This window comes from Salmo salar, chromosome ssa10 (genome assembly GCF_905237065.1).
Source record: "Salmo salar chromosome ssa10, Ssal_v3.1, whole genome shotgun sequence".
Classification (NCBI taxonomy): Eukaryota; Metazoa; Chordata; class Actinopteri; order Salmoniformes; family Salmonidae; genus Salmo; species Salmo salar.
The window spans coordinates 112,502,761-112,646,939 of NC_059451.1; the positions used below are offsets into that span (position 1 = coordinate 112,502,761).

The 144,179-nt window shown below is 44.3% G+C and overlaps 1 protein-coding gene and 1 long non-coding RNA gene across 2 annotated transcripts; one reads left to right on the forward strand and one right to left on the reverse strand.

The window, feature by feature from the left end:
- Nucleotides 1-11,705: 11,705 nt before the first annotated feature.
- LOC123724515 (uncharacterized) lies at nt 11,706-15,098 on the reverse strand. The gene is made up of 2 exons (XR_006757095.1): nt 14,814-15,098; nt 11,706-14,343 (listed from the first exon to the last, which is right to left on the reverse strand). It is a non-coding gene; the product is annotated as an uncharacterized lncRNA (long non-coding RNA).
- si:dkey-106n21.1 (solute carrier family 23 member 2) lies at nt 13,342-90,891 on the forward strand. The gene is made up of 12 exons (XM_014125661.2): nt 13,342-14,118; nt 21,625-21,780; nt 30,820-30,977; nt 36,648-36,819; nt 42,888-43,069; nt 60,421-60,538; nt 62,365-62,521; nt 78,802-79,055; nt 79,368-79,532; nt 82,583-82,691; nt 90,058-90,153; nt 90,310-90,891. Exons 1-12 carry the CDS (start codon nt 14,047-14,049, stop codon nt 90,489-90,491), a joined length of 1,821 nt encoding a protein of 606 aa, XP_013981136.1. The 5' UTR covers nt 13,342-14,046; the 3' UTR covers nt 90,492-90,891.
- The last annotated feature ends 53,288 nt before the right edge of the window (nt 90,892-144,179 follow it).

The window sequence follows — 144,179 nt, forward strand, 5'->3', positions numbered from 1 at the left end:
GTGAAATACCACAAGAAAAGGTGAAATTGCCACAAGAAAAGGTAAACGAGTGAAGAACAAACACCATTGTAAATACAACCTGTATTTATGCTTATTTATTTTCCCTTTTGTACTTTAACCATTTGTACATCATTACAACACTGTATATATACATAATATGACATTTATTATGTCTTTATTCTTTTTGAACTTCTGTGAGTAATGTTTACTGTTCATTTTTATTGTTTATTTCACTTTTGTATATTATCTACTTCACTTGCTTTGGCAATGTTAACATATGTTTCCTTGAATTGAGTTTAATTGAATTGAGACAGAGAGAGAGGGTGGGCCGCCTATGATCCTCCCCCCAAGGGCACGTCATGACACTTGTTACAAGTTCATTTGTGGAATTTCTTTCCTTCTTAATGCGTTTGAGCCAATCAGTTATGTGTTTACAAGGTAGGGGTGGTATACAGAATATAGCCCTATTAAGTAAAAGACCAAGTACATATTATGGCAAGAACAGCTCAAATAAGTAAAGATAAACAACAGTCCATCATTACTTTAAGACATGAAGGTCAGTCATTCCGGAACATTTCAAGAACTTTGAAAGTTTTGTCAAGTGCAGCCGCAGAAACCATCAAGCACTGTTATGAAGCTGGCTCTCATGAGGACCACCACAGGAAGGAAGACCCAGAGTTACCTCTGCTGCAGAGGATCTGACACATCTCAACATAAACTGTTCAGAGGAGGCTGCGTCAATCAGCCCTTTATGGTGGAATTGCTGCAAAGAAACCACTACTAAAGGACACCAATAATAAGAAGAGACTTGCTTGGGCCAAGAAACACGAGCAATGGACATTAGACCGGTGGAAATCTGTCCTTTGGTCTGATGAGTCCAAATTTGAGATTTTTGGTTCCAACTGCCTTTGTGAGACGCAAAGTAGGTGAACCAGTCAAAATAACTGGTACTGTATATATTTACAAAATACAATATTTGGGATTGATGGAATATTAAAGCTGATATATAAAATAAAATGCCTATTTTCTCAGATAACTCAGAAGCTTGAATGATGTAGTGAAGTCAGCACGTTCCTAATTTGGAGGACGACCTCCCTGCAAAAAAAACCAGCCCAGCCTGACCATGTTTCGCCGAGTTATCAACAAATTGTGGTTTTGAGCGATGTATGTATAAATAACCGACCCGGAAATGTTTTTTGGTTGTAGGGTTGTGTTTATTTGTTTCAGGTTGTTTCAGGTTCCAAACATATGCCATTTTCTTACCCCATCTAGTGACTAAATGACAGCATAGGTTTCAAGTATCATGCTAGCTTGTCTTAGCTGTTAGCCCGGGAGAAGTTACAGGAGAGACAGGTGGGATGAAAGTAACACAAGGTTAACTGATGACCTGGAATAAAATACTAAAACGTTTAAGCACAGGCCATTGTCTGCTCTTGTTCATATTGCTTTTATAATGTTAGCAAAATATCAAAACATGACAGTGTTTAAAAAGTATATTTGACAGAGTGGAGGCTCCTCAGAGGAGAAAGGGGAGGACCATCCTTCTCAGTAAATTTCCTAAAAATAAAAATAGTGAAACTATCAGGGATCAAGGTAAGACCCAGATGCAGACTGTCAAAGTAACAATGTTTATTGTAGCACAGGGGCAAGCAAAGACAGGTCAAGGCAGGCAGGGGTCGATAATCCAGGCTAAGGCAAAGGTACAGGGCGGCAGGTGGACTCAGGGTCAGGGACAGGCAGAGTTCAGTAATCCAGAGGTGGAGCAAAGGTACAGGATGGCAGGCAGGCTCAGGGTCAGGCAGAGAGGTCAGGCGGGCGTGTACAGGGTCAGGACAGGCAAAGCTCGAAAACCAGGAGGACGAGGAAAGAGAGGCTGGGAAACGATAGGAGCTGACAGGAAAAACGCTGGTAAGCTTGAACACCTGGAGGGGGGTGGAGACAAGCACAAGGACAGGTGCAACTCATCAGGGCGTGACAGAAAAATAAAAAAAGTTATCCTTTTTAAATACAACTATGCTGAATATATTCACGTCACCAAATAATTGATTAAAACACACTGTTTTGCAATGAAGGTCTACAGTAGCCTCAACAACACTCTGTAGGGTACCACCATGGTGTAGATGGAGGACAGCTAGATTCCACCCTCCTCTTTCGTACATTGACGTCAATATAAAACCTAGGAGGTTCATGGTTCTCACCCCTTTCTATAGACTTACAGTAATTAAGACAACTTCTGGAGGACGTCCTCCAACATATCAGAGCTCTTGCAGCATGAACTGACATGTTGTCCACCCAATCAAAGGATCAGATAATGAATCTAGTACTTAAAGCATAGGCTACAGCTAGCTAGCACTGCAGGGCATTAAATGTGGTGAGCAGCTGACTCAAAGAGAGAGAAAGACAATAGTTGAACAGTTTTGGACAAATTAATTTCTTCAAAAATGAAGGAGAAGCAAGAGATAATTCATTCCAATCATTTTAAAGTTAACAGCAGGTATTTTGCATGTAAGTTTAAGTATTTTGATATCTTCACAAATCTACAAAACAGACGTTTTACATCCTGGCGAGAGAGAGAGCTAACTACACTACATGATCAAAAGTATGTGGACACCCGCTCTGCAAATATCTCATTCCAAATTCACAAACACTAATACGGAGTTGGTCCCCCGTTTGCTGCTATAACAGCCTCCACTCTTCTAAGAAGTCATCCCACTAGATGTTGGAACATTGTTGCGGGGACTTGCTTCCATTCAGCCACAAGATCATTAGTGAGGTTGGGCACTGATGTTGGGCGATTAGGCCTGAAACAGGAAAGGGACTTCCCCAAACTGTTGCCACAAAGTTGGAAGCACAGAATCGTCTAGAATGTCATTGTATGCTGTAGCGTTAAGATTTCCCTTCAATGGAGCTAAGGGTCCGAGCCCGAATCATGAAAAACAGCCCCAGACAATTATTCCTTCTCCATCAAACTTTACAGTTGGCACAATGCGTTGGGGCAGGTAGCGTTCTCCTGGCATCCGCCAAACCCATAGTTGTTCGGCGGACTGCCAAATGGTGAAGTGATTCATCACTCCACGTTTCCACTGCCAATGTTTGTCTATGGAGATTGCATGGCTGTGTGCTCAATTTTATACATCTGTCAGCAATGGGTGTGGCTGAAATAGCCAAATCCACTAATTTGAAGGGGTGTCCACATACTTTTGTATATATAGTGTATATTTCGTTGTATTCTTTTTCACTTTCTCTTACTCAGCTAGTGAATGCAGCTAGCTTTTATTTATTTAACCTTTATTTAACCAGGCAAGTCAGTTAAGAACAAATTCTTATTTACAATGACGGCCTACCGGGGAACAGTGGGTTAACTACCTTGTTCTGGGGCAGAATGACAGATTTTTACCTTGTCAGCTCGGGGATTCGGTTACTGGCCCAACGCTCTAACCTCTAGGTTCCGTGCCGCCAAAATAGTGAATAGTTTAGCCTACTTAAATACCAGGCTCAAACAGAGAGGGATACTATGTTAGCTAGCTGGCTATGGTTAGCCAACACTGGATCTCTTCCAAGCCAAAGTAAGCTTTTTGTTTTATTAATTTATTGTCACTGGGGCCCAACGGTGTATCTGCTAAACTGCTTGCTGACTGTACACTCACTCTACTGCATGATTGTAGAGGGTTTACTATGACGTTAGCTCTATTAGCTATGTTGACTATGACGTTATCTAATATGGTGTGTAGCGGTTAGCGCTTATGATATGAAGGTTTGGCTTGGAAAGGTTTTTTCGCCTGGTCAAAGACAACAAGCAAAGGGTAAAGGTGAGAGGAAGAGAGCGCCTAGATGTGAGAAAGAATCATACAATGAACAAAGTGATCGTGCTGTTTGTATGTGGCTGCTATGAAAGTGAACTGTGTTTGCGTGTGATCAGGGGTGTATTCATTCCGTTGATTCTGTTGAAAAACGTTTCTTAAACGTAAGCAAACGGAACAAAACAGGGATTAACATATCTGAATTTGTCCAATAGAAACTCTCGTTTGCAACTGTTAGAGTAATGATTACACCCTAGTTCAGCTAGATGTAGGCAAGAGTCTCCAAGGCGTTATTGAATGTGTATCTGTATAAATGAACACTCTTTATGGATGAATCCTGGTTTCAACTGTACCGGCAGATGGCATTTTGTGGGCGAGCAGTTTGTTGATGTCAACGTTATGAATTGAGTTCCCCATGGTTGTGGTGGGGCTATGTTATGGGCAGGCATAAACTATTGACAACGAACACAATTTCATTTTATCAATGGCAACGTGAATGCACAGAGATACCGTGATGAGATCCTGAGGCCCATTATAGTGCCATTTATCCACTGCCAACACCTCATGTTTCAACATGGTAATGCGCGGCCCCATGACACAATGATCTGTACACAATTCCTGGAAGCTGAAAATGTCCCTGTTCTTCCATGACCTGCATACTCACCAGACATGTCACTCATGAGGCATGCTTGGGATGCTCTGGATCGACATGTACGACAGCGCGTACATGATTTGATTTATTAGGATCCCAATTAGCCGACACAAATGGCAACAGCTAGTCTTACTGGGGTCCGACATATAACGAAAAATACATTACAGACAAAAGTGTAACGGCTGTCGAAGGGAGTAGACCAAGGCGCAGCGGGTTGAGTGCTCATTTTTAACTTTTATTGAAAACAAAACAAGAAACGCACGACAGCTGAACAGTTCCGTCAGGTACAAAACACTAGACTGAAAACAACCACCCACAAACTGAAAAAACTCTACTAAATAGGACCTCCAATCAGAGGCAACAAGAAACAGCTGCCTCCAATTTAAGGTCAAACAAAAACCCTAAACATAGAAATAGAAAAACTAGACACGGACATAGAAATATACTAACATAGAACATATACCAAAACCCCCAAAACACATAAAACAAACACCCCCTGCCACGCCCTGACCAAACTACAATAACAAACAACCTCTTTTACTGGTCAGGACGTGACAAAAAGACTTTACAATTACATGCATTTAAAAACATTAACATGTAGTGTGTGTGTGCATCAGTTACATTTACATTTTAGTCATTTAGCAGACGCTCTTATCCAGAGCGACTTACAGTAGTGAATACAGTTCATACATTTTATTTCATGCATTTATTTTTTTTGTACTGGCCCCCTGTGGGAATCGAACCCACAACCCTGGCGTTGCACACACCATGCTCTACCAACTGAGCCACAGTTACACATACATGTCAGTACATACACACAACAAGTAGGTCACATGGAGGAGACTCGTGGTGCGGTGAGGTGTTGCTTTATTTGTTTTTTGTTTGGTCACATCAGATACTGACTGGTTTTCTGATCCACGGCCCTACGTTTCTTTTAAGGTATCTTTGACCAATAGATGCGTTGTAACGACCGTCGTCTGTGGAAGCAGGGGACCAAAGCGCAGCGTGGTGAGTGTTCATATTCAATATTTAATAGAACGAAACACTTAAACAAAACACGAAAATGAAGGACAGCCTACAGTTCTGTTAGGTCACACAAAGTACAAAACAGAAAACATTCACCCACAAACCCCAAAGGACAAACAGGCTGCCTATGTATGACTCTCAATCAGCAACAACGATCTACAGCTGTTCCTGATTGAGAGCCATACACGGCCGAAACAAAGAAATACACCAACATAGAAAACGGAACATAGAACGCCCACCCATGTCACACCCTGGCCTAACCAAAAATAGAGAACAAAAAACCCTCTCTATGGCCAGGGCGTTACATGCGTATGTGTATTCCCAGTCATGTGAAATCCATACATTAAAACCTGTTAGGGCTAGGGGGCAGCATTGACACGGCTGGATAAAAAACATACCCGATTTAATCTGGTTACCACTCCTACTCAGTAACTAGAATATGCATATACTTATTACATATGGATAGAAAACACCCTAAATTTTCTAAAACTGTTTGAATGGTGTCTGTGAGTATAACAGAACTCAAATGGCAGGTCAAAACCTGAGAGATTCCTTTACAGGAAGTGGCCTGTCTGACCATTTCTGGAACTTCTTTGCCATCTCTATCATTTACTAAGGATCTCTGCTCTAACGTGACACTTCCCACGTCTTCCATAGGCTCTCAGAGCCCGGGAAAAAAGAGAATGTCGTCATTCCAGCCCCAGGCTGAAACACATTATCGCCTTTCTCAAGTGGCCCATCAAGAGACACTAGCTTATGCGCGTGACCCCGACCGCCCCGCCTTTGGGATTTTTTTCCTCTGTTTGCCGAAAAGGAGATTCCCTGTCGGAATATTATCGCTTTCTACGAGAAAAATGACGTAAAAATTGATTTTAAACAGCGGTTGACATGCTTCGACGTACGGCAATGGAATACTTTGAATTTTATTGTCAGGAATTGCGCCGACGCGCGACACTTCTTTACTATTTCGGATAGTGTCTGGAACGCACGAACAAAACGCCGCTATTCGGATATAACGATGGATTATTTTGGACCAAACCAACATTTGTTATTGAAGTAGACGTCCTGGGTGTGCATTCTGACGAAGACAACAAAAGGTAATGACATTTTTATAATAGTAAATATGATTATGGTGAGTGCTAAACTTGCCGGGTGTCTAAATAGCGAGCCCGTGATGCCTGGGCTATGTACTTAGAATATTGCAAAATGTGCTTTCACCAAAAAGCTATTTTAAAATCGGACATATCGAGTGCATAGAGGAGGTCTGTATCTATAATTCTTAAAATAATTGTTATGCTTTTTGTGAACGTTTATCGTGAGTAATTTAGTAAAATGTTAGCGAATTCCCCGTAAGTTTGCGGGGGGTATGCTAGTTCTGAACGTCACATGCTAATGTAAAAAGCTGGTTTTTGATATAAATATGAACTTGATTGAACAAAACATGCATGTATTGTATAACATAATGTCCTAGGGTTGTCATCTGATGAAGATCATCAAAGGTGAGTGCTGCATTTAGCTGTCTTCTGGGTTTTGGTGACATTATATGCTGGCTTGAAAAATGGGTGTCTGATTATTTCTGGCTTGGTACTCTGCTGACATAATCTAATGTTTTGCTTTCGTTGTAAAGCCTTTTTGAAATCGGACAGTGTGGTTAGATTAACGAGAGTCTTATCTTTAAATGGCTGTAAAATAGTCATATGTTTGAGAAATTGAAGTAATAGGATTTTGAAGATTTTGAAAATCGCGCCACAGGCTGGCAGTGGCTGTTACGTAGGTGGGACGAATTCGTCCCGCCGGTCCCATAGAGGTTTTAAGACCTAATGAATTCATTTAAATTGACTGATTTCCTTATATGTACTATAACTCAGTAAAATCTTTGAAATTGTTGCATGTTGCATTTATGTTTTTATCTTTATTATTCTGGTGGTCAATTACCTTATGCCATGGAAATGTGATAAGCATGATGAGTTTTCCGTTTGTGAAGAGAATGAAGACTTTTATTCTATCAAGACACGAGGAGCGCTCATGACAAGGACAGCTGGAGCAAACCTGATTGGTCGGGCTAAGCATGAAGTCATTGAAAATGGTGAAAAAGATCTCCTACCACATTCCCATTAAAGTGAGATGAGAAAATGATGGTTAATGCAGCTATTATGTGATCCAATTTAGTCCGATTAATATTGTAAGGGAAAATATTGTGGTTGCGCAACATTGTGATGTTGAAACATGGTTCATTTTCATAAATTACGAACCTATAGTTTTAATTATTCAAATTATAGCCTACTTAAACACCAGGCTCAAACAGAGAGGGATACTATGTTAGCTAGCTGGCTATGGTTATCCAACACAGGAACTCTTCCAAGCCAAAGTAAGCTTTTTGTTTTATTAATTTATTGTCACTGGGGACTGATGGTGTATCTGCTAAACTGCTTGCTGACTGTACACACACTCTCAAATTCTACATGTGACCTTTGGAAAATAAAAAACTGTTCCCAAATGCTCTGTGTGACCACCCACCAACATGGCTGGTGAAATAGGCGTTCTTACCACCAATTTAAAAAAAACATTCCTCATTTGGCTGGTGGCGGGTGTTAATTTCCAACCCTGCTAATGTTGCATGCGCCATGCTCTACCAACTGAGCCACACAAGACAACATACACATGCTTGAATGATTATGTTGTAATATTTATACAAGTATTCCAGACATCTGAAAGGTACCTATTCACATCTGTGTGGCTCTCCAAAACATGTGAGAGTTTCATATGATTCACTATATCTAATCGCAATTTTCCAACACAGCTCAGAACAATGACGACCAATCTATATCCTAACATGGCAGTGAAGGGATTTTACATCCCCTTTTCAAGTAAATGCGTACAACTTTGGAATGTGGAACATACTAGATCCAGGCTACATCCCAAATGCCACCCATTTCCCTACATAGTGCACTACTTTTGACCAAAGCCCTATGGGGCCTGGTCAAAAGTAGTGCACTACTGCATATAGAGAATAGGGTTTCATTTGGAACACATGCATAGTGTTTCTAAGTCCTTTGTCTAATATCCATGTCTCTCTAAAGCGTGTCTGATACTTGAGCATCCGTGACTAGAGAACCACGAGGGAGGAACGTGTGTTTTTGGGTCAGGGAGGTTTGGAGGAGAGCAAAGAGGATAGGATGTACTTCCTGGGAAAGCCAGCCTATTTAGAGAACTGGTGGTTGTAGTATATTTTATGTTTAGTATCTTAAGGCCAAATCCTGAAACTGTCTTGACGTCCAGGATCAATAAATGCCAAAGTCTCGAGCTGTTTGCGCAGATCTTAAGTCAGAATAATACCCAGAAGTAACAACTGGTATGATAGATCATCATTGATCGTTAACATTTCAAAGTTTAAATTATGTGTTTATTCCAAATGTCAATAGACAACAGAACAGAGAGGACAACTTCTGGAAACCAAGGCAAAGGGCTAGGGCTAAGTTGACATTGCCTAGGCTCTATTTTAAGTCAATGCATTTTGTGTGAGCTCAAATTATATTGTTACGCATTCGATGAACATCAGACTGATATACTTAAACTGGGTTGGGGTCAATTCAAAGTCAATTCTGTAATCTTGGGAGATCAGTTGAAATAACAATTTAACAACAATATGTAGTGTCATTTTATTCAATCCATTTTTCATAGGTGTGACATGCATTGTAAAATTGAAAAACTTTATTGACCTGGAATTAGTACTAAATTCAGGTAAAACTAAGTATATGTTGTTCTCTAGAGCGCAAAAAAAAGAAGTCTGATGATTTAAGCATATGTACTTTGGTTGGTGTCCATATTGATCGTGTCCGTGCTTACAAATATGTGGGCATCTGGATAGATAAAAAGCTGCCTTTTAAAAAGCATATTGATGAGTTAGTTGAGAATAAAAATGGGCTTCTTCTATAGAAATTGGTCTCGCCTCTCACTAAATAGTAGGAAGCAGATTATTCAGTTGTTAAATGTGATGTTGTGGTGCCTCTAGGGAAATTCAGAAAGCTGATTGAGGACCTTATTACTGATGAAGGTGTTTATTTTTATTACTGGGTTTTTCTTTCTGCTTGAATTTTGTATTTATATTTTGATATGCGTATTTTCTGTAATTTATGTAATTCAGGGCTCATCTGTAAAAGAGATCTTGATCTCAGTGACTTTGTATTCCCTACTTAATGCTCTTTGTCTCTTGCTTGACATGCATGAATGTATAAACATATCAGTAACATGTATGCCTATAGAAAGTCTACATCCCCTTGAACTGTTTTCACATTTTGTTGTATTACAAAGTGGGATTCAAATAGATTTATTGTAATCTTTTGTCATTGATCTACACAAAATATCCTGTAATGTCAAAGTGAATGTTACAAATTAATAAAAATGCTATAACTAAAATATAGTCATTGCATAAGTATTCACCTCCTTTGTTTAGGCAAGCCTAAATGAGTTCAAAAGTGACATTTGGCTTAACAAATCACATAATAAGTTCACTCTGTGTGAAATAATAGGGTTGGCATGATTTTTTAATTGCTACCCCTTCCTTCCTCTGTCTACATACATACAACATCTGTAAGGTCCCTCAGTCAAGTATTGAATTTCAAGCACAGATTCAACTACAAAGACAGGGGAGATTTTCGAAAGCCTTATAAAGAAGGGCAGTGATTGGTAGATGGGTAACAATAACAAATCATATATTGAATATATATTTAAGCATGGCCAAGTTAATAATTATGCTGTGGATGATGTATTAAACCACCCAGACACATCAAAAATGCAGGACAGGAAGGAAGCTGCTCAGGGATGTCACAATGAGCCCATTGGTGAATTTAAAACAGCTACAGAATCAATGGCTGTGATGGGAGAACTGAGGATGGATCAACAACATTGTAGTGACTCCACAATAATGACCTAAATTACAGATTGAAAAGAAGAGCAAAAATATACAGACTGAAAATATTGCAGAACATGCTTGTTTAATGCAACAAGACACTAAAGTAATACTGAAAAGGAATACACTTTTTGGCCTAAATGCAAAGCCTTGCTGTATGTTTGGGGGCAAATCCATCACAACACATCACTGAGTAACTGCCTCCTTATGTTCAAGCATGGTGGTGGCTGCATCATGGTATGGTTATGCTTGACATCAGCAAAGACTGGGGAGTTTTTCAGGATGAAAAGAAAAGGGATGAAGCTAAGCACAAGCAAAATCCTTGAGGAAAACCTGCTTCAGGCTGCTTTAGACCAGACACAGTGAATTAACCTTTCAGCAGGACAATAACCTACAACCCAAAGTCAAATCCAAGCTGGAGTTGCTTACCAAAAAGACAGTGAATATTCCTGAGTGAACAAGTTACAGTTTTGACTTAAATCTGCTTGAAAATCTATGGCAAAATTGCTCTCTAGCCATGATCCCCAACACCTTGACAGAACTCGAAGAACGTTGAAAAGAATAATGGGTAAATATTGCACAATACAGGTGTGCAAAGCTCTTATGAGACTTACCCAAAAAGACTCACAGTTGTAATCGCTGCCAAACGTGTTTCTAACATGTATTGACTCAGGGGGGTGAATACTTATCTAATTAAAGTATATTTGTGTTTTATTTTTCTTTCATCTTTAAAAATGTGAGAATTTTTCTTCCACTTTAACAGAGTATTTTTGTGTAGATCATTGACAAAAAAATGACAATTAAATCAATTTTAATCCCACTTTGTAACACAATAAAATGTGAAGAAATCCAAGGAGGTGTAGACTTTCTATAGGTATTTTTTCCCCTGTATGTCTAAAGAAGAACACCAGTGGAAAAGAGCATGTGTTAGTGTTAGAGTTAGAATTAGTGTTGAGTCTTCAAAATGTATGAAATCTTGACAGAATGTAATGTATGTAAAAAACAAAAGGGGATGGGATCTCCCCCAAAATATAGTCTCTGCATCTGTGCCAATCTGGTAATGAGAGTTTGTGACATAACTATCGGTGGAGTTGATTTTTATTCGGTACATGAAAACGTAAGCAAAAAAGAAAATCTATGGACAATGCATGTGATAAATGATCATATGAAGAACGTTACTCAATTTCTACACTAGAGAACTGTATACTGTCAAGGTTTTTTTCTCTCGGAGATACAGACCAAGTCCTTTGCTGTTTATTGGAAATGTTTTGGTGATAACTTAATGCAGGAAGCAGGAATGAGATTCACCAACCAATACTGTCATTTTAGCCAAATACAACATTTTATTCGGAAATCAAAGTTTGTTCGTCACATGCACAGGATGTAAACAGTACAATGAAATGCTTACATGAAAGCTCTCCTAAACAGTGTAATACACTTTATAAAAATGTAATACAAATTAGGAACAAATATTGATGTTGGAAATGTATACACAATACGAATATACAGTAAATACTAAAAAAATGCTAAAGTGGATAGTAATACAAAAAAAAACGTTACATTTGTAAAGCGCTTTTCATTATACCGAATAATCTCAAAGTGCATAAAATAAAAAATAAAAACCCAATTGAAAATAAATGGATGCAACTAGACACGGCAACTGACGCAAAGAGCCCAGCTGACGCTACAAGGGACGAGGACACCAAGGAGCACAGATATCAACAGAAAGCCTTCCTAAATTGAAAAGTCTTTAGGCCCATTTAAAAGGAGCCCAGAGTCTGTGGTGCCTTCATGTGGTCTGGGAGGGCATTCCAGCGGCTGGTGGCGGTCGTGGCTTGGTTAGTGACACTATCAAGTTGGTGACTTTGTATTTATTATGGATCCCAGCTACTCTTCCTGGGGTCCAGCAAAATTAAGGCAGTTTATACAATTTTAAAACATTACAATACATCACAGATTTCACAACACACTGTGTGCCCTCAGGCCCCTACCACATATCTACAGTACTAAATCCATGTATGTATAGTGCTTATGTTATCGTGTGTGTGTGGTGTGTGTATGTGTCTGTGTGTGTGTGTGTGTGTGTGTGGAGAAAGTCTATGCAAATAGTTCAATGTTATTTCAATGTGGGTACAGTATGGTGTGTGTGATCGTGTTTAACTATACTTGTGGGGACCAGAAGTCCCCACAAGAATAATAAACAATCAAAAATGTAATCAACTGGGGACAAGATCAAATACTATTTATAGTGGGTTTAGGGTTAGAATTGGTGTTAGGGTTAAAATCTGTGTTAGAATTGGTGTTAGGGTTAGAATTAGAGTTAGTGTTAGGCTTAGAATTAGTGTTAGTGTTAGGCTTAGAATTAGTGTTAGGGTTGGAATTGGTGTTAGGGTTAGAATTAGTTTTAGGGTTAGAATTAGTGTTAGTGTTCGGGTTAGAATTAGTGTTCGGGTTAGAATTAGGGTTAGGAGCTAGGGTTAGTTTTAGGGTTAGGAGCTAGGGTTAGGTTTAGGGTTAAGGTTTTCGGGTTAGAGTTAAGCTTAGGGTACGGTTTAGGTTCAGGGTACAGGTTAAGGGCTAGGAAAAATAGTTTTTTAAAATGGTACTGAATTGTGTGTCCCCACAAAGTTAGTTGTACAAGACTTTGTGTGTGCTCCTGCTTGTGTTGTGTGCATGTTTGTGTGTGCGTGTGCGTGTGCGTGTGTGTGTGTGCTCGCCGGCATGTGTTAGCATGTGCCTGTGTATAGTGTCTCATCATCTCACATCAATGAATTAAAGGAAGGGGTTTGGTCTGCAGATATATCACACAGCCCAGCCCACGAAGTGACTCTTATCAACTGTGTGCAAGGATTCCTCAGTGTTGATCTCACCAGCCCCCATTGTCACACCTCTGGGTAGCAGAGGTTATGTTGTCTTTACAGGTCTGTACATCTCATATCTGATTGGAGGTTAAAATTACAGTAATGCTGTTGGTCAACAAATCAGATGTTATAAAGGGGTCTCAGATTCATTGTATCTTTCTCTTTTTTGTTCCTGAACTGCTGTGGTGAGATACTCTCTTTCTTTCTCCCTCTCCCATGAGCTAACGGCCATGGCTCAAGCCATGGTTTCTTTGTCTCTCTCCCACTCTGGTCATGCTTAGAATAATGCTTAGTAATGCGTGTTAATGCTTTGTAACTTTAGCTTTATGCCTTGTAAATGTAATCATTAAATTTACAAATTAATTAAATACACTTGTATTTAGAATTCTATTCTCAGACATTTCTTGATTGCCTATTATTGTAACTGAACTATAGTCTCTTGCATAATGCTAGATCATCTGATGGAGTCAGATTCTTCATTTAATAGACTTTGTTAACATATTCATTGAATAGTCTTATTACGAGGCATATATATCAAATATTACCCATTACAACATCACAATAGACACATGACAAAAGGTCAGGGGCTAAAACAACAAATAGTTTGGAGGGATTATACAACTTTTTGCTAGTGATTAAACTGTGGTTCCCTTGACAACATGACGGGACTATTCATGCTTTCCTAAGGTCCAGAATTTCTCAGAGTTTTCCAGTGAGTGTGTAGCGTGTGGAGAAGTTTGAGGGATCCCTGTGAGCCTCAGCGTCCAGCCACCACTGTCTCTGTGCCTACGCACCAGCATGCATTTTACCCAGGACCCAAAGGTGGAGATAGGACTGAGTGATCAGGGGACGGTCAACCCTGCCTTTGGGGTAAGTGCTGCGTCACTCTCTCAAAACAACTGAAGAACTGCCAAATCACACTGCCTTAAGTATCACAGACTCTCAAATGTATGTAAATGCCTTCAGTTCAGTGTTCATTGGTTCCTTGAAATCTTTGGTTTCTTAAACTGAATTTCATGATGTTGGGTCTCAATTGAACACAATTTTAGTGGGATGTGGGAACTTTTTCCCCACTGCATTCATGCTGGTTTACTTCTGTGCAGGAGGAAAACAAAGGGCTGAGTTATTCATCTTAGAAACTAGAGCTGAATTTAAGCTACTGTGGAATGTAATTTTCCCAGAGCATACTGAACAGACTGGGTAGCTCAATGGAAGACATTGTTTGATACCACAGCATGTAGCATAGACATGTCGTTATCAAATACAAAACCAATATATATATAGAAATGACAAGAAATTACATTCAAGTGGTAATAACACAGTTCTAACCTATAAACTGTGTTTGACTCCTAAGGAATCATTGAAATATTCTCTCCATACAATTGGCCTTTTTACTTATTTATATGCGTAAGTTCTCTCTCCCACTGCAAAGCCTTAATGGTAATCAATGTCTAGAAAACTGACTCAGAAAAGCAGTTAGCCAGGATGAATTAAGATGATAATAAGGATGATTATAAGGTACCCAAAATGCCATCAGATAGCTATATTGAGTCGTTTCATCTTACCGTCCAAAGGTAATGCATGCAGCCGGGCTATACACTGGTATCCTCCGTGAACGGTTTCGTACATAAAACCTTCTCCATTCAGGCTGAAAAGGAGTTCATTTCCTTTACTCAATTTAATGGCGAGAGGAAGGGAAAAACTGGGAAAATATGCATACTTTCTTTATGAAACACCATTTTCCACCACCATGCTAGTAGCTGTCAGCCAATCAGCATTCAGGGCTCGAACCACCCAGTTTATAATCATCCTTATAATTAGCCCTAAGGCCGGCAACTTGCGATATTGAATTGTTTCATCTTACCGTCCAAAGGCAATACATGCATACACTGGTATCCCTGTGGACCAGTTCGTACATAAAAGCTTCTCCATTCAGGCTACAAAGGCGTCGATGACAAAACATTTATTTTTACTGCTCTAATTATGTTGGTAACCAGTTAATAAAGCAATAAGGCAATGTGGTATATGGCCAATATTCCACAGCTAAGGGCTGTGTCCAGGCACTCCACGTTGCATTGTGCATAAGAACAGCCCTTAGCCATGGTATATTGGCCATATACCACATCCCCCAGGCCTTATTGCTTAATTATAAGATGATAATAAGACATGATAGGGGTTGTACTGTGCGTACTTATGACAAACAAGTCTTAAAATGTTTTGTAACCACTTAATAATGCATTATAGTTATGGAGCTAAAGTAAATCTTGCTGAATTAGAATTTGTATTTATTTCAGACTGAATGGAGCGCTTAGTGTACACAGCTGGATTGAGACTTTATTTATTTTCACCCCCCAAGCATATTTCTCCTCAACCTAACAAGACAACTAAAACAACAGCTGCCTGCACAAAATCTAAATAGCAACAATTGGCTGAGCCAAAGCAAACGTTGATGATAAATGTATGTGTTTATTTAATTGCTAATTCAATATAATGCATTCAACTGTGGTGGACTAAACTGCAGTGTTATACATCTTTCTTCATGTCGTGGCATTTTCCCAGCACATTGAGTTGGGAAAATGCCAAGAACAGGCAAATCCCACAGTCAATAACCCTAAGACCATGTACCACACATTAAAATTGTCAAATCAAATCAGCTAAATCAATCAAATGAATAGCACATTATTATACAATCATCTGAGAAAAACAAATAAAGAAATGTATACGTTGAAGAATGTTTTCTAATTCCTACACTATATCTCCACTGCAGTATTTCCAACAATGACTTTTGTTGTTGCTGTATTTTGACAAGATAAAGACTTTGCGGTGAATGAATAACATTTGGTCAAATATTTTTTACCAGGATCAAAATCTCAGAGTAAAAATGTCTCACAAGTGTAAAAGATTAACATTGAGACCATGACTAGAGTCCATGACTGTCTGGAGGTTTGAAATGTTTTTCCGACTTCATGACAGCAAGTGGAAGATGTATCTGAACCAACACCTTGTGTGTCCGAGATAGATCCCAGCATTTAGAGCGAAATGGTCCGGGGGACAGACTCCGAGTCCCCAAGTGTTGAAATAACAAATATGGTGTATTCAGTATGAATTGAGCAACAGCATGATGCATTAAACAGTAATGTAACTGTTGCATTCCACATCTGTTCTGCACTAAATACTATGCTCAGAAATGGAAGTGATGTTGTCTACTTAAAAAAGAGAAATATCCATAATACACTATATATACAAAAGTATGTGGACACCCCTTCAAATTAGTGGATTCGGCTATTTCCGCCACACCCGTTGCTGACAGGTGTATAAGATTGAGCACACAGCCATGCAATCTCCAAAGACAAATATTGACAGTAGAATGGGCTTACTGAAGAGCTCAGTGACTTTCAACGTGGCACCGTCATAGGATGCCACCTTTCCAACAAGGAAGTTCGTCAAATTTCTTCCCTGCTAGAGCTACCCCGGTCAACTGTAAGTGCTGTTATTGTGAACTGGAAGAGTCTAGGAGCAACAACGGCTCAGCACCGAAGTGGTAGGCCACACAAGCTCACAGAACGGGACCACCGAGTGCTGAAGCACATAGCGTGTAAAACACTCACTACTGAGTTCCAAACTGCCTCTGGAACCAATGTCAGATAAAGAACTGTTTATCGGGAGCTTCTTCCCAGAAGAGTGGAGGCTGTTGTAGCAGCAAATGGGGGACCAACTTCATATTAATGCCTATGATTTTGGAATGAGATGTGCGACGAGCAGGTGTCCACATACTTTTGGTCATGTAGGGTAATTTGCCCATATATGGTTGTTGAAGTTGGTGAAAAGCCACAGTTGATTGTGTTCGTAAGGTGGCAAATTAGTAACTGATTGCCAAGACTCTGGACTCTTATACTTCTAAAAAGGAATGAGGGAAGTGAAGGAAGTTCTAGTGGGAAGGCATATGGTTATGATTCGGGATTAGAGGGTCGTTATGCTCGTGTCATGCTGTACAGTAGGCTACACACCCACGTGCAGTGAAAAGCTCCCTTCAACTAAGCTATTAGAACATTTCTATCAATGTCTATGGCAGGGATGGGCAACTTCAGTCCTCGTTGGCCTGATTGGAGTCACACTTTTTCCCCAGCCCCATCTAGCAGACCAGACTCCAATAATCATCTAATCAAGATCTTCAGTTTAAAATACAATTAGTTTAATTAGCTGTATTTGCTAGGGATGGGGAAAAAGTGTGACACCACTCCGGCCCCTGAGGACTGGTGTTGCCCATCCCTGGTTTTGGGATGGCCACATGGTGATCCACATTTAAAGGAAGGTGGAGGGGAAATCCATTAGGTGGCAGCAAAAGGTTAGCAGATCGTAGCCTGAGCACATCCCGCTGAAACCAGCTGTTGGATAAGTCAATCTTTAGTGGCTCAAACAAGCAAAGACACATGGATTGGTTCTGAGAAATCCTGTTGAATTTTTTGACTGTGTTCATGTGATGAGGCATTGGAGGTACTGTTCTCAGATTAAAGGCTTTCAGAGTGATTTTAAGGCTTTTTTTGTGACAGTTGTAAGATTTCTTTACCTGTTGAACACATTGCTATCCATTTCTGCTTTAACCTTTTTCCCCAATACAGCACCTGCTTCCTCTCCACCTCTTGCCAGTGAAAACGTATTCATACCACACATTTCATTCACCTTACCTCAATGACAGATTAGGCATCATGATGAAGGTAGCTATGTTAGCAATAGTTACAAAAGAAGATGTAACAGGTGCTTGTAGATACAGGTGTTTGTAGACACAAATAAGGTGTATGACTGAACATAAGCGTTATCATGTGCGTGTCTCTAGAATGCAAGGAATATCTATACCTGCTACTGTATAATTGGTCAAATCAACTTCTTGCTCGATTAAACATTGCTAACGTTACTTGAGCTCAGTCAACAAAGCAGTCCCCCTTTTTAAACAAGATTTAATCCATAGTGAATGAGTACTCTATACCATCTACTGCATCTTGCCATCTTGATGTAATGTATCACTAGCCACTTTAAACAATGCCACTTTTATATGTTTACATATCCTACATTACTCATCACATACAGTGAGGGAAAAAAGTATTTGATCCCCTGCTGATTTTGTACGTTTGCCCACTGACAAAGAAATGATCAGTCCATAATTTTAATGGTAGGTTTCTTTGAACAGTGAGAGACAGAATAACAACAAAAAATCCAGAAAAACACATGTCAAAAATGTTATAAATTGATTTGCATTTTAATGAGGGAAATAAGTATTTGACCCCTCTGCAAAACATGACTTAGTACTTGGTGGCAAAACCCTTGTTGGCAATCACAGAGGTCAGACGTTTCTTGTAGTTGGCCACCAGGTTTGCACACATCTCAGGAGGGATTTTGTCCCACTCCTCTTTGCAGATCTTCTCCAAGTCATTAAGGTTTCGAGGCTGACGTTTGGCAACTCGAACCTTCAGCTCCCTCCACAGATTTTCTATGGGATTAAGGCCTGGAGACTGGCTAGGCCACTCCAGGACCTTAATGTGCTTCTTCTTGAGCCACTCCTTTGTCTTGAGCCACTCCTTTGTTGCCTTGGCCGTGTGTTTTGGGTCATTGTCATGCTGGAATACCCATCCACGACCCATTTTCAATGCCCTGGCTGAGGGAAGGAGGTTCTCACCCAAGATTTGAAGGTACATGGCCCCGTCCATCGTCCCTTTGATGCAGTGAAGTTGTCCTGTCCCCTTAGCAGAAAAACACCCCCAAAGCATAATGTTTCCACCTACTTGTTTGATGGTGGGGATGGTGTTCTTGGGGTCATAGGCAGCATTCCTCCTCCTCCAAACACGGCGAGTTGAGTTGATGCCAAAGAGCTTCATTTTAGTCTCATCTAACCACAACACTTTCACCCAGTTGTCCTCTAAATCATTCAGATGTTCATTGGCAAACTTCAGACGGGCATGTATATATGCTTTCTTGAGCAGGGGGACCTTGCGGGCGCTGCAGGATTTCAGTCCTTCACGGCATAGTGGGTTACCAATTGTTTTCTTGGTGACTATGGTCCCAGCTGCCTTGAGATCATTGACAAGATCCTCCCGTGTAGTTCTGGGCTGATTCCTCACCGTTCTCATGATCATTGCAACTCCACGAGGTGAGATCTTGCATGGAGCCCCAGGCCGAGGGAGATTGACAGTTCTTTTGTGTTTCTTCCATTTGCGAATAATCGCACCAACTGTTGTCACCTTCTCACCAAGCTGCTTGGCGATGGTCTTGTAGCCCATTCCAGCCTTGTGTAGGTCTACAATGTTGTCCCTGACATCCTTGGAGAGCTCTTTGGTCTTGGCCATGGTGGAGAGTTTGGAATCTGATTGATTGATTGCTTCTGTGGACAGGTGTCTTTTATACAGGTAACAAACTGAGATTAGGAGCACTCCCTTTAAGAGTGTGCTCCTAATCTCAGCTCGTTACCTGTATAAAAGACACCTGGGAGCCAGAAATCTTTCTGATTGAGAGGGGGTGAAATACTTATTTCCCTCATTAAAATGCAAATCAATTGCTAACATTTTTGACATGCGTCTTTCTGGATTTTTTTGTTGTTATTCTGTCTCTCACTGTTCAAAGAAACCTACCATTAAAATTATAGACTGATCATTTCTTTGTCAGTGGCAAACGTACCAAATCAGCAGGGGATCAAATAATTTTCTCCCTCACTGTATGTATATACTGTACTCTATACCATCCACTGCATCTTGCCTATGCCGTTCTATACCATCACTCATTCATATATTTTTTTTAATGTACATATTCTTATTCATTCCTTTACACTTGTGTGTATAAGGTAATTGTTGTGAAATTGTTAGGTTAGATTACTCGTTGGATATTACTGCATTGTCGGAAGTAGAAGCACAAGCATTTCGCTACCCTCGCATTAACATCTGCAAACCATGTGTATGTGACAAATTAAATTTGATTTGATTTGTTTACCGTCAGAATGGATTACTAGCTGCCCACACTGGTGCCATTTTCTACCATATTGCCTATCACATGCTCCCATCAGACTCAGTATAGATTTCCCTTTCACGGTCACAGGGTGCATGGGACAGAAGATGGACTCCATAGCTCAGGCCATAATGGTGACATGGATATGGATTCCTATGGGCCATTTCAATGATTGAACAAGCACTGTGGCCGTTAAACAGTAGCACTAGCACATATTAGACATACTCGTTTTCCTTGTGGTAAAATAAAAATCTCTTGGGATGGTAAGAATACTCCTTAGACTTCCTTCACAGGCAGATGTTTCTTGTTTTCTCTTTTAGTCTTTGGCATACTGTTCTTTTAGAATGAATTTGACATCAGAGAAGAATGTTAAAGGGAGGTAACACAATCCTGTGTGGTTGTAGTAGGACTGTTTCTGTTCTGTTTTTCTCAGAAAACCACAAAAAACTGTATCTTGAGATATAATGTTTTATTTTAAAAATGATTCTTAGTCTTTGAAGAGTACTATACTTTTCTCGCTAACTTTTTTTCTCTCCAGGAAATGGTATATGTAAGATTATAAACTGGGTGGTTTGAGCCCTGAATGCTGATTGGCTGACAGCCGTGGTACAGTATATCAGGTATACCACGGGTATGACAAAACATGTATTTTTCCTGCTCCAATTACATTGGTAACCAGTTTATAATAGCAATAAGGCATCGAGGGGGTTTGTGATATATGGCCAATATACCACGGCTAAGGGCTGTGTCCAGGCACTCCACGTTGCGTCGTGAATAAGAACATCCCTTAGCCGGGGTATATAGACCATATACCACACCCCCTCTGGCCTTATTAAGTATACTGTACTGTATGGCGTCATGGAAGTGAATGGTCAGTGAACTAATTCATCAAGAATTGTAGGTTTTTAGATCGTTTTGGGAATTTCTTATGATTATAATAATAATTTACTTTGATGTCTATTTTTTTTACTTAACGGGTAGCCTCAGAGGGTTATTTGTAGGTCATGTATGGCAAAACATGTAAGCTTATGTAAGTATGAACAGTATTGTATTGATTCTTGAAGAATATAACTTATAAATACCAAAATATAAGCTTGTTTTACTCCAATGTTTGTAAATATAAACAAACACCATATAGCCTCAAAACATAGTTAAAAATATAATTTTGATATCATTGATGGTCACCCCTTACAGCCATTGCTGTGTCTATGAATTTGAGAGTGGTTTCATTTCTCCAGCCCCACCCCTCAGCTTTTTACCAAAATAGTGGTGGGAGACAGTTTGTTATTGTTTCAACTGGAGATTGTCCATTTTAGGCCACTATATGGAACAACGAACAAAACTGCAAATTTCAACTTCCCCTCTAAAGACATTTTTCCTCGACAGGGCCCAGACAGTGGTCAGTCAGAGAGGATTGACATGGATGGGGCTCAGACGGAGGGCCTGGAAGAAGGTCTGGAGGACCAGAACAAAGGCCTGGACCTGGTCTACTCAATCAATGATAGGCCACCATGGTATCTCTGCATCCTGTTGGGCTTCCAGGTAAGGGAACAACACACTGCAGGTTGTACCCTGTGTTAACCACCAGGGTTGGGCTCAATTTAATTTTAATTTAGTTAATTCAGGAAGTGAACTGAAATCCCCCTTCCAATTGAAAATTAAGAAGCTTCGAGGAAAATTGGAATTGGAATGTCAATTTACTTCTCGAATTGACTGAATTTAAATGGGATGGACCTGAAACCTGCTGCGAACCAGACATCTTCTTTATTGAGGAAACATGTACTTACTATGACACTAACTGTAAGTTGCTCTGCATAAGATCGTCTGCTAAATGACTAAAATGTAAATGTACATCCTTTACCTACTCCCTCTTCCCCTGTATAAATATATCTTAGTCTACAGTTAAGTCTCCCTCCTATAACCATTTCCCATCTAGCATTTCTTGGAAATAGTTCTGCATGTTGGTTCCTAGCAGTCATATACTGTAAGTCCCCATCTCATGCCACTCCTGCTCTGTCTTTCCTTACTCACTTCGAAGTCACCCCATATTTGATGTCACCATTTCTCAAAGGTAAAAAAACAATGGACAGGAAACATATCTTAATTAATAAGAACCACCATTGTGCCGGAGTGATTTAAGACTTTTGACCCCTTTCAAACATTGTTTGTTTGAGCAACAGAGTTCTGGGTTGTACCATTGGATTAGTCTATTTCTTCTATTTCTTCTGCATCCGGTGGTTGTGAGACAAGGGTGGACCCCAAAGAAGCCCGGGGCCGGGTATTTTTTACAAAAACGTCTGTAGTCAGAATGGTTTGAGCTGCAAACTTGTCGTCCAAAAAGTTGTACTTTTGACTCATCTGTCCATAGAACATTCTTCCAAGAGTCTTGATGATCATCCAGGTGCTTCCAGGCACTTTTTTTGCAATCTTGAGTCAACTTTTTGGATGAGATGGTTCCCATTATGTCTGGCAAAAACCAAACAATGCATTCCACAGTAAGAATCTCATACCAACGGTAAAGCATGGTGGTGGTAGTGTGATGGTTTGGGGATGTTTTGCTGCCTCAGGACCTGGATGACTTGCCTTAATAGAAGAACCATGAATTCTGCTCTGTATCATTGAATTCTAGAGGAGAATTTTAGGCCATCCGTTTGTGAGCTGGAACTGAAGCTGAAGCGCAGCTGGGTAATGCAGCAAAACAATGATTAAAAACACACAATCAAGTCTGCATAAAAATGGTTAAAAAGCAACACATTTTAAGTTTTGGAATGGCCTATTCAAAGTTCAGACCTAATCCCAATTGAGATGTTGTGGCAGGACTTAAAACAAGCAGATCATACTTGACAACCCACAAACGTAGCTGAGTTAAAGCAGTTCTACATGCAAGAGGGGGTCAGAATTCCTCCACAGCGATAAGAGAGACTGATCAACAACTACAGGAAGTGTTTGGTTGCAGTCATTGCAGCTAAAGGTGGTACAACCAGTTATTGAGTGTAAGGGAGCAATTACTTTTTCACCCAGGGGAATTGAGTGTTCCATAACTTTGTTAATTAAATTTAAAAATATGTATATTTCTTGTTGTTATTTGTAAACTCAGGTTCCTTTGATCTAATATTAGGTTTTGGTTGAAGATCTGACAACATTTAGTATCATACAAATATGCAAAAATAGAGAAAATCAGAATGGGGCAAATAGGTTTTCATAGATACAGTGCTGTGAAAAAGTAAGACTGTCACGAACACGCACGTGTAACATGTTTTTCTCTATGACGCTCACAAGTTACACAATAGTTGTTAGAAGGTAAGAGGTTCTTCTGCACAGAAGATCATAGGAAATCCCAGGACATAGTGTCTATAATACTGCAATAAGCTCACATAGTTGCTGTCAAAAACTCCAAACTTCACACAGTTGTCACTGGATATGAATTTCCCACAGAGCAAACAATTTCTGTACTTACAGGCCTACAAAAAGGGGTGCCGCCAGTCGCCCATCCCTGACTTACAGCATTCATATAAAATCATCGTTTTATCAGGTTTTTGCTTTTGACGACCCTATTAGTTAAATTGACATTTGTCAATACCACTCATTAATGCAACTGTTTGTATCAAATTGTTCTGTGTTCTACCTGTAGCCAGGGTTGTCCTGAAAATATAATGGTAAAATTGTCACAGATGTCGTATGAAAGAGACCAAGGCGCAGCGTGCGTATCGTTCCTCCCGCATCGGCGGCGGTTCTGGTGCGGGACGAAGAACCCTCTCATCCTGCGAACCTGCCAGCATAGGAGGCGGCTCTGGTGCAGGACGAAGAACCCTCTCATCCTGCAAACCCGCCAGCATCGGTGGAGGCTCCGGGCTGGGGACCGTCGCTGGAGGCTCCGGGCTGTGGGCCGTGGGCCGTCTCAGAAGGCTCCGGGCCGTGGACCGTCTCAGGAGGCTCCGGGCCGTGGACCGTCTCAGGAGGCTCCGGGCCGTGGACCGTCTCAGGAGGCTCCGGACCGTGGACCGTCTCAGGAGGCTCCGGACCGTGGACCGTCTCAGGAGGCTCCGGACCGTGGACCGTCTCAGGAGGCTCCGGACCGTGGACCATCTCAGGAGGCTCCGGACTGTGGAACTGTCGCCGGAAGCTCTGGATTGTGGAACTGTCGCCGGAAGCTCTGGACTGGGAACTGTCGCCGGAAGCTCTGGACTGGGGACTGTCACCGGACTGGGCAGGTGCACTGGAGGCCTAGTGCTTGAAGCCTGGACAGGTGGCACCAGACTGATGACACGCACTTCAGGGCGAGTGCGAGAAGCAGGCACAGGACGTACTAGACTGGGGAGGCACACTGGAGGCCTGATGAGTGGGACCGGTACAGGTGGCACCGGACAAGTGACACGCACCTCAGGGTGAGTGCGAGGAGGAGGCACAGGACAAACCTGACTGGGAAAACGCACTTCAGGGAGAGTGCAGGGAGCAGGCGCAGGACGTATCTGACTGAGGACACACACTTCAGAGAGAGTGTGGGGAGCAGGCACAGGACGTACTGGGTTGTGGAGGCGCACTGGAGACCTGGTGCGTAGAACCGGTGCAGGATATGCTGGACCGTGAAGGCGCACTGGAGGTCTGGAGCGTAGAGCTGGCACAACCCGTCCTGCCTGAATGCTCCCTTTAGCCCGGCAAATGCGGGGCGCGGGGACAGTGCGCACCGGGCTATGAATGCGCACTGGAGATACAGTGTGCGCATCACCGCATAACACGGTGCCTGACTGGTCACATGCTCCCCACGGTAAGCACGGGGAGTTGGCTCAGGTCTCAACCCTGACTCCGCCAATCTCCCCGTGTGCCCCCCCCCCCACACATTTTTGGGGGGAGCTGCCTCTCGAGCTTCCGTCGTTGCCATGCGAGTTCCTCGCCATTCCTCTCGAGCTATCTCCGCCTGCTTTCATGGCAGGGTCTTGTCCCCTTCCATTACCTCCTCCCAGGTCCAGGATGTCCTCTACTCTCTTCTCTCCCAGGCCCAGGATCCCTGCTCCTCCTGGGCACGCTGCTTGGTCCTTTGGTGGTGGGAGATTCTGTCACGGATGTCGTATGAAAGAGACCAAGGCGCAGCGTGCGTATTGTTCCACATCTTTATTTCTATGTGAAACTATGCAAGACAGACAAACTATAAACAAAAACAACAAACCGTGACGAAGAGGTGCTACATGCATAAACTCAAAATAATCTCCCACAAACACTAGTGGGAAAAACAACAACTTAAATATGATCCCCAATTAGAGACAACGATGACCAGCTGCCTCTAATTGGGAATCATACTAAAACCCCAACATAGAAAATGTAAACTAGACAAAAACACCCAACATAGAAAAAAGAACCTAGAACCAAACATAGAAATAAATAAACTAGACAAAACCCCCCAGTCACGCCCTGACCTACTCCACCATAGAAAAATACGAGCTCTCTATGGTCAGGACGTGACAAAAATTCTAAATTGGGAGGCTAAATATAAATATTAGTCGATAAATGAAAAGCAGATTTTTGCTTGGGTCTCGGGACTGATAGGGTTACATTTCCCATAAGGATGAGGAGGTTGGACAGACCCTTTAACATGAAGTTCTAGTGTATAGCATTGACCAGCTCTTTCTGGAAGACCTGAGCAGACATCAAACATGCATAAGCTCAAAGGCTCACCATAAGGTCAGGATATATAGTATATGGTGCCCTCGGAAAGTAAACAGACCCCTTAAATTTATCACATTTTGTTACCTTACGTTTTTTTTTTTTTATCCTCAGCAATCTACACACAATATCCCATAATGACAAAGCGAGAACAGGTTTTTAGAATTTTTTGCTAATTTCTTAAAAATAAAAAACAGATACCTTATTTACATAAGTATTCAGACCCTTTGCTATGGGACTCAAAATTGAGCTCAGGTGCTTCCTGTTTCCATTGATCATCCTTGAGATGTTTCTACAACTTAATTGGAGTCCACCTGTGGTAAATTCAACTGATTGGACATGATTTAGAAAGGCACACACCTGTCTAGGTAGCCTAGTGTAGTGGTTAGTAGCGTTGGGCCAGTAACCAAAAGATCGAATCTCCAAGCCGACAAGGTATATAAGGTCCCACAGTTGACAGGGCATGTCAGAGCAAAAACCAAGTCATGAGGTTGAAGGAATTGTCTGTAGAGCTCCGAGACAGGATTGTGTTGAAGCACAGATCTGGGGAAGGGTACCAAAACATTTCTGCAGCATTGAAAGTCCCCAAGAACACAGTGGCCTCCATCATTCTTAAATAAAAAGACTCTTCCCGCTGGCCAAACTGAGCAATCACGGGAGAAGGGCCTTGGTCAGGGAGGTGACCAAGAACCCGATGGTCACTCTGACAGAGCTCTAGAGTTCCTCTGTGAAGATGGGAGAAGGAAGGACAACCATCTCTGCAGTACTCCCCCAATCAGGCCTTTATGGTAGAGTAGCCAGACGGATGCCAGGGACTGGGAGACTTGTCAGGATCAAGGCAAAGATGAACGGAGCAAAGTACAGAAAGATCCTTGATGAAAACCTGCTCCAGAGCACTCAGGACCTCAGACTGGGGCAAAGGTTTACCTTCCAACAGGACAACGGCCCTAAGCACACAGCCAAGACAACGCAGGAGTGGCTTCGGGACAAGTCTCTGAATGTCCTTGAGTGGGCCCAGCCAGAGCCCGGTCTTGAACACGATCTAACATCTCTGGAGAGACCTGAAAATAGCTGTGCAGCAACGCTCCCCATCCAAGCTGATAGAGCTTGAGAGGATCTGCAGAGAAGAATGGGAGAAACTCCCCAAATACAGGTGTGCCAAGCTTGTAGCGTCATACCCAAGAAGACTCAATGCTGTAATCGCTGCCGAAAGTGCTTCAACAAAGTACTGAGTTAAGGGTCTGAATACTTATTTAAATGTGATATTTCAAAAATGTTCAAAAAAACTGTTTTTGCTTTGTCAATATGGGGTATTGTGTGTAGATTGATGAGTAAAAAAAACAATTTAATTAATTTTAGAATAAAGCTGTAATGTTATAACATGTGGAAAAAGTCAAGGGGTCTGAATACTTTCTGAAGGCACTGTACACAAGGCCTTCAGAGATTATTCAAAAGATAGACACACACAAAGAAGGAAGTGGATCTAGCAAACCATGAGGGTCCTGGGATGTGTCTAAAATGGCACCCTATTCCCTATGTAGTGTACTAATTTTAACCAGGACCCATAAGGCCCATGGCACCCTATTCCTTTTTTAGTACACTACTTGTGACGTGTGCCTATAGGGCTCTGGTCAAAAGTTGTGCACTAGGTAGGGAATAGGGTTCCATTTCCCACTTATTCTTTCTCATTTCGACGCCAAACTCAAAACTGGTGTGCGTGGCCAAAGAGCTCTATTTTAATGTCATCTGACCAAAGCACCGGTTCCAATCCAAGTGCAATGCCGTTTAGTGAAGTCCAGGTGTTTACATTTAATGGACAATATGAAAATAGAGCTCTTTGGCTACGCACACCAGCGGCGGGTTTAGCATCGAAATGAGAATGCATGGGCAAAAAATAACCCCATACCTACTGTAAAATATGGTGGTGGATATTTGATGTTATGGGGCTATTTTGCTTCCACTAGTCCTTGGGCCCTTATTAAGGTCAACCGCATCATGAACTTTATCCAGTACCAGGACATTTTAACCAAAAACCTGGTTGCCTCTGCCAGGAGGCTGAAACTTGGCAGTAAGTGAACAGTATCATCCAGCAAGACAATAACACCAAACACACATCAAAATCCACAAAGAAATGATTAATTGACAACAAAATTATAATTTTGCAATGGCCAGCTCAGTTTTCGGGCTTAAAACCCATTGAATTGAAGAGGGCAGTCCATAAGCACAGACAAACGATATCAAGGATCTGGAAGGATTATGTATGGAGGAATGGTCTAAGATCCCTCCAAATGTGTTCTCCAACTCATCAAACATTTTAGAAAAAGTATCAGTGTCGTTATCCTCGCAAGGTGAGACATTGATAGGTATTGAAAACAGGGGTGTCAATAATTTTGAACCTTACCTTTTTGATAAAAGAAATATGACTTGTTACACAAAATCTCAGAGCAATTATATTAGTATAAGATAATATATATTTTTAGCATACAATATTACTCAGTAATTGAATGACTTATTTTATACATCATTTTTGTTCATCTTTATCAAGGGTGTCAATAAGTTTGGACCCCACTATATGTATGTAGTAACTTATATTATTAATGGTAGCGGTATTTATATTAGTTGTAGGACTATTAGTAATTTAACAACTTATTTTGTGCTTAACTTTTTGTTGTTGTTGCTGTTAATGTAGGTTCATTGCCAAAATCCTGACCTATCCCTTTAAACCAAATGTCATTATCGACTAATAGGGTATTTTCCCACTGCACTGTGTCAACACTGGACTATCCAGTGCGACACTGGACATAATCGGTCGCTTAGGGCCCCAGTTGGGGTCTCTTGGCAGTAAGAATACACCAGGTGCAATTTCAAAATGTGGTTGTGCATCAGCAGTTTTGCCTTGTTATGTCAGTCACTGATAGTCAGTGAATTAGCCATGTCAACTAACAATTTTTAGATTGGTAGTTAGTCTAGCCAGCTATCTAAACTTGTATTAATCATGGTCGAATACCAACTGGACACGCAGGGCCCTAACCTCCAGGGGTCCCCCATTGATTTTGTTAGTCATTCTCACTCATATTATACATTGCTCCAAAAAATAAAGGGAACACTTAAACAACACAATGTAACTCCAAGTCAATCACACTTCTGTGAAATCAAACTGTCCACTTAGGAAGCAACACTGATTGACAATACATTTCACATGCTGTTGTGCAAATGGAAGAGACAACAGGTGGAAATTATAGGCAATTAGCAAGACACCCCCAATAAAGGAGTGGTTCTGCAGGTGGGGACCACAGACCACTTCTCAGTTCCTATGCTTCCTGGCTGATGTTTTGGTCACTTTTGAATGCTGGCGGTGCTTTCACTCTAGTGGTAGCATGAGACGGAGTCTACAACCCACACAAGTGGCTCAGGTAGTGCAGCTCATCCAGGATGGCACATCAATGCGAGCTGTGGCAAGAAGGTTTGCTGTGTCTGTCAGCGTAACGTCCAGAGCATGGAGGCGCTACCAGGAGACAGGCCAGTACATCAGGAGACGTGGAGAAGGCCGTAGGAGGGCAACAACCCAGCAGCAGGACCGCTACCACCGCCTTTGTGCAAGGAGGAGCAGGATAAGCACTGCCAGAGCCCTGCAAAATGACCTCCAGCAGGCCACAAATGTGCATGTGTCTGCTCAAACGGTCAGAAACAGACTCCATGAGGGTGGTACGAGGGCCCGACGTCCACAGGTGGGGGTTGTGCTTACAGCCCAACACCGTGCAGGACGTTTGGCATTTGCCAGAGAACACCAAGATTGGCAAATTCGCCACTGGCGCCCTGTGCTCTTCACAGATGAAAGCAGGTTCACACTGAGCACGTGACAGACGTGACAGAGTCTGGAGACGCCGTGGAGAACGTTCTGCTGCCTGCAACATCTTCCAGCATGACCGGTTTGGCAGTGGGTCAGTCATGGTGTAGGGTGGCATTTCTTTGGGGGGGGCCGCACAGCCCTCCATGTGCTCGCCAGAGGTAGCCTGGCTGCCATTAGGTACCGAGATGAGATCCTCAGACCCCTTGTGAGACCATATGCTGGTGCGGTTGGCCCTGGGTTCCTCCTAATGCAAGACAATGCTAGACCTCATGTGGCTGGAGTGTGTCAGCATTGATGCTATGGACTGGCCCGCCCGTTCCCCAGACCTGAATCCAATTGAGCACATCTGGGACATCATGTCTCGCTCCATCCACCAACGCCACGTTGCACCACAGACTGTCCAGGAGTTGGTGGATGCTTTAGTCCAGGTCTGGGAGGAGATCCCTCAGGAGACCATCCGCCACCTCATCAGGAGCATGCCCAGGCGTTGTAGGGAGGTCATACAGGCACGTGGAGGCCACACACACTACTGAGCCTCATTTTGACTTGTTTTAAGGACATTACATCAAAGTTGGATCAGCCTGTAGTGTGGTTTTCCACTTTAATTTTGAGTGTGACTCCAAATCCAGACCTCCATGGGTTGATAAATTGGATTTCCATTGATTCTTTTTGTGTGATTTTGTTGTCAGCACATTCAACTATGTAAAGAAAAAAGTATTTAATAAGATCATTTCTTTCATTCAGATCTAGGATGTGTTGTTTAAGTGTTCCCGTTTTTGAGCAGTATATTAACATGGCATAAGTCATTACAAAAGGTGTAGAACTGCAGGAAATTACCTGCAAAACGGCACATTTTTGCTCTCTACCCCATGACAAAATGAGTAGAATTGCAGGAAATTAACTGTAAAACATATATATCATTTCTCTACACCGTGAAGAGGGAGGCCACAAAAATGTTTTGCCATGCTTGTGTTATGCTAGTATAACACAAGCATTTGCACACCTGCATGCTGAAAGCTCAGGGCTAACATGTCTTTGACACATTTCGGTCTTTCTTCTGCTTCTGTCAACAGCATTATATCCTGGCATTCGGTGGCATCATTGCAGTGCCTCTGATCCTGGCTGAGCCTCTCTGTATCGGAAACAACAACGCCGCCAAGAGCCAACTCATCTCCACCATATTCTTTGTGTCGGGTGTGTGCACATTGCTTCAGACCACTATCGGAACCAGGTAGTTAGTCCTTAATAGCTTACCTTTCACGTAAGGGCACACACATACAGTTGAAGTCAGAAGTTTACATACACTTAAGTTGGAGTCATTAAAACTTGTTTTTCAACCACTCCACAAATATCTTCTTAACAAACTATAGTTTTGGCAAGTCGGTTAGGACTTGGTACATGACGCAAGTCATTAATCCAACAATTGTTTACAGATTATTTCACTTACAATTCACTGTATCACAATTCCAGTGGATCAGAAGTTTACATACACTAAATTGACTTTGCCTTTAAACAGCTTGGAAAATTCCAGAAAATTATGTCATGGCTTTAGAAGCTTCTAATTGACATAATTTGAGTCAATTGGAGGTGTACCTGTGGATGTATTTCAAGGCCTACCTTCAAACTCAGTGCCTCTTTGCTTGACATCATGGGAAAATCAAAAGAAATCAGCCAAGACCTCAGGAAAAAAAATTATGACCTCCACTAGTCTGGTTCATCCTTGGGAGCAATTTCCAAATGCCTGAAGGTACCACGTTCATCTGTACAAACAATAGTACGCAAGTATAAACACCATGGGACCACGCAAGTATAAACACCATGGGACCACGCAGCCATCATACCGCTCAGGAAGGAGACGTGTTCTGTCTCCTAAAGATGAACGTACTTTAGTGTGAAAAGTGAAAATCAATCCCAGATCAGCAAAGGACCTTGTGAAGATGCTGGAGGAAACAGGTACAAAAGTATCTATATCCACAGTAAAACAAGTCCTAGATCGACATAATCTGAAAGGCCGCTCAGCAAGGAAGAAGCCACTGCTGCAAAACCGCCATAAAAAGCCAGACTACAGTTTGCAACTGCACATGGGGACAAAGATCGCACTTTTTGGAGAAATGTCCTCTGGTCTGATGAAACAAAAATAGAACTGTTTGGCCATAATGACCATTGTTCTGTTTGGAGGAAAAAGGGGGAGGCTTGCAAGCCGAAGAACATAATCCCAACCTTGAAGCACGGGGGTGGCAGCATCATGTTGTTGGGGTGCTTTGCTGCAGGAGGGACTGGTGCACGTCACAAAATAGATGACATCATGAGGCAGGAAAATTATGTGGATATATTGAAGCAACATCGTAAAGACATCAGTCAGGAAGTCAAAGCTTGGTCGCAAATGGGTCTTCCAAATGAACAATGGCCCCAAGCATACTTCCAAAGTTGTGGCAAAATGGCTAAAGGACAACGAAATCAAGGTATTAGAGTGGCCATCACAAAGCCCTGACCTCAATCCTATAGGAAATTTGTGGGCAGAACTGAAAAAGTGTGTGCAAGCAAGGAGGCCTACAAACCTGACTCAGTTACACCAGCTCTGTCAGGAGGAAGTGGCCAAAATTCACCAAACTTATTGTGGGAAGCTTGTAGAAGGCTACCCGAAACATTTGACCCAATTTAAAGGCAATGCTGCCAAATAGTAATTGAGTGTATGTAAACTTCTGACCCACTGGGAATGTGATGAAAGAAATAAATCATTCTCTCAACTTTTATTTTGACATTTCACATTCTTAAAATAAATTGGTGATCCTAACTGACCTAAGACAGGGAATTCTTACTAGGATTAAATGTCCGGAATTGTGAAAAACTGAGTTTAAATGTATTTGGCTAAGGGGTATGTAAACTTCCGACTTGTATATACACTGAGTGTACAAAACCGCTGCACCACTCGGGCTCCCAAGTGACGCAGCGGTCTAAGGCACTGCATCTCAGTGTAAGTGGCATCACTACAGTCCCTGGTTCGAATCCAGGCTGAATAACATCCTGCCGTGATTGGGAGTCCCATAGGGCGGCGCACAATTGGCCCAGCGCTCTCCGGGTTTGGTCAGGGTAGGCCGTCATTGTAAATAAGAATTTGTTATTAACTGACTTGTTTGACATTAGGGCTAGTACTTACTTCGACCCAGGTGCAGAAACACAGCAGGCAGAGGTAAGGATAAATCCAGAATAATTACTTAAGGTCTTCATAACAAAGCAAGGGCACATGAGAACAGTGAACAAAACATGAGACTTGAGCAACTGGCCTAGTCTACAGAGGAACCTAAATAGTCATCCAGCAGGTGATCCCAATAAGCCCAATCAGGGTCACCTGGACACTAGAGGAAACCCACGGGTGCTCTCCAGTGGCAACCACAGGTAGTACACTCCAGGTAGAAACCCTGACCTGTGACAACTTTCTGAGTTAAATAAAAGTTAAATAAAAAATATTTCAAAAAGAACACCTGCTCATTCCATGACTTAGACTGACCAGGTGAAAGCTTTGATCTCATATTGATGTTACTTGTTTAATCCACTTCAATCAGTGTAGATGAAGAGGAGGAGACAGATTAAAGAAGGATTGTTAAGTCTTGAGATAATTGAGACATGGATGGTGTACGTGTGCCATTCAGAGTGGGCAAGACAAATATTTAAGTGTTTTTGAAATGTGTATGGTAGTGGAAGCCAGGCGTACCGGTTTGTGTCAAGAACTGCAACCCTGCTGGATTTTTCACGCTCAACAGTTTCCCGTGTGTATCAAGAATGGTCCACCACCCAAAGGACATCCAGCCAACTTGACACAACTTTGGGAAGCATTGGAGTCAACATGGGCCAGCATCCCTGTGGAATGATTTCGACACCTTGTAGAGTCCATGCACCGATGAATTGAGGCTGTTCTGATGGCAAAAATGGTGGGGTGCAACTCAATATTAGGAAGGTGTTCTTAATGTTTTGTACACTCAGTGTATAGGCCTCAGTGTATAGGCACAAGGATGTATAAATGCAAACACATGTAGGAGCCTACTTTAACTCCACAAAGGCTTAAAAGAACACAGACAAGGCTGTGTGCATGCATGCTTGACTAGACACGCAATTGTGCACACATCTGAAACCAAACACACATCTGAACCCAAACACACATCTGAACCCAAACACACATCTGAATCCATACACACATCTGAACCCAAACAGAGATCTGAACCCAAACAGCGATCTGAACCTAACATAAATACTTCTCTAAACTCAGCAAAAAAAAGAAACGTCCTCTCGCTGTCAACTGCGATTATTTTCAGCAAACTGAACATGTGTAAATATTTGTATGAAGATAACAAGATTCAACAACTAAGACATAAACTGAACAACTTCCACAGACATGTGACTAACAGGAATGGAATACTGTGTCTCTGAACAAAGGGGGGGTGGGTCAAAATCAAAAGTAACAGTCAGTATCTTGTGTGGCCACCAGCTGCATTAAGTACTACAGTGCATCTCCTCCTCATGGACTGCACCAGATTTACCAGTTCTTGCTGTGAGATGTTACCCCACTCTTCCACCAAGGCACCTGCAAGTTCCCGGACATTTCTTGGGGGAATGGCCCTAGCTCTCACCATCGGATCCAACAGGTCCCAGACGTGCTCAATGGGATTGAGATCTGGGCACTTCGCTGGCCATGGAAGAACACTGACATTCCTGTCTTGCAGGAAATCACGCACAGAACGAGCAGTATGGCTGGTGGCATTGTCACGCTGGGGGGTCATGTCAGGATGAGCCTGTAGCAAGGGTACCACATGAGGGAGGAGGATGTCTTCCCTGTAACGCACAGCATTGAGATTGCCTGCAATGACAACAAGCTCAGTCCGATGATGCTGTGACACACTGCCCCAGACCATGACGGACCCTGAACCTCCAAATCGATCCCGCTCCACAGTGCAGGCCTCGGTGTAATGCTCATTCCTTCGACGATCTACGCGAATTCGACCATCACCCCTGGTGAGACAAAACCGCGACTCGTCATTGAAGAGCACTTTTTGCCAGTCCTGTCTGATCCAGCGATGGTGGGTTTGTGCCCTTAGGCGACGTTGTTGCTAGTGATGTCTGGTGAGGACCTGCCTACAAGCCCTCAGTCCAGCCTCTCTCAGCCTATTGTGGACAGTCTGAGCACTGATGGAGGGATTGTGCGTTCCTGGTGTAACTCGGCAGTTGTTGTGCCATCCTGTACCAGTCCTACAGGTGTGACGTTTGGATGTGCCGGTCCTGTGCAGGTGTTGTTACACATGGTCTGCCCATGCGAGGACGATCAGCTGTCCGTCTTGTCTCCCTGTAGTGCTGTCTTAGGCGTCTCACAGTACGGACATTGCAATTTATTGCCCTGGCCACATCTGCAGTCCTCATGCCTCCTTGCAGCATGCCTAAGGCACATTCACACAGATGAGCAGGGACCCTGGACATCTTTCTTTTGGTGTTTTTCAGAGTCAGTAGAAAGGCTTCTTTAGTGTCCTAAGTATTCATAACTGTGACATTAATTGCCTACCATCCGTTAGCTGTTAGTGTCTTCATGACCGTTCCACAGGTGCATGTTCATTAATTGTTTTTTGTTCATTGAACAAGCATGGGAAACAGTGTTTAAACCCTTTTCAATGAAGATCTGTGAAATTATTTGGATTATTTACGAATTATCTTTGAAAGACAGGGTCCTGAAAAGGGACGTTTCTTTTTTTGCTGAGTTTATTTCCATCTAGGTAATCCTTTTGGAAATATATGTCTCCAGTTCTAAGTAAAGTAAAGTTCCAGACAGCTTAATGCCCTAATGTACAGTATAGTGAGGACAGGGATAGGGCCTGGGCCTACCACAGTTTAAGAATGATTCCTGTCCAAAGCCTTATGTTGAGTTTCCATGAGTTAGAGCTGAAGAGCCCAGGTGCAGGATTGGTCAGTATGGTATTATATCACTATAAGACCAGACAATCACCCAGATGAGTCTATCACAGCACAGCAGTTATGTATCATCAACATAACATAATAGCTACCTTATTTATTTAAGCTGGTTTGAACTAATACGTGTCCCCTCTAGTAGTATAGGGTAATGACACTGAACAGGCACTAAGTATACTAAACATTAGGAACACCTTCTTAGTATGGCGTTGCCGTTCTTGATACAAACTAGTGCGCCTGGAACTTACTAAAGGCACTTCAATATTTGTCTTGCCCATTCACCCTTTGAATGACACACATACACAATCCATGTCTCAATTGTCTCAAGGCTTAAAAATCCTTCTTCAACCTGTCTCCTCCCCTTCATCTACACTGATTGAAGTTGATTTAACAAGTGACATCAATAAGGGATCATAGCTTTCACCTGGATTCACCTGGTCAGTCTTTCATGGAAAGAGCAGGTGTTCTTAATGTTTTGTACACTCAGTGTATCTCAACTGTTGTAAGACCAAAATGGGTTGGTTGTATAAGGCTAAACCACTGGACCAGGGATGCATCCAGTGGAAGAAATCAGGCAAATAGGCACCTACAGTAGCTACCCAACCAGCTACCCAACCAGCTACCTTACTAGCTACCCAACCACCTACCCATTTCAATGAAGCTTATCGTTACTATACATAATTTCTTGGCTCCAGATATCAGGGATCATTCTGTGACCTTTGAGGCGACATTGGGATAATATTGGGTATGTCGTGATCGAGTTAACTTGAGCTTCTTTAACAATCTGCATCTATACACCTTTAGGTCAAAGGTTAGCTAAACTCATCTAAAGAGCCCAGGGTACTCTTTTAAACTTAAATCTTATTTGCTACCAGGCAGACCACTGGTAGATGAACCAGACCATTCCACCCTTAACCCATGCATGCTACTGGTTGCCTCTTTCTTTCCACAGGTTGCCAATCCTCCAGGGGGGTACCTTTAGCTTCATCACCCCCACCCTGGCCATACTTGCTCTGCCTAAGTGGCAGTGCCCTGCCCCCAGTGCCATGTCCCAGCAGATTCAAAATGCCACTGGCTCCCTGCTAATAGACTCTGATGAGGTGTGGAAGTCACGCATGAGAGAGGTATGTTTAAGGTCTAGATCCAACAAGTGATATACAAAAACCTCCTGAACTAATATCACATAGCAGTATAACTCAAGACTAAATAAAATTGTATTTTTTTGCCTGGAGTAAGTGATATATTGCTAACACACTGTCTGAACTCATGTCCATACCACTCAGGACACTAAATCAATTGTACTAAGTATCGATAGCACTTCTTTTTTCCCCTTTTTTCCCCCTTTATTTAACCAGGTAGGCAAGTTGAGAATAAGTTGTCATTTACAATTGGGACCTGGCCAAGATAAAGCAAAGCAGTTTGACACATACAACAACACAGAGTTACACATGGAGTAAAACAAACATACAGTCAATAATACAGTAGAAAAATAAGTATATATACAATGTGAGCAAATGAGGTGAGATAAGGGAGGTAAAGGCAAAAAAAGGCCATGGTGGCGAAGTACATACAATATAGCTGTCACGTCCTGACCAGTAAAAGGGGTTATTTGTCATTTTAGTTTGGTCAGGGCGTGGCCGGGCTACAGTGACCATCCAGCCAGGACGGGTTGTGCAGGCCGTGCGCCCTAGACCTCCAGTGCGTCTCCAAGACCCAGTGTTCCCAGGGCCTGCTCTGCGTACTCTTCCTCCAGTGCGCCACCATAGCCCAGTATGTCCTGTTCCTGCTCCCCACACTAGCCTGAAGGTGCGTGTTACTAGTCTGGCACCTCCTAAGCCAGCCCCACGCATCAGACCTCCAGTGCGCCTGCACAGTCCAGTACGTTCTGTTACGGCTCTCTGCACTCCCCCTGAGGTGCGTGTTAATAGTCTGGCGCCTCCAAAGCCAGCCCCACGCATCAGACCTCCAGTGCGCCTGCCCAATCCAGTACGTCCTGTTCCTGCTCCCCGCACGAGCCCTGAGGTGCGTGTTACTAGTCTGGCGCCTCCTATGCCAGTCCCACGCATCAGGCCTCCAGTGCGCCTGCTCAGCTCTGAGCCTCCAGCGACGCTCTTCAGCCCTGAGCCTCCAGCGACGCTCCTCAGCCCTGAGCCTCCAGCGACGCGCCTCAGCCCGGAGTCTCCAGCGACTCCTCTCAGCCCGGAGTCTCCAGCGACGCCCCTCAGCCAGGAGCCTTCAGCGATGCTCTTCAGCCCGGAGTCTCCAGCGATGCCGCGCAGTCCAGAGTTTTCTGAAGGGGAGCTACGCCCAGAGCCAGAGCCACCTGCGTAGTGGGAGGATTGGGAAGGGGGGGTGTAGCACAGGGACCGTCGTTGACGGTGGCCACCCTCCCTTCCCTCCCTTTAAGTTTGGGGTTGTTTTGTGTTTTTTTTTTTTTTTGGTGCATTCGAGGTGCATGACTTTGAGGTGCATGACAATAGCAAGTAAAACACTGGAATGGTAGATTTGCAGTGGAAGAAAGTGCAAAGTAGAAATAGAAATAGAAATAATGGGGTGCAAAGGAGCAAAATAAATAAATAAATACAGTAGGGGAAGAGGTAGTTGTTTGGCCGAAATTATAGATGGGCTATGTACAGGTGCAGTAATCTGTGAGCTGCTCTGACAGCTGGTGCTTAAAGCTAGTGAGGGAGATAAGTGTTTCCAGTTTCAGAGATTTTTGTAGTTCGTTCCAGTCATTGGCAGCAGAGAACTGGAAGGAGAGGCGGCCGAAGGAGGAAGGAGGAGGAGGCTTGAATCTGTTGTTGACTTGGCTTTCGAAGACCTTAGAAAGGCAGGGTAGGATAGATATAGGTCTCTAGCAGTTTGGGTCAAGAGTGCCCCCCCCTTGACTCACTTTACATCCAGCATTCAGGTATAATGGTTTGACTTATTACTTGTTAGAATATCTTATGTATCTCTATGCATGAAATTGTCAACTGTCTCAAACTGAGGCTCCCGAGTGGTACAGCGGTCTAAGGCACTTCATCTCAGCGCTAGAGGCATCACAAACCAGACCCTGGTTTGATTCCAGGCTGTATCGTGACTCGGAGTCCCATAGGGCAGCGCACAATTGGCCCAGCGTGGTTAGGGTTTGGCTGGAGTAGGCCGTCATTGTAAATAAGAATTTGTTCTTAATAACTGACTTGCCTAGTAAAATAAAATTGTTGGGTGCACTTTCATTTAATTGTGCACCTAGCAAAATATTGTTTAGCGATGTTTCTGAAATGTACAATGTCTGGAAAGGGGGTACCAAGTCAGTTGCATAACTGAATGCAGCCAACTGAAATGTGTGTTCCACATTAATTAATACAACCCCTCTGAATCAGAGCGGTGGGGGGGCAGTTGTATTTGGTGTTAACTGCCTTTGCTCAGGGCCAGAAAGGCAGATTTTTCCACCTTGGCTACATTGGATGGCAGAATTTGCTAAACAACTGCCCTCCCGATTGATACAAATCATCATGATATCATTCTGCCAGGTAGGCTTACTTTGCAGCCGACATTTAATGCAGAATTAGCTAAACAAATGCCCTCCCAATTGATTCAAATCATCATGATATCATACTTTGCAGCCAATAATTAATTGGGAAGATTTTGGGGGAAAGCCTTTAGAAATCTTCATTCAAACAGTGCCAAATGTAAAAAACAATGTAGTTGTTTCAACTAATTATTATTAATGTCACGATTCCCACCGATGGTGGCGCCCCCTCCTGCTCGGGTGGCGCTTGGCGGGTGGCGCTCGGCGGTCGTCGTCACCGGCCTAGTAGCTGCCACTGATTCCCTAGTGGGGGTGATTAGCGGGGCTATAATTATTAGCTGGCCCGCCTTCTCTTTGTGCAGGATTGTTTATTCTGTTGTATGCTTGTGTTTGCGCTTGTGCGTTGGTTTTGCACCGACTGTGTTTTCCCCTGTGTTTGGGGCACTTTGTTTTGTGTGCGTGCTATTCACTGTTTGAGGTGGCTTGTGTTTGTTCGCCTCTTGGCCCATTAAAAGCCACTACCCTGTACTCGCTGCTTCCTGCGTTTGATTCCTCACCCACGACGCCCGAGCATTACAACTAAGTAACTGGTTCCACAGACTTTTTTGTTTTTGTTTAAAGAAATATGTCCTAAACTTAGCTCCAACTTGAGAAAACATAGGCAAAAAATCTGTCGACTTAAAATTATGTTTGCTCAAATGTTCATTTAACTCGAAATTATTATCTGAGCATCTTACCTAAAAAAGGCTACAGAAGTAGTTACACATAGAGTGCTATTAATAACATACAACATTTTCAACTTACATGATTACATTGTGCATGCTCATTTATACAGTAATTAATGTTCAACATGTCCTCTCCTGGGATTTGAACTCACAACCTCTCGGTTTATAGCATTCCGATCTTCCTGCTACGCCACCATGTCTGTGTCAATTAATGATTTCACCTGTATTTTTACACTTTGCACTTAAGAGTAAATCTCAGCTCTGTTAAAAATACACTCAAGAAAAACTATTTTATTTATCATTGTGATTAAGGAGTACAATTTAAACAGAGTAATATGCCCCACCAACATTAGACAACTATAAGTATAAAACTAAAATAGGTAGTGTAAATCAAATCAATGATGAGAGAAGACTCAGATTAATTAACTGATAATTGACACAGACATGGTGGTGTAGCTGGAGGGTTGAAGTTCAAATCCCAAGTGATGACATGATGAATAATTGTTAGTGTGTAAATGAACATGCAAAATGTAATCATGTACGTCAATGTGTGTCAAATATGTACGTTGAAAACATTATATGTTAAAAGAATTGTGTGTTTGTAACTAATTCCACAGCCTTTTGTAGGTAAGATTCACAATTGATCATTTCTAGTTGAATGAGCATATGAGACAAGTTGAGCAAACACATCATTTTAAGTTGACTGAATTTTGGCCTACGTTTTCTCAAGTTGGTAATACTTGGACCGAAAAGTTAAGTAATCTAAACAAGGCTGTGGAACCAGTTACTTAATAATAATTAGTTGAAACTATATATTTTTTTACAGTGCATGATGAATGAATTGTGCATGGCAAAGATTTAACGAATACTTCAGACCAAACTTTTTTAATACCTGGTTTGCATACCCATTGTTGCCTTAGTTAGAATTTACTGGTAGATATCATAAGTTGAAACGTCTTTCCTACCCTACCGGCTGCCGATGTCATTCAATTCTGTGAGCTGCTCCATGCCACAACCAGTTGAGAGCTGCAGGCTCTTGCTGCCTGATATTCCGGTGAAACTAGCTATGTGTGCCTGGTGCATGTGAATAGAGTTCACGTGCTTTGCGATTGTGTAGGCTACTTTGTACATTATTTCTCTATTGAATTACATAATTGATACGGCGTATACCTCAGCTATACTACTTTGATACACATCAGTGGCGATTAAGAATATGAGTATGAGCATATGCAATGCCCAATGACATTTTTTGGGGTATACCGTACATCTTAATATACCTGCGTATATCCCCCACTACAACTCTGTATGTACTGTGTCTATATCCAATAGTGAGTGCTAAAAAGCTAACAAACTGTCTTTTTTTTCACTGAGTTTCTTTAGTCTTCGTACTGTAAGACTTTAAAAATGCATTATGTATCCTCAGCTGCAGCTTGTCACAGAGCATTTCAGATATTTCAGCCCTCATCAGGTATGAGTCACTGCCTCTTATATAAGCCTTAAAAGTCATTAGAAACTACACCTAGTCCTCAAGGGAGGCCCTTACAAATATACTTGACACTGACAATTTTAGGGCTTAGGCAAGATTAATTACCTTAAATAGTTTGCAATTCAGTGCCTGTGTGCTGTGTGTTTATTGCTTCCCCCCAAATATTTGATTGAAAACATTGGTAGTTTAGCGAAGACAAGTCTGGACAGTAATTCCACCCAATGCATCTTTTACACATTGACAAGACAGGTTTGATGTGTTTTTTTTGTTTTACAATTCACAACACACCCTAAAACATTCAACGTAAAACGTTCACCCTAAAACGTGTTGATAGATGTTTATAGTGAATGTTGATGGATGTTTATAGGGAATATTGATTGATTTTAATAGGTATGACAGATGTGATTGTACTTCGTAACTCTTGCGTTGTGTTTTTAAAGAAAGGAATGCCCAGCCAGCAGCCCCAGTTGATTGATATTTATTTTGACAAGAAAAGCACATTATAGTGCATTCGGAATGTATTCGGACCCCTTGACTTTTTAAATATTTTGTTGCGTTACAGCGTTATACTGTAATTAAAAAAAAATACAAAAAGTCTTCATCAATCTACTCACAATGCCCCATAATGACAGAGCAAAAATCGTTTTTTTTACATTTTTCAAATGTATATATATAAAAACATTAAATATCACAGGTATTCAGACCCTTTACTCAGTACTTTGTTGAAGCACCTTTGGCAGCGATTACAGCCTCGAGTCTTGGGTATGAAGCTACAAGCTTGGCACACCTGTAAATACGTAATTAGAATGCACTATTTTAGAACGTAACCTACCACTTGCATGTCAATATCAGACTGGGATAAATTGAAGTTTGCAATCGCCCCTATCTGTAAGCATGACCAATGTCTAAAACGTTTCACTGGGATGCTGGCCCATGTTGACTCCAATGCTTCCCGCAGTTGTGTCAAGTTGGCTGGATGTCCAGTGGGTGGTGGACCATACTTGATACAAACAGGAAACTGTTGCGCTGGGAAAACCCGGCAGCTTTTCAGTTCTTCACACACTCGAACCAGTGCGCCTGGCACCTATTACCATACCACTTTCAAAGGCACTTAAATATGTTGTCTTGTCCATTCACTCTCTGAATGGCACACATACTGTACACCATCCATTTCGCAATTGTCTCAAGGCTTAAAAATCTTTATTTAACCTGTCTCCTCCGCTTCATCTACATTGATTGAAGTGGATTAACAGGTGACATCAATAAGGGATCATAGCTTTCACCTGGATTCACCTGGCCAGTGTATGTCATGGATAGAGCAGGTGTTTCTAATGTTTTGTACACTAAGTTTATTTCTGCAGTGGCAAGTGGAAACATAACCAACCCTCTTACATAGGAAATACATTAGCTTCCAGAGAATAAAGCTAATCCAGTCTCACGCTAATCTCTTTGCCTTGTCATTCACAGATCCAGGGGGCTATCTTGGTGTCTTCCCTGCTCCAGCTAGTCCTGGGCTTGTCAGGTCTAGTGGGTCTGGTGCTGAAGTTTATCGGGCCCCTGGCCATCGCTCCCACCATCAACCTCATTGGCCTCTCACTCTTCATAGAAGCCGGGAAGAAATCTGGGGCCCACTGGGGAATAGCTGCCCTGTGAGTAAAAGGCATTTTGCAATATTCCTGTGAAAACTGACTTTCACTGTTGTTGAATATTCAATGGAGAAGTGCAGAGGTATTGAACAGGTTGCTCGAGGCTTCACTTGGCGCCACAGCACTCAAAGTTCAGATAATTTGACACTTGTTCTGTGACCCATGCAACCTTGAGGCGAGAAAACCATTAATAATAAGAGGGGCCTGACAATGACCAAGCCTTCTTGTAGGTCTATAGACGCTCTGTTTTTGTAGCCTTTTGAATGCAAAACCAAATATGTGACCGACCGGCTCGATTCTGTCTTATGTAGCAACATTTTAAATTGTGTTTTTTACATTGGATAAAAGTAGAGTCTCAGAGCTAGAAAATGGTATATCATACACTACAGTTGAGGAACAATGGGAAAGTTATTCTGCTTGAAAAGTTGCTAAACTTTGAGAAAATTACCTGTGAATATTTGAGTACACCTACTGGAGAGCGCTTTGTCTACACCCATTTAGCATCGTTCACACCCTCTTAAACCTTAACCCCAACCATCTCTTTCATATATAATGTGCTAAACAAGTGAGTACGGTAGTGTACTAAACTATCACGTTTCAGGTAAGACCCAGATGCAGACAGTGTCGAAGTAACAACAGTTTATTACTAGTACAGAGGCAGGCAAAATGACAGGTCAAGGGCAGGCAGAGGTCAGTAATCCAGATAGGGTGCAAAAGATCCAGAATGGCAGACAGTCTCAGGGTCAAAGCAGGCAGGGGTCAATAATCTAGTGTGGTGTGGCAAAGTACAGAACGGCAGGCAGGCAGGCAGAATGATCAAAACCGAGAAAAACAGGAACTAGAACAGACAGGAGCAAGGGGAAAACCACTGGTAGGTTTCACGAAACAAAACGAACTGGCAACAGACAAACAGAGAACACAGGTATAAATACACTGGGGATAATGGGGAAGATTGGTGACACCTGGAGGGGGGTGGAGACAAACTCTATGTAAACTGGAAACCACATATCCTGAGGTTGCATTTATTGTAACTGGGGATTTTAACCTCTCTAGGGTAGGTGGCACCAAATCGTCCCACCTACGCAACAGCCAGTCTAATCCCGTGGCGCGATATTCAAATACCTTAGAAATGCTATTACTTCAATTTCTCAAACATATGACTATTTTACACCATTTTAAAGACAAGACTCTCCTTTATCTAACCACACTGTCCGATTTCAAAAAGGCTTTACAATGAAAGCAAAACATTAGATTATGTCAGCAGAGTACCCAGCCAGAAATAATCAGACACCCATTTTTCAAGCTAGCATATAATGTCACATAAACCCAAACCACAGCTAAATGTAGCACTAACCTTTGATGATCTTCATCAGATGACAACCCTAGGACATTATGTTATACAATACATGCATGTTTTGTTCAATCAAGTTCATATTTATATCAAAAAACAGCTTTTTACATTAGCATGTGACGTTCAGAACTAGCATACCCCCGCAAACTTCCGGGAATTTACTAACAATTTACTAAATTACTCACGATAAACGTTCACAAAAAGCATAACAATTATTTTAAGAATTATAGATACAGAACTCCTCTATGCACTCGATATGTCCGATTTTAAAATAGCTTTTTGGTGAAAGCACATTTTGCAATATTCTAAGTACATAGCCCAGCCATCACGGGCTAGCTATTTAGACACCCAGCAAGTTTAGCCTTCACCAAAATCAGATTTACTATAACAAAAATGTTATTACCTGTGCTGTTCTTCGTCAGAATGCACTCCCGGGACTTCTACTTCAATAACAAATGTTGGTTTGGTCCCAAATAATCCATCGTTATATCCAAACAGCGGCGTTTTGTTCGTGCGTTCAAGAAACTATCCGAAATGGTAAATCAGGGTTACGAGCATGGCGCATTTCGTGACAAAAGAATTCTAAATATTCCATTACCGTACTTCGAAGCATGTCAACCGCTGTTTAAAATTCATTTTTATGCAATTTATCTCGTAAAAAAGCGATAATATTCCGACCGGGAATCTGCGTTTCGGTAAATAGAGGAAAAAAAAGAAAGACGGGGGCGACCAGTGCACGCGCCTAAGCCCACTATCCCCTGATCGGCCACTTGACAAAGGCGATAATGTGTTTCAGCCTGGGGCTGGAATGACGACATTCAGCTTTTTCCCGGGCTCTGAGAGCCTATGGGAGCCGTGGGAAGTGTCACGTTACCGCAGAGATCCTTTGTTTTGGAAAGAGATGTCAAAGAAAGCCAATAAATGGTCAGACAGGCCACTTCCTGTAAAGGAATCTCTCAGGTTTTTGCCTGCCATATGAGTTGTGTTATACTCACAGACACCATTCAAACAGTTTTAGAAACTTTAGGGTGTTTTCTATCCATATCTAATAAGTATATGCATATTCTAGTTACTGGGTAGGAGTAGTAACCAGATTAAATCGGGTATGTTTTTTATCCGGCCGTGTAAATACTGCCCCCTAGCCCTAAGAGGTTAACAAGGCTAATCTGAAAACAAGGCTCCCTAAATGTTATCAGCATATCGAATTTGCGACCCGGGCTGGCAAATCCCTGGATCATTGTTACTCTAACTTCTGCGACACATACAAAGCCCTCCCCCGCCCTCCTTTCGGAAAATCTGACCACGACTCCATTTTGCTGCTCCCAGCCTATTGACAGAAACTAAAACAAGAAACGGCCGTGCTCAGGTCTGTTCAATGCTGCTCCGACCAATCGGATTCCACGCTTCAAGATTGCTTCGATTACGTGGACTGGGATATGTTCCGCATAGCGTCGGACAATAACATTGATGAATACGCTGATTCGGTGAGCGAGTTTATTAGCAAGTGCATCGCTGATGTTGTACTCACTATTAAAACCTTCCCCCAACCAGAAACCGTGGATTGATGGCAGCATTCGCGCAAAACTGAAAGCGCAAACCACTGCTTTTAATCAGCACAAGGCGACCGGAAACATGACCGAATACAAACAGTGTAGCTATTCACTCCGCAAGGCAATCAAACAAGCTAAGCATCAATATAGAGACAAAGTAGAGTCGCAATTCAATGGCTCAGACATGAGAGGTATGTTGCAGGGACTACAGTCAATCACGGACTACAAAAAGAAAACCAGCCTGTCGCGGACCACGATGTCTTGCTCCCAGACAAACTAAACAACTTCTTTGCTCGCTTTGAGGATAATACAGTGCTACCGACACGGCCCGCTACCAAAACCTGCGGGCTCTCCTTCACTGCAGCCAATGTGAGAAAAACATTTAAACATGTTAACCCTCGCAAGGCTGCCGGCCCAAACGGCATCCCTAGCCGCGTCCTGAGAGCATGTGCAGACCAGCTGGCTGGTGTGTTTACGGACATATTCAATCAATCCTTATCCCAGTCTGCTGTTCCCACATGCTTCAAGAGGGCCACCATTGTTCCTGTTCCCAAGAAAGCTAAGGTAACTGAGCTAAATGACTATCGCCCTGAAGCACTCACTTCTGTCATCATGAAGTGCTTTGAGAGACTCGTCAAGGACCATATCACCTCCACCCTACCTGACACCCTACACCCACTCCAATTTGCTTACCGCCCCAATAGGTCCACAGACGACGCAATCGAAATCACACTGCCCTAACCCATCTGGACAAGAGAAATATCTATGTAAGAATGCTGTTCATTGACTACAGCTCAGCATTTAACACCATAGTACCCTGCAAACTCGTCATTAAGCTCGAGACCCTGAGTCTCAACCCTGCCCTGTGCAACTGGGTCCTGGACTTCCTGACGGGCCGCCCCCAGGTGGTGAGGGTAGGAAACAACATCTCCACCCCGCTGATCCTCAACACTGGGGCCCCACAAGGATGCGTTCTCAGACCTCTCCTGTACTCCCTGTTCACCCATGACTGCGTGGCCATGCACGCCTCCAACTCAATCATCAAGTTTGCAGACAACACTATAGTGGTAGGCTTTATTACCAACAACAACGACGAGACAGCCTACAGGGAGGAGGTGAGGGCCCTCAGAGTGTGGTGTCAGGAAAATAACCTCACTGACCTCAATGTCAACAAATCAAAGGAGATGATCGTGGACTTCAGGAAAGGAGCAGCCCCCTATCCACACCAACGGGACAGTAGTGGAGAAGGTGGAAAGTTTTATGTTCCTTGGCGTACACATCATGGATAAACTGAAATGGTCCACCCACACAGACAGTGTGGTGAAGAAGGCGCAACAGCGCCTCTTCAACCTCAAGAGGCTGAAGAAATTTGGCTTGTCACCAAAAACACTCACAAACTTTTACAAATGCACAATCGAGAGCATCATGTCAGGCTGTATCACCACCTGGTACGGCAACTGCCCCGCCCACAACCATAAGGCTCTCCAGAGGGTAGTGAGGTCTGCACAACGCATCACCGGGGGAAAACTACCTGCACTCCAGGACAACCACCCAAGCCACTGCCTGTTCACCCCGCTATCATCCAGAAGGTGAGGTCAGTACTGGTGCATCAAAGCTTGAACCGAGAAACTGAAAAACAGCTTCTATCTCAAGGCCATCAGACTGCTATACAGCCATCACTAACATTGAGTGGCTGCTGCCAACATACTGACTCAAATCTCTAGCCACTTAATAATTAATGGATGTAATAAATGTATCACTAGCCACTTTAAACAATGCCACTTTATATAATGTTTACGTACCCTACATTACTCATCTCATATGTATATACTGTAATCTATACCATCTACTGCATCTTGCCTATGCCGTTAGGCCATCGCTCATCCATATATTTATGTACATATTCTTATTCATTCCTTTACACTTGTGTGTATAAGGCCGTTGTTGTGAAATTGTTAGATTACTTGTTAGATATTACTGTCACGTCCTGACCATAATAAGTTGTTATTTTCTATGGTAGAGTGGTCAGGGCGTGACAGGGGGTGTTGATGTGTTTTTGTGTTCTATGTTTTCTATTTCTATGTTGTAGTTCTAGTTTGTCTATTTCTATGTTGGGGTTTATTGGGTTGACCTCCAATTGGAGGCAGCTGGTCCTCGTTGCCTCTAATTGGAGGTCATATTTAGTAGGGGTGTTTCTTCATGTTGTTTGTGGGTGATTATATTTTGAGTAGTGTGTTTTTTCCCCTCTCTGCGTCACGGTTTGTTGTTTTCTGGTTAGTTTAAGTATTTATGTATTGCATCACGTTTCACTATTTAATAAAGATGTGGAACTACGAAAACGCTGCGCTTTGGTCCGCTCCTTATCACAGCCGTGACATTTACTGCATGGTCGGAACTAGAAGCACAAGCATTTCGCTACACTCGCATTAACATCTGCTAACCATGTGCATGTGACAAATACAATTTTATTTGATTTGAAGACAGGTCAAACAGGTCAGGGTGTGACACTAAACAACCAAAGCTTTCAAGAATGGTTTATACTTCGTCTATCGACATGTCTGTATACAGTTGTCTCAGTGACATCATTAATGTTTTTAGGCCTTCCGAGTGGTGCAGCTGTCTAAGGCACGGCATCTCAGTGCTAGAGGTGTCAGTACAAACCCTGGTTTGATCCTGGACTGTATTACACCCACCACTGTGACCGTTATACCGTTACCACCCACCACTGTGACCTGTATGCTCTAGTCGGCTGGCCCTCGCTACATATTTGTCGCCAGACCCACTGGCTCCAGGTCATCTATAAGTCTATGCTAGGTAAAGCTCTGCCTTACCTCAGCTCACGATAGCAACACCCACCCGTAACACACGCTCCAGCAGGTATATCTCACTGATCATCCCCAAAGCCAACACTTCATTTGGCCGCCTTTCCTTCCAGTTCTCTGCTGCCAGTGACTGGAACGAATTGCAAAAATCGCTGAAGTTGGAGACTTTTATTTCCCTCACCAACTTTAAACATCAGCTACCTGAGCTGCTAACCGATCACTGCAGCTGTACATAGTCCATCTGTAAATTACCCACCCAATCTACCTACCTCATCCCCATACTGTTTTTATTTTATTTACTTTTCTGCTCTTTTGCACACCAGTATTTCTACTTGCACATCATCTTATGCTCATTTATCACTCCAGTGTTAATCTGCTAAATTGTTATTATTCGCTCCTATGGCCTATTTATTGCCTACCTCCTCATGCCTTTTGCACACACTGTATATAGACTTTCTTTTTTTTCTACTGTGTCATTGACTTGTTTATTGTGTTATTGGCTTGTTTTTTGTTTACTCCATGTGTAACTCTGTGTTGTTGTCTGTGTCACACTGCTTTTCTTTATCTTGGCCAGGTAGCAGTTGTAAATGAGAACTTGTTCTCAACTAGCCTACCTGGTTAAATAAAGATGAAATAAAAAAATAAATAAAGGTAAATAAAAATTATATTGACATCAAACTTGTCGTTATGAAAAATTATACACAAAAACAATAAGCTACATTACATCAGCAGCGTGGTGGCCCAAAATTGCATAACTGGTGTATTTTAACACCAATAAACCCATCCGTTTAAAAATGTAGTTAGTATTATGTAAATCTAGCAAAACAGGCAACTGAAAGCAACTTTCTAAACAATGTTTTGGTTTATTTCTAGCTTGTTAGTTAGCTAACCAACGTTAAGTTAGCTGGATAGCCAGTTCAAATAATGGCTATATCATATAGCTGACAATGTTTTAACTTTAGCTCATTTGTATTCGTTATTACAGGAAAATAAACTCACAAGATCATTATTTACAAGTTAATGGAGAGCTAATTACAGAAAATAGCTTACGGTTGTGAGTGTGACAAAATAAAAGCTGGGCTTTCTACTGCAGAATTTTATAACTTGGATACTGTCTTGTTGGCCTAACGTTATATTCTAATTTGACTTTGATGCAGGTCATGTTGTTCTTCACATTATCGTTTCTGGTATTTGTATTTGTGCTACGGGCGCCCAGGAGTTCGCCATCTGAGGCAAGGGACGAGGAGCGCCCAGGAGTTCGCCATGGATTTTCGAACCCTGGCCGCCGGCGCGGGATGGAACAATAGGGCCCTGATCGACCACTATCGCTGCAGTTTGCGCGAGGACGTCCGTCGGGAGTTGGCCTGCAGAGACACCACCCTCACCTTCAACCAGCTGGTGGACCTGTTCATTCGGCTGGATAACCTGCTGGCTACCCGCGGACGTCCAGATTGGGTTCTGTCAGTTCCATCCCCCAGCACCACTTCTCCGGTGCCCATGGAGCTGGGAGGTGCTGTGCGTAGGGAGACTGGAGGAGGTTCCTTCTCGTGCACCATCTGTGGCTGCAGAGGTCACACTGCCGGTCGGTGCCGAGTTGGTTCTTCTGGGGATCGAGGCAGCAGGCAGGGCACTCTGGCGTCATCCCAGGTGAGCCGGCACCATTCTCACCCAGAGCCCTCTTTTGCACACATGTTTTTGTATGTTACTTTTCCCGAGTTTTCCCCGCATTCCCAGCATAAGGCCCTCGTTGATTCAGGCGCGGCTGGGAATTTTATAGACAGATTGTTCGCCCTTAGTTTAGGGATCCCCATTGTTCCAGTGGCTATACCCTTCCCAGTTCACACCTTAGAGAGTTGACCATTAGGGTCAGGGTTGATTAGGGAGGCCACCGCTCCTCTGGGCATGGTGACGCAGGAGGGTCACAAGGAGAGAATCAGTCTCTTCCTCATTGACTCTCCTGCGTTTCCCGTGGTGCTAGGCCTACCCTGGTTAGCTTGTCATGACCCCACTGTTTCTTGGCAACGGAGGGCTCTCACGGGGTGGTCGCGAGAGTGCTAGGGGAGGTGTTTAGGGGTTTCCGTTGGTGCTACTATGGTGGAAAGTCCAGACCAGGTCTCCTCCGTGCGCATTCCCTGTAAATATGCAGATTTTGCTCTCGCCTTCTCTAAAAGGAAGGCGACTCAATTACCACCCCATCGACGGGGTGATTGTGCAATAAATCTACTGGTAGACGCGGCACTTCCCAGGAGTCACGTGTATCCCTTGTCACAGGCGGAGACGGCGGCTATGGAAACATATTTCTCCGAATCCTTGCGTCAGGGGTACATTCAGTCCTCCACTTCACCCGCCTCCTCAAGTTTTTTTTTTTGTGAAGAAGAAGGAGGGAGGTCTGCGCCCGTGTATTGACTATCGAGGTCTAAACCAGATTACTGTGAGGTACAGTTACCCGCTACCGCTCATCGCCACAGCAATTGAGTCAATGCACGGGGCGCTCGCTTCTTCACCAAACTAGATCTCAGGAGCGCATACAACCTGGTGCATATCCGGGAGGGAGACGAGTGGAAGACGGCATTCAGTACGACCTCAGGGCATTATGAGTACCTCGTCATGCCATACGGGTTGATGAATGCTCCATCAGTCTTCCAAACCTTTGTAGACGAGATTTTCAGGGACCTGCACGGGCAGGGTGTAGTGGTGTATATTGATGACATTCTGATATACTCCACTGCACGCGCCGATCATGTGTCCCTGGTGCGCAGGGTGCTTGGTCGACTGTTGGAGCATGACCTGTATGTCAAGGCTGAGAAATGCCTGTTCTTCCACCAGTCCGTCTCCTTCCTAGAGTACTGCATTTCCACCTCGTGGGTGGAGATGGAGAGTGACCGCATTTCAGCCATGCGTAATTGGCCGACTCCCACCACGGTAAAGGAGGTGCAGCGGTTCCTAGGATTTGCCAATTACTACCGGAGGTTTATCCGGGGTTTTGGTCAGGTAGCGGCTCCCATTACCTCACTGCTGAAGGGGTGCCCGGTACGCTTGCAGTGGTCGGCTGAGGCGGACAGGGCTTTTGGTCACCTGAGGGCTCTGTTTACCTCGGTTCCTGTGCTGGCCCATCCGGATCCTTTTTTGGCGTTCATAGTGGAGGTGGACGCGTCCGAGGCTGGGATAGGAGAGCTGTGCTCTCTCAGCGCTCGGGTATGCCACCGAAGCTCCGCCCCTCTGCCTTCTTCTCGAAGAAGCTCAGCCCGGCGGAGCGAAACTATGACTTGGGGGACTGGGAGCTATTGGCTGTTGTCAAGGCTCTGAAGGCGTGGAGACATTGGCTTGAGGGGGCTAAACACCCGTTTCTCATCTGGACTGACCACCGCAATCTGGAGTACATCCGGGCAGCGAGGAGACTGAACCCTTGCCAGGCAAGGTGGGCCAAGTTTTTCACCCGTTTTGTTTTTTCCCTTTCCTACAGACCAGGTTCCCAGAACGTGAAGGCAGACGCACTGTCCCGGCTGTATGACACAGAGGAGCAGCCCATGGATCCCACTCCCATACTCCCGGCCTCCTGCTTGGTGGCGCCGGTAGTGTGGGAGCTGGACGCGGACATTGAGCAGGCGTTACGGGCAGAGCCCGCTCCCCTCCAGTGTCCCGCTGGGCGTCTGTAGGTTCCGTCTGTTGTCCGTGACCGGTTGATCTATTGTGCCCACACATCACCCTCCTCTGGTCATCCTGGGATCGGTCGGACGGTGCGCTGTTTGGTTGGGAAGTACTGGTGGCCTACCTTGGCCAAGGACGTGAGGGTTTATGTTTCCTCCTGCTCGGTGTGCGCTCAGTGTAACGCTCCTAGGCACCTATCCAGAGGGAAGCTACACCCGTTACCCGTTCCACAGCAGCCTTGTTCGCACCTGTCGGTGGATTTTCTTACCGATCTCCCCCCCTCACAGGGAAACACCACGATCCTGGTCGTGGTGGATTGGTTCTCTAAGTCCTGCCATCTCCTCTCTCTGCCCGGTCTCCCTACGGCCCTACAGACTGCGGAGGCCTTGTTTACGCACGTCTTCCGGCACTACGGGGTGCCTAAGGATATAGTGTCTGATCGAGGTCCCCAGTTCACTTCGAGGGTCTGGAAGGCGTTCATGGAACGTCTGGGGGTCTCGATCAGCCTTACCTCAGGGTTTCATCCCGAGAGTAATGGGCAGGTGGAGAGAGTGAACCAGGATGTTTGATTTGATGTGGGCAGGTTTCTGTGGTCATATTGCCAGGATCGGCCAGGGGAGTGGGCAGCGTTCGTGCCCTGGTCCGAGATGGCTCAAAACTCGCTTTGCCACTCCTCCACTAACCTCTCCCCCTTCCAGTGCGTACTGGGGTACCAGCCGGTTCTGGCGCCTTGGCATCAGAGTCAGACCGAGGCTCCTGCGGTGGACGACTGGTTCAGGCTCGCGGAGGAGACATGGGACGCCACCCATGTTCACCTCCAGAAGGCCGTGCTTCGCCAGAAAGCCAGCGCAGACCGTCACCGCAGTGAGGCCCGGTGTTTTCACCGGGGGACCGAGTCTGGCTCTCGACCCGAAACCTGCCCCTCCGCCTGCCCTGCCGGAAGCTGGGCCCGTGGTTTGTTGGGCCATTTAAAGTCCTGAGGAGAGTGAACAAGGTTTGTTAAAGCTTACAGCTTCCCCCCGATTACCGTATTAACCCCTCGTTCCATATGTCTCTCCTCAGGCCGGTGGTGGTTGGCCTGCTCCAGGAGTCTGAGGTGCAGGAGGTTCCTCCGCCTCCTCTGGACATTGAAGGGGCCCCGGTGTACTCCGTCCTCTCCATACTGGATTCGAGGCGTCGGGCGAGGGGCCTTCAGTACCTCGTGGAGTGGGAAGGGTACGGTCCGGAGGAGAGGTGCTGGGTTTCGGTGGAGGACGTGTTGGACCCTTCAATGCTTCGGGAGTTCCACCGTCTCCGTCCGGATCGCCCTGCATCTTGCCCTCCGGGTCGTCCCCGAGGCCGGCGTCGGCGCACTGCTGGAGCCGCGCGTCAAGGGGGGGTACTGTCACGACTACCGCCGAAGTCGGGTCCTCTCCTTGTTCGGGCGGCGTTCGGCACTCAGCGTCGCCGGTCTTCTAGTCATCGTCAATCCACTTTTCATTTTCCATTTGCTTTGTCTTGTTTTTCCTCACACCTGGTTTCAATTCTCTCATTTACTTGTTGTGTATTTAACCCTCTGTTCCTCCCAATGTCTTTGTGTGGGATTGTATATTGTAGTGCTTGTGCACGTTCCCCGGGAGCGCAGGACGGGTTAGTTTGTGGCCATTTATTCTTGTTGTTCTGGATGCCGTTGGTTTTGCTTAATTAATCTCTGGTTATTACCAAGTTCTGCTCTCCTGCGCCTGACTTCTCTGCCACCCATTACGCACCCCGCTACAAGTGTCTACAGTAGCAGAGAGTCAAATCCAGTTGCAAATGTTCAGAGCTGCCCTTCATAATGTCATTAAAACTCACATGGACTAAGGTATAATTGATTTCCAAGTCCTGGCGTGGTACATTCAGGAGCAGCTTAGTAATGTCTTTACTCAAGCTCCGGCATAGGATATTGTTTTTGCACCAGGTACGGTCACATTTCTTACCAGAGAGCTGCCCAAAATCACACCTTGCGAGAAGGAGGAGGAAATCCGCCCACTCCCACGCTTCAAAGGATTCGGAGAACCCTTTATGGACGGGCGAGAGGCAGGATAACCTGAGCCCATTGCTCCCGGCGCCTGGTGCAGGCCTCCGACAGATGGAGAAGCCCACTCAATCCAGAGCAGGGGCGGAAGGTTGCTGACGTCGACTTTGAAATCGTAGGAGTAGGCACTGCGGCTGCAGACACAGGTACCCCCAGCGACGAAGGCGCAGGAAGATCAGGCTCCAGGATGGCGAAAATATTTGTTGTATGTATCTGCTCCGGGCCTCTCGTTTGGAGTGTAGGCCTCTGTTTTCGTCTTCCATGGCTCATGACATGCGACCATCTTTGATTGTCATGCTCCTCTTGCTGTGCTCCTTCGACTCTGCTATCAGATGGGGGAGCTCCGGGCAAAACCGACCAGTCGGGTAACGACAAACAACAAGGTGGAGATGCATCCAACATGCGCGAACGCCGTCCAGCCATCATCATAGAAAAGGTAACATTCCACTCTGTGTTTTCTCCAATTTGTTTCGTAGGCTGGCGACCTGCGTGACCAAGGAAGCCACCTCAAGCCTATAATCCTCAGCGTCAAACAATTGCCGCATTGGAACTCTGAGTGATCCGGTTTTCCCCGAAACAAAGCATAATAGATACAGCTCCTACAGCGCTGGAACCTTTCATTTATTTCTCCAGACAAGCACACACTATATCAAATGAAATCAACCTTTATTTGTAACATGCACAGGATACAGAAGGTGTAAACTCTACAGTGAAATGGTTCACTTGCGTAGTGGAGTCTTTTGTTTAGACATGTAGCTAGCTAGACAATGAGCCATAATCCCAACTCATAATGTTACTACCATGCATGAATCTACAGGTAGCTAAAGCTAACTAGCTAGCTAACATTAGGCTATAACTAGCAATGCAAATGTCTCTGGGATACGAATAACATTACTACACAGATCATACACGTAACGTTAGCTAGCGAGCCAGCCAGCCAGTTAACTTTAGCTGGCTAGCTGGCAGTACGCCTTAACTTGCAAAGAAAACAACTTTCTGGCAAAAGTAGTAACGTATAATATCTGAAAATGTAGTTAGCTAGACTCTCTTACCTGTATACATGGATGAACGCTTCTCCCTCTCTGTTACGGATGCCATGGTTGTCCTTAGTTCGTAAATATAATCTGGAGACGTGTTTTTTTGTAGTTGTTCATGATATCTTAAAAAAATATGTGTTAGAAAGGATTACCTACACATACTGAGCAGCTCATGTTATAGACATGGCAGACCAATCTGAACTCATCTCCCGGCATGTCCAGCCCATCCATTATCTCAGCCAATCATGTATGGCTAGGGTGAAGGTTCCTGACTTTTTTCTGTGGCTGAACCAACTAGGCTCATAATTTAACAATTTTATTCGTATTGTGGTATCCTGGGAGGTCTGGAGGCGAAAGAAATGCACACCTGTTTAGGCGAGGTGCTGGTTAGTGGAGTAGAACACTCAAAAAGAAAAGGAGAGCCGCACACTCTTGGAGCTCAGATGCAATAATTGAATAACCTAATAACCAACATTTCTACAGACAAGCTATCTTCATCAGGGTACAGTATAATGACAAACACTGCAGGTCACTAGTTTAAATAGTGTCAAAGGACATACACAGGTGTCTGTAATCATAGCCGGGTGTGGCCTGCTATGATTGGTTAATTCTCAAATATAAACAGAACAAACAAAAAACATGAATGGATATCATACGATCATAGATACAATTTGGCTACATAAGCCTACAAACAATTGCAATGAATAGAAAATCACAATAATCACAAGAATGGCTTCAGATCGAAGTCTACGTTGAGACCGAAGAGAGCAAGGGTCTTTAAATTAAAGATCCAGGCAGCCTCTCATTTTAACAATAAATTGTCGAGGTCACCCCTTCTTCTAGGGAGATTGACATGTTTGATCCAAATATAACGTAGGGACAGAATCGAGTGGTTCGCTCCCAAAAAATGGGCCGCAACTAGGTAAGTCGGGTTTTGGTGCTGCGATGCTAAGAGATTCGTACTTTTAATTTGCACTTTGTTTTACCCACATCATTTTTACCACAAGAACAAGGTATAAGATAAATAACTGCCTTTGTGGAGCACGTGATAATGCCTTTGATTGGGATCTGTTTCCCTGTTTGGGGGTGTTGCATTGAGAGCAGCCATTGCACTTGTAGTTTCCATTCGGTACAAGCGCAAATATACGTGAGGTGGTAAATCAGGTTTACCCAGGAGGTTGGTGATAGAGGGGAGGTACGTGCCGCAACATTGGCTCCCTCTACTTGGAGTACCCGGGCTGGGAACCCCGAAGCTGATGGCACAAATTAGGGGCAATTAGGGGAGAGTGCCAACCAGCAGTGCAGGCCACATATAGGGAGCACTGTGGCATACTGTAGGAGAGAAAAAGAGAGGCAGGGAGTGAGCCAGGAGACGGGAACAAAGCTCCCGGGGCATGGAACCGAATACGAGGAGGTGGCCCAGAAAGTTATTTTGTTGTTACGTTTATTTTATGTTGAAATGTATGTTTTATGTTGATATTCTAGTCAGAAAGGCATGCTTTCTGACTAGAATCGCCCTGTCTCTGTGTCTATCCCTGTGCGCTCAAATCTAACACCCCGTGGTTTACCACAGTATTTACAGATGGCATACAAGTTTGTTATTAAGGCACATGTTCCAGAAGGCATTTCTGCCAAAAAACGCATTTTGATAAACAAATGTTTACTTCCAAATGCCTCTCCTGTGAAGTAGTTTCCTAAAATGAGTCACATATGATCAGCATGGTCTAACAAACAAGCCAGTAGAACATGTGACAGTCTCTTCTAAGAGGTAACTCACAGTAAGCAAGGAGAAAAAAAAGAAAGATTTTCCCAGGAGACACAGCTTGAGTTGACCCAATGTTCAGGCTTTATCTGTGTCACAATAGTTGGTTCTGATTCAAGTCATGCAACTTCAGTCCCGACTTCAGTAGTCATCCTATTCAACTCTCATCCCCAAATGACAATTTAAGTAAATGTTTCCGATTTACTGATCTGTGTTGTACTAAATGCCGTCTGTACAGGCTCTTTGCCCAGCGAACGGACGACATCTGCTCCCTACCGGTTAATCTGACAAAGCTCCAACCGCCTCAGATCTTAAAAAGTGCCCTGCAGACAGAACTGTCACCAGCCAACTTACTGCAACCCTCGCTCAGCCTCTCCTTCAACTCTTACCCCCCCACCCCACCCCACCCAAACCCCTGTGAAATGTGTCTTTATTCACAGAGGGGTTGGTGGGTGGGCGTCTCTGGATAATGTCATAACTAAATTCATTACGGTGAGAGAATCTTGTGGCCTCCTGTCTCCATGTCTGGCTACTAATCAGCCACATCCCACTTAGCCTAGTGACCTTTTCCTCTCTCTCTCCTACCATCTTGAGTCCTCCTGCGTGCTCAGGGGCTTAGCCGAGTCACGGGGACGCCACTGTTGTCGTTGTTGTGCCAGACAGTGTCGGTTTATGAATGGAAGCTGCAAAAGGGACCACTGAGCTTCTAGACCAACATCTGCATTTGATACCGTTCCATTCATTCCATTCCAGCCATCCTCATTTTCTTCACCTGCCTCCACTGCCGGCAGACAGGCATCCACACCCTTCCTTGGAACCTCTGTCAAGCGCCCTTTAGTGCTGGGGAAATTATTATGTAACCACTCTTTCTGGTAGTAAGGGGAATCCGTCTAAATTCTGGAAAGCTGTCAAATCTCTGATGCAAATCTTATCATTGATGCATTCAATCTGCATTTTATTTCAGCGGGATATATTTTTGAAAGAGTGTCTAACCCTAATATCTCTAAGAGTGGGCTAAATGCTGATTCAGGAATTTTGCATATTGAAAAGGGTAGTGACGTTTTTCCATTTCAGCATTTCATAGAAAAACAAGTCCTTGATACAGTAGCTTACTTGCTATAGATACCAAGAAATCCACAGGGGCTGACCAATTCGAGCCGGGTCTGCTCAAGTGTGCTGCCCCCCTCATTGATGTCTCAGTAATCCATATCTTAAGTTTAATTGTTATCAGGAAATATTCGAAAAGCATGGAAAACAGCTTATGTGCTGCCACTCCATAAGGGTGGGGATAGTAGTGAACTTGATAAGTATCGTCCCATCTCCAGGCTTCCATGTCTAGCTAAGATTCTTGAATCTTTGGTAAATAAGCAACTTTGCTATTTTTATCTGAGCATGATATTTTGAATATTAATGAACCTGGGTTTAGGCCACAGCACTATCACAGCAACCACATTAGTTGTTAATGATTGGATTACATCTTCACTCATCGGATGGTTCTGTAATCAAATGAGTCCCTGCATACAAATAACTTTTTAAAAAACATACGAATGAGCTGGTTAAGAAGTTAAGATTTAAAGTAGTCTTTTTCTACAGAAACAGTCAGCAGGAAGCAGATTGTGCAGTCAACTTTTTTACCTGTTCTTGATTATGGTGAAACTATTTATCAAAGTGCAGCTGCCACTACTCTCAAACCCATGGATGCCGTTTGTTTTATCACAGGAGACATTTTAATTACTCATCACTGCATTCTTTACCAAAGGGTGGCTGGACCGCTTTAAAGTAACACGCTCTTTTTGTTTACAAAGCTCTGCTCCACAAACTTCCAACTGACCTAACATCAAATTACAATTTATCAAACCCATTCACAGGGGTGTCTAGAGAGTTAGGTAAATCAGCTTTTAATTTCCTTGTACCCTATGTTTGGAATAATCTCCAAAATACAGTACGTTTCGACTGGATGCTTCGGTGTCCCTAGGGCAATTCCGACAACTGACAACTGACTGATTTTTATAATGAAGAATGTGTTTGTTTTAATTGACTGTGTTTTGTATCTTAATATGTATATTGTGTATATTTATGTTTATCTATACTTGCCTATTGATGTACTTGTTTTGTATTGTGCAGGTCAGTGCTCATTTTTAAAAAGAGACTTTAGTCTCAATATGACTTCCCTGTTGAAATAAAGGTAAATAAAGAAAATAGGGGTCATAGACCTAGCCTGTGTTCTGGGAAGGTTTGCTTATGGAGGCGAAAACTGTGGTTGCATGGTTGGAGGTGTCGATATTGAATTAGATCGACTTTATTCCTGGAAACAGTGCTGGGAGTTGAAGAGAGGATCTGCATCGTGGTGAACACCCTTGACCGGCTTCATCCAGCTGTCACAATATTAGACGGCACCGATAACACCCAAGGCCAGGCAGTGTAGTGTTAGGAAATACGCCCCAAATGGCACCCTATTCCCTATATAGTGCCCTACTTTTGCCCGTGCACCGCATAGGAAATAGGGTCCCATTTGGGATGCAAATTTAGTGAACAGGTTATCACTCATCTCAGCGCTGTTATCAAACTACAAATAGTTACCATCAGTATCCCACAATTACATAAGATAACATGCATTTGATTGTCATAATATGTTCTGGGGTATCTGTAATACACTATGAATTTTCAGTTAGTTTTATCACCCAGGATTAGCCGTAGTCTCCCTTTTGTTGTGAGCTTTAAGCAACGTCTTAACGTCTTAAATAAAGGGTGGGATCACGCTCGCACAACTGCATGTAATGACATGTTATTCCTCGAGCTAATTCACTCCAAGTTGATGTGTATGAAAACATATTAAGTCTATATATGTGGGCGGCAGGTAACCTAGCAGTTAAGAGTGTTGGGCCAGTAACCGAAAGGTTGCTGGTTTGAATCCCCGAGCTGATTAGGTGAAAAATCTGTTGATGTGCCCTTGAGCAAGACACTTTACCCTGATTGCTACTGTAAGTCCCTCTGGATAAGAGTGTCTCGTAAATTACTCAAATGTGTTTGGGGCCCTGTTGTGGCCCTATTGTGGCCCTGGGTTAGAAACCACTGGCTTAAGGTGGTCCAATGTGTGAAAACCTTGTGTTTGTCTTTCCTTCCCACAGGACAGTGTGCCTCATCCTTCTGTTTTCTCAGTACCTGAGCAAAGTTGAAGTTCCTTTGATTGCTTACAAGGATAAGAAGTGGGAAGTGTTCCAGTATCCTCTCTTTAAGCTGTTTTCAGTAAGTTACTATACCTGTTTTCTGTGCTGAAAGATACTCGCTTCATATATACAGTACATCACCGTTTTATAAACCACACTTTAATTCTGCACACGTTACAATGTTTCAGGCACAGACTCTGCGTGTACTTTGTGGCCCTTCGTAGCCCTTCGTAGCCCTTGCATAAACAACTACAGTATACAACTTACATTTTAAGAAAATGCGTTTCTTGTAAGAAAATGTATGAACATTGCTACCATTTATACATCTGTTACCATAAAAACTCTATTGTTCTAAATTAAATGTATACTTAAACGACAAATATCTTACCGTACGGACTCGGGAGAGGCGAAGGTTGAGAGCCGTGCGTCCTCCGAAACACAACCCAACAAAGCCGCAGTGCTTCTTGACACAATGCACACTTAACCCGGAAGCCAGCCGCACCAATGTGTCAGAGGAAACACCGTACACCTGGCGACCGTGTCAACGTGCACTGCGCCGGGCCCACCACAAGGCCAAACCCTCTCCTAACCCGGACGATGCTGGGCCAATTGTGCGCCACCCATGGGTCTCCCGGTTGCGGCCGGCTGTGACAGAGCCTGGACTAGAACCCAGAATCTCTAGTGGCACAGCTAGTACTGCGATGCAGTGCCTTAGACCACTGCAGGTTTCGGTTTTACTAGGACGTGACGGATGGACGTAAGCATCTACCTCTGGTGCTAAAAGTTGCATGTTCAAATCCAGTGACAGAAAGTGGTTTTTCGAGTTTTGGTTTAAGCCTGAACCTTAACCCTTACCTTAACCATTCTGATTTAAAGCCTAACCTTAAGATATAGGTGTTAATGGCTAAATTTAACCCTAACCTTAAAAATGTGGAGTTAATGCCTAAACTTAACCTTAAACACTTCGAAATTTGACATTTTTGAAGAACGTCTAAATTTGACATTTGAGAAACATGGATGAATGTCTGAATCTGATGTGAGAGCTTGTTGTTTAGTCCAGGACTAAATTTAATCTGGGTCCAGGAAACTGGCCCACAATGCGCTACAGGAACAGAACACTTTTGGAGCCAAGCATAATAAGAAAGTCACTCTCAGTGCCTTCTTTTTTAACACCAATTTAGTAACAATACATTCCTTTGGGAGTGATGATTAATGGACAGTCTGCCAAAGGCAAGTTAAAAAATGTGATAGAAAAAAAGCTAAACCATTGATGAAAAGGAGTTCACAGCAGGGTTTAGTCATTCTTATTTGCACACCACGATCTACTCCTCAATGCACCTATATAGAACTCAAATTTTACCAGTTGGGGAAGTGTCACTCAGGTGTCAACATCACAACAAAAAGCAGAGATGTAACAGAGCTAAACAGGCCTAGAGTTTAATATCAGAATGAGGATGTTCCACCCTGCAGCTAGGGAACTTCTGGAGTTAACTTGTGATAGTGTGAAAAAGATACTGTATGTCAAGACAAGCACACACTTTACATTTACATTCTAGCAGCACTTTAGAGTTGTCACCTGTCTGCATGGATACCTACCATTCACATTTCAACTCGACGTCTGATGGAAATGATACAATGAATACAAACAAAAAAATGCCACAAAGTAGCAGCATAAATACTATATGTCTCTAAACGATGTCTAAACGACATCTAAACTAAATGATATGTCTAAACAATGTATCTAAATTGTATTTTTAAATGATATGTCTCATTGAGATGTCTAAACTAACCGATGTTTCTAAATGATATGTCTAAATGATGTCTTAATGAGATGTCTAAACTAAACAATATGTCGAAACAAAGTTTAAACTAAACAATACATTTCTCCTTTCTGTTCACCCACAGGCTTTGTTTGGGATGTGTGGTGCTTGGTTGGTCTGCTTCTTGCTAACCATCTTTGAAGCCCTTCCCTCTCAGCCGGACCAATATGGCTACACAGCCAGGACTGATGTGAACCTGGATGCCGTCACCAGCGCACCATGGTTCCACGTCCCATATCCAGGTGAGATGGAGCAATATAATTTATTATTTTATTTTGAATTCTTTCGTTATTCAGGGAAAACCCATTGAGACCAGGGTTTCATTCCCAATACTGCCCTAATCCCAGGAACACAAAAAAACAACAAAAAACAATGTAAAACAAAACAGCAGAAAAGGACTATTACCATTGAGTAGGCTTGGGTTTTTCTAGGGCGTTCTGGACGGGGGTGGTGGATAGGCGCAATCCATTGACTGAAAATGGCACGCGAATGGATGGACAAAGACATCGATCATGTGACACCATTCATTCCTATGTGAAGACTCAATAGTGCATTGAAGCCAAATTACGTCGGTTCAGATGGCATCTGATGGAGACATAACATGCGCAGTTTGAGATACTCCAGGAAATGTTGTTGCAGGCTAGTTTAGTGCTGCCCCCTCTCATTGAGTAACTCAAGTTGAAGGCTGACCGGAGTACTGTAGGCTGCCATTAGAAACTAAATTATTCTTATAACTTCTTCTGTGTGCGATTTAAAAATAATGAATTCAAGGACATGCATATGTTGTATTAGAATCAGTTATTGGTACCATGATTGCGGTAGCAGAGAAAATAGTCTTTGACTTAGGTGACTGGAGTATCTGAAAATTTTATGGGCTTTCCTCTGGCACCGCCTATTATATAGGTCCTGGATGGCAGGAAGCTTGGCCCCAGTGATGTACTGGGCCGTATGCACTACCCTCTGTAGCGCCTTATGGTCAGATGCCGAGCAGTTGTGTCACGTCCTGACCAGTTAAGGGTTATTTGTTGTTGGAGTTTGGTCAGGATGTGGCAGAGGGTATTTGTTTTATATGGTTTGGGGTGGTGGTGTAGGTAGTAGGTTGTTTTATTTATGTATTCCGGGGGTTTTGGGCACTGCTCTGTGTTTATGTATTTCTAGGTTTAGTTAGTTAGTTGTGGGTATAGGTTCTAGGTTTGTTTTCTATGTAGAGTTAATTGGGATTGGACTCCCAATTGAAGGCAGGTGTGTTGAGTTGCCTTTGATTGGGAGTCCTATATTAGTAGGGTGTGTTTGTCTGTGTGTTTGTGGGTAATTGTTTTTGCACTGCGTTTTGTGTGCCTGCAAAACTGTTGCTGTCGTGGTTATTATTGGTTTTCCTGTGGATGCTTTACTCTGATTCATTAAAAATATGAGTATCCACATACCCGCGGCAGTTTGGTCAATTCAACACGGCACCTTTTGTGACAGAATTACCCACCAAACCAAGACCAAGCAGCGGAGAGAGGAGCGGCACGCTAAGTATATGGACTATGGGGAGAGATGGACTTGGGAGGAGATTTTGGACGGGGCTGGACCTTGGCATCAGGCTGGGGAATACCGTCGCCCACGGCAGGAGATCGAGGAAGCGAAGGCTGAGAGGCGGCGTTTTGAAGCCATGAACGCGCTGGCGAGGAAGCCGGAGAGGCACCCCCAAGATTTCTTTAGGGGGGGGCACACGGGTAGTTTGGCTAGGTCTAGGAAGAGCCATAAGCCAGCTACCCGTGAGTATGTGGAGATGCGTAGGGAAGGTGAGAGCGCCGTGTTTCGCTGAGGTGCGCACTATCTCGCCTACACGCACGCACAGCCCAGTCCGCCCTGCACCAGCACCCCGCTCGTGCAGGGCTACTAGTTCCATCCAGCCAGGACGGGTTGTGCAGGCGGTGCAATCACGGCCACCTGCGCGCCTCCATGGCCCAGTCTTTCCGGTTCCTGCCTCTCGTGCTTTCCCGGAAGTGAGTACCTCCAGTCTGGCACGACCAATACCAGCAACCCGGACCAAGCTTCCCAGTAGTCAGCCTAGTCCTGTTCAGCCTGTTCCCGCTCCCCGCACTAGCCCGAAGATGCGTGTGCCCAGACTGGTACATCCAATACCAGCCCCACGTATCAGGCATCTAGTGCGTCAGCCCAGCCTCGCCAGTCAGGAGTTGCCAGAGTGGCCCGACTGCCCGGGTCTGCCAGAGCGGCCCGACTGCCCGGGTCTGCCAGAGTGGCCCGACTGCCCGGGTCTGCCAGAGTGGCCCGCTGCCCGGGTCTGCCAGAGTAGCCCGACTGCCCTCTGGCCCAGCCCGAGTGGCCCGACTGCCCTCCGGCCCAGCCCGAGTGGCCCGACTGCCCTCCGGCCCAGCCCGAGTGGCCCGCCTGCCCTCCGGCCCAGCCCGAGTGGCCCGCCTGTCCTCCGTCCCAGCCCGAGTGGCCCGCCTGTCCTCCGGCCCAGCCCGAGTGGTCCGTCTGCCAGGGTCAGCCCGAGTGGCCCGTCTGCCCGGCGCAGCTATCGGCGCCACCGAAGTGAGCGACGCCGAAGGTGGAGCGAGGTCCACGTCCTGCACCTGAGCCACCTCCAGGATAGGTGGGTTGGGGAGGGAGGGTGTAGCACAGTGCCGTCGTTGACGGCAGCCACCCTCCCTTCCCTCCCTTATTGTTTAGGGGGATATTTTTGTTTGGGGGTTTGTTTTTTCTTTTAGGTGCATTCCGGGGTCTGCACCTTTAGGGGGGGTACTGTCACATCCTGACCAGTTAAGGGTTATTTGTTGTTGGAGTTTGGTCAGGATGTGGCAGAGGGTATTTGTTTTATATGGTTTGGGGTGGTGGTGTAGGTAGTAGGTTGTTTTATTTATGTATTCCGGGGGTTTTGGGCACTGCTCTGTGTTTATGTATTTCTAGGTTTAGTTAGTTAGTTGTGGGTATAGGTTCTAGGTTTGTTTTCTATGTAGAGTTAATTGGGATTGGACTCTCAATTGAAGGCAGGTGTGTTGAGTTGCCTTTGATTGGGAGTCCTATATTAGTAGGGTGTGTTTGTCTGTGTGTTTGTGGGTAATTGTTTTTGCACTGCGTTTTGTGTGCCTGCAAAACTGTTGCTGTCGTGGTTATTATTGGTTTTCCTGTGGATGCTTTACTCTGATTCATAAAAAATATGAGTATCCACATACCCGCGGCAGTTTGGTCAATTCAACACGGCACCTTTTGTGACAAGTTGCCATACAAGTTGGTGATGCAACCGGTTAGGATGCTCTCGATGGTGCAGCTGTAAACATTTTGAGGATCTGGGGACCCATGACAAATCTTGTCGTGCCCTCTTCACGACTGTCTTAGTGAGTTTGGACCATGATAGATCGTAGGTGATGTGGACACCAAGGAACTTGAAACTCTCGACCCGCTCCACTACAGCCCCATTTATGTAAATGGGGTCTGTTAGGCCCGCCTTTTCCTGTAGTCCACGATCAGCTCCTTTGTCTTGCTCACATTGAGGGAGAGGTTGTTGTCCTGGCACAACACTGCCAGTTCCCTGACCTTGTCACTATAGGCTGTCTCATCGTTGTCGGTGATCAGGCCTATCACTTTTGTGTCATCAGCAAACTTAATGACGGTGTTGGAGTCGTGTTTGGCCACGCAGTAGTGGATGAACAGGGAGTACAGGAGGGGACTAAGTACACACCCCTGAGGAGCCCCAGTGTTAAGGATCAGTGTGGCAGACATGTTGTTGCCTACCCTTACCACCTGGGGGCAGCTCGTCGGTAAGTCCAGGATTCAGTTGCAGAGGGAGGTTTTTAGTCCCAGGGTCCTAAGCTTAGTGATGAGCTTCGTGGGCACTATGGTGTTGAACATATTGTGTGTAGATGGGTGATATTTAAAAAAATATTTCATTCATTTTGAATTCAGCCTGTAACACAATAAACACAATAAAATGTGGAACAAGTCAAGGGGTATGAATACTTTCTGAAGGCATTGTATAATGGGGGATCCTGTTTTCTACTAACAACGTGGCTTTAATGAGAGGAAGTGGTCCTTCTCCCCTGGCATAATCCCATTACTCCCGATCAGAAGGTTAGATGTTCAATTCCATTGGTGGACACTCATTAAATATATATATATATATTGTGGTAAACCGTGGGGTATTGGGATGAGCGTGCAGAGATTGACACAGAGATAGGGAGGTTTAAGTCCACAAAAACAACTTTACTAAGACAGAAAATAAACATAAAGAAAATCAACAAATTTCATTTGGCCTCCACGGCTGGTTGGCACTTTCCTCCACTTAGAGCTGTCCATGTCGGGGAGCCCAGCTCCTGTATTCCCAGCAGAGGGAGCCAACGTCGCCTCACGTACTTCCCCTCTATTACCATCCCCTGAGGTAGACCTCCTGAGATACCACACTCCCCCCCCTTAGCCCTGACTGGGGGGAGGCATGCTAAGGGCTAGGTTTGCATCCCTCGGGGATAGGGCGTCCGCATTGCCATGCTGGGCCCCCGACCTGTGGATGACAGAGAAAGAGAATCGCTGTAAGGTCAGGAACCAGCGGGTGACACGGTCATTCGTGTCCTTACCTCTTGCCATCCACACAAGGGGGGCATGGTCAGTAATCAGGGTGAACTTCCTCCCGAGGAGGTAATACTTGTGGGTGTCCAGTGCCCACTTCACGGCGAGGCACTCCTTCTCGACAATTGAGTATTTCTTCTCCCTCGGGAGGAGTTTCCTGCTGACATACATGATGGGGTGCTCCTCGCTTTCCTGCTATTGGGACAAAACGGCCCCTACCCCTGTGTCAGCTGCGTCTGTCTGGACCAGGAGGTTTTTTGAGAAGTCCGGGGTGACGAGTACTGGGTGAGAACATAGTGCATCCTTCAGGGCCTGGAACGCCGCCTCTGTGTCTATCGCACCGTCTGGGGTAGTCGTGCCTTTGATAAGTCTGTGAGGAGAGAAGCTATTGCGGCAAAGATAGGTACAAATCTACTGTATTACCCTGCTAACCCCAGGAATGACTTAACCTGCATATTGGTTCGGGGGACCGGCCATCCCCTAATGGCAGCGATTTTTTTCTTGGGGTTTCACATTTCCCCTCCCGATCTGATTGCCCAGGTACTCCACCTCGGCGTAGCCCAGCTTGCACTTGTGGGGGTTTGCGGTCAGACCTGCATCCCTTAACGCATCCACCACGGCCTGTAACCTACAAAGATGTGACTCCCAACTGTCACTGTGCACAATTATGTCGTCCAGATAAGCAGCGGCGTACTCACTGTGTGGCCGCAGGACGCGGTCCATGAGTCGCTGAAAGGTCGCTGGTGCCCCGTGGAGCCCGAAAGGCAGAACCTAGTAGTAGTATAACCCCGCCGGGGTGGAGAAGGCAGTCTTCTCCCGGGAGGCCGCTGCCAGTGGCACCTGCCAGTACACCTTCGTCAGGTCCAAGGTGCTGACGTATCTCGCCATCCCCAAGCGGTCGATCAGTTCATCCACCCGGGGCATGGGGTAGGCATTGAAATGACTGACCTCGTTCAGGCCCCAGAAGTCATTACAGAAGCGGAAGGTTACGTCCGGTTTCGGAACCAGCACTATGGGGCTAGACCACTCACTGTGTGACTCCTCCAGTACCCCCATTTCTAGCATTGTCAACACTTCCCACTGGACCGCCGCCCTTCGGGCTTCTGGTATCCGGTATGGCCGTTTACGCACTTTTTCTCCTGGACCAGTGTGAATATGATGTTCCACGAGATCCATGCGGCCCGGCACCTCGGGGAACACGGCCGTATTCCGCTGGACCAACTCTCTGAGCTCTTGTCGATGGGTCGGGCTGAGGTCTTCCCCCATTGCAACTTCGACCGAGGGTGGGCCCTGTTGTGGCCGGGTCCACGTTACGCACAGCGCCTCGCGTGCGTGCCATTTCTTCAGTAAATTCACATGGTAAAGCTGGAGGGGTTTTCTCCTCCCCGGTTGGTGGACCTTATAGTTGACGTAGGGCCCATGCCACGTAGCTAGGAATTTACTCTCCATTGTAGGGATCAGCACCAAGACCTTCTCAGCTGGTTGGAACTCTTGTGGTTGGGCACCCCGGTTGTAGACACGGTCCTGGGAACGTTGCGCCTGGGCCATGTGCTCTCTCATCACTGGCCAAATTGCCATCATCCTCTCCCTCATCTCCTCCACATGTTCTGCTACGCTGCGAAGGGGGGTCGGCTGCTCTTCCCAGACCTCCTTGGCTAGGTCAAGCAGCCCGCGGGGCCGACTGCCATACAGGTGCTCAAAGGGGGAGAACCCCTTGGATGCGTTGGGTATCTCGCGCACTGAAAACATCAGGTGGGGCAGCAGCTGGTCCCAGTTCCTCACGCCTCTCTCGATGACCTTCTTCAGCATCTGTTTTAGGGTCTTGTTGAAGCATTCCACCAGCCTGTCCATTTGTGGATGGTACACACTGGTCCTCACCTGTTTTAACCTGTTTAGGATAGGGGGCAGTATTGACACGGCTGGATAAAAAACATACCCGATTTAATCTGGTTACCACTCCTACCCAGTAACTAGAATATGCATATACTTATTACATATGGATAGAAAACACCCTAAATGTTCTAAAACTGTTTGAATGGTGTCTGTGAGTATAACAGAACTCAAATGGCAGGTCAAAACCTGAGAGATTCCTTTACAGGAAGTGGCCTGTCTGACCATTTCTTGAACTTCTTTTCCATCTCTATCGTTTACTAAGGATCTCTGCTCTAACGTGACACTTCCCACGTCGTCCATAGGCGCTCAGAGCCCGGGAAAAAACAGAATGTCGTCATTCCAGCCCCAGGTTGAAACACATTATCGCCTTTCTCAAGTGGCCGATCAAGGGACACTGGGCTTATGCTCGTGACCCGACCGCCCCCGCCTTTGGGATTTTTTCCTCTGTTTGCCGAAAAGGAGATTCCCTGTCGGAATATTATCGCTTTTCTACGAGAAAAATGTCGTAAAAATTGATTTTAAACAGCGGTTGACATGCTTCGAAGTACGGTAATGGAATATTTAGAATTTTATTGTCACGAATTGCGCCATGCGCGCGACACTTCTTTACTATTTCGGATAGTGTCTGGAACGCACGAACAAAACGCCGCTATTCGGATATAACGATGGATTATTTTGGACCAAACCAACATTTGTTATTGAAGTAGCAGTCCTGGGTGTGCATTCTGACGAAGACAACAAAAGGTAATCAAACTTTTATAATAGTAAATATGATTATGGTGAGTGCTAAACTTGCCGGGTGTCTAAATAGCGAGCCCGTGATGCCTGGGCTATGTACTTAGAATATTGCAAAATGTGCTTTCACCAAAAAGCTATTTTAAAATCGGACATATCGAGTGCATAGAGGAGGTCTGTATCTATAATTCTTAAAATAATTGTTATGCTTTTTGTGAACGTTTATCGTGAGTAATTTAGTAAAATGTTAGCGAATTCCCCGGAAGTTTGCGGGGGTATGCTAGTTCTGAACGTCACATGCTAATGTAAAAAGCTGGTTTTTGATATAAATATGAACTTGATTGAACAAAACATGCATGTATTGTATAACATAATGTCCTAGGGTTGTCATCTGATGAAGATCATCAAAGGTGAGTGCTGCATTTAGCTGTCTTCTGGGTTTTGGTGACATTATATGCTGGCTTGAAAAATGGGTGTCTGATTATTTCTGGCTTGGTACTCTGCTGACATAATCTAATGTTTTGCTTTCGTTGTAAAGCCTTTTTGAAATCGGACAGTGTGGTTAGATTAACGAGAGTCTTGTCTTTAAATAGCTGTAAAATAGTCATATGTTTGAGAAATTGAAGTAATAGGATTTTTAACGTTTTGAAAATCGCGCCACAGGCTGCCAGTGGCTGTTACGTAGGTGGGACGAATTCGTCCCGCCTAGCCCAGAGAGGTTATTCGTAACAGATTGCAGACATCTTTCATCACTCGAGACATGAACGCGGTGCCCTGGTCCGTCAGGATTTCCCGCGGAATACCCACCCGGCTAAATAAATGGAAGAGCTCCCGTGCGATACCTTTTGCTGCCGTTGTGCGTAGGGGGATTGCCTCAGGATACCGGGTGACATAATCTACGATGACCAGGATGTATTGGTGTCTCCTCGCGGTCTTCACCAACGGACCCACCAGATCCATTGCCACCCGTTCGAATGGCACTCCTATAATGGGCAAGGGAACCAAAGGGTTTCGATAATGCACCCTCAGAGCTGTGATCTGGCACTCCGGGCAACTATGGCAGTAGTCCTCCACGGCGCGCTTGACTCCGGGCCAGTGAAACCGGTTCCTGATCCGCGCCCTAGTTTTCTCCAATCCCAGGTGTGCCCCAAGCAGGTGGGTGTGGGCAAGCTGCAACACAGTCCTAACATACTGGCTGGGTATGAGTAACAAGTCTTTTGTCTCCCCATTATGCTTTACTACCTGATACAATAAATGATGCTTGATTGCGAAGTAGGGGTAGTGCCAATCACTTACCCCAGGTAACAGTACGCCATCCAACACAATGACCTGGCCCCTAGCTTTCTGGAGATTGAGGTCTTCTAACTGGGCCGTCCCGAACTGACCCGTGAGAATTCCAGTGTCGGGAGGTCCAACTAGGGCCTCCACCTCCATAAACGGGAGCCTGAGGTCTTCCTCGCACGGTGGCTCGCTTGCCAGAGCGGGGTCGTCTCCTTCCTCCGGGTCCGACTCGGGCCCAGTAGACACCTCTCGTGGCGGGGGTTGGGTTGCACAGGCCACCGTCCTTATTCCTTTTCTTCCCACCTCCCGTGCTCGCCTCCCCAGGTCCCTCCTCCACATGGGCCTAGAAGAGAGGGCAGTCTCGACCGAGGAGAATGGACATGGGTAGGTTAGGAACAGCTCCCATGCTCATCTGGCACTCCCCCCTTCGGGTGGTTATCCTCACTGGACACCGTCACCTCCTCATCCCCCGGTTCCTCCTTCCCCTCTCGTGTGAGCCACTGCGGGTAGGCCAGGGTCACCATGCTGCTGGAGTCCAGCAGAGCGCTGGTGTCGATGCCATCGATTCATACAGGAACCATCGGAGGGGCCTTCTCGGTGTGCACCCAACAGGAGGTGACATAACTCACCATCCGGGTTACCCCAGAGCTGGGAGATGCGGAGGGCATGGCCGCCTCTCGGCCGGGACAGCTCCACGTGAGGTGCCCCGGCTCACCGCACTCATAGCAGCGTCTCTGATCTGGGTCCATCAGCCACCAACGTCGTTGGTTTGGGTCACCGTCTCACTTCTGTCCTGGCCCCCTTCAGCCCCTCTCTGTGTTGTTCGTCCCCCTCGCCGTGTCTCCTCTCTCCACTCTGGCCCCTCTCAGCAGGTCTTGGTTGTTCTGGTGAATTTCCACCGCAGTCAGCAATTCCTCCAGGCTCTGGGGGTTCTGCATGCCCACCGTCTTCTTCATCTCGTATGGCAGGGCCCGAAGGTATTTATCCATGACGAGCTTCGGGAGGGACGGTACTTCCGTCAGTAGCCAGCCCTTGGTCAGGCGCACCAGGTCGCTCATCTGAGCACGGGGGAAAGGGTGGGGTCAAAGGCCCAGTCGTACACGCCGTGCGAGATTGAACCCATAACAGGTTAGTATCTCCCATTTGAGTCCCTCATAATTCGTGGCCTGGTCAGTGTTCAAATCAAAGTAGGCCTTCTGGGCCTTCCCAGAGATGTAGGGTGCCAACAGGCTGGCCCACTTGGGCTGGGGCCATCCTTCCGTCTGGGCCGTCCTCTCGAAGGTGCACAAATACATTTACATCATTTACATTTTAGTCATTTAGCAGACGCTCTTATCCAGAGCGACTTACAGTAGTGAATGCATACATTTCTTTCCGTACTGGTCCCCATGGGAATCAAACCCACAACCCTGGCGTTGCAAACACCATGCTCTACCAACTGAGCCACACAGGACCATACGGGAACTACGACTCCACGTCATCTTCCTCCCTTAACGGAACCAGGAACTGATTCGGGCCAGACTCCTGAGCCCTCCCAACCTTCAACTGGGCTACCTCCACTACCAGCCTGCAGTTTTGTTGGTGCTGCTCCTCCAGTGCTTGCTCCTGGAGAGCCTGTTGCTTCTGCTGGCTGGGGATGAACTGAACCACCAGCTACTCCATGGTAATCTCCGTACACTCGACCCCACGGCACCCAAAGCTACTGAGATGCCTGCATTCTCCACCAAATGTGGTAAACCGTGGGGTGTTGGGTTGAGCGTGCAGAGATTGACACAGAGACAGGGAGGTTTTAGTCCACAAAAACAACTTTACTAAGACAGAAAATAAACATAACAAAGAAAATAACTTAGGTTTTCCACGGCTGGTTGGCACTTTCCTCTAATTACCTCCACTTAGAGCTGTCCGTGTCGGGGTGCCCAGCTCCCGTATTCCCAGCAGAGGGAGCCAACGTCGCCTCACGTACCTCCCCTCTATTACCATCCCCCGGGGTAGACCTCCTGGGATACCACAATATATACTGCTCAAAAAAATAAAGGGAACACTTAAACAACACATCCTAGATCTGAATGAAAGAAATAATCCTATTAAATACTTTTTTCTTTACATAGTTGAATGTGCTGACAACAAAATCACACAAAAAGAATCAATGGAAATCCAATTTATCAACCCATGGAGGTCTGGATTTGGAGTCACACTCAAAATGAAAGTGGAAAACCTGTCACGTCCTGACCAGCAGATGGAGCTGTTGTTGTAGTTTTGGGGTCAGGACGTGGCAGTCTTGTGTGTGTGATTGTTCTGTGTTGGTCTTGTGACTCCTGATCAGGAACAGCTGGGGATCGTTGTTCCTGATTGGGAGTCATATATGTAGGAGTATGTTTGTCACTTGGTTTTGTGGGTAGTTGTTTTTGCACTGCGTGTTGTGTGCCTGCAAAACTGTTCCTGTCTTATATATTGTTTGAATTGTTCAGTGGATGCTCTACTCCTTTATTTTAATTAAAGATGAGTATTCACATACCTGCTGCGCCTTGGTCCATTTTTACAGAAGACAGCCGTTACAGAACTACCCACCAAAGGACCAAGCAGCAGAAGAGGAGGAAGCCACAGGAGAAGAAAATGGAAGAATGGACCTGGCAGGACGAAAGAAAATTCTGGGCGGACAAGTTAAGGGAGCTAAGGGAACCCGAGAGGCAGCCCCAAGATTTTTTTGGGGGGGGGCACACGGGTAGTTTGGCCAGGCCAGGGAAGAGCCGTAAGCCAGCTACCCGTGACTACAGGGGAGGTGCGTACGAGGTGGAGGGCGTCATGTTACGCTGAGGTGCGCACCATCTCGCCTATACGGACGCACAGCCCACTTCGCCCAGTACCAGCGCCCGCAGGTGCCAGGGCAAGGGGAGCATCGAGCCGGAAGGGGTGATGCCAACCCTGCACTCAAGACCGCCAGTGCGCCCTTTCGGTCCGGTGTTTCCCGCTAGACACACTAGCATGGAGGTGCGTGTCTCCAGGCTGGTACGTCCAATACCTGCCCCACGCATCAGGAGTCAACAGTCGTCATCAGAGCTGCCCGCCAGTCAACAGTCACCAGAGCTGCCCGCCAGTCAACAGTCACCAGAGTTGCCCGCCAGTCAACAGTCGTCGGAGCTGCCCGCCAGTCAACAGTCGTCGGAGCTGCCCGCCAGTCAACAGTCGTCGGAGCTGCCCGCCAGTCAACAGTCGTCGGAGCTGCCCGCCAGTCAACAGTCGCCGGAGTGGCCGGACTGCGCTGAACTGCCGGAGTGGCCGGACTGCGCTGAACTGCCGGAGTGGCCGGACTGCGCTGAACTGCCGGAGTGGCCGGACTGCGCTGAACTGCCGGAGTGGCCGGACTGCGCTGAACTGCCGGAGTGGCCGGACTGCCCTGAACTGCCGGAGTGGCCGGACTGCCCTGAACTGCCGGAGTGGCCGGACTGCCCTGAACTGCCGGAGTGGCCGGACTGCCCTGAACTGCCGGAGTGGCCGGACTGCCCTGAACTGCCGGAGTGGCCGGACTGCCCTGAACTGCCGGAGTGGCCGGACTGCCCTGAACTGCCGGAGTGGCCGGACTGCCCTGTTCTGCCGGAGTGGCCGGACTGCCCTGTTCTGCCAGAGTGGCCGGACTGCCCTGTTCTGCCAGAGTGGCCAGACTGCCTGGTTCTGCCAGAGGTGCCCGCCTGCCCTGATCTGCCAGGGTGCCCGGCCTGTCAGGATCAGCCCGAGTGGTCCTCCTGCCCTCCGGTCCAGCCCGAGTGGTCCTCCTGCCCTCCGGTCCAGCCCGAGTGGTCCTCCTGCCCTCCGGTCCAGCCCGAGTGGTCCTCCTGCCCTCCGGTCCAGCCCGAGTGGCCCGCATGCCTTCCGGCCCAGCCCGAGTGGCCCGCATGCCTTCCGGCCCAGCCCGAGTGGCCCGCATGCCTTCCGGCCCAGCCCGAGTGGCCCGCATGCCTTCCGGCCCAGCCCGAGTGGCCCGCATGCCTTCCGGCCCAGCCCGAGGGGCCCTCCTGCTCTCCGGCCCAGCCCGAGGGGCCCTCCTGCTCTCCGGCCCAGCCCGAGGGGCCGTCCTGCTCCCCGGCCCAGCCCGAGGGGCCCTCCTGCTCCCCGGCCCAGCCCGAGGGGCCCTCCTGCTCCCCGGCCCAGCCCGAGGGGCCCTCCTGCTCCCCGGCCCAGCCCGAGGGGCCCTCCTGCCCCCCGGCCCAGCCCGAGGGGTCCTCCTGTCCCCCGGCCCAGCCCGAGGGGCCCTCCTGTCCTCCGGCCCAGCTCGAGGGGTCCGTCTGCCTGGCGCAGCTATCGGCTCCACCGAAGTGGGCGACGCCGAGGGTGGAGCAGGGTCCACGTCCTGCACCGGAGCCACCTCCAGGATAGGTGGGTTGGGGAGGGAGGGTGTAGCACAGTGCCGTCGTTGACGGCAGCCACCCTCCCTTCCCTCCCTTATTGTTTAGGGGTTATTGTTTATGGGTTTTGTTGGGGATTTTGTTTGTTGGTGTTTTTTCGTTGTTAGGTGCATTCCGGGGTCTGCACCTTGAGGGGGGGGTACTGTCACGTCCTGACCAGCAGATGGAGCTGTTGTTGTAGTTTTGGGGTCAGGACGTGGCAGTCTTGTGTGTGTAATTGTTCTGTGTTGGTCTTGTGACTCCTGATCAGGAACAGCTGGGGATCGTTGTTCCTGATTGGGAGTCATATATGTAGGAGTATGTTTGTCACTTGGTTTTGTGGGTAGTTGTTTTTGCACTGCGTGTTGTGTGCCTGCAAAACTGTTCCTGTCTTATATATTGTTTGAATTGTTCAGTGGATGCTCTACTCCTTTATTTTAATTAAAGATGAGTATTCACATACCTGCTGCGCCTTGGTCCATTTTTACAGAAGACAGCCGTTACAAAACCACACTACAGACTGATCCAACTTTGATGTAATGTCCTTAAAACAAGTCAAAATGAGGCTCAGTAGTGTGTGTGGCCTCCACGTGCCTGTATGACCTCCCTACAATGCCTGGGCATGCTCCTGATGAGGTAGCGGATGGTCTCCTGAGGGATCTCCTCCCAGACCTGGACTAAAGCATCCGCCAACTCCTGGACAGTCTGTGGTGCAACGTGGCGTTTGTGGATGGAGCGAGACATGATGTCCCAGATGTGCTCAATTGGATTCAGGTCTGGGGAACGGGCGGGCCAGTCCATAGCATCAATGCCTTCCTCTTGCAGGAACTGCTGACACACTCCAGCCACATGAGGTCTAGCATTGTCTTGCATTAGGAGGAACCCAGGGCCAACCGCACCAGCATATGGTCTCACAAGAGGTCTGAGGATCTCATCTCGGTACCTAATGGCAGTCAGGCTACATCTGGCGAGCACATGGAGGGCTGTGCAGCTCCCCAAAGAAATGCCACCCCACACCATGACTGACCCACCGCCAAACCGGTCATGCTGGAGGATGTTGCAGGCAGCAGAATTTTCTCCACGGCGTCTCCAGACTCTGTCACGTCTGTCACGGGCTTAGTGTGAACCTGCTTTCATCTGTGAAGAGCACAGGGCGCCAGTGGCGAATTTTCCAATCTTGGTGTTCTCTGGCAAATGCCAAACGTCCTGCACGGTGTTGGGCTGTAAGCACAACCCCCACCTGTGGACGTCGGGCTCTCATACCACCCTCATGGAGTCTGTTTCTGACCGTTTGAGCAGACGCATGCACATTTGTGGCCTGCTGGAGGTCATTTTGCAGGTCATTTTGCTCTGGCAGTGCTTCTCCTGCTCCTCCTTGCACAAAGGCGGAGGTAGCGGTCCTGCTGCTGGGTTGTTGCCCTCCTACAGCCACCTCCACGTCTCCTGATGTACTGCCCTGTCTCCTGGTAGTGCCTCCATGCTCTGGACACTATGCTGACAGACACAGCAAACCTTCTTGCCACAGCTCGCATTGATGTGCCATCCTGGATGAGCTGCACTACCTGAGCCACTTGTGTGGGTTGTAGACTCCGTCTCATGCTACCACTAGAGTGAAAGCACCGCCAGCATTCAAAAGTGACCAAAACATCAGCCAGGAAGCATAGGAACTGAGAAATGGTCTGTGGTCCCCACCTGCAGAACCACTCCTTCATTGGGGGTGTCTTGCTAATTGCCTATAATTTCCACCTGTTGTCTATTCCATTTGCACAACAGCATGTGAAATTTATTGTCAATCAGTGTTGCTTCCTAAGTGGACAGTTTGATTTCACAGAAGTGTGATTGACTTGGATTTACATTGTGTTGTTTAAGTGTTCCCTTTATTTTTTTGAGCAGTGTATATATCCCAAACCTTCAAGGCCTAATTTTAATCTCAATATGAAATTAAGTATTTTACTGTGACTGTTTAAATTAAAATGGTCAAAAAGAAACAAAAATACCTTCTTAGCAAGAGTAATTTCTCAAGCAAGAATTTCTGTTGGCAGAGAAGTTTGGAACACTTTCTTATTGGTCTATTAAGCAATTTATTGCCTGGTAATGTATCCAGGGCAGGCCAAAACTCTATCCCACCAAACCAGACAGAAATTTCAGGCGGTCTTTTCAAACAGCTCTTACACTAAAAGGGCATTATAATAATTTTCACAATTTCACAGTATTATTCCAACCTCATAGTGTGTAAATGTCACGTCCTGGCCAGTATAAGGTTAATTGTTTTGTAGTTTGGTCAGGACGTGGCAGAGGGTATTTGTTTTATGTGGTTCGGGATGGTGTGTTTGTGTAAAGGGTGTTTGATTTAGTATTTCCGGGTTTTTGGTTTATGGTCTATGTGTTTGTATTCTATGGTTAGTCTGGTGTGTGTGTTTCTATGTTTGGTTAATTGGGGTTGGGACTCTCAGTTGAAGGCAGGTGTTGTCTATCTGCCTTTGATTGAGAGTCCCATATATTAGGGTGTGTTTGTGTGTGATTTGTGGGTGATTGTTCTGTGTTGAGCTTTGCTTTGCCAGACTGTTTGTTAGTTGTTCGTTTTTCGGTTTTGTTATTTTGTATGTTCATTTTTGAAGATAATTAAAATCAAGATGAGCATTCACGTACCTGCTGCGTTTTGGTCCTCATTCACCGACAACAACTGTGACAGTAAAACATGGGAAATCATGTTTTTGACTGCACTGGGCCTTTAAACCATACTTTAACCATTCAGGATGAATGCCTAATCTTAAAGTTTTAACCCTATCTTAAACTTAACTTTTACATTTCAGAATTGGAGCAACTTCAAAATTTGACGTTTGGAGAAACAGAACGATGCTGAGCAGGAGAGCAACCCAGGGTGTCAAAAAAACTTTGAAATTTGACTTCTGGAGAGGAAAAATTCTGCGGTGATACTTTGAGAGATTGTTGCATAAAGTAGGGTAGGTGATTGAGGTTTGTCTGTCAGTACACCTACTGGAGGCAGCCTCTTTCATCTAGGCTGTGTCCCAAATGTTACCCTTTACCTTACATACTGCACTAATTTTGACAAGGGCCCTTAGTGCTCTGGTCAAAAGTAGGGCACCATGTAGGGAATAGGGTGCCATTTTGGACGCAAACCTAGAACCTGCCAAACAAGATAACCTAGCTCATTAAACTGGCATTCCTGCAACTGCAAGTGATACAAATGTTATGAAAGTATTGGAAGGAACAAAAATAAACTATTTGTCGCCTACCACAACCTTTTTGAATAGAACACGATTTCCAACTAATTATTTGTTTTCATCATTTGGCAGTTGTTTACAGAGTTTAATTAGCATGCAGTATATGTTTGTGTCCAAGCCTTAAAGAATTTGTGAGCAAACCACACACCCTCCTTTTAAAGAGCAAGGAATTCATAGTTTATCTCTCCAAGTTCACCTCTTCTGTACTGTAGCATTTGTACCTGCCAAAGAATACATTACAATGTTGAAAGTCTCTAAAAAACTGTAGACAACTGTAATCTTTCTGTCAGTGTAACCAAATACATTTTCATTAAAAGGACATGTACAGTATATGCTTGAAAACATATATATTTTGTGTGTGTATGTGTGTGCACATGAATGTGTGTGTGATAATCTGCCTACTCTCTGTCCCTTTAGGCCAATGGGGCATGCCCACAGTGAGTGTGTCCTCTGTGTTGGGCATGATGGCTGGTGTCCTTGCCTCCACCATGGAGTCCATTGGGGACTACTACGCCTGTGCCCGTCTGTCCGGTGCCCCTCCTCCGCCCACCCACGCAATCAACAGGGGTATCGCTGTGGAGGGCATTGGCTGCATCCTGGCAGCGCTGTGGGGCAGCGGGAACGGCACCACATCCTATAGCCAGAACATTGCAGCACTGGGCATCACTAAAGTATGTCCTCCATAGACTATTTTGGGCCATATTCAGTTTAGGAATGTGATGGTGACGTTATTGTAAAGCCTCCTATAGCAATTACATGAGGCTGATAAAACATGCAGGACTATCTAAGTTTTTCTTGGCTTGCTTGTTGAATCTTGGTCTGAAATTCTTGACAGTTCTGAGTTGCGTTCCCATGATGTCTCAGGGCCCAAATAAGGCTGCCAGCCTGTCAGCCTGCCACAGATAGCATGACTGATAGCCTCCATGCCTTAATGATTAATGGCTTGTAATGCTGTGCCCTCTTTGTTGTGCCCATCATGCCAGGTTGGCAGCAGACTGGTCCTTCAGACCGCTGGTCTCCTGATGATTATCCTGGGACTCTTTGGGAAGTTTGGGGCCGTTTTCATCACCATCCCAGACCCAGTCATCGGAGGCATGTTCCTCGTCATGTTTGGAATGATTGCAGCTGTGGGAATCTCTAACCTTCAGGTAAAAAAAATGGGATGACTGAAGTTCTGTTTAGATCAATCATTTCAAACATCTACTGCACATATATCTGTGTATTGATAAAGTATCATCAATGATAAAATACACCTGCATAGATATATGTTTATGCTTAAAATATCATTAAGGATCATACATCTCTACAAGACTTCTGTCCTTTGTCAGGCAGTGGCGTCCTATAATTCTAAAAATGTTTTTGCCATAACTTATGATGTGTTCATAATTATATGTTGTCTGTGGAGGGGGGTGACTTCCTTCTTTTCAGTTATGAGTTCTTTTGTCACGTCCTGACCAGTATAGGGGTTATTTGTTATTGTAGTTTGGTCAGGACGTGGCAGAGGGTATTTGTTTTATGTGGTTCGGGGTGGTGGTTTGCTTAGAAGGGTGTTTGATTTATTATTTCCGGGTTTGGGGTTATGTTCTATGTTTTTTTGTATTTCTATGTTCTCTCTAGTTTAGTATTTGTATGTAGGTAATTGGGTGTTGGACTCTCAATTGGAGGCAAGTGTTTGTAGTTGCCTTTGATTGAGAGTCATATATATATAGGTATGTGTTTTGTGGGAGATAGTTTCTGTGTATAGCGTCAAGCCTTACAGGACTGTTATTCGTTGTTGTTTCGTTTGTGTACGTGTTTATTTTTGGTTCACCTTCTTTGCCAACTAAATAAAAAAGAAGATGTGTGCACATTTCCCCGCTGCGTCTTGGTCCACTTTATCCGACGACAACCGTTACATCTTTGCCTTTTTCTATGGTGATGAATGACAAAGGGACTTTACATGCGTGTTACCTCATTTTTATTCCACAGTGAAACAGGAAGCCATGGAAGGCCACAATAGAGTCCCTTAAGCTTCTTTAAGCTACTTAAAAAAGTTGAATTTTAATGCAGATTTTATTTGGTTTGATTTCATTTATAATAATCTTTAGGGGTGCCAATAATTTTGAAACCTCACTTATTTGAATTTTTTTAATTCTTAAACCAAATCTCTTTTTCTGAGCAATTGTATTAGTATAAAATAATATAATTACCACATTTTTTTGAGCATACAAAATATAGCTCAGTATTTGTATTATTTATTTTACAGTCTTTTTTATCAAGGGTGCCAATAATTTTGGATCTGACTGTATTATCAAACATCACAGAAGCGTCATGAAGAGGTTATAATAGATTGAATTTATATAGCGCTTTCTACCAACTCAGGTACTGAAAGCGCTTTGCATAGTAAGGAGGAAACTCACCTCATGGCAACCATTATTGTGCCAGAACCCTCACCACACATCAGCAGGAAAGGTGAGCAGTGACATATGCCAATTAGGAATGAGGATTAGGTGGCCATGATGGAATGGGGCCAGGTAAGGAATTTTGCCAGGGCTCTTATGTTAAGTGCCATAGGATCTTTAGTGACCACAGAGAGTCAGGACACCCGTGTAATATCCCATCCGAAAGATGGCACCCTACACAGGGCAATGTCCCTTTCACTGCCCTGGGATCTCCTTAGATCAGAGGGAAGAGTGCCACCTACTGGCCCTCCAATACCACTTCCAGCAGAATCTGGTTTCCCATCCAGGACCAACCCTGCTTAGCTTCAGAGGCAAGCCAGCAGCGGTATGCAGGGTGGTATGCTGCTGGCAAGGGAGGTTAGGGAGAGTAGCCTCTCACACTGAAACATTTTCTAGTCACCGGCTTCATCAATAAGTGCATTGACGACGTCCTCCCCACAGTGACCGTACGTACATATCCCAACCAGAAGCTATGGATTACAGGCAACATCCACACTGAGCTAAAGGCTAGAGGAGCGGTACCCTAATCCGGACGCTTATAAGAAATACCTCTGTGCCCTCAGACGAACAATCAAATAAGAAAAGCGTAAATAGAGGACTAAGATTCAAACAGACCACCATAGTCCCTGTGCTCAATGAAGTGAAGGTAACCTGCCTAAACGATTACCGCCCCGTAGCACTCACGTCGGTAGCCATGAAGTGCTTTGAAAGGCTGGTCATATCTCACATCAACAACATCATGCCGGAAACCCTAGTCCCACTGCAATTAGCATACCGCCCCAACAGATCCACAGATGACGCATTCTCAATCGCACTCCACACTACCCTTCCACACCTCGACAAAAGGAACACCTATGTGAGAATTTTGTTGACTACAGCTCAGAGTTCAACACCATAGTGCCCACAAAGCTCAACACTAAGCTAAGGAACATGGGACTAAACACCTCTCTCTGCAACTGGATCCTGGACTTCTTGACAGGCCGCCCCCAGGTGGTAAGGGTAGGCTACAACACATCTGCCACGCTGATCCACAACACTGGGGCCCCTCAGGAGTGCATGCTTAGTCCCCTCCTGTACTCCCTTTTTACCCACAACTGCATGGCCAAACATGGCTCCAACACCATCATTAAGTTTGCTGACGACACAACAGTGGTAGGCCAGATCACCAAAAATTATGAAACAGCCTATAGGGAGGAGGTCAGAGACCTGGCAGTGTTGTGCCAGGACAACAACCTCTCCCTCAATGTACGCAAGACAAAGGAACTGATCGTGGACTACAGGAAAAGGTGGGCCGAACAGGCCCCCATTAACATCAACGGGGCTATAGTGGAGCGGGTCGAGAGTCTCAAGTTCCTTGGTGTCCACATCACCAACAAACTATCATGGTCTAAACACACCAAGACAGTTGTGAAGAGGGCAAGACAACACCTTTTACCCCTTAGGAGATTTGGCATGGGTCCCCAGATCCTCAAAAAGTTATACAGCTGCACCATCGAGAGCATCCTGACTGTTTGCATCACTGCCTCCCAAGTCATAGACTGTTCTCTCTGCTACTGCACAGCAAGTGGTACCGGAGACGCTGACCCGCCACTAATTCAGTAGAGTGGTGAAATGATCAGGATGCCAGGATAAGACTGATGTAAAATCAGACAGAACTCTTGGTCAGGTCGTTATTGCTTAAGATAATGTTTTTTCTCAAGAACTTAACTTAAAGTTGAAATAGATGCAATTGTAATGGATTCCTCTGCTCCCCACAGTACGTGGACCTGAACTCCTCCAGGAACTTACTCATCTTGGGCTTCTCAACCTTCAGTGGCCTGGTGCTGCCTACCTGGTTCCACTCAAACCCAGGCATCATTGACACAGGTGATTATGTCACATCAAATCAAATCAACCTTTATTTGTCACCTGCGCCGACTACAACATGTGTAGACCTTACCGTGAAATGCTTACTTACAAGCCCTTAATCAACAGTGCAGTTCAAGAAGAGTTAAGAAAATATTTACCAATAAACTAAAGTAAAAAAATAATAAAAAGTAACACAATAACATAACAATAATGAGGCTATATACAGGGGGTACCGGTACAGAGTCAGTGTGTGGGGGTACAGGTTAGTTGAGGTAATTTGTACATGTAGGTAGGGGTGAAGTGACTATGCATAGATTATAAACAGGGAGTAGCAGCAGTGTACAAAACAAATGGTGGGGGGGTCAATGTAATAGTCTGGTGGCCATTTGATTAATTGTTCAGCAGTCTTATGGCTTGGCGGTAGTAGCTGTTAAGGAGCCTTTTGGTCCTAGACTTGGCGCTCCTGTACTGCTTGCCGTGTGGTAGCAGTTAAAACAGTCTATGACTTGGGTGACTGGAGTCTCTGACAATTGTATGGCTTTGCTCTGACACTGCCTGTTATATAGGTCCTGGATTGCAGGGAGCTTGGCCTCAGTGACGTACTGGGCTGTACGCACTACCCTCTGTACACCTTATGGTCAGATGCCAGTGTTTAACGCTGAGCTGATGTCAATGATCAGCATTCTCACATAGGTCTTCCTTTTGTCCTGTTGGGAATGGGCAGTGTGGAGTGCAATTGAGATTGCATCATCTGTGGATCTGTTGGGGCGGTATGCGAATTGGAGTGTGTCTAGGGTATCCGGGATGATGCTGTTGATGTGAGCTATGACCAGTCTTTCAAAGCACTTCATGGCTACGGGGCGGTAATCATTTAGGCAGGTGGCCTTTGCTTCCTTGGGCACAGGGACTATGGTGGTCTGCTTGAAACATGTAGGTCTTACAGACTCAGTCAGGGAGAGGTTAAAAAAAAATCCATCTGGCCCGCGGCTTTGTGAATGTTGACCTGTTCAAAGGTCTTGCTCACATCAGCTACCAAGAGCGTTATCACACAGTCATCCAGAACAGCTGGTGCTCTCGTACATGCTTCAGTGTGGCTTGCCTCAAAGCGAGCATAAAAGGCATTTAGCTCATCTGGTAGGCTCGCGCCACTGGGCAGCTCATGTCTGGGTTTCCCTTTGTAGTCGGTAATATTTTTCAAGCCCAGCCACATCCGACGAGCGTCAGAGCCGGTGTAGTGGGATTCAATCTTAATCCTGTATTGACGCTTTCCTTGTTTGATGGTTTGTCTAAGGGCATAGAGGGATTTCCTATAGGCATCGGATTAGTGTCCCGCTCCTTGAAAGCGGCAGCTCTTGCCTTTAGCTCAATGCGGATGTTGCCTGTAATCCACGGCTTCTGTTTGAGATATGTGCGTACGGTCACTGTGGGGACCTCGTCGTTGATGCACTTATTGATGAAGCCGATGACTGAGATGGTATACTCCTCAATGCCGTTGGATGAATCCAAGAACGTATTCCAGACTGTGCTAGCAAAACTGTCCTGTAGCGTAGCATTCGCATCATCTGACCACTTCCGTATTGAGCAAGTCACTGGTACTGGTCACTGCTTTAGTTTTTGCTTGTTAGCAGGAATCGAGAGGACAGAATTATGGTCAGATTTATGGTCAGATAGAGTTGGTTGAGTGCGGTCTTAGTGTCAGCATTGGTCTGTGGTGGTAAATAGATGGCTACGAATAATATAGATGATAACTCTCTTGGTAGATAGTGTGGTCTACAGCTTAAGATACTCTACCACAGGTGAGAAATACCTCAAGAATTCTTTAATATTAGACATTGTGCACCAGCTGTTATTGACAAAAAGACAGAAAACCCCCATCTCTCGTCTTACCAGACGTAGCTTCTCTGTTCTGCCGGTGCATTGAAAATACCTCCAGCTCTATATTATCCGTGTCGTCGTTCATAAGATATTACAGTTCTTAATGTCCCGTTTTTAGGATAATCGTAATTGTAGGTCATCAATTTTATTTTTAAAATGATTGCATGTTAGCAAGTAGAATTGATAGCAGTGGGAGTTTACTCGCTCGCCTATGGATTCTCAAAAGGCAGCCCGATCGGCGTCCTCTTTTCCTCCGTCTTTTCTTCACGCAAATGACGGGGATCTGGGCTTGTTCGAGGGAGAGTAGTATATCTTTCTCGTTGGACTCGTTAAAGGAAAAAGCTTCTTCCAGTTTGTGGTGAGTAATCCCAGTTCTGATGTCCGAAGTTATTTTTGGTCATAAGAGACGGTAGCAACAACATTATGTACAAAATAAAAAAATAAATAAGTTACAAACATTGCAAAAAAACAAACAAAATAGCACAATTCGTTACGGCATGTAAAATGTCAGCCATCCTCTTCGGCGCCATCTTCTCACTGTAGTATATGGGATAAATATATGGGATAAGCTGACTGTATGCGATGACACACATACGCACCAGTCTTGTCTGGTTTCATCAGGTCAGGACTGCTTACCTCCAAATCCTCTTGGCCAACCTCAGTGTCACTGCGTGACAAAAATCTGGCAGATGACTCGGTTTAGGCTCCACCTGGACAGTCGGCTACGACGGCCAGCCGGCTTACTAGTGTTACTCATTGACTTCACCTGTCCTCACCTCCCTCCCCCTTCACCTTCCTGTTAGGATTATTACAGCACAGCTGCTGCATTGGTTAAACATGGTGGTTATTATACAGGATCTTGTTACATGCACAAAGTACACCCCTGGGAATTACAGGAGCTAACCCGTGGATCGGAACTATTGACTGATGCCTCACCACCTTCCCGGATTATTGTTTACTGAACAGGTCCGTTTTGATGTGGGTTTTTTTCTCAGTCATCTACACTCAATAACCCACAATGTGAAAGAAAAAACATGGTTTACATTTTTTGGTAGCAAATCTTTTGAAAATTAATAGAGAAGTATTCACACCAATGAGTCAATACATTAGAATCATCTTTGGCAACAATTACAGCTGTGAGTCTTTCTAGATAAGTCTCTAAGAGCTTTGCAAACCGGGATTGTACAATATTTACACATTATTCTTAAAATAATTCTTCAAGCTGTGTCAAGTTGGTTGTTGATCATTGCTAGACAGCGAAGTCTTGCCATAGGTTTTCTAGCCGATTTAAGTAAAAACTCTAACTAGGTCACTCAGGAACATTCAATGTCATCTTGGTAAGCAACTCCAGTGTATATTTGGCCTTGTGTTTTAGGTTATTGTCCTGCTAAAAGTGAATTTGTCTCCTGGTGTCTGTTGGAAAGCAGACTGAATCAGGTTTTCCTCTAGGATTTTACCTATGCTTAGCTCTATTCTTTTTCTTTTTATCCTACAACACTCTCTAGTCCTTGCCAATGAAAAGCATACCCATAAGATGATGCAGCCACCACCATGCTCGAGAATATCAAGTGGTACTCAGGGATGTGTTGTGTTGGATTTGCCCCAAACACAATTATATGTATTCAGGACATAAAGTTAATTTCTTTGCCACATGTTTTTCAGTTTTACTTTAGTGCCTTATTGCAAACAAGATGCATGTTTAGGAATATTTTATTCTGTACAGGCTTCCTTCTTTTCACTCTGTCATTTAGGTTAGTATTATGGAGTAACCACAATGTTATTGATCCATCCTCAGTTTTCTCCTATCACAGCCATAAACTCTGTAACAGTTTTAAAATCCCTGAGTGGTTTCCTTCCTCTCCGACAACTGAGTTAGGAAAGGCGCCTGTATCTTTGTAGTGACTGAGTGTGTTGATACACCATCCAACGTGTAATTAATAACTTCACCATGCTCAAATGGATATTCCATGTTTTCTCTTTATTTTTACCCATCTACCAATAGGTGCCCTTCTTTGCGAGGCATTGGAAAACCTCCCTGGTCTTTGTGGTTGAATCTGTATTTGAATTTCATTGCTCAACTGAGGGACCTTACAGATAGTTGTATGTGTGGGGTACAGAGATTAGGTAGTCATTCAAAAATCATGTTAAGACAGTATTATTGCACACAGAGTCAGTCCATGCAACTTATGTGACTTGATAATATACTCTAGGGGCTAGGGGGCAGTATTTCTACCCAATTTAAACCCAATTTAAACAGTTTACTACTCTGGCCCAGAAAATTGAATATGCATATTATTAGTAGATTTGAATAGAAAACACTCTGAAGTTTCTAAAACTCTTTCAATGGTGTCTGTGAGTATAACTTGACGTTACCCTACGATAGGGTAACGTCCGTCGTGCCCATTTTCAACGGCCTACTAATCAGACTCAGAAGCTAAGATATGCATATAATTAATACCTGTGGATAGAAAACACCCTAAAGTTTCTAAAACTGTTTGAATGGTGTCTGTGAGTATAACAGAACTCATATGGCAGTCAAAACCCCGAGACCGATTGAACCAGGAAGTGGAATTCTGAATTGTGGACTCAACTTCACGTCGTTGCCTATTATTCACACCGTGAGCTATCGTTATTTGAGCACTTCCTATTGCTTCCACAAGATGTCGCCAGTCTTTACAAAGTGTTTTGAGCCTTCTACTGTCGAAACTCAGTGAATGAGACGCGTTGGAAATTGGTCACAGGGGGAGGGCCATCACCATTATGACGCCGGCGGCCCTGTCTACCCCCACCTTTGGAAACGTTTTGAAACACAATGAAATTATCCCCCTCGAATCTTATTGGCTCTCTTGTTGAAACAGGCCCTGAAGATTTATGTTATACAACGTTTGACATGTTTGAACGAACCTAAATGGGAAAAAAATAATTATTTCGAAACGGCTGTGGCGCGAGAGTAGTTGGATACACCATTCGGACGCGCTAACAACAGCAAGCTAATGGAACATAAAGGATGGACTTTTTCGACCGAAAATACATCTGTTGTGGACCTGGGATTCCTGGAAGTGCTTTCTGATGAAGACAACTAAAGGTAAGGGATTATTGACAATATTATACAACATTAGATGTGATATGCGATTGTTCCAAGATGGCGCCGAGCTGTATTTACTAGCTCATTTTCTGAGTATCGCATCCCCTTTTATCGCTAAGTGTGATTACCCAGTAAAGTTATTTTTAAATCTGGTATGACAGGTGCTTTCAAGAGATATTCATCTATAAATCTTAGAATGACAATATTACATTTTAAACATGTTTTCGAATAGTAATTCAGTAAATTGTAGCTCTGTTTCCCCGGATTGCATTTGACGGGAAAATAGTTAGTCAACGTCAGACGCCGATGTAAAATGCTGTTTTCATATATAAATATGAACTTTATTGAACAAAAGAATGCATGCATTGTGTAACATGATGTCCTAGGTGTGTCATCTGATGAAGTTTGTAAAAGGTTAGTGCTGCATTTAGCTGTTTTTTGGTTATTTGTGATGCATGTGGTTGGTCGGAAAATGGCTATGTTGCTGCTTTTACGATGGACTCCAACATAATCTAATGATTTGCTTTTCCTGTAAAACCTTTTTGAAATCGGACGACGTGGGTCGATTCAGGAGAGGTGTATCTATAAAACGATATGAGACAGTCCTATATTTGAAAAAATATATATATTACATTTCGTTATGCTAATGTCGCTAGGAGTTTTCCCTGGATTTTCCCTGGATTTTGATCCCGCTGACGGGACGAGACGCTGAAGAGGATAACAGAACTCATATGGCAGGCAAAAAAACAGAGAAAAATTGAATCAGGAAGTGGGAGAATTTAGAAATGTAGTTTTTGTTTAGAATCCCTTGGAAAACTACAGTGAAATAGGATTTACGTTACACCTCCTAACTCTTCCATTGGCTGTCAACAATCTTTATGAACAGGTTTCAACCATCATCTGTTACCGGGCAGATCATTTTGGCTCAGTCAATCATTGGCCAGTCTGAGGAGAGGTGTCTTATGATGCACGTACACATGACGTCATCGTCTTTTTATTTTTCCTCTGGGATGAATAGCTATTGCCCGGTTGTAAAATTATCGCAATTTTACGTTAAAGAATACCCTAAAGGATTGATTGTAAACATCATTTGACGTGTTTCTACAAACGGTAATGGAACTTTGAACATTTTGTCTATGGATTTGAGTCCACGTAACATGACATTGTAAAGTGTTGTGGATGGGTCAACAAAACGGACGTATTTGGACATAAATGATGGACTTTGCAGAACAAATGAACATTTCTTGTGGAAGTGGGTGCCCATCCGAGTGCATTCCGCCGAAGATCAGCAAAGGTAAGTAAATATTTCGAACATATTGTTAGAGATTTGTCGACGCCGTGGTTGTAGGCTAACTATAGCTTAGCATTGAAGGCTAAGTTCTGTACTCAGAATATTGAACAATGTGCTTTTTCCGTAACGTTATTTTGAAATCTGACAAAGTGGTTGCATAAAGGAGTAGATTATCTCTAATTCTTTAAATAATTGTTATAACATTTTTCAACGTTCATGAGTTCTTCCGTAAATTAAATGTGCCTATTCACCGGAAGTTACGGGGAGAAAACATTTTCTGAACGCCATGCGCCAATGTAAGAATTGGGTTTTTGGATATAAATATAAACTTGATCGAACAAAAAAATGCATGTATTGTCTAACATGATGTCCTAGGAGTGTCATCTGATGAAGATTGTCAAAGGTTAGTGCTTAATTTTAGCTGTATATCTGGTTTTGTGATGGCTATCATGCTTGGAAAATTGCTTTTTTTTTCTTTGCTGAGGTGCTATGCTAAAATAATTTAATGTTTTTCTTTCACCGTAAAGCCTTCTTGAAATAAGACAATGTGATTGGATTAACGAGTTGAGTATCTTTAAAATGCCGTATAATACTTGAATTTTAATTTTTAGATTATTTTGTTTTGAATATCGCGCCGTGTTATCTCACTGGTTGTTGTCCAACCAATCCCATTAGCGGGATTGTAGCCTCAAGAGGGTATTAAGCAAATCTTTACTCCTATACTTATTTAGGCTTGCCATAAGAAAGGCGTTGAATACTTATGATTCAACACATTTCAGCTTTCATTTCATTATTTTGTAAACATTTCTGAAAACATAATTACACTTTTACGTTATGGGGTATTGTGTGTAGTCCAGTGACACCACATCTCAATTTAATCAATTTGAAATTCAGGCAGTAAAATCAAGGGGTGTGAATACTTTCTGAAGGCACTGTACATGTTGTCCACATTAGATATTCTGCTAGATTGATTTCCAAGTAAGGCACAAATGCCCCCGAAGCAATATCCTGGTTCTCTTGTACCAAAATCATCTATTGAAACCAGTAAGGCGGAGAACCATGCAATGATAGGTGAAACATAGCTGGTTTGTACTGTATTTCTACAGAAGATAACCATATCTTTGTTTTCACAGGGATAAAAGAACTGGACCAAGTTATAGTTGTTCTCTTCACTACACACATGTTCATCGGTGGGTTCTTTGGATTTGTATTGGACAATACGATTCCAGGTGAGCCAATACACCAACAGTATACATCCATATGATTACATTCCACATGTGCAAGCTTAAACGCTCATCCAAGACACTGATTTCACAGTCAGGTTATGGCCACAATTGGATTCACATGGATTCATGAGGAGGTTTCAATCGTTTTCATTTTTACAGGCACCGAAAAAGAGAGGGGCATTAAAAGTTGGCGTACGAAAGTGACAGAGGAAGGCAGCACAATGATGACAGACCGGTCCTGCTACGATATACCTTTTTGTACTAACTGTTTACAGAGGTTCAAGTTCTTCCAGTACCTGCCTTTCCTTCCGTCTTACAAGTCTCCAGAACTTAGAACATAAGAATGGCTCCAGTCTTAACTGGACCCCAGGAAGACTAGCGGTGGCTAAGGTGCCAACTAATGGAGATCTGAAGAATAAAGAACAAAGAACTTGTGATTAGCACACTGTTAGCACCGCTAGCATTCTCCACCACACTTTTAGACTGAGTCTGCCAGCAGCTGTGGCTTTACTGCCAATGGCATCATAACATAACACAGGGAGGTGGGTACAGACTTGGAACTGTCCCACACCTGGTTGTGTTCTTCTCTCTTGTTTGTCAAAATCGAATGCAATTACATTCCATTGCACTGGAAGCGAAGGCGAATTCGCAAATGCATATGAATTACATACAGTGAGGGAAAAAAGTATTTGATACCCTGCTGATTTTGTACGTTTGCCCACTGACAAAAAGATTATCAGTCTATAATTTTAATGGTAGGTATATTTGGACAGTGAGAGACAGAATAACAACAAAAAAATCCAGAAAAACGCATGTAAAAAATGTTACAAATTGATTAGCATTTTAATGAGGGAAATAAGTATTTCACCCCCTCTCAATCAGAAAGATTTCTGGCTCCCAGGTGTCTTTTATACAGGTAACAAGCTGAGATTAGGAGCACACTCTTAAAGGGAGTGCTCCTAATCTCAGCTTGTTACCTGTATAAAAGACACCTGGGAGCCAGAAGCAATCAATCAATCAGATTCCAAACTCTCCACCATGGCCAAGACCAAAGAGCTCTCCAAGGATGTCAGGGACAAGATTGTAGACCTACACAAGGCTGGAATGGGCTACAAGTCCATCACCAAGCAGCTTGGTGAGAAGGTGACAACAGTTGGTGCGATTATTCGCAAATGGAAGAAACACAAAGGAACTGTCAATCTCCCTTCGGGCTGGGGCTCCATGCAAGATCTCACCTTGTGGAGTTGCAATGATCATGAGAACGGTGAGGAATCAGCCCAGAACTACACGGGAGGATCTTGTCAATGATCTCAAGGCAGCTGGGACCATAGTCACCAAGAAAACAATTGGTAACACACTATGCCGTGAAGGACTGAAATCCTGCAGCGCCTGCAAGGTCCCCTTGCTCAAAAAAGCATATATACATGCCCGTCTGAAGTTGCCAATGAACATCTGAATGATTCAGAGGACAACTGGGTGAAAGTGTTGTGGTCAGATGAGACTAAAATGGAGCTCTTTAGCATCAACTCAACTCGCTGTGTTTGGAGGAGGAGGAATGCTGCCTATGACCCCAAGAACACCATCCCCACCGTCAAACAAGGAGGTGGAAACATTATGCTTTGGGGGTGTTTTTCTGTTAAGGGGACAGGACAACTTCAAGGCATCAAAGGGACGATGGACGGGGCCATGTAGCTTCAAATCTTGGGTGAGAACCTCCTTCCCTCAGCCAGGGCATTGAAAATGGGTCGTGAATGGGTATTCCAGCATGACAATGACCCAAAACACACGGCCAAGGCAACAAAGGAGTGGCTCAAGACTAAGGAGTGGCTCAAGAAGAAGCACATTAAGGTCCTGGAGTGGCCTAGCCAGTCTCCAGGCCTTAATCCCATAGAAAATCTGTGGAGGGAGCTGAAGGTTCGAGTTGCCAAACGTCAGCCTCGAAACCTTAATGACTTGGAGAAGATCTGCAAAGAGGAGTGGGACAAAATCCCTCCTGAGATGTGTGCAAACCTGGTGGCCAACTACAAGAAACGTCTGACCTCTGTGATTGCCAACAAGGGTTTTGCCACCAAGTACTAAGTCATGTTTTGCAGAGGGGTCAAATACTTATTTCCCTCATTAAAATGCAAATCATTTTATAACATTTTTGACATGCGTTTTTCTGGATTTTTTTGTTGTTATTTTGTTTCTCACTGTTCAAATAAACCTACCATTAAAATTATAGACTGATCATTTCTTTGTCAGTGGGCAAACGTACAAAATCAGCAGGGGATCAAATACTTTTTTCCCTCACTGTATTTAAGTCAAGACTTTGGTCCTTTGTCAATTTCATTATGTTATGTTGGTTGTCATATACCTCAAAGATGAATGTGCCTTATCAACAAAATCTTTGTGAAAAGAAGGCGTCTGCCAACTAACTGAAGCTTGTTGAACATGTAACACAAAAAAGAAACTCTCCCGATATCCAAACTCATTTACTACATAGTATTAAGTGATGTATTGGACAAGTATACTTAGTAATATGCTAGCGTGGATATTATATGTACTAGTCAGCTTGACATTGCACATTTTTTCTGCAATTGATCAACTTCGCTTATGAAGGGCTATTCTTCTAAACAGTGCTTCTCAATCATGTACCTGGGGACCCTTAGCACTACACACCTGATTCAAATCATCAAAGCTTGATGAGGATGATGATGATGATGATGATGATGGATACCATTTGATCTTGATGATGATCAACGTTTGATGATGATCATGGATTCTCCATCTACTCCATCTCAAACCATGTAAAGGGCTCAGACTGTTTTTGCCCTGACACTACACAGTTGATTAAAAAATTAAACTCGTTTTTTTTTATTTCATTTAATTTAACTTTGATATTAACAGGGATTCCCATTGGGACCAAGGTCTATATCACAAGAGGGTCCTGCTAATACAAATTTAAAAAATACAAATTTATTAAAGAAAAACAATCACATTCTTCAGCAAAAAGGTCCCCAATCAACATTTATAACTCTCAGCGAGGTACCATAACATTCAGTTGTAGGGAACTCAGTAGATTGTTCCATACATTGGGTACAAAGAAACTAAAAGCAGTTGTACCTAACTCTGAGGAGACTGGAGGCCTTTCTAGAGTTAGCAATCCCTGATACTGAGTATGGTCACTCATACGTCTAAAGGTTATTGACGGAGTTAAGGTATGGCGCTTTTAAATAAAAAGAGGGCGATTTTTATTTTTTATTTAACCTTTATTAAACTAGGCAAGTCAGTTAAGAACAAATTCTTATTTACAATGATGGCCTACCCCGGCCAAACCCGGACGACACTGGGCCAATTGTACACCGCCCTATGGAACTCCCAATCACGGCCGGATGTGATACAACCTGCCGATGAATCGACCTGCGTGACTTCAAAGAGCCTACTTTTTGGTAAAGAATGCAATGATGTGTACTGAATTTGTCGCCCGTAATAAAACAAAGTGTGCTATGGTAAACTGCATCTAATGGCTTTATTGAAGCGGCATCTGCATTCATATAGATGATGTCAACATAGCCTAGAACCGTCTGGAACGTCGAATGACCCTCTTTCTACTGTTAAGTGAGCGGCAGGACATATTTATATAGAAGAAGCACATTTTTATTCTTAATTTCTTCACTAACTCATCAATATGCTTTCTAAAAGACAGCCCGTTGTCTATCCAGATGCCCAGATATTTGTAAGCAAGGACACAATCTCAGCGGGCACCATCCGAGGTGGATTTTCTTTATAGTTTGGGTAATTTTTGATGCGTTCTGGAAAACAACATATACTTAATTTTTCCCGCATTCAATACTAATTTAAGGTCAATAAAAAAAAAAATCTAATTCACTTAAAGCAGACTAGAGATTACATAGAGCCTTGTACAGCTCAGAGTTACATCCAGAGTTACATCCAGCATCCAGCTCAGAGTTGCATCCAGCATCCAGCTCAGAGTTACATCCAGCATCCAGCTCAGAGTTACATCCAGCATCTGTCTCAAAGTTACATCCAACATCCAGCTCAGACTTACATCCAGCATCCAGCTCAGAGTTACATCCAGCATCCAGCTCAGAGTTGCATCCAGCTCAGAGTTACATCCAGCATCCAGCATCCAGCTGAGAGTTACATCCAGCATCCAGCTCAGAGTTACATCGAGCATCTGGCTCAGAGTTACATCCAGCATCCAGCTCAGAGTTACATCCAGCATCCAGCTCAGAGTTACATCCAGCATCCAGCTCAGAGTTACATCCAACAGCCAGCTCAGAGTTACATCCAGCATCCAGCTCAGAGTTACATCCAGCATCCAGCTCAGAGTTACATCCAGCATCCAGCTCAGAGTTAAATCCAGAGTTACATCCAGCATCCAGCATCCAGCTCAGAGTTACATCCAGCATCCAGCTCAGAGTTACATCCAGCATCCAGCTCAGAGTTACATCCAGCATCCAGCTCAGAGTTACATCCAGCATCCGGCTCAGAGTTAAATCCAGAGTTACATCCAGCATCCAGCATCCAGCTCAGAGTTACATCCAGCATCCAGCTCAGAGTTACATCCAGCATCCAGCTCAGAGTTACATCCAGCATCCAGCTCAGAGTTACATCCAGCATCCAGCTCAGAGTTACATCCAGCATCCGACTCAGAGTTAAATCCAGAGTTACATCCAGCATCCAGCATCCAGCTCAGAGTTACATCCAGCATCCGGCTCAGAGTTAAATCCAAATGTCAAAGGAAGGCCAAGAACATCATTAAGGACCTCAATCACTTGATCCATGGACTGTTCACTTGGCTACCATCTGACAGACAGAGACAGTACAGGTTCATCAGAGCCAAGACAGAGAGACAAAAAAACAGCTTCTATTATCAGGCCATCAGACTTTTCAACAGCCATCACTAGCCAGGTGATGCACACTCACTCACACAAAACACACAAGCTTTTACACACACATACACCTCGTAATCACAAACACACTAACATACACACACACAGCCGATGCTCGTGTCACATATTATAGAGATATTGAACTACTTGACACTTCCTGTTTCACATGGTGTATTGAAATACTGCATCCCGACAAAGCTGCTTCTAATATTTCTACTACTGTACATTGTATTTTAGTTACACTGTTTATACAAACCACATATTTATTTATATACTGGATTCTTGACATACTGTAGCTGTACATATCATTCGTAGTATATCTTGTGTAAATTCTCCGGATGTACATATGTATAGATTGCATTTTGACTACTGCTGCAGTGTTATTTGGGTTGTTAATTGGATTCATCCCACCGTTCTTGATTTCTTTTTTTTAAATTCTTATATATTTTTTTACGTTTTAATTATTTGTGTACTTGTTTGATGTTCTACTGCATTGTTAGGAGCTAGTAACATAAGCATTTCGCTGCACCCACTATAACACCTGCTAAACTGGGTACGCCACCAATAAACTTTGATATGATTTCAGAGTACAGCTGCAAGCAACCCGATCGTAAAGCCCATCGTAAATTTGGTTTGACTTTGGATATCCCTATGAGGCTAGTTAGGGACGATCAGTAAATTACACAATGCACATAGGACAGTATTAAACATCAAACCAACTATAAATTGTAAGATTTCGTATACAAATATTGAAAGCATTTATTGAGAAAATTAAAAGAAAATATTGTCCCAAATCTCGTTCACAGTCACATTTCTCATTGAGGATGATTGAAACCGAGGCTAAATCAGCCAGTTCAGTCCACTTTAATGGAATGTTTTCTCAACATTATATAAAATACACTGAGTGTACAAAACATTAGGAACATCTTCCTACTATTTAGTTGCACCCCCTTTTGCCCCAAGAACAGCCTAAATTCATTTGGGCATGGACTCTATAAGGTGTCGATAGTGTTCCACAGGGATGCAGGCCCATGTTGACTCCAATGCTTCCCACAGTTGTGTCAAGTTGGCTGGATGTCCTTTGGGTTGTGGACCATTGTTGAAACACACGAGAAACTGTTGAACGTGAAAAACCCAGAAACGTTGCAAATCTTAACACACTCAAACTGGTGCGCCTGGAACCTACTACCATATCCTGTTCAAAGGCACTTCAATATTTTGTCTTGCTCATTTACCCTCTGAATGGCACACGTACACGAGCCATGCCTCAAATGCCTCAAGGCTTAAATATCCTTCTTTAACCTGTCTCCTCCACTTCATCTATACCGATTGAAGTGGATTTAACAGGTTACATGAATAAGGGATCATAGCTTTCACCTGGATTCACCTGGTCAGTCTATGTCATGGAAAGAGCTTGTTTTGTACACTTAGTTTAGATGGACACTCCACCCACTTTTTATCTTGTAACATCTAAATACATTATAAGAATTTAGCTGTCATTATCAGCAATCAAATCATTTAGACAAGTTTCTAACAATACCAAGATGTCAGGATTTGTATCCTGTACCCAAATGTAAATTTTCGACATTAATACTCCGCACATTTTAGGTGCACCAATCTGAGCCCTTTACGTGACTTGAAGACAGATGTATCCATTATCATCATCCAACTTTGATCATCATCACAAGTATCCATCATCATCATCATCATCAAGCTTTGATGATTTGAACCAGGTGTGTAGTGCTACGGTAAAATCAAAAATGTGCACCCCTTTGGGTCCCCAGGAACAGGTTAAGGACGGGATTCAATCCGTATCACAGAGGCATTGTGGAAGATCCGCGTTATAGCTCGAAATATAAAGGCAATGTTCCCACGTTCGCACAGACTGCATTCATGGTAAACGCTGCATATGTCAGCTCAATCATAAATGACCTTTACATTTTAATGCGGATCTTCTGCAATAAGGATTGAATCCAGCCATAATAAACACTGCTCTAAACATTCAATTGTGGATTTTATCATTGCAGCTTATTTTGTACAGTTGAGTTCTTACACCGTTTTACTTTACTCTTCCAAATTACCTTTGTATATGTTTTTGAACTGAGCCTAACAAGATGGAAGGGGATTGGTTGACTAATACATGTCATCAATAAACTTGATATACTATATATTCCTTATCTTATGACAAGTAAAGTAAGTAAGTAGCATTGCACAAGCCAGAGCCTATTTCAAATCAAGAATGGTCCACCACCCAAAGGACATCTTGCCAACTTGACACAGCTGTAGCATGATGTTGAAGTACACCCCCAATCCATCTCCTTTGTGCCAAGAAGAGACATATTAGGACCCATTTTTAGTCTTTGGTATGACTTGGCTATGGATCAAACTCCCAACCTTCTAATCACAGGGCAGACACTCTAACCACAAAGCCACTGAGTTGGCATTATCTCATGACAAGGGTTCTTCACAAATCTCTGTTTTTACATGAGACCGTCACAAAATATTGGATGTGTAGAAAAGAAAAGTGCCACTCTTGTTTAATATCATTGAAAAGTATTAATGAGGTGATGTCAGTATTTGTTACAACATGTAGCCCATTCAAGTCACATCCCTCAATCTTCACAGGTATTTAACACTTTCTTTCATGCTTTCCATGTTTTTTAAACTGCAGGGAGAAGGTTGGATTTAAAAGGATTTATCTACAAGCACCGCCAACTCTGCTTGGGGCCTATGAGCCTAGCTAAATGTATTAGGTTTTAGGAATAGTTAGGAGGATGAAAACCAGGGATTTATTTTTGATGACAGATCAGTTGGTTTCTGTCACAGTCTCCAGTATCCAAAGCATATGCATTCGATATAATTTTCCTTATTGTTGGTGAAAATTGACCATGGACCAAACCATTCATCTTAAAAGGAAAAGGGATTCACATTCAACGAAAAATGGAACGTATTGTGTCAATGCTTATTGTGTCAATGCTTATTTGAATTTGGCTCTCCTGTATGTCAAGTCGCGAGTTTGTGTTAGCGCACATCTTCAGCTCTTAGGCAAGGTTACTTATCAAACAAGCGCTCTTGGATGCAATGGAATATTTTGTCCCTGATCCCAAAATCTGGTGTGACATCCGAGAGTCTGCAAAACCTTTCATCTCCGTCTCAAGACAAATGCACAATTGTATTTTTAGAAAGTCTCTTGACTCGTCTGATTTTGTGCCTGCATAGGCCTCCAGTATCACAAGGTTAAACTAAACCAAAGTTGATTCATAGGGCATAACGGGAAGATATGTAACAAAGCAAAGTTAGTCAGGTCACAATAATTATATCAATAGAGCTAATCAGACGTCCCCAAGGCAGGCCCTACTAGCACTGGCATCTGATATCTACTCTTGACATTGACCGCATAAAACAACAGCAACTAAAACATTTAGGGGTTTCTGATAGACTCAAATAAGTAGGTAAAATCTTCTAAAAGAACTATGATTATATTGTTTCCAGAAAAAACAAACATCCCAACAAATTGGATGTGGCTGTTGAGGGTGGCTGTGTCAAATTTCTAAATTCAATGTTGATCCTTGAAGTTTGCACTTGACGTCACTGGACCCCCCAAAAAAGATACATGATTCATCCTGAAACCTGAGAAGTTAGCGACTCAAGGTTTGCAATCAGTAGACTTGTCTTATTTTGGCCTACAACGCACCCATTCCTCAGTTATGTTTTGCCTTTCCTAAAGAAGCTACTGCTTCCTGAGGCTTTATGACCTACTCCTGTAGGTTTTGCATTTTTCAAGCTAATAGGAACCAGTAAGGGAGGAAATGCAGCCAGCAGGGAGCAGGATCTATTACTGTAAATTAACCTGTACATGCAGAGGCTAATTTCCTGAGAGACGGGGGCCTACAGATACACTACATGACCAAGAGTATGTGAACACATGGTCGTTGGTACCCCTTTGCTGCAAAAACAGCCTCCACGCTTCTGGGAAGGCTTTCCGCTACATTTTGGAACATTGCTGGGGGGACTTGCTTCCATTCAGCGACAAGAGCATGAATGAGATCAGGCACTGATGTTGGGCGATTAGGCCTGGCTCTAAGTCTGCGTTCCAATTCATCCCAAAAGTGTTTGATGGGGTTGAGGTCAGGGCTCTGTGCAGGCCAGTCAAGTTATTCCACACTGATCTTGACAAACAATACTTGTATTGACCTCGCTGTATTGGCCTTTCCCAAACTGTCGCCACAAAGTTGGAAGCACAGAATCGTCTGAAATGTCATTGTAGGCTGTAGCGTTAAGATTTCCCTTCACTGGAACTAAGGGGCCTGAACCATGAAAAACATACCCAGACCATTATTCCTCCTCAGCTGGCACTATGCATTCGGACAGGTAGCGATTTCCTGACATCCGCCAAACCCAGATTCGCCGGTTGGACTGCCAGATGGTGAAGCGTGATTCATAATTTCAGAGAATGCATTTCTACTGCTCCAGAGTCCAATGGCCAGTGGAGCTTTACACAACACCAGCCGACGCTTGACATTGCGCATGGTGATCTTAGGCTTGTGTGCAGCTGCTCAGACATGGAAACCCCTTTCATGATGCGCCCGATGAACAGTTCTTGTGCTGACATTGCATCCAGAGGCAGTTTGGAACTTGGTAGTCAATGTTGCAACCGAGGACAGACAATTTTTGGCGCTACGCCAACCACTTCACGGCTGAGCCGTTGTTGCTCCTAGACTTTTCACTTCACAATAACAGCACTTACAGTTGACCAGGGCAGCTCTAGCAGGGCAGACATTTTACGAACTGACTTGTTGGAAAGGTGGAATCCTGTGACGGTGCCACGTTGAAAGTCACTGAGCTCTTCAGTAAGGTCATTCTACTGCCAATGTTTGTCTATGGAGATTGCATGGCTGTGTGCTCGAATGTCAGCAATGGATGTGGTTGAAATAGTGGAATCCACTAATTTGAAGGGGTGTCCACATACTTTGTATATATAGTGTAATTAAAATTACAAAACATCTTTCTGATGCTAAATTGTAATTACTTTGTTACTATGGCCTATTTATTGCCTTACCTCCTCACGCCATTTGCACACACTGTATATAGACTTTCTTTTTTTCTATTGTGTTATTGACTATACACTTGTTTATTCCAAGTGTAACTCTGTGTTGTTGTTTGTGTCGCACTGCTTTGCTTTATCTTGGCCAGGTCGCAGTTGTAAATGAGAACTTGTTCTCAACTAGCGTACCTGGTTAAATAAAGGTGAAATATACACTGCTCAAAAAAATAAAGGGAACACTTAAACAACACAATGTAACTCCAAGTCAATCACACTTCTGTGAAATCAAACTGTCCACTTAGGAAGCAACACTGATTGACAATACATTTCACATGCTGTTGTGCAAATGGAATAGACAACAGGTGGAAATTATAGGCAATTAGCAAGACACCCCCAATAAAGGAGTGGTTCTGCAGGTGGGGACCACAGACCACTTCTCAGTTCCTATGCTTCCTGGCTGATGTTTTGGTCACTTTTGAATGCTGGTGGTGCTTTCACTCTAGTGGTAGCATGAGACGGACTCTACAACCCACACAAGTGGCTCAGGTAGTGCAGCTCATCCAGGATGGCACACCAATGCGAGCTGTGGCAAGAAGGTTTGCTGTGTCTGTCAGCGTAGTGTCCAGAGCATGGAGGCGCTACCAGGAGACAGGTCAGTACATCAGGAGACGTGGAGGAGGCCGTAGGAGGGCAACAACCCAGCAGCAGGACTGCTCCCTCTGCCTTTGTGCAAGGAGGAGCAGGATAAGCACTGCCAGAGCACTGCAAAATGACCTCCAGAAGGCCACAAATGTGCATGTGTCTGCTCAAACGGTCAGAAACAGACTCCATGAGGGTGGTATGAGGCCCAACACCGTGCAGGACATTTGGCATTTGCCAGAAAACACCAAGATTGGCAAATTCGCCACTGGCGCCCTGTGCTCTTCACAGATGAAAGCAGGTTCACACTGAGCCCGTGACAGACGTGACAGAGTCTGGAGACGCCGTGGAGAACATTCTGCTGCCTGCAACATCCTCCAGCATGACCAGTTTGGCGGTGGGTCAGTCATGGTGTGGGGTGGCATTTCTTTGGGGGGCCGCACAGCCCTCCATGTGCTCGCCAGAGGTAGCCTGACTGCCATTAGGTACCGAGATGAGATCCTCAGACCCCTTGTGAGACCATATGCTGGTGCGGTTGGCCCTGGGTTCCTCCTAATGCAAGACAATGCTAGACCTCATGTGGCTGGAGTGTGTCAGCAGTTCCTGCAAGAGGAAGGCATTGATGCTATGGACTGGCCCGCCCGTTCCCCAGACCTGAATCCAATTGAGCACATCTGGGACATCATGTCTCGCTCCATCCACCAACGCCACGTTGCACCACAGACTGTCCAGGAGTTGGCGGATGCTTTAGTCCAGGTCTGGGAGGAGATCCCTCAGGAGACCATCCGCCACCTCATCAGGAGCATGCCCAGGCGTTGTAGGGAGGTCATAATTTTGAGTGTGACTCCAAATCCAGACCTCCATGGGTTGATAAATTGGATTTCCATTGATTATTTTTGTGTGATTTTGTTGTCAGCACAGTCAACTATGTAAAGAAAAAAATATTTAATAAGATTATTTCTTTCATTCAGATCTAGGATGTGTTGTTTAAGTGTTCCCTTTATTTTTTGAGCAGTATATGTATAGATATATATATATATATTAAATAAAAATACATGTGCGTGTGTGCGTTGAAGATATGGAACAAGTGATCTTACAAACTGCAATTACCAAATCAAATCACATTTTATTTGTTACATACTTTGTAAACAATAGGTGTAGAATAAAAATTAAATGCTTACTTATAAGGCCTTTTCCAACAATGCAGAGTTAAAGATAAAATTAAAATAGAAAGAGTGACACGAGTCTATAACGAATAGCAATAACGAGTACAAATAACATGGCTATATACAGGGAGCACCAGTATGAGTCGATGTGCAGTGATATTAGGTAATTGAGTTAGCTATGTACTGTACATATAGTAGGGGTAAAGTCACTAGGCAACATGTGTGTGCACAGAGTCAGTGCAAGAGAGTTAGTCAGGGGTGAAAGTAAGGCTGTACGGTCCGGTAGGGCCTCGCAGCAAAATAAATAGTGGGGGAACGTAGTACCGGTAAAACGTGAGCCTATCACAATTAATACAACATGACCCAAAAAAACTATTGGCTATTTCACCATTACGTCTCGCCTTTTTGTAGTCCAATTAAATGGATCAGACAACATTGTTTTTATTGATCTGTTTGTCCATGTCCAGTCCAGTAGACCACCCTGTACATTTTGTAGTATAAATAAAATGCTTGCGTGCACTTGGGTGTCCAGTACCGGTAAGAAATGAAATCTACTTTCACCCTTGGAGTTAGTGCACAAAAAGGTCAGTGCAGGTAGTCCGGGTAGCCATTTGATTAGATATTTAGCAGTCTTGTTTTGGCAGTCTTATGGCTTGGGGCTAGAAGCTGTTCAGGGTCCTGTTGGTTCCAGACTTGGTGCACTGGTACCGCTTGCCTTGCGGTAGCAGAGAGAACAGTATATGGCTTGGGTGGCTGGAGTCATTGACAATTTTGTCTAGATGTCCTGGAAGGCAGGGAGCTCGGCCCCAGCGCCAAGCGATGATGCAGCCAGTCAATATGCTCTCAACGGTGAAGCTGTAAAACTTTTTGAGGATCTGAGGACCCATACCAAATCTGTTCAGCCTCCTAAGGGGGAAGAGGAGCTGTTCACAACTGTGTGGGTGTGTGGACCATGTTAATTCCTTAGTGATGTAGACACTGAGGAACTTGAAGCACTCGACCCGCTCTACTAAAGCCCCATCAATGTGGATGTGGGCGTGCTTGCCTCTCCGTTGCCTGTAGTCCACGATCAGCTCCTTTGTCTTTCTGACGTTGAGGGAGAGGTTGGTTGACTGGCACCACACTACCAGGTCTCTGACCTCCTCTATATTAGCTGCCACATCGTCATCGGTGTTCACTCCTATCAACGCTGTATCGTCAGCAACTTGACAATGGTGTTGGAATCATGTGCGGCCACAGGTTACCTTGGCGTTCTTGGGCACAGGGACTATGGTGGTCTGCTTGAAACAAGTCGGTATTACAGTCCGAGTCAGGGATAGGTTAAAAATGTCAGTGAAGACACCTGCCAGCTGTTCAGCGCATGCTCTGAGTATGCATCTGGCCCCGCTGTCTTGCGAATTTGAACCTGTTTAAAGGTCTTATATCAGCTACGGAGAGCAAGATCACACAGTCATCCGGAACAGCTGGTGCTCTCATGCTTGAAGCGAGCATTGAAGACATTAAGCTTGTCTGGTAGGCTCGGATTTCTGGGCAGCTCACGGCTTGGTTTCCCTTTGTAATCCGTGATAGTTTGCAAGTCCTGCCACATCCATCGAGTGTCATAGCCAGCTTAATAAGATTCAATCTTAGTCCTGTATTGACGCTTTTCTGAATGGATCGTCGTAGCGGGATTTCTTATAAGCGACCCAACTATTATATCTTACTTAAGCCTTTTACAATGAATAAACTGGCACAAAAAATATCAATGAACATGCAATCAAGAGTGCACACCCTTGTACAATCTATCCAGGTCGCCAATAAATATTGCTTAATTGGTTTTGTCATAAAAGCATACACACTGATTTTGTAATGCATGCTTGGCAAAGGGATGAAGTGTGAGGTCTTACATTGCCAATTCATTGTTTAAAGGAGCAGTCCAGTCAAAAACATGGTTTTCCTGTGTTTTATATATATTTCCACACTATGAGGTTGGAATAATACTGTGAAATTGTGAAAATTATGATAATGCACTTTTAGTGCAGTAGCTGTTTGAAAAGGCCGCCTGAAATTTCAGTTTGTTTGGCTGGCTGGTGTTTTTGGACCGCCTGGTATAAGTTAATAGACCAGTAAAAAAGTGAGTCTGCTCTCCTCTGCCAATTACGCTCATTTTCAGGTTATACATCCCCCATTAGGCTCCTTCAGTTAGGCCCCTCTCTCAGACCACTCCCAGACAGTCCTAGCATATTTTTTATTTTTTTTTACCATTTTAATTGAAAACAATCACAGTAAGGTACTTAATTGTTACCCAGAAGTGATTTGATATTGAGATAAAAATGGCTACATTGGACAATTTAGGAATATATTGTGTTGTATCTCACTTTTGTGTATATTATGCAGGACATTGTGGGAAAATGGTAACATTAGAGTTACGCGCATTTTAGGATTCAGTCTTCTCTTAGTTCTCTCAGCTTTTCTCTACAATGCTTATACAGGTTAGACAATTTGCCTTCATTTACGTAGCTAGTGTGTTTCTTAGCCTCGCTCCCAGCACTGCCACCTCCACTTCATGGTGGTCCCTGGTTGTCCAGCCTAGCAGCAGTGCTGGCACAAATATAACAGGATTATAGCCATCCTAATCAGAATTAGATGTACAGGATTGTGCCCTATCGACAGATGCATAGGTTCATTAAGTGAAGACGCTCCTGCCACAATATGAAAATAGCATTCAGAACATGAGGTATTAGAGAAAGTTCATTGTGAAATATATCTGTCATATAAAATATGTGTTTCCGGGATGGCAGCAATCAAACAATTGTTACATACCATACATGAAATCAATAATATAGAGCATGTTATAAGTTATAATTTCCACCTTATTGTTATGTACAGTACACATAGGACCACTTCTAAGAAAAGAGAAACCTGCACACTACTCTGGCTAGTATCACTCATGCAGCGAATACAGTAGGTCTGGAGTCAAAAGAAAAAGAAACATGTTGCCAATTATAAGAATGTGCATTTCATAAATATTCAAATTGGAGTTCATACATAAACCGTATTACACATGTCTCTAAAATCACAATGCGGAAGATAACCTGCCATCGAATGCAGGTGAACAACATTTATACAGGGCAGGCGAACAACACTTAAAACATTGGGCTGCTGTTGCCTTAATTACTGTCCCTCTTGGGCTATGTAAGCACCTTTATCCAGCTTTACTGTGCCCAAAAGTACATCATATTGAATTACTGCCCGCTGGCCTGTAGTTTGGCAGCTGGAATTTCTTCCTTAAACTAATCATGATGCTCCTGGCATGGCTTCAATTGTCTGTAAGAGATCCTATTAGATTTGGGCGGAGGACAAAACTCCACTGTTCACCAAAAGGAAGCACTCGGGTATTATACGGAATGAGCTAGTAAAATGTGGGGTTTTCCAAAGGTAGCTGGCAATAATTAAGCTCTAAAAGTTTAAGCCGTTGGGAGGAGGGGGATTACAATGTGACGGAATATGTCATTAATGTCGCTAATGTCATTTTCTTTAACTACATTTTTTGGAACGCACCAGATCTCCAAGATTGGCCTGTTCTTATTTTACCCACATCTAGTCTACAGTCTTAGATGTAACAGAGTGAATGATGAACACCAACATACAAATAGAATTAACCCTTGACCCAGTGTATTGAGGGCACAGGAGTATTCCAAGGGTTGAATTGTCACGTCCTGACCATAGAGTGCTCTTATTTTCTATGGTAGAGTAGGTCAGGGCGTGACTGGGGGGTTGGGGTTTATCTAGTTTATTTTTTCTATGTTGTGTTCTAGTTTCTTTTTTCTATGTTGGGGGTTTTGTATGATTCCCAATTAGAGGCAGCTGGTCATCGTTGTCTCTAATTGGGGATCATATTTAAGTAGTTGTTTTTCCCACCTGTGTTTGTGGGAGATTATTTTGAGTTAGTGCATGTTGCACCTCTGTCGTCACTGTTTGTGTTTTGTTTATAGTTTATTGTTTGTTTGGCTAAGTTTCACAATATAATAAAGCTCTGGAACGATACTCACGCTGCGCCTTGGTCTCCTTCATACGACGCACGTGTTAGAATCTCCCACCACCAAAGGACCAAGCAGCGTGCCCAAGAGGAGCAGGGATCCTGGGCCCGGGAGAAAAGGGAGTGGAGGACATCCTGGACCTGGGAGGAGGTAATGGCAGGGGACAAGACCCTGCCATGGAAGCAGGCGGAGACAGTGAAAGAGGAATGGCGACGATACGATGAATTAGCACGGTAACAACGGAAGCCCGAGAAGCAGCTAAAACATTTTTGGGGGGGGCCACACAGGAAGATTGGCAGAGTCAGGGTTTAGACCTGAGCCAACTCCCCATGCTTACCGTGGGGAGTGTGTAACCAGTCAGGCACTGTGTTGTGCGGTGATGCGCACTGTATCTCCAGGGCGCATTCATAGCCCGGTGCGCTCTGTGCCTGCGCCCCGCATTTGCCGTGCTAGAGTGGGCATTCAGCCAGGACGGATTGTGCTGGCTCAGCGCTCCTGGTCTCCAGTACGCCTCCTCGGTCCAGGATATCCTGCGCCAGCTCTACGCACTGTGTCGCCAGTGTGCCTTCACAGCCCAGTTCGTCCTGTGCCAGCGCCCCGCACTTGCCGGGCTAAAGTGAGCATCCAGCCAGGACGGGTTGTGCCAGCCTTACGCTCCAGACCTCCAGTGCGCCTCCACGGCCCAGTATATCCTGTGCCAGCTCCTCGCACCCGGTCTCCAGTGCGTCTCCCCAGTCTGGTGAGACCTGTTCCGGCTCCACGTACGAAACCTCCAGTGATGATCCATGGCACGAAGCCTGCAGTGATGATCCATGGCCCGGAGCCTGTAGTGATGATCCATGGCACGAAGCCTCCAGTGTTAATCCATGGCCCGGAGCCTCCAGTGATAATCCATGGCCCGGAGCCTCCAGTGATAATCCATGGCCCGGAGACTCCAGCGATAATCCATGGCACGAAGCCCCCAGCGATGATCCATGGCACGGAGCCTCCAGCGAGGGTCCCCGGTCCGGAGCCTCCAGCGAGGGTCCCCGGTCCAGAGCCTCCAGCGACGGTACCCGGTCAGGAGCCTCCAGCGACGGTCCCCGGTCCGGAGCCTCCAGCGACGGTCTGGAGCCTCCAGCGACGGTCCGGAGCCTCCAGCGGCGGTCGGCGGCCCGGGGGCCTCCACCGATGCTGGCGGATTCGCAGGATGAGAGGGTTCTTCGTCCTGCACCAGAGCCACCTCCAATGCTGGTGGATCCGCAGGATGAGAAGGTTCTTCGTCCTGCACCAGAGCCGCCACCAACACTAGACACCCTCCCTTATGGTTTGAGGTTTTGCGGCCGGAGTCCGCACGTTTGGGGGGGTGTACTGTCACGTCCTGACCATAGAGTGCTCTTATTTTCTATGGTAGAGTAGGTCAGGGCGTGACTGGGTGGTTTATCTCGTTTTTTTCTGTTGTGTTCTAGTTTCTTTTTTCTATGTTGTGGGTTTTATATGATTCCCAATTAGAGGCAGCTGGTCATCGTTGTCTCTAATTGGGGATCATATTTAAGTAGTTGTTTTTCCCACCTGTGTTTGTGAGAGATTATTTTGAGTTAGTGCATGTTGCACCTCTGTCGTCACGGTTTGTGTTTTGTTTATAGTTAATTGTTCGTTTGGCTAAGTTTCACAATATAATAAAGATGTGGAACGATAGTCACTCTGTACTTTGGTCCGTTCCTACACACATGCGTGACATGAAAGTGCGTGTTATAAGCTACACTGTACATAGCATCCCATTAAACCAGTAAGGTCACTCTTTTTTTCTCTCTCTTTTTTAACCTTTTATTTAACTAGGCAATTTTTTGGTTGCTGAGAATATTCAGGTTAAGCAGGAAATGCTAACTTGTAGTTTATTCGAGGTTTAAACAGGTTTCTAAAGTTTGTAATTTCCATTTTGGATTTAATTTGCTGTTAACAAAACATTTATCAACCCCTACAAAAAATCCACATTTCCACATTCCCTGTTGCAGCAGGATTATAATCTTGCTGTAGAAAACTGGCTCCAATCTGGCTCCAATCTGGCTCCAATCATACATATGTATTAATATCAAATCACTTCTGGGTTACAATTAAGTACCTTAAAAAGTACCAAAAAACTATTTCTCAAGCAAGCATGTTGATAGGACTGTCTTGGAGAGGTCTGAGTGGGGAAGGGGAAATTGAAAACTAGATGTTATTGGTAGACAGGTTTGGAACTCTTTCTTATTAACCAATTTACCGCATGGTGAAGTCACGATGGAAACCTGAAACTCCCACCCCTCCCGCCCATGCAAAGCTGATTATAAGGTCCTGTGTATATTGTATTTTCAACCATAAACTATCAGGAAATAACACTGACACATGTTTTTCACACTTTTACAGTGTTGTACAATAGGATATAAAACACAGGTAAAACTGATTTTTGACTGCACTGGGTCTTTAAATCCAGCTGCAACTTTTTCTACTATCTCTCCTTGCGTCAAGATATTATATTTGTTTACGAGCTGTGTTACCATCACCTTAAAGACATTAGACTTCGGGGCAATTGTAAATCAATGCTAACCCATTCAGCACAAATGGTATGCATCTGAAATGGCACCCTATTCCTTTTGTAGTGCACTACTTTTGACCAGGGCTAATAGAGCTCTGGTAAAAAAAATAATAATTGTGCACTAAATGATAAATAGGGTGCATTTGGGATACACACTGTCATAGACGCAGGGCTTTTGGCATGCACCCAGTGGAATAGAAACTTTCCACTTCACTGGAGGCACAATGTTATCTGGCTTTGCTCCAACAGTTTCAGTGATTTACATTCACACTATTATCTCTTACCGCCTCCCAAACCCTTCACACGCTAGTATCTGCCCATACGCATTGATTAGTACTGTCTACTACATTTGTTTTTCACAGCCCTCATAAGTTATACCCAAATATCTTGTTGTTTGGTAGGTCCGAATGAGAACGAATGAGGACTTAAATCACATACTGTAGAGGTAAGGGGAGAGAGAGAATTTGAGCGAGGGAGAAAGTTAGGAGAGATTCAGGTTTCCATCAAAAAAGGACATGTCTGTGGTCCGTCTCATGTCATAAATTCTTTTGAGGTTTAAAGACAACAAATGAATGATTCAGCTTATAAAGGAGGTAGCAAGGTTAGCACACATCAGCAGATGATAGATTATCCTGGACTGATAGCTCCTCGGAGAGCACTGAAGCTCACAGCCTAACATGGAGGAGGAAAATTCTCCTGAAGCACAAGTTGACCATTTGACACACCTGCATATATTACCACATACACTGGTGGAGAAATCTCTGGCCTAAAGCACCTATAGAAAGTCTACACCCCTTTCATTTTTTTCCTTCACATTTTGTTGCGTTACAAAGTGGGATTAAAAGGGATTTGTCTTTTTTTTTTTGTCAACTATCCACCAAAAATACTATGTAATGTCAAAGTACAATCATTTTTTTATTTTTTTTAAGATTAATGAAAAAATAAAACACTAATATACTGTACCTTGATTAGATAAGTATTCACCCCCCTGAGTCAATACAAGTTAGAAACACCTTTGGAGTCTTTTTGGGTAAGTCTCTAAGAGCTTTGCACACGTGTATTGTGCAATATTTGCCCAGTATTATTTTCAAAATTCCTCAAGCTCTGTCAAGGTGTTGGGGATCATGGCAAATTTCAAGTCTTGCCATAGTTTTTCAAGCAGATTTAAGTCAAAACTGTAACTTGGAACATTCACTGTCTTCTTGGTAAGCAACTCTTGTCCTGCTAATGAATTCCTCTCCCAGTATCTGGTGTAAAGCAGACTGAAGCAGGTTTTCCTCTAGGATTTTGCCTGTGCTTAGCTCCATCCCATTTCTTTTCATCTCAGAAAACTCCCCAGTCTCCCCAGTCACCTAGTGACATGTTGTGTTGGATTTGCCCCAAACATAATGCTTTGCATTTAGGCCAAAAATGGTATTCCTTTGGCGTGTTTCTTTTCTCCAATATTACTTTAGTGCCTTGTTGCATATATTGGACATGCATGTTCTAGAATATTTTTAGTCTGTATATTTTTATTCTTCTTTTCAATCTGTAATTTAGGTCATTATTGTGGAGTCGCTACAATGTTGTTGATCCATTCTCAATTTTCTCCCATCACAGCCATTGAACTTTGTAGCTGTTTTAAATTCACCAATGGCCTCATGGTGACATCCCTAAGCAGCTTCCTTCCTGTCTTGCAGCTCAGTTCAGAAGGATGACTGCATCTTTGGTGTGTCTGGGTGGTTTAATACATAATCCACAACATCATTATAAATGTGACCATGCTAAAGACCAGGCACCACAGGCTGAAATGACATTTTTGCATTTACCTATCAGTTTGGACATTTGTTGGTATTTTGGCCTATTAATATTTTCAAAAAGTAAACAAAAATGTCAAAATCTTGATGAAAATGTAAATTTACTTTGTTTATCATACTACCGTCATCAAAATGTCATGGGTCCTAACCACTTTAAAATGGACATATAATTTAAAAGCTCACAACATTCATTATGTGATAGCCATTTCAGTGAGAATTTAACAATCTGGACTATACTGTATGTAGTAACTTACTTTGAAGAGATGGTGATTGGGTCTAAATAGGGGTTTGGCATTTGGTTGTTTAAATTCAGTGTACTTGTCTTTAACTGCCATTTCCGGAAAGTCAGACTCTTCCAACAAGCCAACTCATTTTCCTCAGCTTCAGAAGCATCTACATTCACCATATTGTGTGTGGTTATCCTTAGATATATTATTGAGACTTGTTGATATGTTGTCTATTTTTTATTCTAGATTTTAAAAATCTTAAGAAAAATGTGCCAAAAATGCTTTTTAGTATTTTACAGATCGAAAGATGAAAAAGTATTTATTCACAATCTGCTCTGAGCAAGTCCAGTCCTGGAGTGTCTTAATTAAATGAAACCAAAATATTTAGGCTGACTTAACCCAGTGTCCCAAAAAATGGATTTGCAGGATATACAAATATGCGCATACAGTATATGTAATTTGTATCGATATTCAACTGGTAAAAGTTGATTGTGATGACTAGCAGGGGAAAATCCCTAATATGGTGTGGTGCCTGGCCTTAAAGATACAGTATATTCAATGTCGGATGTATTATTGTTATCCATCTACCAATCACTGCCCTTCTTTATGAGACTTTCGAAAAGCTACCTGGTCTTTGTAGTTGAATCTGTGCTTGAAATTCAATACTTGACTGAGGGACCTTACAGATGTTGTGTGTATGGGGGACAGAAGAAGGAGTAGTCATTTAAAAATCATGCCAACCCCTATTAGTTCACACAGAGTGAGTCCATATAACTTATGTGATTTGTTAAGCTAAATGTAACTTCTGAACTAATTTAGGCTTGCCTAAACAAAGGGCTTGAATACTTATGCAACAACTATTGTTTCATTTAATTGTATTCATTTGTAAAGATTTGTAGAATTTCTTTTCACTTTGACATTACGGAGTATTTTGTGTAGATCGATGACAAAAAATGATAATTAAATCTATTTCAATCCCACTTTGTAACGCAACAAAATGTGAAAACAGTTCAAGGGGATGTAGACTTTCTATAGGCCCTGTATGTTGTTCGTTAAGAACTGCATGACTTGACACTGTGTACAAGTTATTACTTTCATTACAAAACAATGCTCATGGAGTTTTGGTTAGATCAGAGAGAGCACAATGTGTGAACCTAAATTGTCCTTTTGTTTTAAATGAATGTATTATGTCATGTTGCTTTCGCAACAGCTAATGGGGATCCTAATAAAATACAAGACAAAAGAAAACATCCTTCACAAGTTGACCATTTGACAAGCACTCATAAATTACCATATAAGAAATCGCTGCCATATGTTGGTCATTAAGAACATTTTACAATGTGTAAATGTGTACAAGTCCTTATTTTGTTCAAATTCTGTGTACATGGGAGTTTGCATTGATCCGAGCACACTGAGTGAACCTAACTGTAGATAGATTAATAAAGGGACTGTTGGTCGTACACTACTTTATTGAATCAAAGCCTATAAAAAGATTTAAAGAATGTGGAAAAACAACCTTGTTTGTGGAGAGCAGGAAAGCACATTTACTCTACAAACAATACTTACACAGTACGAAACAAATTTGAATTTGAATTCAGTCATGGGCTTATACTAATCAGAAGAATGTAGTCTTACACGTCACACATATCAAATGTATTTCTTGTAAAAATCAGACCTTAAAGAATAGAAAAAGTTTTCAGAGAGAAGGCAACAAGTCCTATTTTCTTGAACATCACACCATTGGCTCTCTGTCATTATCTTTTCACTAGCAATTGTCTGTTTTTTGGGAGTTCACAACAGTGCAGCCGCTTCAAAATGGATATATCCATTTTAAAGGGTCTGGTAAATCTTTAGGTTGTCCTGCATCTAGACATACAGTATATGCATTTCTGGCCATATAATCACAGTGCATATGTTGGAAAGTAGCCACACGTACCAAGTTTCAAGTTTTAATGTCACAAGCACAAGTACAGTGAAATGCCTTTCTTACAAGCTCTAAACCCAACAATGCAGTAATCAATATCAATGTAATACTAAAAATATCAAGGTAGAACAAAAACCCACAAGATATAACATTGAGAAATAAGAAGAACACGATAGTACAATGTGGAGGGATACTGGATCGATAGAGGTAGATACATATGGGGTAAGGTTACTTGGCATCAGGATGTACTGTATGATAAAGAGAGCAGCAGCAGCGTATATATAATGATTGTATGTGAGTGGGTGTGTGTAGAGTCCGTATAAATGTATGTGCATATTATGTGTCTGTGAGCAAATTATGGAGTGAGTGTTTGTATGTGTGTTGGAGTATCAGTGTGTGTAGTGTGTAGGGCCCTGTGAGTGTGCATAGATTAAAAAATAAGAATAGAATACAAAGGTCAACACAGATAGTCCTGGTAGCCATTTAGTTAGCTATTTAGTTAGGCATTTAGCAGTCTTATTGTTACGTCCTGACCAGTAAAGGGGTTATTTGTTATTGTAGTTTGGTCAGGACTTGGCAGGGGGTGTTTATTTTATGTGGTTCGGGGTTTGTTCGGCTATGTGCTTATGTAAGAGGGGTGTTTGTTTTATGTGTTCCGGGGTTTTTTGGTCTATGTTCTATGTAAGTGTATTTCTATGTTAGTTCTAGTCTTTCTATTTCTATGTTTAGTTAATGGGGTTGACCTTCAATTGGAAGCAGCTGCTCCTCGTTGCTTCTGATTGAAGGTCCTATGTATAGGGGTGTTTTTGTAATGGGATTTGTGGGTAGTTGTTTCCTGTTTTGTGTCTGTGCACATGACATGACATGACATGACATGACATGACATGACATGACATGACATGACATGACAGGACAGGACAGGACAGGACAGGACAGGACAGGACAGGACAGGACAGGACAGGACAGGACAGGACAGGACTGTTGGTGGTGGTGGTGGTGGTGGTGGTTTTTGTATACGTGATTTGTTTGTTTTTCCTTCTTTTATTAAATAAAGATGAGTATACACGTTCCCGCTGCACCTTGGTCCAATCCTTACGACGCCCGTTACACTTATGGCATGGGGATAGAAGCTGTTCAGGAGCCTGTTGGTGTCAGACTTGATGCACCGGTACCGCTGGTCGTGAGGAAGCAGAGACAACAGTCTATGGCTTGGGTGGTTGGAATCTTTAATGATTTTCACACCGCCTGATATATAGGTCCTGGTATGAGTATAACCAGTGGTAAGACCAGGAGAGGTCCTGGTATGAGTATAACCAGGGTATGACCAGGAGAGGTCCTGGTATGAGTATAACCAGTGGTATGACCAGGAGAGGTCCTGGTATGAGTATAACCAGTGGTGTGACCAGGAGAGGTCCTGGTATGAGTGTAACCAATGGTATGACCAGGAGAGGTCCTGGTATGAGTATAACCAGTGGTATGACCAGGAGAGGTCCTGGTATGAGTATAACCAATGGTATGACCAGGAGAGGTCCTGGTACAGTATGAGTATAACCAGTTGGTTTTTGGGCATGCACCACAAACTAAGCTGTTTTTATGAAACACTGGGAATATTTGGCCAGAGACGCATATGGTTAGACATGACACCCTAATGAGTCCCCCTTTACTGACCCTTATAGGACTCTTACCTATAAAATAAAAAAAGAGCACCATGAACTGAAAACATTGTTGTTGTGGTCAAGTATGGCCGTCATTGTAAATAAGAATTTGTTCTTAACTGACGTGCCTAGTTAAATAAAGGTTAAAGAAATAAAACATTAAACAAAATGTATGGGAGTTGCTATCATCTTTCCAGGAATCTACAATGACTATACCAGATAAGCAAACTTGAAAACCTTTAGTAACACTGACCGACTCTCTTGAAAACAATTTCTTTATGTTTTTATCTATTTTATTATTTTTTCTGAAAGTGATAAACTAGTCAAATAACCCTAAACTATCATAATGCGTTCAGGACATTCTGATTCCTGAGGACCTTTGTGGGGTCAAAGGTCAAACAGTACACCCAGACATCTAGGTGGCAACTGGTCCAGCTGTGGGAGGACTGTGTAAAGACAGGTGACTTTTGGTTCACAGGTGACTTTTGCTCTTAGTGTGGGTATTCAAATACCATAGTATTTGTTTTTTTCCTCAAACCTGTATTTTTTTTTCTTCAGTTTTCCTTGCTTCATAATTGTAAAATTATAGTGTTATTTGAGATACATTATAGAACTGTTTCAGACATGCATACAGTCCAGTTGAGTCACACTGAAAACACTCAAGAGGCTGTGAATACATTAAAAATGATAGCATATTGCAACCCTGGGAAAGCAACATCAATGTATTGTATCTTATATTGTGAAAATCATCGCATCATCCATCTTTGTGGTCCCATTCACACACTCCCTCATCCTGCTAGTATGGCCTCTGGGAAATGTAGGAAAACCTATTGCCTGTCTAGGAAACTAATGGAAAATGGGAAAAAAATCGATATAGCCTCTAATATTTTATATTTCTATGTGAATGGGGAGTGTTCCTTTGTACTCTTACTGGAAGCAGAGAATTCAGAGGCCTTGAAAGTGGTGGTCTAGTTTATATTTTCACCCACTTCCATGTCTGTCTGGTTGGCAAAACGAAGGCCGGAGCTTTGGAACAGGCAAAACAAAAAGAGTGGACGATCTCTCTTAGAAACCGTCTCAACTGAACTGTTGGGCATTGGATTTACTTCACTTGGAAGTTCAGAGTGCATGGCTTGTGTTTCCATACCAAGCTCGATTCTGTCACTATAGCGTCATAGTATTAGCATGTTGTGGTAGCTACTTAGTAATCCCATTATTATTGCTTAATAAAGGAGTTGAGCAGTTTACAGTTAGGCAAGAGGAGCATAAACTTCATTCCAAACTTAATCCTGTCGTTATAGCGTCATAGTATTAACATGCTGTGGTAGCTACTTAGTAATCGAATTAAAATTGCATAATTAAGGGGTTGAGCAGTTTAGGCTTATTCCACTGGTGTAATAACATAATACCACTGTGTAACAAACTAGGCTCACTGTAATCATTACTATGTAAATACACACGGGGAAAAACGCAACTTATGGTAAAGCGTTACCCAGTCTTAGATTTGACCTGTTCTATTTCTCTTTTAATACTATTGGCTGCTTCATCGTACGTCTCCTTCACCGTGTTCTCTCCACACACATGGTATTGCTTACTGTAACATACAGAATGCATCAACGTGGACATTTGGCAGGAGCACAGTAGTAGTGAATAGCATTCTAAAAACTTCGAAACTAGCTCCATATGCCAGGGCAATTTATTGAAAGCCTAATGTTGGTTTACGGTATGTTTGAAACTGATGAACCCTTGAAGACTTTGCTACAGTTTGTAAAGGAAGGTTTAATTTACAGGCACTTTGTGGACCGTAAACTAACATATTTGATGGTTGTAAATTAACTTTCCTGTTGTCAATCACATTTCTCTGAACTATGCCAAATTTAGCCAGCGTCTCAAGAAATAAAGCTTTTGAAGTTACTGACAAATCTTAAACAGCATCAGGTCATGGGTGTTTATTTTGCCACCTTTCACTGTTTTAATTGAACCCATATTTGCAGAGGAGCTAAGCTAAGGCAACATGTTACTATTCTGAATGCATACCTGCAGTGAGCTAAGTACCTGTAGTACTATTAGACAGGCAATTAGTCACAGGCGAGCAGCAATGGTGGGTCTTGAATCCCTGTCACCAGGGGGTAGTATATATAGTCAAGAGTCGGGAGCGCTACCAATGTGCCAGACCAGCCTCAGGCCCAACTAAGAGCTAGACTACTCCACACAGACTGGCTCTGACTGAAAGTGTCCAGGGGAGACAAAACATTGACTAATCCAATCTAATTGATTCATCTATTTCCTTGTACCATGCAATGACCAGAAGGGTTGCGAACCTTGAGACCTGCTTAATACTTTCTTTCAAACTATGGACAGTAAGTACTGCTAGTCATGACATTATGGGTACATTGGTGCATAGCTTTTCAACCACCATGCATATACTTGAATTTACTTTATAAATGTTTCAACCATTTATTTCAATTTAATCATTATTATAATATATGCCATTTAGCAGACAACATGATTTCTGATATCATTTTGCTACAGTAAAAGTGCAATTTTACTTATAGGGCATGGGTACCCAATTCTACGAGGTCCAGAGCCTGCTGGTTTTCTGTTCTACCTGATAATTAATTGCACACACCTAGTGTCCCTGGTCTAAATGCCCCTGATTAGAGGGGGCAGTCGAACTGGCTTCGAGGTCCAGAGTTGAGTTTGAGGTTTCAACAATGAGGGTGGTACAGTCTGCTTCTCTAATGTTTTTTTTCAAACATCGTATTTAATATTTTCAACATACCACAGTTATCAACAATAACAACATAACACATACACATCATACACAAAACACACAACAACGACGCTGAAGTCATCCAAAAAGAAAATCAACATGTTGCAATAAGCAGATAGAGACAAGATTTTTTTTTAAATCCCATCTCCAGGGCAACCATCAGATTCCTGAACAGTTTGGACTAGACCAGACCTGCACATCTGGATTTTGTGTGGTGTTCCATGTAAAATCCAATACTGCCGGCGAATATCTGCCAAGACCTGTTCAGATCCTGGATGCAGCAACTGGTCATCAAAGTCTTTGATAAGGAGCCTTGTGGCTGAACGGCATGAGTCCAATATGACTGAATGTAACTCCTCCAGACTATTGTCCACAATTTGTCTGAGTCTTCCCTGCATTCTCTGGAGACTGGTTGTGTGGTCCAGCTCAGGAACAAGGTTACGGAGCCGGCTACTCCGAGGAACTGTTTTTGTGTCTTTAGAAACATACTGAGCAGCATCTGGGATATGATTCTTTACGTCTGTGACAGTAAAGCTGCAGAAGGTGAGTCATTTTAGTTCTACAGGGTCATCAAGGACCTGTGAACATGGCTTCTCCATTTGACGGTATTGGGTCTAAAAGGGCATGACAGCAGAAGTAAGATTGCACTGTTGCACTGGCGTCATGTGTGACTGGTAGGGAGGCCCTCAAAGCCTTGTAGGTTCCACCCTAGTCTTGTATGGACTGCTGCAGGTTCTCCTTTGGTGCCTTGGTGCACTCTGTGGCAGCGAAGGCACCATGGAGCACATACTTGTTCTTCTTTTTAGGCTTGGAGAGAGGAGTTATCTCAAAGCTGACTGTTGTGCCCTGGAGATGGGTGACATCAGTACTGACAGTAGGGAGGATAAGGGTCTTGTCACAACTGTCTTCGTCTTCTGACGATAATGCGAAATCGTCATCAGAAAATGTGGACCAAAATGCAGCAGGTACGTGAATGCTCATCTTGATTTTTAATTATTTTCAAAACGAACATACAAAACACAAAAAAACGAACACTCGACAAATAAACAGTCTGGTAAGGCACAAGGCTATACACAGAATAATCACCCACCAATCACACATACAAACACACCCTAATATATGGAACTCTCAATCAAAGGCAGATAGACAACACCTGCCTTCAACTGAGAGTCCCAACCCCAATCAACCAAACATAGAAACACACAACCTAGACTAACCATAGAATACTAAACATAAACCAAAAACCCGGAATTACTAAATCAAACACCCTTTACACAAAACACACCACCCCGAACCACATAAAACAAATACCCCCTGCCACGCCCTGACCAAACTACAAAACAATTAACCTTATATACTGGCCAGGACGTGACAGTACCCCCCTTAAAGGTGCTACCCCAGAAGCACCTTAACAAAAAAATAATCCCAAGCAACACCAACAAAAAGTCCCCTTTTCTAAAGGGAGGGAAGGGAGGGTGGCTGCCGTCAACGACGGCACTGTGCTACACCCCCCTCCCCAACCCACCTATTTCTGGAGGTGGCTCTGGCTCCGGCCGTTCCAGGCTGTCGGGCCACTCTGGCATCGCCGGGGGCAGTCGGGGCAGTCTGGCAATTCGGGAGAGTCTGGGCAGTCTGGCAATTCGGGACAGTCTGGGCAGTCTGGCAATTCGGGACAGTCTGGGCAGTCTGGCAATTCGGGACAGTCTGGGCAGTCTGGCAATTCGGGACAGTCTGGGCAGTCTGGCAATTCGGGACAGTCTGGGCAGTCTGGCAATTCGGGACAGTCTGGGCAGTCTGGCAATTCGGGACAGTCTGGGCAGTCTGGCCACTCCGGCAGTTCAGGGCAGTCTGGCCACTCCGGCAGTTCAGGGCAGTCTGGCCACTCCGGCAGTTCAGGGCAGTCTGGCCACTCCGGCAGTTCAGGGCAGTCTGGCCACTCCGGCAGTTCAGGGCAGTCTGGCCACTCCGGCAGTTCAGGGCAGTCTGGCCACTCCGGCAGTTCAGGGCAGTCTGGCCACTCCGGCAGTTCAGGGCAGTCTGGCCACTCCGGCAGTTCAGGGCAGTCTGGCCACTCCGGCAGTTCAGGGCAGTCTGGCCACTCCGGCAGTTCAGGGCAGTCTGGCCACTCCGGCAGTTCAGCGCAGTCTGGCCACTCCGGCAGTTCAGCGCAGTCTGGCCACTCCGGCAGTTCAGCGCAGTCTGGCCACTCCGGCAGTTCAGCGCAGTCTGGCCACTCCGGCAGTTCAGCGCAGTCTGGCCACTCCGGCAGTTCAGCGCAGTCTGGCCACTCCGGCAGTTCAGCGCAGTCTGGCCACTCCGGCAGTTCAGCGCAGTCTGGCCACTCCGGCAGTTCAGCGCAGTCTGACCTCTCTGGCGACTGTTGACTGGCGGGCAGCTCTGACGACTGTTGACTGGCGGGCAGCTCTGACGATGACTGTTGACTGGCGGGCAGCTCTGACGATGACTGTTGACTGGCGGGCAGCTCTGACGATGACTGTTGACTGGCGGGCAGCTCTGACGATGACTGTTGACTGGCGGGCAGCTCTGACGATGACTGTTGACTGGCGGGCAGCTCTGACGATGACTGTTGACTGGCGGGCAGCTCTGACGATGACTGTTGACTGGCGGGCAGCTCTGACGATGACTGTTGACTGGCGGGCAGCTCTGATGATGACTGTTGACTGGCGGGCAGCTCTGATGATGACTGTTGACTGGCGGGCAGCTCTGATGAAGACTGTTGACTGGCGGGCAGCTCTGATGAAGACTGTTGACTGGCGAGGCTGGATTGACGCACTTGTAGCCTGGTGCGTGGTGCTGGTACTGGGCTTACCAGATTATGTACACGCACCTCCAGGCTAGTGCGGGAGCGGGAACAGGACGAGTCGGACTGGGTTGACGCACTTCCGGGTCCGCACGAGAGACAGGAGCTGGAAACCCAGGGCTATGGAGGCGCACAGCCGGTCTAGATCTTACCTCCTGCACAACCCGCCTTGGCTGGATGGAACTAGTAGCCCTGTACGAGCGGGGTGCTCGTACAGGGCAGACTGGGCTGTGCAGGGGCCTGATGGTAGCCGTGCGTAGAGCGGGAGTTGGGTAGCCTGGTCCTCGGAGGCGTACCGGCGACCAGATGCGCTGCGCAGGCATCCTCCTACCAGGCTGGATGCCCGCTCTAGCACGGCACCTGCGAGGGGCTGGAATAACGCGCACCGGACTGTGCGTGCGTATGGGTGAGATAGTGCGCTCCTCAGCGAAACATAGCGCTCTCCACCCCATACGCTCCTCCATATAACCACGAGTAGCTGGCTTCCGGCTCTTCTTACGCCTAGCCAAACTACCCGTGTGCCCCCCCAAAATTTTCTTGGGGGTGCCTCTCGTGCTTCTCCTTCAGCGCGTACTTGGCCTCGTACCACCGCCTCTCTGCCTTGGCTGCCTCAATTTCCCCCTGCGGGCGTCGATAATCCCCAGCCTGATGCCAGGGTCCGGCCCCGTCCAGAACTTCCTCCCAAGTCCACTTCTCCCGCCAGTCCAACTCGAACTCCGTCTGCTCCTTCCTCTGCTGCTTGGTCCTTTGGTGGTGGGTGATTCTGTCACAACTGTCTTCGTCTTCTGACGATAATGCGAAATCGTCATCAGAAAATGTGGACCAAAATGCAGCAGGTACGTGAATGCTCATCTTGATTTTTAATTATTTTCAAAACGAACATACAAAACACAAAAAAACGAACACTCGACAAATAAACAGTCTGGTAAGGCACAAGGCTATACACAGAATAATCACCCACCAATCACACATACAAACACACCCTAATATATGGAACTCTCAATCAAAGGCAGATAGACAACACCTGCCTTCAACTGAGAGTCCCAACCCCAATCAACCAAACATAGAAACACACAACCTAGACTAACCATAGAATACTAAACATAAACCAAAAACCCGGAATTACTAAATCAAACACCCTTTACACAAAACACACCAACCCGAACCACATAAAACAAATACCCCCTGCCACGCCCTGACCAAACTACAAAACAATTAACCTTATATACTGGCCAGGACGTGACAGGTCTCCTGGTCTCCTGACAGTTGGAGATGTTGGGCAGCTTCAGGCAGTAACACTTCTCGCTGCTCCATCGTCCAGAATCGCAAAAGTCTTGAGTGACCATTTCTCAAGAGCACTGGAACCACCTTCAGGAAAACCCAACCGACTTGGTTGGAATGGGCAAGGTACACGCTGCCATTGGAGACTTTGATTGGGGGAGCAGAGGATTCTTTCTGGGCAACTCTATGAAGCACCTGTAAATGTATCCCACCACAATCGTGACATGGCTTCTTCGTGGTACACTCTTCAGGCAAGTGGGTTCGGCCATTCCTCCAGCATTGTTTGCCCTCTTTAATCCACTCACCTGTCTTGCTCTTGAATTCTCCCTTGATCTTTGGGCACCTGGTGATGTAATGCTGGACCTGGGGGTCTGCCTCTCTCTGCGGGTGCTCTACCATTGTTCTTGATGATTGTGCTGAACTAGTCTGGTTGAGATTCGCTGCTGCTGAGCCTTGTCTTGAAGCCACCTTGACAGGTCTTTCAAGTTGTAGGGATTAAGGCTTGTTGAGTTTAGTTTACCCTTCAGTTGTCGGAACTCTATGAAGCTGTCCCCGAGATACTGAGAATCTGTCGACATAGGAAAAGCACTTCAACCCATAACCGGAACAACCTTCCAGGGATAGCAGCATGCTCACCAGCCAATGGATCCATAAAGAGAAGCTTGGGAAACCTTAGAATTACCAACTTTCCATCAACAGGGACATGTTGCAATGAGAGGGCCTGTGAGTGGATCAGTTGACCTCAAGGTTGGAGACTCTGTAGCTGCAGAGGTAAGGCCTGTTGGAGAGTACAATCTGTTGGTGTAGCTGGAGCTCAAGTGGAGGTAAGATGACTGTTAGGTTGGTCAAGTCCAATGCACCACTGTGGGCCTGCATGGTGGTGCCACGGTGGGTCAGATGTCCATCTTGCATATGTTGGAAAGGCTTGGGTTTCTGCTGTAGTTTCTTCTGCAGTGTTGCACTCCGCTGAACTGTCACCCGTTGCACTCTTTTCTTCTGTCTGGATATGCAGTCTGGATAGGGTGAAGGGGTCTGTCACCACTCCTCAGTGTTCTCAACAGGGCAGGTTGCTCATTTGAAGGCCTGGCTGAGTCTGAAGGTATAGGTAGTTGGAACAACTTACAGGTTAGGACTGCTAACTTGTGGTTGGGTTTTACCCAGTTGTAGGACTTCAGGGTCCAAGTGGGAAGCCCCTAGTTTCAGGCGGACCCCTCTCAGAGGGGGATTGGTTTTTGTACCTGTAGGAGGGTTACCTACTAGGTTTGATTATTTAAAAAAATAAAGGAGCCACACCAGGCAACGAATACAGTACCAAAATTGCTGAGGATTATACACAACAAAAGTCAAAGACTTTGATTGTGGTCCTCTATTGGGGTGCGTCACTTGAGTGGGTTGAGTCACTGACGTGGTCTTCCTGTCTGGGTTGGCGCTCCCCCTTGGGTTGTGCCATGGCGGAGATCGTTGTGGGCTATACTCGGCCTTGTCTTAGGACGGTAAGTTGGTGGTTGGAGACATCCCTCTAGTGGTGTGGGGGCTGTGCTTTGGCAAAGTGGGTGGGGTTATATCCTGCCTGTTTGGCCCTGTCCGGGGGTATCATCGGATGGGGCCACAGTGTCTTCTGATCCCTCCTGTCTCAGCCTCCAGTATTTATGCTGTAGTAGTTTATGTGTCGGGGGGCTAGGGTCAGTCTGTTACATCTGGAGTATTTCTCTTGTCTTATCCGGTGTCCTGTGTGAATTTAAATATGCTCTCTCTAATTCTCTCTTTCTCTATTTCTGTCTTTCTCTCGGAGGACCTGAGCCCTAGGACCATGCCTCAGGACTACCTGGTATGATGACTCCTTGCTGTCCCCAGTCTACCTGGCCGTGCTGCTGCTCCAGTTTCAACTGTTCTGCCTGCGGCTATGGAACCCTGACCTGTTCACCGGACGTGCTTGTTGCACCCTCGACAACTACTATGATTATTATTATTTGACCATGCTGGTCATTTATGAACATTTTAACATTTTAACATCTTGACCATGTTCTGTTATAATATCCACCCTGCACAGCCAGAAGAGGACTGGCCACCCCTCATAGCCTGGTTCCTCTCTAGGTTTCTTCCTAGGTTTTTGGCCTTTCTAGGGAGTTTTTCCTAGGGAGTTTTTCCTAGCCACCGTGCTTCTTTCACATGCTTTGCTTGCTGTTTGGGGTTTTAGGCTGGGTTTCTGTACAGCACTTTGAGATATCAGCTGATGTACGAAGGGCTATATAAAATAAATTTTATTTGATTTTGATTTGATATTGGTAGGCAAGTGGCTGCATGGCAAAACAAATGACATGGGCACTGTGTGCCACATGTTCAATCATACACAATGTCCACATATTTACATTTATACATCAAAAGCAAATATATACATCTAACAAATCACTCCACTAGCGCATAGTGGCTTTACACTTGGCTAGGAGGCTATCGTAACATTAACCAAGCCTTGCAGGAGTGTTTGAACCTAAGACTGGCAGAAACTGTTTCACTCTACCACTGCCGTATATAAAAATGTGTTCTGGCCAGTACCGCTCTTGGATAGTCATGGCATAAAATCTGTGTCACTGCCTCTCGTGGAGTAGGAATGAGAGTCCCTAACAGCAGTAAGATGGATCTTTAGATACTGGGGGACTGTACGATACATGATTTTTATGGGCCAATCCCAGCTTCAGCTGAATGACCCTTTTATAAACTGGTAGCCAATGGAGTTCACGGAGCTGAGAAGGGTAAACAAGAGCCAGAGGGCTAAGATTCAGAATTACCCTTGACATTTTATTCTGAGCTGTCTATACCTTGTTCTTGATTAATTTAGAAGAGCTACTGTAATGTATGCATAGTCAACGTGAGGCTGCACTAACACAGCTGCAAGTGTTTTCAATGTTATTCTATATGGAAATGTGGCTTTTGTTAACCAGAAATGTCACTTTCTGGTTGACCTTTGCAATTACTTTCTGCCCCATGCTCTCCCCTGTCAGGAACCTGTCTAGTTCACAGCCTAAGTATTTAACACAGTTCTTGGCTGTAACTGCTGTCACCAACCATGACTCTAAAGCCTGGTGATCTGCCTAACCTAATCTTAGAGCCAAATCAAATTGACTCTGTTTTCCCCAAATTAAGACAGCTTGTTGCCTGACAGCCAGATAGTGATACTTGTCAGTTCTGCACTAAGCTGGTTCTCAACTATACTCTTGTCTTTTTGAGAGATCAAAAGAGCTGAATCATCTGCATATAAAAACAGTTGACAGGAACAAGCTAATTTCATAAAATTGATATATAAACAGGAAGAGTAGTAGCCCTGAAACACTTCCTTGTGGCATTCCATAGCTGATTAACCTTGCATCTGATAAAGGTGCCATTGACATCCACACTCTGATACCTTCCTGCCAGACATGACTTGAACCACTCTACTGCTATGCTGCTAAAACCTAGGGCCCTTAGCTTGTAGAGTAGTATCTGGTGGTCTACAGTATCTAAGGCTTTACCTTACTACCTTTCTTGTGTAGTGAGATAACCCTAGCAAGTTTCAGGTCATATTGAACCCTCACTTGTTCTACTGAGAGATCTATGATATGGGTGATGCAAGGGAACATAAGTTCAGCAGTGTATTTTACAAAACTGGCAGGCATATTGTCCAGACCAGTTGCTTTAGAATATTTTAGTTCAGCTAAGCGCTTAGTTATTTTGCGTTGTGAAACCTTACCTAAATAAAATGAGTCCTCCAGCACACCCTAAAGCTGTCTGCCACCTTGATCCTGTCAGATAACATCTCCCCATTTCTGCTCAGACTGACATGACTTACTTTGGTGTTGAGCCTTTTGCTGTAGCCCAGCTGTTTCAGAGAGTGCCAAAGTGTCTTTGGATTGTTCCTGTGTTATTCAATGTTGTCATGGAAGTATAACCTCTTTGCCTCATTAATAACTTTTCTCACCTCACTTCTCAATTTCTTGAAAATAATAAAATCAGACTGATCTGTAGACTTCCTGAATTCTAAAAAGCGTCATATCTCTTGTTGATAGCATAAAAAATGACATTTTTCATCCATGGTCCAGACCTCTGCTTCATGGGTGCCACAAAGTCAATAACATTTAAAAACATCCTTAAAAAATGTCCCAAGCTTTCTCAATATCATTACACTGCAGTATGGGTGACCAGTCAACTTCATTTAAACAGGTGAAATTGTCCTTGTTGTAATTCTTGATTGATTTGATTTTGATTGTTTTATGTTGATTAAACAACTTTCACTGTCTTTTCCTTGTGCAATAAATGATAGAGTGGTTGCTCATATCACAACCCCTCTCTGGGATATCATGGACCTGTCAGAAACCAGTTTGCTCTCGGGTAGGAGGACGTCCACGCAAACAGCCTCAACAAGTTCATGTTTAAGATCAAGTTTGGTTAAAACAAATGTCTGCTCTTATGTACAGAGACTTCTCCCCCTTTGTGCCATCTTTCCACAAAATCATGTCATTCTCAATTTAAATTTCAGAATAACTAATAGAACAGTCCAGCCATGACTCAGTAAAAGATATGATTTTGGGTAGAAGCTCATATAAGTTTATTGTGTATTGTCTAGATAATGCTGGTTATGTAACGTTATCATTTGATAATGCTAGCAAGGCTGGGTGTGATGGGTGTGTCTTGGTGGTGGCAAGGACACACCCAAGAAACACCCACATCAAACCATAACCGCAAGGCGATTCACTCTTGGGTTCTGTTAGGACTGCCAGCATTTCTTGAGGAGCAAGCCAAAAAACGAGGCCAAATCAGCAGGTGCTGTCAGAGCGACTCAAATTCAGGACTTCACTTTGATCAGCTGTATTTTGCCAGTACAATCCTCAGAGGACAATTGTATGTATGCTTCTGAGAACGAAAGGAAACAAGTGGCACTTATCATATTCAACATATTCAACATAATCACAAAAACATAAATCAGGCTTCAAATATCCTGGCTTTACACAGTTCAACAATACACATTTCCCATGTAATGGTACCTCAAAAGTGCTATAAGTAAATTGCAGTAACGTAAGTGGCCAATAGGTTAAAGGCTAAAGGCTAAATGCTACAACAATATAATATCTCACATAATTCTACAACAAAGCAGTAAGTAGCATTACTTGAATCAACAATATGCTAAATGCTAAAGGCTAAGTAGCAATAGGCAAACAATGGGGCAGTAAAACAAGGGTGAAACACAATCTGATAGGTTAGAAACTATAGAACAATTACATTTTTATATAACTAGGTAAGTCAGTTAAGAACAAATTGTTATTTACAATGACTGCCTACCACAGCCAATTGTGCACTGCCCTATGGGACTCCCAATCACAGCCAGATGTGATGCAGCCTGGATTTGAACCAGGTACGACAGTGATGCATCTTGCACTGAGATGGAGTGCCTTAGACTGCTTCACCACTCGGGAGCCCTTAGAGTAAATAGTAAGACAATAACATCAGATAATAACTCACTTTTGGTCAATGACGCATACTGCTGGTCCTCAGATGATGGATGCTGTTTAAGGAATTATTTGGTGTGTGTGTGTGTGTGTGTGTGTGTGTGTGTGTGTGTGGCAACCATCTTTAAGGTGCATTAACGTCACCAACTGGACTGGAGTGTGGACCAAAGACAGTGAAGGTCTAAATCCTACCAAATATTCTCATCTCCCTAAGGAAACTAAATATACTGCTCAAAAAAATAAAGGGAACACTTAAACAACACAATGTAACTCCAAGTCAATCACACTTCTGTGAAATCAAACTGTCCACTTAGGAAGCAACACTGATTGACAAACAATTTCACATGCTGTTGTGCAAATGGAATAGACAACAGGTGGAAATTATAGGCAATAAGCAAGACACCCCCAATAAAGGAGTGGTTCTGCAGGTAGAGACCACAGACCACTTTTCAGTTCCTATGCTTCCTGGCTGATGTTTTGGTCACCTTTGAATGCTGGCGGTGCTTTCACTCTAGTGGTAGCATGAAACGGAGTCTACAACCCACACAAGTGGCTCAGGTAGTGCAGCTCATCCAGGATGGCACATCAATGCGAGCTGTGGCAAGAAGGTTTGCTGTGTCTGTCAGCGTAGTGTCCAGAGCATGGAGGCGCTACCAGGAGACAGGCCAGTACATCAGGAGACGTGGAGGAGGCCGTAGGAGGGCAACAACCCAGCAGCAGGACCGCTACCTCCGCCTTTGTGCAAGGAGGAGCAGGAGGAGCACTGCCAGAGCCCTGAAAAATGACCTCCAGCAGGCCACAATTGTGCATGTGTCTGCTCAAACGGTCAGATACAGACTCCATGAGGGTGGTATGAGGGCCCAACGTCCACAGGTGGGGGTTGTGCTTACAGCCCAACACCGTGCAGGACGTTTGGCATTTGCCAGAGAACACCAAGATTGGCAAATTCGCCACTGGCGCCCTGTGCTCTTCACAGATGAAAGCAGGTTCACACTGAGCCCGTGACAGACGTGACAGAGTCTGGAGACGCCGTGGAGAACGTTCCGCTGCCTGCAACATCCTCCAGCATGACCGGTTTGGCGGTGGGTCAGTCATGGTGTGGGGTGGCATTTCTTTGGGGGGCCGCACAGCCCTCCATGTGCTCGCCAGAGGTAGCCTGACTGCCATTAGGTACCGAGATGAGATCCTCAGACCCCTTGTGAGACCATATTCTGGTGCGGTTGGCCCTGGGTTCCTCCTAATGCAAGACAATGCTAGACCTCATGTGGCTGGAGTGTGTCAGCAGTTCCTGCAAGAGGAAGGCATTGATGCTATGGACTGGCCCGCCCGTTCCCCAGACCTGAATCCAATTGAGCACATCTGGGACATCATGTCTCGCTCCATCCACCAACGCCACGTTGCACCACAGACTGTCCAGGAGTTGGCGGATGCTTTAGTCCAGGTCTGGGAGGAGATCCCTCAGGAGACCATCCGCCACCTCATCAGGAGCATGCCCAGGTGTTGTAGGGAGGTCATACAGGCACGTGGAGGCCACACACACTACTGAGCCTCATTTTGACTTGTTTTAAGGACATTACATCAAAGTTGGATCAGCCTGTAGTGTGGTTTTCCAACTATGTAAAGAAAAAAGTATTTAATAAGATTATTTCTTTCATTAAGATCTAGGATGTGTTGTTTAAGTGTTCCCTTTATTTTTTTGAGCAGTGTACATAATTAAATACTACATCCCCTGAAGATTTCCCCAGCAGTTCACTATTACTCATCAAATCTAATAACAATTGTGCCCTTTCCCTCCCATATTTCTGCCACTGAAATAGACTATGTTCCATCTCCACCTCCTCCTAACAATGATCACACCTCCCAGTCAGATGTTTTTCCACCAATTTCACTGTACTACTGAGCCTTGTGTGTCCCAGTCTCAGCCTTGTGTGTCCCAGTCTCAGCCTTGTGTGTCCCAGTCTCAGCCTTGTGTGTCCCAGTCTCAGCCTTGTGTGTCCCAGTCTCAGCCTTGTGTGTCTCAGTCTCAGCCTTGTGTCCCAGTCTCAGCCTTGTGTGTCCCAGTCTCAGCCTTGTGTGTCCCAGTCTCAGCCTTGTGTGTCCCAGTCTCAGCCTTGTGACTACACTTTCCTCTCTTCTCTCTTGGCCTGAGGACCTCCCTGCCCCCACCTTTTCCTGGATCTTATACAGGTGAATTCCCTTTCTCTCCTCGTTCTACAGCTCTTGCCATTTGTTTTTAACCACTATTCTTATTAAGCCCTTGGCTTCTGCTTTACTGATTGATAATTTAATCTCAACATTAGGATGTTTATGTCACGCTCTGACCTATGAGAGCTGTTTTTTCTCTGGTTAGTTAGGTCAGGGTGTGATATGGGTGGGCAGTCTATGTTTTTTGTTTCTATGTTTTGTTCTTGTTTTTCTATTTCTAGGTTGAGTTTTGGATGATCTCCAATTAGAGGCAGCTGGTTCGTGTTGTCTCTAATTGGAGATCATATTTAAGTTGGGGTTTGTCTATGGGGTTTTGTGGGTAGTTGTTTTCCGTTTTGTAAGTATTATCTGATGGAACTGTTAGCTGTCGTTTGTTGTTTTTCCTGTTTAAGTGTTATCATTAAAGTAATATGAGCACTCTACACGCCGCGCCTTGGTCCCCTTTATACGACCCTTGTTACAGAACTACCCACCATGATTGGATCAAGCGGCGTGCCCAGCCAGAAATGGAATGAGGAAGCACAGTTCCCGCTCAGCCCAGTCAAAACTGTTCGCTGCTCTGGCACCCCAATGGTGGAACAAGCTCCCTCACAACGCCAGGACAGCGGAGTCAATCACCACCTTCCGGAGACACCTGAAACCCCACCTCTTTAAGGAATACCTAGGATAGGATAAAGTAATCCTTCTACCCCCCCCCCCCTTAAAAGATTTAGATGCACTATTGTAAAGTGGCAGTTCCACTGGATATCATAAGGTGAATCCACCAATTTGTAAGTCGCTCTGGATAAGAGCGTCTGCTAAATGACTTAAATGTAATGTAAATGTCACACGAGGAGTGGATAGAAAGGAGAAACTGGACTTGGGGGCAAGTGATAGAGAGATATCGGAGCCTACCGGGGAAGAACTGGAGGCACCCCCAAAGAATATTTGGGGGGGGCACACGGGTAGTTTGGCTGGGCCAGGACTGAGACCTGAGCCAACTCCCCGTGCTTATTGTGGCGAGCATGTGCCTGCCTCCCGCGCTCTCTCTCCAGTACGTCCTGTGCCTGCTCATCGCGCTCTCCCTCCAGTGCGCCTCCATAGCCCAGTACGGCCGGTGCCTGCTTTGAGCACTCAGTCCTCAGTGCGTCTTCCTAGTCCGGTGAGACCTGTTTCAGCTCCATGATCTAAGCCTCCAGGGATAAGCGATGGTCCGAAGCCTGTAGAGATGATCAATGGCACGAAGCCTCTAGTGATGATCCATGGCCCGGAGCCTGTAGGGATGTTCCATGGCACGAAGCCTCGAGAGGTAATCCATGGCCCGGAGCCTGTAGAAATAATCCTTGAAAAAAAGCCTGAAGGGATTATAAATGGTCCGGAGCCTGTAGAGGTCATCCATGGTATGAAGCCTCCTGTGATGATCCACGGTGCGGAACCTGTAGAGATGATCCATGGCATGGAGCCAGCAGCAGCGGTCACTAGTCCGGAACCGATAATGACGCTCCACAGTCGGGAGCCTCCAGCGACGCTCCCCAGTCGGGAGCCTCCAGCGACGCGCCCCAGTCCGGAGCCTCGTCAGCGGCGGTCCGTAGCCCGGAGCCTTCAGTGGCGGTCCGCAGCCCGGAGTCTTCAGCGGCGGTTGGCATTTCAGAGCCTCCGGCGATGACCCACGGTCTAGTTCCTCCAGACATACAGAAGCGGGGGGATCAGCGGGCGGTAGGGGTGCTACGCCCCGAACCAGAGCCGCCACCGAGTACAGAGGCCCACCCGGACCCTCCCCTATAGGTTCAGGTTTGCGGCCGGGAGTCCGCACCTTTGGGGGGGGTCAGGGTGTTATATGGGTGGGCAGTCTATGTTTTTTGTTTCTATGTTTTTTTCTTGTTTTTCTATTTCTAGGTTGAGTTTTGGATGATCTCCAATTAGAGGCAGCTGGTTCGTGTTGTCTCTAATTGGAGATCATATTTAAGTTGGAGTTTGTCTATGGGGTTTTGTGGGTAGTTGTTTTCCGTTTTGTAAGTATTACCTGACGGAACTGTTGGCTGTCGTTTGTTGTTTTTCCTGTTTAAGTGTTATCATTAAAGTAATATGAGCACTCTACACGCCGCGCCTTGGTCCCCTTTATACGACCCTTACAGTTACAGTTTAAGAGCCTGCTTGGCGATAACATCCACCTCATTATTCTCTACTCCCACATGACCTGGTACCCAGAGGAACATCATGTCACGTCCTGACCATAGTAAGTTGTTATTTTCTATGGTAGAATAGGTCAGGGCGTGACAGGGGGGATTTCTAGGTTAGTTTTCTATGTTGTTATGTTCTAGTTTTGTATTTCTATGTTGGGCTTTGTTTGGGATGAACTCCAATTAGAGGCAGTTGGTCATTGTTGTCTCTAATTGGAGGTCATATTTAAGTTGGTGTTTGTCCCACCTGGGTTTTTGGGAGATTCATTTTGAGTAGTGTATGTTTCACCTCTGCGTCACGGTTTGTTGTTTTTTGTCATTCAGTTTATTTATGTATTGCATAGTTTCACAGTATAAATAAAATGTGGAACGACACACGCTGCACTTTGGTCCGCTCATTCCTATGACAGCCGTGACACATCACAATTACCCCCATCTGTCTCACCCTATACAAGCACTGCAAAACCTCATACAATACATTCTGTCTACTCTGAGACACAAATTAATTTAAGCTTATCAGTGCTGCACAGGAGTCAGAGCAGATGATGACTCATTTTGGCCTCACCTCCTCCACCGACTCTGTAGCCAATAGTATGGTCAACAACTCCATTGTGTAAACAGATAAATGATCCATAGCTCTTTTGTCACTGCCATCTTATATTCAAACACTAAAAGCTGCACCTGTCCTCCCTGTTTTAGGGTCCTTAGATCCATCTGTGAATATATTCAAGAAAGCGTAGTATTGTGTTGTTAAATGTTCACATACAACTGAATCTACTCCTTCCTCAACATCTCTTAACCTCTCAAGCAACCCTAGATCTATCACTAGTTGAGGAAGAAACCAAGGTGGCATAGCAGGAAGAACCACAGAAGGGATAAACTCCCTCCCAAACAACCCCATCTCTTTCGCCATCCCATTGCCTATCCACCCGACGCTTGTATTCAGATTTCATTCATGTTCCCAGCACTCTAGGAGCACCTTTTCTGTAGGATGTGTAACCTTATGTCATTGTAGATTTACTGAATATGTCATGGCCAGCTGTTTTAACTTTATCGGTATCTCTCCCAAATCTACCTGCATCGCTGCCACAGAGGAGGTCGTGAGTGCGGAGAGGTTCTTAGGGCTTGGGCCAGGATTACATCTAGCTTTTTAAAAGATGTCTGAGCTGCTGTTCCATATGCTATACTTCCATAATCCAGTGGTGACCTTAACAGCACTATATATAGCCTTTTCAACACCATTTTATCAATCCCCCACTCCATTCCTGACAGGCAACGCATCACATTCAGTATTTTCTTTCCTTTGACAACTACTCTGTTAATATGTGCCGCCCATGTCAATCGAGTGTCAAACCAGACCCCCGAAACCCTCACACCCTCCAGATTCCTTCAGGTATATTTCCCACTCAACCGTCCTTCTACAAAAAAACACAGTCTGTGTTTTCTCAACTGAAAACGTGAAGCCCCACCTGAGGGACCACTGCTCAACTTCACTAATCGCTTCTTGAACTCTTCTGGCTGTGTGGGTAATATTTCTCACTATCTTCCACAGTGCTCCATAATCCACAAACAATGACCTCCCAATATCAGGTCTCACCTGCCTTCTCTATATCTCGCACTGCAGCAATTTCCACACTTTTCAGCACAGAGATATCCCAATCTCATCTGACCCCACTCATCTTCTTAATGATTCCACATACCACTCCCACAGGAGTGATCCTGCCTATGTTTCCACAGAACTGGTGCAATACTCCCTCTCAGCTGTCTTAATGATCCTCCTTACTACTGCTTGTGCTTGTTTATACTGTATCAGGCATTGGTAATTCTGGGACCTTTTCAACATTCTGAAAACCCTGTTCCTACACTTCATTGCTTCTCTAGACTCTTCAGTCCACCAGGGAACTGCGTTACTCTTTCTCCCTCCGTACCCATAGGAATCACCTACCTTGCGGCCCCTACTATTACTCCATCGTCCACTATTTCTATATGCTGTATCTGAATTGAGATCAACCTGAGACACCTCCTGTTCACGCAACTCATGTAACTGACCCCACTTTGCTTTCCCAAATACCAATCTCCTCAATCCACTTCCTGCTGAATCTTCCACCCTCAATCTACCCCCTGTAGATTCCTCCAAAACCTCCCAACTACATCTGCCTGCCATTAAACTTGAGATCAAAGTAATATCCAGAGCAGCTTCAATTCCAGTTACTGGGTCAATCCTGGTTCCCCGGTCATTATTAAGACTCATAAGACATTTCTCATCCACTAGTTCCGCCAACACTTGTCCATTTACATCAGTCCGTAACCCTCCCCAGAGTGTACTATGAGCATTAAAATCCCCACACCACATTATCTGTCTTCTCTCTTCACCTTCTACATTCCCAAAGGCCATCAACTCTAGTCTCTTACACGGGTTGTAAAAGTTCACCATTACCATATTCCTCCCTCCCAACCACACCTCGACATACTCCTGTTAAACTCCCTCTCCCACATACACTACCTTTCAAAAGTATGGGGTCACTTAGAAATGTGCTTGTTTTTGAAAGAAAAGCACATTTTTTGTCCATTAAAATAACATCAAATTGATCAGAAATACAGTGTAGACATTGTTAATGTTGTAAATGACTATTGTAGATGGAAACGGCAGATGTTTAATGGAATATCTACATAGGCTTACAGAGGCCCATTATCAGCAACCATCACTCCTGTGTTCCAATGGCACGTTGTGTTAGCTTATCCAAGTTTATTATTTTAAAAGGCAAATGTATCATTAGAACACCCTTTTTCAATTATGTTAGCACAGCTGAAAACTGTTGTGCTGATTTTAGAATTAATAAAACTGGCCTTCTTTAAACTAGTTAAGTATCTGGAGCGTCAGAATTTGTGGGTTCGATCACAGGCTCAAAATGGCCAGAATCAAAGAACTTTCTTCTGAAACTCGTCAGTCTATTCTTGTTCTGAGAAATGAAGACTATTCCAAGCGAGAAATTGCAAAGAAACTGAAGATCTCGTACAATGCTGTGTACTACTCCCTTCACAGAACAGCGCAAACTGGCTCCAGATACTCAACTAGTCTAAAGAAGGCCGGTTTTATTACTTCTTTAATTAGCACAACAGTTTTCAGCTGTGCTAACATAACTGCAAAAGGGGTTAATAATGATCAATTAGCCTTTTAAAATGATAAACTTGGATTAGCTAACACAACATGCCATTGAAACAGAGGGATGGTTGCTGATAATGGGCCTCTATACGCCTATGTAGATATTCCATAGAAAATCAGCCGTTTCCAGCTACAATAGTCATTTATAACATTAACAGTGTCTACACTGTATTTCTGATCAATTTGATGTTATTTTAACGGACAAAAAAATGTGCTTTTCTTTCAAAACCAAGGACATTTCTAAGTGACACCAAACTTTTGAAAGGTAGTGTACCTATATGGGATCCCCCACATAATAAAGGTAGCACACCCTCCCCCTACCACCCTATCTCTACAGACTGCAACATAACCTTGTACTACAAAATCTAGAGTAGGTTTAAGCCACGAGACAAATCACATCAGGTTTGCCTGGTAACTCCTCAAGAAACTGTTTGAACTATTGCCCATTAGTCATCAAACTTCTGGCATTTCATTGAAGGATTATCACTGCTCAGCCTCCGACCGCAAGGCAATACAGAGTGAAGTGTGTACGGCTCAATACATAACTGGGGCCAAGCTTCCTGCAATACAGGACCTCTATACCAGGCGGTGTCAGAGGAAGGCCCTAAAGGCCCAAAAATTGTCAAAGACTCCAGCCACCCTAGTCATAGAATGTTCTCTCTGCAACTGCACGGTAAGTGGTACAGGAGAGCCAAGTCTAGGTCCAAGAGACTTCTAAACAGCTTCTACCCCCAAGCCATAATACTCCTGAACATCTAATCAAATGGCTAACCAGACTATTTGCATTGCCCCCCCCCCTCTTTTACACTGATGCTACTTTCTGTTATTATCTATGCATAGTCACTTTAATAACTCTACCTACATGTACATATTACCTCAATTACCTCGACTAACCTGTGACCCCGCACATTGACTCTGTACCGGTACCCCCTGTATATAGCCTCACTATTGTTATTTTATTGCTGCTCTTTAATTATTTGTTTCTTTTATTTTGTATTTTTGAGGGGTATTTTTCTTAAAACTCCATTGTTGGTTAAGGGCTTGTAAGTAAGCATTTCACTGTAAGGTCTAAACCTGTTGTATTCGGCGCATGTGACAAATACATTTTGATTCAATTTTTGATTTGATTATCATGAAAAAGAACCAGTACATGATTCCTGGCTGGACTGATTCTCAATCTTATTGAGGTCATCCTGTACGTTTTGTCAGTCCTGTGATCCCAAAATACCTCATTGCCTGCCCCACTATGATCTATATCTTAGTCTTTGATTGTAATTGTTCTATGCAATTGTCCCAAATGTAACAACCTTCCTCATGTCTACTACCAGTCTTGTGTTCTGCCACATTATTCTCCGTACATCACGCCCAACCTGCATCCTGATCTGCCCTGGAATACCTGCTCTTCTAGGTGCCCAGATTGTTTCTGCGTGTACTACCTTCACTGCTTCTGCATACAAGATTTTTCACTCACTCCTCACCTGCTGCACTTCCACCTGTCTTTTCATCAGTGAACAACCCCCATAGTTACAACACTTTAACTGGACCCCATATCCACATTCCCCATATGCATGTTCTCCCCCACACTTCGCACATCTCCTTTTGCCTTTACATACCTCCGCCACATGGCCAAACCTCTGAGAGTTATAGCAACACAATGGTTTCGGAACATATGCTGGCGCATAGTAACTCATATACCCAATACTAACTTTTTCTGTCTGTACCAGATCCTCAAAGTTTAGTAGCACTGACAGGCTATCCATCTTCTTCCACTCTCATGTCATCTGGAGGCATTTTGCCTCAATAAGAGAGCCTCCCTTCAAGTGGTCCTTTATTTCTTCCATGTTAACAATTTCTGTAACTCCTGTAAAAACTCCCTTCACCCACTGCCGTCCAGTTTGGTCCTGCATACCACGAGTTTACATACAGTACCAGTCAAAAGTTGGACACACCTACTCATTCAAGGGTTTTTCATTATTTTTACTATTTTCTACGTTGTAGAATAATAGTAAAGACATCACAACTATGAAATAACACATGGAATCATGTAGTAACCAAAAAAGTGTTAAACATATCAAAATATGTTTTATGTTTTTGATTCTTCAAAGTAGCCACCCTTGGCCTTGATGACAACTTTACACACTCTTGGCATTCTCTGAACCAGCTTCACCTGGAATGCTTTTCCAAAAGTCTTGAATGAGTTTCCACATATGCTGAGAACTTGTTGGCTGCTTTTCCTTCACTCTGTGGTCCAACTCATCCCAAACCATCTCAATTGGGTTGAGGTCGGGTGATTGTGGAGGCCAGGTCATCTGATGCAGCACTCCAACACTCTCCTTCTTGGTCAAATAGCCCTTACACAGCCTGGAGGTGTGTTGGGTCATTGTCCTGCTGAAAAACAAATGATAGTCCCACTAAGCCCAAACCAGATGGAATGGCGTATCACTGCAGAATGCTGTGGTAGCCATGCTGGTTAATAAGTGTGCCTTGAATTCTAAATAAATCACAGACAGTGTCACTAGCAAAGCACCCCCACACCATCACACCTCTTCCTCCATGCTTTACGGTGGGAACCACACATGCAGAAATCATCTGTTCACGTACTCTGCGTCTCACAAAGATACAGCGGTTGGAACCAAAAATCTAAATTTTGGACTCATCAGACCAAAGGACAGATATAATGTCCATTTCTCGTGTTTCTTGACCCAAGCAAGTCTCTTCTTCTTATTGGTGTCCTTTAGTAATGGTTTCTTTGCAGCAATTTGACTATGAAGGCCTATTCACGCAGTATCCTCTGAACAGTTGATGTTGGATGTGTCTCTTACTTGAACTCTGTGAAGCATTTAATTGGACTGCAACTTCTGAAGCTGGTAACTCTAATGAACTTATCCTCTGCAGCAGAGGTAATTCTGGATCTTCCTTTCCTGTGGCAGAAACTCTCCCCTCTACATTTCATGGGAATTCCCCCCCAGAAACCGGCTGTGCATTCATTCACTCACATTTTGATCACCTAATTGGGGTGTATATCATCTCTACATAGTCCATGCATTCATGATCCCTGGCATACAAATGCAAGTTTCAAGTTGTATTAATCGTGTGTACAGGATACGCATGGTATACATTGTCCAACGAAATGCTTACTTGCAGGTTCCTTCTCGACAAAGCAACAACAATAAGAAATAATACAAGATAAGAATACCGCCATAAAGTAAATGGCTCAGTAGAAACATATGAAGTAAGCATATGAAGTACAGTATGTTTGAGAAATGCCCTCTGAAACAAGTGTTAAAGGAAGAGTTCCTCCTCACGGTCATTGGGATGACATGTGCGGCAGGCTTTGTTGCCCAACCCAGCCTCCTGGGATGGGCAACACAAAAACCTTCTGTCATGTGTCTTTGAGGAGTGTTCAGTGTTTACTCTTTGCATCCAGGTGCCTATCGTCACTCATGCTTTTTAACATGCCAGCTATACTGTGGGCTTTCTGTGTGCTGGGTTTGGGCTTAGGTTGCTTAGGTTAAGACAAGTGATATTTCAGTGAAAGATCGAGATCTTCAATGTAAATACACTTTAAAGCACCACTTCCTTGTATTCATAGGCAACACTATTGAGTGTGTGTAGTATTTTGACAACCCTTCTTCCTCTGAGCTTTCACTTGTACTGTATGTTTTTCTGTCACTTTTCATATTGATTTTGTTTGAGAGCAGTGGCGTAAAGTACTTAAGTAAAAGTACTTTAGAGTACTTAAGTCGTTTTTTTTAGGGTATCTGTACTTTACTATTTATATTTTTGACAACTTTTACTCCACTACATTCCTAAAGAAAACATTTGCTTTTTACTGCATACATTTTCCCTGACACCAAAAAGTACTCTTTAAAGAATAGATGTATGGTCCAATTCCCGCACCTACCAATATAACTTGATGTCTGACGGACTCGCTAAACACAAATACTGTGTTTGTAAATGGTGTCTGAGTGTTGGAGTGTACCCCTGTCTGTCTGTATATAAATAAAAAAACAAGGAAATTGTGCATTCTGTTTTTCTTAATTTAAGGAATTTGATGTATAGCATTTACTTTTACTTAAGTATGAGAATTGAGTACTGTACTTAAGTACATTTTAAACCAGATACTTTTAGACTTTTTCTCAAGTATTATTTTACTAGGTGACTTTTACTTTTACTTGAGTCATATTCTATTAAGGTATCTTTACTTTTACTCGAATATGTCAGTTGAGTACTTTTTCCACCACTGCTTGAGAGATATGGTGTAGCTTTAGCTTCAACGCATACACATATAGGCAATCCTACTCTGGAGTCATATAGGCAAACCTACTCGAGTCATATAGGCAATCCTACTCGAGTCATATAGGCAATCCTACTCTGGAGTCATATAGGCAATCCTACTCTGGAGTCATATAGGCAATCCTACTCTGGAGTCATATAGGCAATCCTACACTGGAGTCATATAGGCAATGCTACTCTGGAGTCATATAGGCAATCCTACTCTGGAGTCATATAGGCAATCCTACTCTGGAGTCATATAGGCAATCCTACTCTAGTCATATAGGCAATGCTACTCTAGTCATATAGGCAATGCTACTCTAGTCATATAGGCAATGCTACTCTGGAGTCATATAGGCAATCCTACTCTGGAGTCATATAGGCAATCCTACTCTGGAGTCATATAGGCAATCCTACTCTGGAGTCATATAGGCAATGCTACTCTGGAGTCATATAGGCAATCCTACTCTGGAGTCATATAGGCAATCCTACTCTGGAGTCATATAGGCAATCCTACTATGGAGTCATATAGACTACTACTCTGGAGTCACTTGACAAGGCTGCCACTGAAAACTCTAGGCTTTCCCTTGTGTGTCTTTCCATCACCAGTATTTAGACTTTCTTTGTTTGAGAGACATGGTGTGGCATGCCATTTACCATCCCTACCTGGATTCAAAACCAAGATCCCTCCAGCAGCCCACAGTTATTACGTAACATAGAGGAATGTGTTTTACATTTCCTGATAAAACTGTTGCCCTAATGTAACCTGTTACTTTTCCCCTGTGTGGAAATCAGATTATTCTTAAGCAGTTAAGCAGTCAGCCCACTGCCATCAACATTAACAGGGAGGGCATGAAGTCTTGTTATACAAGTTCCCTTAAGCATAGCCAACTGTGTACATATCTATGCTGTGGTATCAGTTATGTTTCTTTCTGTAATCTAACTTTCTTGTTATCTGTCTCTCTGATATAGATTTGTACTTGTAACCCAGATTTTGAAACGTGAGCAAGCAGTTTGCAGAATTTATCAATAAAGAGTTTGCAGCGCTTATCTACTCTATGCTGTCGGAGCTTCCTGGTTCAATAAACTTTCACTGTATTTGAGCCTTTATTAATGATATCATAATTTGTACCCATTTCATGTCAGCAAGGTCATTGCGTGGCACCTTGAATGTGTGTGACTGACTAATGACAATGAGTTAGTCGTTCAATTGAAGTCAAGTGAAGCCACAGTATTGTTATGCCTGTTGATGTCATATTTGTTTTTGGAAAAAGAAAAAACAAAAGTGATTTGTCTGCACGATATCTAAGGAAGTCTCAAGGTTTTGCTCGCATGAGGTAGAGAGTATCTCATGATAAGCTGTAGACCACACTATCTACCGAGAGAGTTATCTATATTCTTCGTAACTGTCTATTTACCACCACAAACCGAGGCTGGCACTAAGACCACACTCAATGAGCTGTATACGGACATAAGCAAACAGGAAAACGCTCATCTAGAGGTAGAGCTCCTAGTGGCCGGGGACTTTAATGCAGGGGAACTTAAATCAGTTTTACCACATTTCTACCAGCATGTTAAATGTGCAACCAGAAAAAAACTCTAGACCACCTTTACTCCACACACAGAGACACGTACAAAGCTCTCCCTCGCCCTCCATTTGGCAAATCTGACCATAATTCTATCCTCCTGATTCCTGCTTACAAGCAAAAACTAAAGCAGGAACTACCAGTGACTTGGCCAATAAAAAAGTGGTTAGATGAAGCAGATGCTAAGCTACAAGACAGTTTTGCTATCACAGACTGGACTATGTTCCAGGATTTTTCTGAGGCCATTGAGGAGTACACAACATCAGTCACTGGCTTCATCAATAAGTGCATGGATGACTTCACCCCCACAGTGACTGTACGTACATACCCCAACCAGAAGCCATGGATTACAGGCAACATCCGCAATGAGCTAAAGTGGAGAGCTGATACTTTCAAGGAGCGGAACTCTAACCCGGAAGCTTATAAGAAATCCTGCTATGCCCACTGATGAACCATCAAACAGGCAAAGCATCAATACAGGACTAAGATCGACTCGTACTACATGCTCGTCGGATGTGGCATGGCTTGCAAACTATTACAGACTACAAAGGGAAGCAAAGCCGCGAGCCTCTCTATTGTTATTTTACTGCTGCTCTTTAATTATTTGTTACTTTTATTTCTTATTTTTCTTAACCTGTCTGGGCTAGGGGGCAGTATTTTCACGGCCGGATGAAAAACGTACCCAATTTAAACAGGTTACTACTCTGGCCCAGAAACTAGAATATGCATATTATTAGTAGATTTGGATAGAAAACACTCAGAAGTTTCTAAAACTGTTTGAATGGTGTCTGTGAGTATAACAGAACTCATATGGCAGGCAAAAACCAGAGAAAAATCTAAGCAGGAAGTGGAAAGTCTGAGAATTGTAGTTCTTCTTTTGATTCTCTATCAAAGCTACAGTGTCTGTGGGGTGACGTTGCACTTCCTAAGGGTTCCTTTGGCTGTCTAAAGCCTTCAGAAAGTGGTTTGAGCCTTCTCCTGTCACTGGGCAGAGTATAGGAGCTCAGTTACTGAGTGGTCTTGTCACGTTCTGACCAGTATGAGGGATATTTTGTTAGTGTAGGCTGGTCAGGACATGGCAGAGGGTATTTGGTTTATGTGGTTCGGGGTGTGTGTATTATGTAGAGGGTAGTGGATTTATGTATTCCGGAGTTTTTTGGTCACTGCTCTGTTAGTCTATGTTCTTTCTAGTTAGTCAGTTTTCTATGTTTAGTTATTTGGGGTGTGGACTCTCAATTGAAGGCAGGTGTTGTATAGTTAACTTTGATTGAGAGTCCTATATATTAGGCTGTGTTTGTGTTTGTAATTTGTGGGAGGTTGTCACTTGAATTGCTGTTATTTGCCTTCAAGTCTGTATTCGTCGTCTATCGTTTTGTGTTTTGTTTGAGTAAGTGTTTTCATTAAAAAGTGAATTATGAGCACTCAACCCGCTGCGCCTTGGTCCATTCCTGACGACCGTCGTTACAGGTCTGCCTGGCAACAAAGGGATTGGATATGCGTGGTCCTTCTTTTTCTTCTTGAATGAATACGCTATTGTCCGGTTTGAATCTTATCGCAATTTTACGTTAAAAATACCATCAAGATTGATTTTAACCTCTCTAGGGTAGGGGGCAGTATTTTCACATCCGGATAAAAAAACGTACCCGATTTAATCTGGTTATTACTACTGCCCAGAAACTAGAATATGCATATAATTATTGGCTTTGGATAGAAAACACCCTAAAGTTTCTAAAACTGTTTGAATGGTGTCTGTGAGTATAACAGAACTCATATGGCAGGCAAAAACCTGAGACGATTCCTTACAGGAAGTGGCCTGTCTGACAAGTTCTTGTTCTTCTTGACTCTCTTTATTGAAATCTGAGGATCTTTGCTATAACGTGACACTTCCTACGGCTCCCATAGGCTCTCAGAACCTGGGAAAAAGCTGAATGATGTAATTCCAGCCACTGGCTGAAAAACATTAGCGCCTTTGGTAAGTGGTCTATCAGAGGACAATCAGACTGAGGCGCGTGCACGAGGCGACCCCATGTTTTTATTTTCTCTCTCTTTGTACTAAAACACAGATTCCCGGTCGGAATATTATCGCTTTTTTACGAGAAAAATGGCATAAAAATTGATTTTAAACAGCGGTTGACATGCTTCGAAGTACGGTAATGGAATATTTAGATTTTTTTGTCACGAAACGCGTCGGGCGCGTCACCCTTCTTCACCCTTTCGGATAGTGTCTTGAACGCACGAACAAAATGCCGCTATTTGGATATAACTATGGATTATTTTGAACCAAACCAACATTTGTTATTGAAGTAGAAGTCCTGGGAGTGCATTCTGACGAAGAACAGCAAAGGTAATACAATTTTTCTTATAGTAAATCTGACTTTGGTGAGGGCTAAACTTAATGGGTGTCTAAATAGCTAGCCTGTAATAGCCGGGCTATGTACTCAGAATATTGCAAAATGTGCTTTCACCGAAAAGCTATTTTAAAATCGGACATAACAAGTGCATAGAGGAGTTCTGTATCTATAAGTCTTAAAATAATTGTTATGTTTTTTGTGAACGTTTATCGTGAGTAATTTAGTAAATTCACCGGAAGTTTGCGGGGGGGTATGCTAGTTCTGAACGTCACATGCTAATGTAAAAAGCTGGGTTTTGATATAAATATGAACTTGATTGAACAAAACATGCATGTATTGTATAACATAATGTCCTAAGATTGTCATCTGATGAAGATCATCAAAGGTTAGTGCTGCATTTAGCTGTGGTTTGGGTTTATGTGACATTATATGCTAGCTTGAAAAATGGGTGTCTGATTATTTCTGGCTGGGTACTCTGCTGACATAATCTAATGTTTTGCTTTCGTTGTAAAGCCTTTTTGAAATCGGACAGTGTGGTTAGATTAACGAGAGTCTTGTCTTTAAAATGGTGTAAAATAGTAATATGTTTGAGAAATTGAAGTAATAGCATTTCTAAGGTATTTGAATAACGCGCCACGGGATTCCACTGGCTGTTACGTAGGTGGGACGAAATCGTCCCACTGGCCCTAGAGAAGATAAAAGTATAAGTATGGACACTTACCACGCTACGTATTGGTCTGATATTTCTTATTCCTCAGAAGACGAAGATTATGACAGAACTACCCACCAAAAGAGGACCAAGCAGCAGAGGAAGGAGCAGCAGAGGAGCTATGAAGAGTCATGGACCTGGGAGGAGATCCTGGATGGGGCAGGACCATGGCACCAGGCGGGAGAGTACCGGCGCCCTAAGGAGGAGCTGGAGGCAGCTAAGGCGGAGCGGCGCCATTACGAGGCGTTATACGCAAGGATTGGTAAGTGCGAGAGGCAACCCCCCCAAAAAACATTTGGGGGGGGGCACACGGGTAGTCAGGTTGTAGACCTGAGACAACTCCCTGTGCTTATTATGGGGAGCAACGGATCATGAAGGCACCGAGCTATGCGGAAATACGCACGGCAGCCATCATGCCTCAGCACAGACCAGTTCGCCCTGTGCCAGCACTCCGCTCGTGCCGGGCTACGGTAACAATCCAGCCAGAACGGGTTGTGCAGGTTGTGCACTCTAGACCTACAGTGCGTAGTCAAGGCCCCGTGTATCCAGTTCCTGCTCCTCGCACTAGCCCTGTGGTGCGCGTTACTGTTCTGGCGCCTCCAAAGCCAGCCCCATGCACCAGGCCTCTAGTGCGCCTGCCCAGTCCAGTACGTCCTGTTCCTGCTCCTCGCACAAGCCCTGTAGTGCGTGTCCCTAGTCTGGCGCCTCCAAAGCCAGCCCCACGCATCAGGTCTTTAGTGCGCCTGCCCAGTCCAGTACGTCCTGTTCCTGCTCCTCGCACTAGCCCTGTGGTGCGTGTTACTAGTCTGGCGCCTCCAAAGCCAGCCCCACGCACCAGGCCTTTAGTGCGCCTGCCCAGTCCAGTACGTCCTGTTCCTGCTCCTCGCACTAGCCCTGTGGTGCGCGTCCCTAGTCTGGCGCCTCCAAAGCCAGCCCCACGCACCAGGCCTTTAGTGCGCAGTCCCCGTCTAGAGCTTCCGGCGACAGTGCCCCGTCTAGGGCTTCCGGCGACAGTGCCCCGTCTAGAGCTTCCGGCGACACTGCCCCGTCCAGTGCTTCCGGCAACGTCACACAGTCCGGAACCGACAGAGACGGTCCACAGTCCGGCGCAGCCAGAGTCGCCCGCCAGTCCGGCGCAGCCAGAGTCGCCCGCCAGTCCGGCGCAGCCAGAGTCGCCCGTCAGTCCGGCGCAGCCAGAGTCGCCCGCCAGTCCGGCGCAGCCAGAGTCGCCCGCCAGTCCGACGCAGCCAGAGTCGCCCTCCAGTCCGGCGCTCCCAGAGTCGCCCTCCAGTCCGGCGCTCCCAGAG

Coding starts and splice junctions, on each gene's coding strand:
- si:dkey-106n21.1 (XM_014125661.2), top strand. CDS start 14,047: ATGCATTTTACCCAGGACCCAAAGGTGGAGATAGGACTGAGTGATCAG. Junction 21,781..30,819: donor GCATCCTGTTGGGCTTCCAG/GTAAGGGAACAA, acceptor TTCTGTCAACAG/CATTATATCCTGGCATTCGG. Junction 79,056..79,367: donor CAGCACTGGGCATCACTAAA/GTATGTCCTCCA, acceptor CCATCATGCCAG/GTTGGCAGCAGACTGGTCCT.